The sequence below is a fragment of the Dasypus novemcinctus genome, chromosome 1 (assembly GCF_030445035.2).
Source record: "Dasypus novemcinctus isolate mDasNov1 chromosome 1, mDasNov1.1.hap2, whole genome shotgun sequence".
NCBI classification, from domain to species: domain Eukaryota; kingdom Metazoa; phylum Chordata; class Mammalia; order Cingulata; family Dasypodidae; genus Dasypus; species Dasypus novemcinctus.
This window is the reverse complement of record NC_080673.1, coordinates 130762019-130906197: the sequence shown is the minus strand read 5'-3', so window position 1 is coordinate 130906197 and position 144179 is coordinate 130762019. Positions and strand designations below refer to the sequence as shown.

Sequence of the window (144179 nt, the reverse complement as noted above, 5' to 3'; positions counted from 1 at the left end):
AGAGGCTGGTAAATTATAGTAAATACAAGTAAATTGCTCTGTCCCCATGGGTGTTACTAAAACCCACCCCCCACCCTCATGGCAGGCAGCTGTGATATCTAGCCTGTAGGGGAGCGTACTGGTACCAGAAAGGGCCATGAAAATCAACTTCCCAAAGAGCCAGGGTGGACACAGGCCAATTGCTGATCATGGCTTTTGATTAGCAACTTTGGATCACTGGGGTCCAGCTCTGAGAGCAGCCCTCATTCCAACCTACCCTGGAAAAAGGCAGTAGAGGAGACTTAAAGACATTAAGCTTCCTCAGAGCTGTGGAGGACAGCTGAATGGCTGCATTTGGGGGCAGGTCAAGAAAATGCAGCTTTGGGGAGCCATGGAAGAAATTCTTGGCCCTTCCCTCATCCACTGTCCAAGGCAGTTTGGAACTGGCAGCACTACCTTTGTAGGTCCCTGGCCTAGTTTCAACTGGAAAAGACTGACTTGGGAAACTCTTCTCCATCATGCCCCCCATCCCTGAATTTGTCCTCCAGGCAAAAACAGCTTTAGGCAACAAAATCAGTGTAAGAATAATTGAGGTGGGTGGCCTGGGGCAAAGGATTATCTCCTAAAGTCTGGCAGTGGAACACCTGGGAGAGGGAGAGAGTCTATCTCCTGGGAAGTAGAGGGAACTTCCAAACTCCTGTAAACAGGGAAACTCATAAGGTCACTAGTAAGCACAAGCCCAGGAGTAGAGACAGGCCCAGAAAAGAGAGGGAGACCCCTGCACTTTGCATTTGCCTTGAGCAGATGTTCCTGACAGGTGATTGACACTCAAGAAAATCTCTGTCATATTACCATCTGGCTACAAGTTCAAAAAACAGACATCTCAGGGAATAAATCCCAGAGATAACATTTTAAAATATTAAAACATACAGTGTGCAACTAAAGATTACAAGACATACCAAGTACGCCGAAGGAAGAGTACAAAAATCCAGAAAACACCAGTGAAGAAAACCAGATTATGGACCTATTGGACAAAGACTTTAAAAAAATGATCTTCAATATGTTCAAGGAGAGAAGGAAAGTACAGAGAAAGAACTAAAGGATATCAGGAAAACAATGACTACAAATATGAGGATCTCAATAAAGAGATATAAGTATTGAAAGTAACCAAACAGAACTACTGGAGTTGAAGACCACAATAACTGAGAGGAAAATTTCCCAGGAGAGTTTCAACCATAGATAGAGCTGGCAGAAGAAAGAATTAGCAAACTTGAAGACAAGATAATTAAATGAGTCAGGCTGAGGAGCAGAAAGAAAAAGAATTATAAAAGCGCAAAAATAGCCTAAGAGAACTCTGGGAAAACATAAAATACACCAATATAGGCATTAAGTGGGTCTCAGAGAAAAAAGAGAGAAAAGATCAGAAGGAATATTCAAAGAAAGAATGACAGGAAATATCCCAAACTTTGTATGAGACATGAATATGCACATTCAAGAAGCCCATAGATCACCAAGCAGGATAAACTTAAAGAAAAATACATCCCATCACATATTGGTCAAACTGTTGAATACAAAGAACAAGAAAAGTGTTCTAAAAGTGGCAAGAGTAAGGCAATGTGTTATGTACAAGGGAGCTCCAATTAGATGAAATGCTGATTTCTCACCCAAAATCATGGAGGCAAAAAGGCAATGGGTGCTAAAAGAAAATAATTATCAACAAAGAATTTTACATCTGACAAAACTTTCTTTTAAAAATTTGGGAAAGCTTAACACATTTCCAGATAAACAAAAGCTGGGGGACTTCATCACAGTGAGACCTGCCTACAAGCAATGCTAAAGGGGCTTTTCAGATTGAAAGGAAAGGATGCTGGACAGTGGTTCAAATAGAATAAAGAAATAAAGATCTCCAGTAAAGGAAACCATTTGGGTAGTTATAAATGCCAGCATTTTTGTATTGCATTTTTTGGTATGTAAATCCACTTTCCACTTCCTACAAATGCTAAAATGCAAATGTATAAAAATAATGATAAATCTATAGTTTTGGACATATAATGTATCAAGATATAATTTGTAACAAGTAGAGAAAAAGATGGAGTGCTGGATGGTTAGAGGAAAGTATATGTGTATGCTATTGAACTCAAGTTGATATCAAATCAAATATGCTTGTTATATATTTAGGATATTAAATTAACTCCATGGTAACCGAAGGAAAATATGTGAAAAATATATCTAGATAGACATGAGAACAGACTCAGTATGGTACAATATAAAAACTCAAGTAACCATGGAAGTAGGCATTGATAGAGAATTGTGGGACAACAAACGGTATAAGTCCTGCAAAGACTACATAGCAAAATAGCAGAAGAAAGCCCTGCATTGTCAATAGTGGCTTTAAATGTAAATGGATTAAACTTTCCAGTCAAAAGGCAGAGACTGGCAGAATGGATAAAAAAGCATGACCCAACTAGATTCTGGTTATAATAGACTCACCTTAAATTCAGACATAAGTAGGTTGAAGCATTAAAAAAATATACTATGCTTCAAATAAGTAATAACCAAAAGAGAGTTGCAGTAGCTATACTAATATCACATAAAATAGACTTCAAGTCAAAAACTGTTATGGAGGACAAAGGGGGTCACTGTATACTGATAAAGGGGAAAATTCAACAAGATGAAACAATTATAGATATATATGAGCCTAACAACAGAGCCCCAAAATGTATGAAGCAAATACTAACAGACTTAAAGAGAGAAATTGATATTTCTACATTAATAGTAGGAGATTTTAGTTCACAACTTTCAGTAATAAATAGAACATCTAGACAGATGATCAATAAGGAAATACAAGACTTGAACAATACTCTGAACCAACTAGACCTAACAGACATACATAATTTGTAAAACATTTCACCCAACAACCAAACACATAATCCCTTTGTGAGTGCACATGGATCATTCTGCAGGAGAAAACCATGTATTAAGTCATGAAACAAGTCTCAATCTATTAAAAAATATATATATTGAAATCATACAATGTATCTTCTCTGACCACAATGGAATGAAGCTAAAAAATCAATAACAGAGGGCAAAAAGGAACACTAACTAATATGTGGAAGTTAAACAATGTACTCTTAAACAACCAATGGGTTAAAGGGGAAGTTGCAGGAGAAGCAGCTGCAAAGCTGAGAAGAGGATACAGGAATCCTGAGTATGAGCATTTGTTTGTTGGGCACCATGACCGGGATCACTACCATCAGGGCAATAAAGCACAAGATCCAGGTTCTACAGCTGTGGGAAACAAAGGCATGCTGTTTCCATAGTAGCAAGTTACTTTCTGACCACTGGGTCATGCTGTCCCTAGAGATATACATGCAGGTGGCTAATCTCTCTGGGAAACATAACATTCCAGCAGAACCCAGACTTGATATCGCAAGTAACCTAGGCAACAAGATTATATCAATAATATAATAGAACATTATGAGATTTGGTAACTATCTTATCCACAGTGCACTGTGTTTTCAAGAATGAGGTAATAGGAATAGTTAGCTAGAATATTTGCTAGTTCTCATGACTGCTTGGGATATATAAAGAAGCCCCTTATATTAATAAACTTGTCTGATGAGCTTGAGGCTTCAATGCTCGCAGATCCCCTGATCCCAATCTCTCTTGGTCTTTCATTCCTGATACCCTTCGGGTCTGTGACTCCAACATCTGGCACCCAACATGGGGCCCGAAGTAGTGACTGCAGCAGAGATTCTTCCATGACAGTATCAGGAATGCGGAACTGAAAACCTTCCTGAAAGGTTGAGACATCCATCAAAGGGTGACTCAAGTCTGACCATACAGTGGTAAGAATTTTAATTAATCCTGTTTTCTGCTAGCATCAGGGTATGGGTAATCAACCAGGACAGCTGGAAGAATATTCACAGGTACTAAAACTCTCTTAAATACTGTCAAGAGTCTCAGTAAAAACTGCTGATTTACTCGAACTTTTTGCTATAGTACAAAAACACTGTTACTGGTTTCAGCCAGGAGGAAAGAATCTTTTAATTCTTAAACAGTGGGAACAAGTAATGAAGGCACCACTTAGAGCATACCAAAAAAGAAAAACTATACCACTGTCGGTGTGGGCTTTAGGACAACAAATTGCAGCAGCCTTAGAACCTTTATAGTCTAAAGAAGGAGAGAAAGATAAAACTACTATATTTTCTAAGCCCATAAGTAAATTTGAAATGAAAGAAAGTAAATTGGAACAAGGACAAGAGCTTGAGGCAAATGGGAAACCATCAGGTTTTTTTCCCTCATCCAGATATTAACCCTTTCATCAATAAAAGCTCAGTGAAGTATCCTAATGAAATATCTTCTGTGTATCCAGTACAAACCTCTGCACCTACTGAATTGCCTTCTGTTACTAAGCCTAAATTAGAAATATTTTCAGATGTTGCCAATGCTTTGCCTTATGTTAAACAATTATTATCTGCTTTCCCCGTAACATTTCATGTGATACCACCAGATACAAAGAATCTGCAAGGGGGTGTCGAGTTTCATCCTGAGCCAATACCTTTTAAACTATTAAAAGATTTAAAACAGGTAAAAATACTAAACAAAGTCCTTGTTAGTGAAATCAGGCTTGTAAGAAAACTCTCTGTTAAAGTGTTAATTAAGATAAAGAAACTGTTCTGGCAGCAACTCTGCAAACTCCCTGCTGTCTACATGACAATGTAGCTGTGGGCTAGTGGGGGTTAATAGAGTTAAGCCACTGAAAAAAGAGAAAAACATAGCAACATTGGTGTTCTGTTTTGTTTCCATGCTAATTCTAATTGGGCTTATTTAACCAAGATAATAAAATTAGTACAAAATTTTTATCAAGGTTTAAAAAGGAATTTTCAGTTTTAAATCAATAGTTTACTCCTGAACTTCAAGTCTCAGTATAAACTTACAGAATAATAATCCAAAAATGTGTGTTAACAGTCTGTCTAAACTGCTAAATTAGAGCTTAACTACATTTATGCTGCTCAAGTTATCTTAACTGATTGCTGATAATTAATAAAAATGTTTCCAAGTACAAGCTTGCATGTTACAGGCAACATGGATTCCAGAAAAAATCTTAAAAAGTAAACTCTAAAATGTGATATAACGGAGAACTTAAAAACAGCTATACCAAGAAAGTAAGAATTATGGGTTAACTGTAAACTGTATGTTTCTGTTAATGTATTGTAATTGTTCTGTGTCTGTCTGTTCCTTCAATGTCAGTGTATATTTTGATACCTCTGGATGGTAATATAAATTAATAAAAATTTTTAAAAAGAGCTCTACTCAAATGGTCAAAAATTAAATAAGCACTTATATTAATACTTGAGTTTAAATGTTAATAAGATCTCTACAATGATAAAAATTGTAAGTCTTGATTAACAAAATTACTGTAAGTCTTTTCATAAAAAGTTGTTCTTGCCTAGATTGAAATGAATACTTTATTTTTTTCACAAGATAAAATAAAGGATGTAAAATTTAAATGAATATTAAAGAAGGATAAAGTTTGTGGAAATGCTGACTGAAATTTAATAAGTTTTTCCTAAAAAGTGTGTTTTGTCCTAAAGTAGGATGGCTAATTTTCATAAACTCTTGGAACTTAAATGCATGTAGCAAGTTGCAGAAGGTATTGTGGTGACTTTAAGTAAGGAAATGTGTTCTGTGAAGGTAAAATTTGTCTTAAAATAATATAATTATAGTATATATGGTTATAAATAATTATAAGAAATTTAACAAAGCATTGTTTAAATTAAAGTGTTTAAGTGGCTAATTCCAAAAGGTCATTATTAAACAAACCTGAATTAATAATAATAATAATAATAAAAGGTAATTTTATAACAAGAAAATTTGTCAGCAGACAGCCTCCCCTGACAACTTGCTTCTAGGGGACTGTTTCTAATATTGCATGCTACTAAGTATTTAAAGTGAAGAAAAGTTTATTATTTTAACAAGCTTGTTTAGTGTTAATGGTATTATATGTTGTAAGAAGTTTGCCTGATAACTTCGTATGTGGGCTATATGGAATGTGTTTTTATTATTAAGGAAACAGGAGATGATTTTGTCCTAAGATAAAATGATTGATTATTGGGAAAAAGTAAAGTGTGGAACAAAATCTAGTTGAATATTGAAAGTGTAGAAAGTTCGTGGGAAATGAAATTCTTATGATTAAAATTAAGTAAGATTTGATGGGTCTGTCTATAAAATTTTAAAAGGTTTAGTATCAAGTAGTATACTAATGGAAAGTTAAAATTTTGTTCTTTCTCAAAGCCTCTCAAATCATTAATCTGTTTTGACAAAAGCTTTTATCCTGAATAATCAATATACAAAGAAAGTCTGTTTTATCAAAATAGCTTCTTGTGCTTTAACCTCATCATTTCCTCGGTGTTCCAAGGAGAAGTTTTATCTCTTTTAAAAGAACATAACGTTCAAACCTGCTTAAACCAAATCCTGAAAAGTAACCTTTTATTCCAAACTAATTATAAAAGATTTGTTCTTTTATCTTGAAAGAAAAATTAAAGTAATAGTTAAGTTCAATTAATATGTTATAAGTCAAATAAAAGGTGTTTAAAAGTGTTACAAAATCAACAAGTTTTTTTTTCTTTAACCCTCTGTTAATTAAAGTTGTATGAGTAAAAGTTTCCTATGAATACTTAAGAATGTATAAAGTTATCAATATTTCAACATAATATTAAAGAAAAATACAATGCAGTTAATTATGGTTTTAATTATTATAAAAGAGTATGTGTCACAGAAACAACCTCTTATCATAGATTAAAGTAACAACACTGTAGTATGCAGCTATCCCAAACACTGCTAGTTTGTTGCAAGAAGTTAATGTCCAGCTTTGTTGCTATCACTTTGTTTTAAATCTTGCTAAAACTTTCTTTAGTGTCTTCTTAAACAAGTCAAGCCAGCTGCATTCCTCTATCTGTAAAAAACCCAACAATGAACTTTTGCAGTGATTTTCAGGGCTATGTGCATAACCCAACCATCTTGTACAGTATTTACTAATGGTAGTAGTAATGGAAAAGCAGCACACGTTACTTCTCAAAAAGAACAGGTTTCGCAGACTCCTTATTCATCTGCTCAACGCACAGAACTTTCAGCCATCATTAAGGTTTTACAAATGTTTCAAGAGCCCTTGAATATAGTCTCTGACTCTGAATATGTTTGTTTAACTGTAAGCCATATTGAAACAGCTCATATTTTTATTACTGATGAATTGTCTCAACTTTTTGCTCACCTTCAAACCCTCATTAGACAAAGAAGTCAGCCCATATATATTACTCATATCTGGTTTCATTCTTCCCTTCCTAGTCCTCTAGCTACCCAAAATGCAAAAGCTGATTTATTAGTAGGGTTTGCAGGATGCCAATAAATATCATGCATTAACTCATATTAATACTAAGAGACTTAGATATAAATTTCCTCAATTAACAAAACATCAAGCTCAAGAAATTATTCGCACCTGTGCCACCTGTGGACCCTTAACTACAGTGCCTTTTCAGGCTAGGACTAATCCCAGAGGCCTGCCTTCTAATCAACTGTGGCAGATGGATGTTACTCACATACCATCATTTGGTCAATTACGATATGTCCATATCTGCATTGATACTTACTCTCATTTTTTGTAGGCTACTGCACAAAGTGGTGAATGTTTTTATCATGTTCATTCACATTTGTGGTCTGCTTTTGCTGTGATGGGATGCCCCTCAAAAATTAAAACTGACAATGGTCCTTCTTACACCAATAAGTCCTTTGTTGCATTTTGTGCTTCGTATGGTATTGAACATACAACGGGCATTCCTTACAATCCTACAGGTCAAGCCATAATTGAATGCTGCCATCATACCCTAAAAACTATATTTTTAAAACAAAAAGGGGGAGATGATGGTATTATAACACCAAAAGATCAATTGGCAAAAGCTTTATTTACTTTAAATTTTCTTAATGTTTATAATTCATTGACACCTGCGTAATGTCACTTTGGAAAATGTCAAACATCTACAGTGGACATTAGAAATAAAGACCAACCAATATTCTGGAAAGATATCTTAAGTAATGAATGGAAAAAAGGCAGGATAAAAGTATGGGGGCAAGTCTATGCTCTTGTCATTTCGGAAAATGGAGAACAAATTTGGTTACCTGCAAAGAAAATTAAACCTCAGAATGAAAAGATGGGGTCTCCTGCAACTTCTGATGATGGCGATCATAAGTAATGAGGAAGCTGCTGGTAATTACACTTATTGGGCCTATATACCTAACCCCCCATTACTTAGAGTGTTAACCTGGAAAAATCCATTCTTTCATATATATCTGAATAAGACCCATATATTCCCTGGACCAACTGATGATCAATTGCCAATTAAATCCTATGAGGAAGGACAAAAAATCTATAATCTCATACTACAATTTGATTATCGACCCTTATGCATTGGTAACCATCCTTCCTCTATGTATGTTAAAAATCGGGCCATAATTATCCTCAAAAATAATAATACTCAGTTTATTGTAACTAACTTTATTTCCCTCTTACAATTTTATCATGACCAAAAATCCTTCTTATGATTGTCTGCAAAAAGACAGTAGGGATAAAGAAGGATGGCAAGAGTGCCACATAGGAAGAGGATCTGTCATTTTTAATGATTCCTATGGAATAGTGTGGGAAAATGCCGCTATGGGGAGTCCCATTGAATATAATGACAGATTTATTTGGCATGGTCTAAATAGTAAAGGACAACAAAAAATAATTTTTACTAAAAATAATAGTGTTTGGAAACAGAAAGGAAAATGGATCCCTTCTCCATGGTGTAATATTACATCTATACACAAACAGAAGAATCTGTGGAAAGTTTTTCTAGGAATAGCTCCTACTATAGAATAGATTGGGAATAATAGTAAGAAGTGTCAATAACTGCATTTAAATCAAATTCATCATCTTCAGGTGTGTGTAAGAGATCCTTACGTGTTTGTGGTTGGAAATTAACTATAACCTAGAATACTCTATTTTATAAAAGTGGGACTTTGCATACCTGTTTGTCTGAGAACAATTTACAGAATGGAGATTTCATTACAATGGCTCGAAGGCAGCGGGGAGTGTGGATTCCAGTGTGACTGAAACAAATTTGGCAATCGTCACCTGAGAGTCAACTGCTGTTCCATATGGCTTGAGAAATCCTGAAGCACTCGAAGCGATTTGTGGGACTGCTAATAGCTGGCATATTAGGAGTGATTGGTGTCATTGCAGCTGCCACTACAGCTACTGTGGCCTTGCATGAGACGGTGCAGACTCAACAATACATGCATGAATGGCATAAGAATGCTAGTGACTTATGGCATAGTCAAGAACATATTGATGGAGAATTAAACAGTAGAGTTAATGATTTAGAATCAGCGGTTTTACATCTTGGAGATCAAGTATATAACTTAAACTTACTTAGGGGATTGAAATGTGATTGGAATGAAAGTAACTTTTGCATTACTCCACTTGCTTATAATAATTATATGTTTGATTGGGAAAAGATTAAAAATCATTTGATAGGTCATAAAAGTAATATGTCACTAGAAATAGAAGAATTACAGAAAAGATATTAAAAATGTCTCATAATCAGATTTATGTAGCTGAAGATAAAGATATCTTTAATGACTTAATTTCTCATTTTAATAAATTTAATCCAGTAGATTGGTAGAAGTCTCAACATTTTTTGTCAGCATTAGGAATAGGACTTTGTGTGTTAATCTTGTTGCTCATTGTTGTCGCTTGCCTGGGACAAGAAGTATGCCGAAGACTGCACCATGTTGATGTGATGGGACAAGCTAATAATTTTGTATTTGCTAAAACCCTGATATAGTTCCCCATAGTCAGAGTGCTTGGCTGGTAGTCAATGACAGGTAAGACTCTCAGAGGAGGGCAACCTAAGACAGGCACAGCCACCCTGACTAAAACGAAAAGGGGGAAATGTGGGAAACAAAGGTATGCTGTTTCCATAGTAGCAAGTTACTTTCTGATCACTGGGTCATGCTGTCCCTAGAGATATACATGCAGGTGGCTAATCTCTCTGGGAAACATAACATTCCAGGAGAACCCAGACTTGATATCTCAAGTACCTAGGCAACAAGATTAATGAGTATATTTGTTTCAATAATATAATAGAACATTATGAGATTTGGTAACTATCTTATCCACAGTGCACTGTGTTTTCAAGAATGAGGTAATGGGAATAGTTAGCTAGAATATTTGCTAGTTCTCACGACTGCTTGGGATATATAAAGAAGCCCCTTATATTAATAAACTTGTCTGATGAGCTTGAGGCTTCAATGCTTGCAGATCCCCTGATTCCAATCTTTCTTTGTCTTTCAATCCTGATACCCTTCAGGTCTAGGACTCCGACATACAGTAGCTTGCCAATGATGCCAAGGAAAGAGCCAAGAATCTCTAGTGGGAAGCAGAAGGAGAAAGGTGGGCCTGGGAACAGACTGTGGCCGAAGTGGACTCCTTGAGTCATTGAACCCAGGTGGTTGAAGAGAAGCTGAATCACATTCAGGAGCATCTAGCCATTGCCCTGCAAAATCTGGAGGAAACAGAGAAAGCTGTTGATGAAAGCAAAAGAGGTATGGAGGTTATTGAAAACTGAACTTTAAAAGATAATGAAAAACTTGAACTCCAGGAAATCCCACTCAAAGAAGCTAAGCACATTGCAGAAGAGGCAGATACAAAATATGAAGAGGTGGCTTGTAAGTTGGTGATTATTGAAGGGGACTTGGAATACACTGAGGAACAAGTTGAGCTGGCAGAATCCCATTGCTGAGAGATGGATAAGCAGATCAGACTGATGGACAAGATCTGAATTGTCTGAGTACTGTTGAAGGAAAGGATTCTCAAAAAGAAGACAAATATTAAGAAGAGATAAAGATTCTTACTGAGAAACTCAAGGAGGCAGAGACCCATGTTGAAGTTGCAGAGAGATCAGTAGCCAAGCTAGAAAAGAAAATTGATGATTTGGAAGATAAACCAAAATACACAAAAGAGGAGTACCTTTGTACCCAAAGAATGCTGAACTAGACTCTGCTTGACTTGAATGAGATGTAGTAGAGGACCCAGTCCTGCCCTGCTCCTGCTCCTCCCTTTGACCCCGACTCTGCCTAAGACCAGCCTGCCCAAAGCTGACCTTTACACTTAGGGCTGATCTTTAACTGGAAGGCTGCTTTCTCCTCTCACCTTTGAGAACATTATTTAAGGGAATGTGAGCACAAGACAGGTGTCTTTAAAAACATGTTACAATGTATACATTTTGTAATTATCCCCCTTTTTTGTTGTTGTAGCAACCATTTGTAAAACATTCCAAATAGTTTCACAGCTCTGAAGCAACCATCTAATTCCTTTCTCACTTTTGGAATGTAATTTTTCAACTTAATGCTTATTGCGCTCTCCAGAGAGGAGGGAAAGAGGGATGGGCCTCCCTCACTGAGAGCCAAACATAGCCCAGGGGAAAATTCATTGCTCTAAACAAAGCCCCAATCAAACCAGAAAAATGATTCCAGGAGAAACCTACCCTCAAAAAAAGTGCTATTCTGGTTTTCAGCTTTAAGGTATTTAGGGAAATTTTATTATATTTTATTTTTCTTGTAAGTGACCAAATTAATATGGTGAGACCCTGTCTGAGACCAAAACTTTGTCCTGTCCTTTTTTACCCCTTCCCAATGGCTCACAGAGTGGATGATGTGCCCCTTATGTTGGGGTGACCAACTGATTCACTCTTCTGCTTCATTTTAAAAAGGAAAAAAAGAAAATTATGTTTTTGCAATTGATTTAGCCATATAAAACATCTCATCACTCTTTTCTGGGTCTGAAGCTGCTGTCTCAAAAAGTGCCATCTCATGCTTTGGATTAGTCAGTGCTGAAGAAATCTTGAATAGCTTACAGATAAAACTTTTTTAAAATTTTATATTATTTTAAAACTTTGCTTCTTTGGGGTTGGGGAACATTAGCCATCCAATCTGGGTGGCAGTGTGCTGATATTTCACAACTCCTTTCCTCACCCAGTTCCCTTTGTTGGTGAGATTTCTGTGAAGTCTGCTAGGTATGCATCCTACAGTTTATTGGCTTAAAATGTACTCTCCTCTGGTGTAGTACCTTTGGGGGACCAATTGGGAGAAAGAGAAACCAATAATGCAACTGTTTTGATACTGAAAATTGGCTAAGTTTTTTTTTTAAATCCAGTTCCTCCCAAACCTAAAAAAAAAAAAGAGGAAATCACAAAGGAAATTAAGAAATATCTTGAGGTAAAAAATTGAAAATGCAACGTACCAAAACTTACAGGATGCAGCAAAGGTAGTGCTAAGAGAAAAATTTATAGCTCTTAAGGTTTACATTAAAAATGAAGAAACATGTCAAATCACAGACCTAATGTCTCTGAAACTGAACTAAAAACTGAAAGAACTAGAAAAAGTAGAGCAAATAAACCCAAAGAAAGCAGAAGGAAGAAAATAACAAAGGTTAGAATGCAGATAAATGAAATAGAGAACTTAAAAGAACAATTGAAAGAATCAACAAAACACAATAATTGATTCTTTATAAAGATCAATAAAATTGACAAACCTTTAGGTAAACTGATGAAGAAAAAATAGAAGATACAAATAAGTAAAATCAGAAATGAAAAGGACATTACTACCAACCCCACTGAAAGAAAAAGGATCTTAATAGGATACTATGAACAACTATACACCAACAAACTAGAAAATCTAGATAAAATGGACAAATTCCTAGAAACATACAAATTACTTACAGTGACTCAAGAAGAAATAGATGATCTCAGTCAACCAATAGCTACTAAAAGACATTGAATTAGTAATCAAAAACCAAGAAGAATTAATACCAACACTGCTCAAAACCTTCCAAAAAGTTGAAGAGGCTAGAATACTCCCTAATTCTATAAGACCAACATTACCCTAATACCAAAGTTAGATACAAAGATACAAGAAAAGCAAATTAGCCCAGTATCTCTTAAGGATATAGATGAAAAAAAAATCCTTAACAAAACACTAACAAAGAGCACACTAAAAGAATTATACACCATGATCAAATAGGATTATTTCAGGTATGCAAGGGTGGTTCAACATAAGAAAATCAATTAATATAAGACACAACATTAACAGAATGAAGGAAAAAATACATGGGCATTTGACAAAATTTGATTAAAAACACTTAGAAAAATAAGAATAGAAGGAAATTTCATCTGCATGATAAAGAGCATATATGAAAAATGTACAGCTAACATAATGCTTAATGATGAAAGACTGAAAGCTTTCCCTCTAATATCTGAAAGAAAACAAGGATGCCCACTGACACCATTGTTATACAACATTGTACTGGAAGTTCTAGCTAGAACAATGAGGCAGGAAAAAGAAATAAAGAACATCCATACTGGAAAGAAAGAAGTAAAAGTTTTACTATTTGTAGATGACATGATCCTATATACAGAAAGTACTGAAAAATCACAACAAATCTCCTAGAGCTAATAAGTGAATTTGGCAAAGTGGTGGGTTTCAAGACTGATACCCCCAAATCAGTAGTGTTTCTATACACTAGTAATAAACAATCAAAAGATTAAATCAAGGGAAAAAAAGGTTCCATTTACAACAACAACTAAAAGAATCAAGTATCTACGAATAAATCTAACCAAGGATGTAGGGGACTTGTACACAGAAAACTACAAAAGATTGCTAAGGGATTCATGGACTGGAAGTCTAAATATTGCTATGATGTTAACAGTACTTAAAGCAATTTACAGATTCAATGCAATCTCAATAAAAATTCCAATAACCTTCTTTACAGAAAAGGAAAACCTATCATCAAATTTATATGGAAGAGTAAGGGGCCTTGGATAGGCAAAGTCATCTTGAAAAAGAAGAACAAACTTGGAGGACTCACACTTCCTAATCTTAAAACTTAGTACAAAACACAGTAATCAAAACAGCATGGTACTGGCCCAAGGACAGACATATAGACCAAGGGAACTGAATTGACATCTCAGAAGTCAACTCTCACATTTAGTGCCAATTGATGTTTGAATTGGGAAAGAACGGTCTCTTCAAAAAATGGGGCTGATGGATCTCCATTTACAAAAGAATGAAGCTAGACTCCTACCTCATACCATATACAAAAATAAACTCAGAATGAATCAAAGATGTAAATATGAGAGCCAGAGCTTTAAAACTTCTAAAAGAAAACATAGGGAAGCATGTTTAAGACTTTCTGTTAGGCAAGGGTTTCTTAGACTTTATACTGAAAGCATAAGCAACAAAAGGAAAAATAGTAAATGGAAACTCATCAAATTAAAACACTTTTTCCTTAAATGACTTTATCATGAAAGTAAAATGATAACATACACAATGAGAGAAAATGTTTGGAAACCACATATCCAATAAGGGTTTGATATCCAGAATATCTAAAGAAATTCTTCAATGCAACCACATAGAGACAAACAACACAATTTACAAATGGGCAAAAGACTTGAATAGACATTTCTCCAATGAAGATATACAAATGGCCAGGAAGAACATGAAAAGATGCTCAACATCATTAACCATTAGGTAAATGCAAAATCAAAATCCCAGATTTTCCTCCATGGCTGCATAAGCATCACCAAGCATCATGAATAACACAGTAACTATCTAGACCAGAAAATTCTTGACTAACAAACTAGTTCAGTGAAAAAAAAATAGTTATTGATGTCCTTCATCCTGGACCAGAAGTTTGGGAAAAACTAGCCAAAATGTACAAGACCACACCAGATGTCATCTTTCTATCTAGATTTAAAATCATTCTGGTGGTGGCAAGACAAGTGGCTTTGGTGTGTGTAGCAGTTTGACACTGTTTATGAATTCCAAAAATAGTTTGGAAACTGGAAACTGGTCTGCTCCTCTGAGCATATTAGATTGGATTCAGAGGTTTCACTTTTAGTTGATTAAATAATGATTAAGGCTTTAATTGGGTCAGGTCACCAAGGGAGGGGACTCACAGAGAAAACCACATGGCAGAGAAGAGAGTTGAAATTTTGAGCTGGAGCCCTGCAAAGTAAACACACAGGAGAAAAACCCGGAGTAGAGACAGATCCATAGACATGGCAGAGGCCCCAGGGGAAGAGAGAGAGCCTGACAGTCTACAGATGACCTTGTAGAGAGACCAGAGCAGCTGAGCCCAGAGAGAAATGAGGCCCAGGAGAGAGATAAGACTTGTGCCAGCCTGCAGCTGAGATTGGAAGAAGCTAGGACCACAGAGCCTTGGGAGAAGGAGGAAGCCTGAACCCTCACGGACGTGACCCACCACCTTGTGCCAATATGTGGCAACAGACTTTGGTGAAGGAAGAAATTATACTTTATGGCCTTGTGACTGTAAGCTTCTACCCCAGATAAATACCCTTTATAAAAGCCAACAGATTTCTGGTATTTTGCATCAGCACCCCTTTGGCTGACTAATACAGTGTGTTTTATGATTCCTTGGATTATGTAAAGAAAAATGAACCCAAACACAGATTTGTAAGAAATGGCCTATATGAGAAGAAAAAGAGCTCAAGAAAGCAGCAAAGGGAACACAAGAACAGAATGAAGAAATTCAGGAGGACTGTGAAGACTAATTTCGGTACTGACAAAAAGAAGGAGTAGAGATTCTTCAATAACTTGATCAATGATTGTGCGGATTTTTCACCAAAGGTTAATAAAACTATAAAACCTTTTATATGTTTGTTTGTTTGAAATATATTTGAAACTGAATGGAAGTGTTATAAAATCAGTCTACTATTATGGCAATTTAGATTGATGCTCAGGGTTCACATGTTATCCCATAAAGCATTTAGTGAAAACTTAAAAAAAATCAAAATCACAATGAGATACCATTTCCACCCACTAGAATGGCTACTATTTGAAAAACAGAAAAGTACAAGTGTTGGAGAGGATGCATATAAATAGGAACATGTGTTCATTGTTGGTAGAAATGTAAAATGGTTCTACTGCTACGGCAAACAGTTTGGAGGTTCCTTAGAAAGTTAAGTTTAAAATTACCATATGACCCAGCAATACCACTTTTAGGTATATACCTAAAAGAATTGAAAGCAGGCACTTGAACAGATCTTTGCACAACAATGTTCAAGCAGCATCATTCACAATTTTCAAAAGACAGAAGCAACCCAAGTGTTCGTCAATAGATGAATGGATAAACAAAATGTGATATATATGCAGAATGGAATATTATTCATCATAAAAAGGAATGATGTTTTCATACATGCAACAACATAGATATATCCTGGAAACATTATGTTGAATGAAATAAGCCAGACAGAAAAAGGACAAATATTGTATGATCACACAGATATGAAATAATTAAAATAAGCAAACTCTAGTCTAGGTATGAAATGCCAATTGACAGAATGCTAGAGAATAATCTAGGAACTAAATAGCACAGTAAACCAAGAGGTGAATGAGAATTGTGTTTGATGGTACAGATGCAAGAGTGTCCTTTGTTAGCTAAAGCAGATGTACATCACTGCTGCAAGGTGGTGGGAATGTGGAGAAACATGGGAAAAATACAATTAGAGGGACCTTTGGACTGTGGTTAGCAGCAATAATATAATATTCTTGCATCTATGCCAAAGATGTACTGTGTTGATAATGGGGCAGTGTGGAGTATGTGTGCCAAATGTACACTATGGACATGGTAACAATCAGATGATATTCTTATCTGTAACAAATGTTCAGATAGTGGGGTGTAGTTTGGGAATTCTGCACATGTGGATGATTATAAGTTTACAACTTCTTCCATAAAAATATACTTTAAAAAGTAATAAGAGGGTGGATTGGGGGGGAAATGTACCAAATGTAAGATAAGGACTATAAGATTTTGATAATAATTTTTCATAATTGGTAACAAACGTCTCATGAAAATTCAAGGTGTTGATGGAGGGTTGATGTATGTGACCTCTGTATGATGTTATACGTTTGTTTTGTAAGCCCACAATTTTTACCATACTTATTGTTTATGTATGATCTTATATAAATGATATAAAGATAATAATAGGGTGGGTTGGGGGAAAATACTTTGGTTAGTTGTAATAGTTTGACAATGTTCTTTAATCATTAGTTAAAAATGTTTAAAAACATTTCAAGGTATTGGTGGTAGGATGAGGTATGAGAGTTCTGTGTGATGCTATATGTTTGTTTTTTAAACTCCCAACTATTATTATATACTTATTGTTTATGTATGCTTATGTATGAGAGATATACATCAATAAATTTTTTTAAAAGAAAAAAAAAAAAGAACTTCCAAAAAAAATAAAATAAAATAAAATAAGCAAACTCATAGAATAATAATCTAGAATAGAGATTACCAGGGGATGGGTGGGGGGTGAAGAATAAGGAGTTAAGGATTAAACTGCACGGAGTTTCTGTTTGGGACGATGGAAAAGTTTTGGTAATGGATGGTGGTAATTAGCACAACACTGTGATGATAATTAAGAGCACTTAATTATACATGTGAATGTGATTAAGAGGGGGAAATGTAAGGTTGCATATATGGAACTAGAATAGCATTTTTTTAAAAAAATCCATGGGATCCTTGAAGAAAAAAACAATGAACCCTAACTTAATTTATGGACTATAGTTAATGTCACAATTATAAAAATGTGCTTTCATCAATTGCAACAAATGTACCACACCAATGTAAGGTGATAGTATTAGGGTTGTATATGAGAATCCTGTATTTTAAGTATGATTGTTCTAGAAAACCAAAACTATTCTAAAAAAAAATTCTAGCTCTGTTAATCTTTCATTCAACAAACATTTGAATACCTACATGTGCATGGCTATGTGCTCTACTCCAAGAATACAAAAATAAAATAAAATAAAATAAAATCCTACCCTCAAGAAGGCTGTGGGGATTTGAGGGGGAGTTGTTGTTTGAGGAGTACAGAGTGTAAATTTTAGAAAAAGAAAAGATGTTTCCAGAACTAAGCTTCTGAATTTGTAGATTTAATAAATCAATTTTTTTAAAAAAAGGAATCTCAGGGGAAAAAAAGAAAACTATGGTCTAGAATTGTGCCATGAAATATAGTATCTACTTATCACATGTAGCTAGACAGCCTGAAATGTGGCTAGTACAACCAAGGAACTCAATTATTAGTTTGATTTAATTTTAATTCATTTAAATTTAAAAACTGATACTCAATTCAGTTATTGAGAAAATTTTAAGTATGTTTTGGACAACTTGGGTATATGACTCTACTTTTTCAACTATAAATTTTATGAATTCTAGCTGCAGGTCAAATATTTCCCAAGAAAATTTGTGACATGAATTGAGATGTGCTAAATGTAAAATATGCATTGAATTTCAAAGACTTAGCAGGAAAAATGAATGTAAAATATCTCATTAATAATTTTTATTTTGATTTACATGTTGAAATCATATTACTTTGGATATGTTGGATAGTGCTTCAGAGGCAATCACCAGACATTGTATATCCTCACAGGGCCCACTGGATGGAATGGGGAAGAGTATGGGCCATGATGTGGACCATTGACTATGAGGTGCAGAGGTGCCCAAAGATGTACTTACCAAATCCAATGGATGTGTCATGATGATGGGAGGGAGTGTTGCTGGGGGGGGGGGGGGGGGGAGAGGTGGGGTGGGGGGGTGGGGTTGAATGGGACCTCACATATATATTTTTAATGTAATATTATTACAAAGTCAATTTAAAAAATCATGAAAATAAAAAAAAAAGTTCTTTATAAATTTACTTATTTAATATGTCTTGTCCTATCCCTCCACTCATTTATTCCCATAAATCCACCCTTATATCATAAACAATAGAGGACCATGCCTATCTTTTACTTCTATATGCCTACAATAGTGCTTGGCACTTAATAGAAATGCAATAAATATTTGCTGAATGAATGAATGGATAGACTGATGAACGGATGATAGATATGGCAAGATTAAAGCAAAGGTTCACACAAGTATCCCGCTAAAGATACTATGTTAATCAGGGTAATACTAGCTTTGATTACAAACACATCTGAATATTAGTAGCTTAACAAATAGAAATTGATTGCTTGTTTAATAATAATTTAATGTAGATGGTTCCTAGGTGGGGAGAGTAGTTCACCATAGCATGTTGACTCAGAGTTCCCGCTCCTTCTCTCTAGGGGAGGAGGAAGGAGAAGTGGTAGGGAAGGCTCACCTGTGTTCCCTCCACCTTCAGCCTGGAAGAGACACAGATCACTTCTAGCCTCTCTCCATTCATGAGGACTAATGATTGCCAGGGAAGCACAGAGCAGGTGCTGAGAAATGGAGTCTCAGTCAGAAGCCTCTCCCAGTGACAATGCCACAGATGAAAAAGAAATTTTAGTGGACAGCTAATTTATAACTAGCCATAAGCACACAATGAGCCAATCCAGATAAGTCAAACAAATACAACCCTCCCCACCAAAATTATAGGAGCCAAAATTCTCTAGTCTGTACATTGCTAGTTAATTACACAACCTTCTACTTCATTTTGCCTGTGAAATCATGGCCTAATAAGGCTTTCCTCATAGTTACGTTTTGAATTAAAAATAAAGTCCACACAGATTTTTAACTTCCTTGAAGCTTTTGTAGCATTATTATGTTATTGTGATAGCTTTATTAAATAGTGTGGCAAAATTTTACAAAGAGCAAAATATGTTACCTTGCCTGATAATGTTTTTTTTTCTAAATAATTACCAAGCCAGTCCTAATTTAATTACCATTATTATAACCCAAGGTAGCATGACTGTATACCCAGAAATAGCTTTGATATAAAACTTTAAAAATATACATGATTTAAAATAGGAGGGTACTGGGCTTTAAACTATAGCTCAGTATTTTTATTATCATCGAGGCAAAGAAATAAAACAAGGATCTCTAATTGATTTTAGTGAACTCTTGCCATACCTAAAATAAGAATTAGTAGTTAATCTCATTGGATATTGTTTAAGCACAAAATATAAACTAAATAATAACAAATATATATCCAAAGGACAAACATAAAAAATAAACATATTTCATGTAATAGTCAAAACAAATTTATTAAAGATCATGGCCTCTACCAGGATGTACTATAGAGAAACAGATCCTTATTTTAATGCAAATGCCAGTAGAATCATATATTCCCAGGATAATAATCTGGTGAGGTCACATTGATTTAATAAGTTGCACATGCAGTGTTTATCATCAAAAAGAAGGTGATGCTGATTCTGTGACAATATTTACTATAATGACTATGTCTGTTCCTCTGAATAATCGATCTGCTCCCATCTAATAGCTGCTGATGCAGTGAAGAAGCAGTTCTTCATGTTACAACTGGTGACCTGTCACACCTCAACTGCCTCTGAGAGTGGATTTATTATGTTCTGCAGTCAAAGGCAGATAGGATGATCCAATAATTCATGCGTTCTTATTTTCTTCCCAGAGAAGTGACTTGTCACTAATTTAAGCATTAAGTGAGGTGGAAGTCAATTTCAGTAGAAAAGTAACACTGTTACCAGTTTGCTTTCTAGCATGGGCTCTGTTTAGGATGTTAATCAAAATTAGTTAAATATTGGGATTGGTTTTATGATACCGTGATGTTCCAGTGACTACACCCAAAGGCTATTTTCACTGGCTTGAAGGGAGCTAGCCTAACAACTTCCATCTCTGGAAGACTGTCGCATCCTTTCATTTGGCCTCCTTAGTTTCCCATTTTTCTAATAGTAGCATCTTTCCCTTTGAGGACCTCTCTGACCAACAAATGGAAGATGACACTAGTAAGGCCAATTAGACTCTTTCACTCAAGATTTTTAATCTTGTGTGACTAGTTGTAATGACTAAAAATGGACATAGATAACTCTTCTTGAAGATCCTGAAGGGGCTCACCTTTAATTCCTGCCATTCCATTCTCTGGAGTAGTACTGGTTCTTAAGGTCTGATGTTTCAACTTTTTTTTTCTTTCAGTTTTGACCTACCCATAACCGTCCTTTTTTTTCAGTTTCTATGGCTTTAGGGCATGGCTTTAGGGCTTAAGACCGAAGATGCTGACAATAGAAAGACAAAGGTTGCGATCAAATGATCACCAAAGCCACGAGACTTCCAGTATTCAGTTGATGTTGTTTTTACAGCTCTAAGAATTAAATGATTCTACCAAATAGAGGCATAAGAAAGTGGTGTTCAGTCAAGTTCAAACGATTTAAATCTAGGTTACGAGCCAAAGAAATGCCAAATTCAGTCAGCCTAGGTGGGAATGAAGACGTCCACGAAGAAAAAAGGGAAGTGGACTTCGTGGACTAGGAGACTAAGCCCTTTACAGTAAGAAGTCCTTCTAATAACTGCCCTTTCAGTGTTGCAGCCATCATCTCAGCTAAGATCTTTAGTCATTACATTTGTGATAAGGTATTCCCAAAATGTCTTAGGATTTCATAAATATTTCTGAAGTTGCTAAACATATTTTAAATCCAGGGAGATAGGGAAGTAAGTATAAAGATAGTTCAAAGATTTAAATCAATAATAATAATAACATTTTTGTGGTTTAGGAATTTCTATATATTTGACATTTTATGTACTTGTACTATTTCAGAAAATTTAGCAAATTAGCAAAATCACTAGTTTAAAATATATAAATATGTAATTTAGATAGGTGTTTTAAGTAGAAAATCTCATAGTTTACATAAGTGAGAATATTTATAAGAGCTTAGTCACTGTATTTGCAAATTTATTATTAGGTTTAAAAGAATTATTCAAGAATTCAGAGAGGGTTTGTTGGTTAAGACTGACAACAGAAAAACCTAAAAGGGAAATTAGTTAGTTTCTAGGGTTGCTATAAAAAACCCGGTGGCTTAAAGCAACAGAAGTTTATACTTTCACAGTTCTAGAGGCCAGAAGTCTGAAATTCAGATGTTGGCAGGGTTGGTTCCTCCTGGATGCTCTGAGGAAGAATCTATCCCCTGCTTCTCTCCTAGCTTCTAGTGCCTGCCAGCAATACTTGGCTTATGGCTGCCCTCCAATCTCTGCCTTCATTTTCACATGCCCTTTTCCTCTGTGCATCTGTGTCTTCTCCTTTTCCATCTCATATAAGGACACTCTCATTGGATTTAGGACCCACCCTAATCCAGAACAATCTCAAATCCATCCTTCCCTTGGTTACATCTGCAAAAACCCTATTTCCAAATAAAGTCGCATCCATAAGGAAATAAGGAAAATAGTCTCCTTCCTACATTAGAACCATAGCTCTAATCCTACATGGATTTATTCCATAGGCTAAGAATTTGTAGTTCTAGTAGACTTGAACTAACCCAGAATATCTAGCAGAATCAAATGCAAATCTGTAGAGCAGGGATTGGCAGAGATTGGCAGACCACAACCAGCAGACCAAATCTGTTTTCATATAGCCTGTCAGCTCAGAATAGTTGAGGGGGCAGCAAATCAAAAGAAGATATCATGACACATGAAAATGACATGAAATTCACATTTCATTGTCAATATTAAACTTTTATTGGAACATGGCCACATTCATTTGGGTGTGTATGTATTGTTTAAGGCTGCTTTCATACTAGATAGCAGTAGTAGCGATAAGTAACAGAGACTGTACATGGCCCTCTCATGGCTTCACATAGCTTTTTGGTGCACATCAAATCACTTTGATGCAGTTATAACTCAGCAGCATTTTAAAGTCATGTGGATCACCATGCCATCACATTTTATTTTATTTTTTAATATCCTTGCATATCCATAATGTCAAAACAAAACAAAAAAGAAGATGAAAAGTAGATTCAAATGTCACAATTTGAAGGAAGAATGGAATGTCGATCAACCTGTTACCTAAACTGCAAAGAATTAATGTGCTCTACTGTATTATGCTATAGCTGTGCTAAAATAAAGCACAAAATAAATGGGCTAATAGTACCAGACTAAACAACCATCATGATATTTACAATACACAATATCTCCAAGGAGAAAAATAGAAAATTTAAAACAAAATATCACATCAGAGAAGAATTTTTTCATGAAAATAAAAAATGAAAGTGAAACTATAACCAAAGTAAATTCTTCAGGGGCTCTTTTCTTGGCCAAGCAAGGAAAGTTGGTTATCAGTGGTGGGCCAATTATATTGTGTTTGATTACATCAGCTGAAAACATGTATCCAGGCAAAATAAACCTGTTTATACTATCAGTCTTTCCATGAAAACAATTGCTCAAAGCATTAAGGACATTGGAGGCAACATCAGTAATAAAATTAAAAAACAACACTATTTCTAATAGTTTTGCTTGGCTCTTGATAAGTCAGCAGATCTTATAAATATTGTTTGGTTCTTGTTGTTTATTTGAGGATTTAATTTGGAGTTTAAAGTGACTGAAAAATTAGCCTCTATGAATGGTGTCTGTGTGGAATTTCAATCAAGAATATTTTCAAAGAAGTTGAAAAAACATTGAACAGTAAAACCTGAAGTGTAATTACTAAGATGTGTGCAACTGATAATGAGGCAGGAAAAAAGGCTTAGTTGGACAAACTTACAAAGACTGAGAAAATGTAAGGTACTTAAGGCCTAAGATTATTTATTTCATTATCCATTAGGAGCTAATTGTGGAAATTATTTGAATTTATCTTGTGTTATTAAACCTGTATTATCAATGATGAACTTCATTCACTGATCTCATGACCTTATCCATTTTCCATTCTATGAAGTTTTTTTCATAAAGAAAAGTTGACTATGCTGACCTGCCTTACTACACATCAGTTTAATGATATAGCAGTGATATGGTTTGATTCTAATTTTTAAAGATCAAAGCCAAGAACAATTTTTTTTTGAGTGAGAACAATTGCCCTCAATCACTATTATTGAACACTGAATGATTGTGAAAACTAGCTTTAGCTGTCCTCTGCATTTGTCAATTTGTTTTGGTTACAAGTGACAGAAATCCAATTTGAGCTAACTTGACCAAAAGGAGAAATTTATCAGAAGGTTCACAGAGCTGCGGAAGGAGGACAAGGGTGTGGTTTGGACCTCAAAGACAAGTAGGAACAGGGACTAAAATGCCACAGGCTTTTCTCCTTCCATTTCTCCTTCTCTCTGAGAGTCAGTTTCTCTATCCCATTTTAAACTAGTTTATTCCACATGCTGGGATGGGCCCACCAGTGCCACAGCACCATACTCCATCCTCAGAGATTAACTATTGTGACATTCTCTGGTCTTAAGTTTAAAAATTCTGGGAAAGTGCACCAACTGGTACAGAGTTTGGTGTCCACCCTAAACCATTCACTGTGATGAAACAGGCAGTCTCCATAGAAAGATGGCAACCACCACTGGAACCACTTGATTAGAACAAGAAGGAGCATTTACCTGAACAAAGGGGGTGCCACTCTGGGCAGATAAAATAGTTGATGTCCTCAGCAATCTACTACAATGGTTCTCTAAACCAGTGGTTCTCCACGTGTGGTCTGTGGACCCCTGGTGGTCCCAAGATCCTTTCTGTTCTACAAATACAAAGACAAAACTATTTTCAAAATAATACCAAGATGTTATTTACTTTCTTCTGGTGTTTTGATTTTGGTATCGATGATGCGAAAGCAACTGTGGGTAAAACTTCTGGTTCCTTAGCACAAATGAAGGAAGTGGAACCAACTATATTCATAGTCACTACATTCTTTACCACCATGCATGTCTGGTTTAAAGGGGAAAAAAACAAGTTGCCATTAAGATGGTTCTCTATGAAGCAGTAAAAAGCTTTAATTTTATTTAATTTGGCCTTGAATACACATCTTTTTAATATACTATGTACAAAAATGAGATGTATACATAAAGCATGTTTGCTGCATACCAATGTAAGATAGTTGTCTCAAGGAAATGTTCTTAACTAGCCATTTTTTCATGGAAGACAATTTTTATTTGAAAGAACAACTGACAGAAAAACTATGGCTATTCAGACACAGGTATTTGTAAGACATTTTCTCCACAAATTTAGGCTGTCACTTCAAGGAAAACAATTGATGGTATTTGCTGCCAGTGATAAAATGCAAACTTTCAAGGAAAAATTAAAATTGTGGTAAACTTGTAACTTCCACTATTAACAGTTTGACTGTTAAACAGTTTGACTTTTGAAAGCTTCCCAATACTGGAAAACTTATCTGGTGATATAGACCAGGGGGTCTTAACAAGGGCTCCGTGAGCTTGAATTGAAATTTTTAAAAAAACATTATTCTTGTGGGGACCTGTTGGTGCAAGTGTGAGATATTTATTAAATAATACACAGTACAGTGTGGACTTAGTAAGGGGTCTGTGGAAAAAAAAGGTTAAGAACACCTGATATAGATGGAGATATTAACATATCTCCTATGATTTTTTGTTTCTGCATAATGAAATATATTAACATTTGGAAAAGCTACATAACTCAATGAACCAACATTTTCCATAGACCAATTCATGATTACAAAAAAGCATGCATGCATAAAAGACACATTAAAAGTGAAAGACTGACCAAGGCATTTTAACATGTAACAGAATATGAAAATTTTATTGAGATGCTTTCAGATTCCACATTGCTATTAACCTTTCAGAAACTACTGTTTGTTGAGTTTTGGTGCAGGACAAAACAAAAATAATCATAATTATATAAAAGGGCTCTTAAAATATTCTTTCCATATAATAAATGCTGTCTGAATTAATTTCAGAAGTGTGAAAATTTTGATCCTGAGACCAAAAAGTTAGAGGACTACTCCTCTAAACTATTTTTAGGCTTCTAGCGACAAAGGATATTATAAATGCCTTTGAATATTAAAGAATCTTATAATTCTATTATTACTGTGATGATTGGCAAGATTTTACTATTAATCATTTTTCACCATCATCATAATAATTTCTACTAAAAATAACATCAAACAGTTAATGAGACCTTGCTCTGTTCAGACTCTCTTAATTCTTATAACAACCCTTTGAAGTAAGATATTACTAGTAACATCTCCATTTCACAGATGGGAAAACTGAGGCTTAGAGAAGTTAAGTAACTTGCTCAAAGGCATGCAATCAACAATCTCAAGCTTCCAACCCTACTACTGTCAGTCAAGAAATCTCGCCAGTGCTGTTCCTTACTTTTAAAGAACATATCCAGGGGCAAGGCAAGAGACTGATCCAAAATGCTATGGACCTACTACCCATTATGAAAGCTATTAGCCAGATATGGCTATTGACCTCTTGAAATATAGCTAGTCTGAGTTGAGATGCCCTATACATGTAAAATATACACTGGATTTTTGAAGACTTAGTGCAACAACCAAAAAAGAATATAAAGAATCTCACTGATATTTTTTATATTCATTACATGTTAAAATGATAGTATTTTGGTTACGTGGGACTAATTAAAGTGTGCTATTAAAATTAATTTTGGGGGCTAATTAAAGTTTATTACTAAAATTAATTTCACCTGTTTCTTTTTCCTTTTTAAAAATGTGACTACTAGAAATTTTAAAATCATATATGTGGTTTGTATTTTATTTGGACAGCGCTGGTATCAACTTAATCAAGTTTTAGACTTGTTTAAATAAGAGGTTTAAATGGAGGTGATCCTTGTGTTCATCACCTCCAAGAAGCCAGTTTCTTTTTTCCTTAAACACTTTAAGGGGATATTTCCCCTTAATTAAAATAAAAATTATTGACATGTAGTTTAGTGTTCCCAAAGAGTTCATGCAGTTTCAAACAGCGTTATTTGAACCAGCAAAACAAGCATGTTTCATTGTGCCCTTTTAAAAATACCCTTGTTCAAGCAAATACTTTTTAACTAAGTTCCAGAATCACCCTTTTACATATATATACCTGCCTTTAATCTTTTTTGGCCATTAATATTTTTAAAAGAGGGAATTGGAGTTATGAAGAAAAAAGCAAAGAGATGGGGAAGACACCGCTGAAGCAAAGGAGATCTCTTTTCAAGGTAGCCAGGAGAGAGAAATGTAACCAAGGCAAAATACATAGGGTCTTGAGGCTGTTGCATTGTTGCCATTAGGGAGAAGAGGAAATGAGGAAAGGGTTGTCAGCCAGACCTTAGAGCTTTCAGCTGCAGCTCAGTTGGAGCAAGAGTGGAGTTACTAAGGGCAGGGCCAAACTCACATGTTCTATGTGTGAAGAAGAGCTGTGGCAGGAATTGTTTTCTCCTTGTGTTTTAGAGCCAAAAAATGTTGTAGCTGTTTTTTTTTTAATGTACTCCAAAGTTTTCCTCTAACAATAGCTAACATTTAGTAAGCTCTTAGAACATGCCAAGCCTTCCATATAGATAGTCCATTCAGTCGTCCCAGTAATGCCAAGAAGAAACTGAGGCATAGAGTTGCCAAGTAATTAGGGTCACACAGTTCCTAGATAACAGAGGGGGGATTAGAACCCAGCTCTCAGTGGCCAGAACCCACTGCACAGACTGCCTTACCCAGTTCTCTCAGCCAAGTTATTCTGACTCTCCCATGCCATGATGAAACCAAGAGACCATGGTTAACATTTCAGTTATCTATAAAGTATAACAAATTCAGGATGTTGAAAATGAAGTCAACTAAAAGCAATTTTTTTAAAAGATTCTGAAAGTCTACAACACTAGAATTCATTTTAACAATGATCAAAAAAGAGTGGACATCAGTAAAAGGCAGTTTTATCTAGATTTTTATCCCAGTAGAGTCTTACAACAGAGCCAAGAGAATTCTATGAAGAAACTGCTTTTTGTTACAAGGCATAAATAATGAATCTTGTGAAAATTCCTTCCCTCACCCTTCCAAGGAATGTAAGTCTCCCTGGTATAACATCTCATAGCATCCTTTAGTTTCCTTCATACTTAAACTCTCTGTCTCTGTCAATTTCTTTATTTGTAAAATTTGGATAATAAGAGTACCTACCTCATATAGTGTAAAGTTTAAACAGATTATTATGTATATATTGCTTGTAACAATTCCTAATACATAGCAGAAACTCAATAAATACTAGTAGGTTTTAATTATAGCACATAACATACCAAATGATTACAGATATTCTTGTTATCCTTCATTCAACATTTGATCCTCCTACTAAAATATAAGCTTCCTGATGACAGGGACAATGAACACCTGTGGCACACATCACATCTGTTCACTGTTATCCAGTTCTTTTCATCTGAGCACATGAGAAGAGTAAGCTTCTTGGCTCCTTTGAAGTTAGCCACGGCCATTGACTTACTTAGCTAATGAAGTGTGAGCGGAAGGGTCATTTTCAAGTGGAGGTCAGAATGCTGCATTTGACTCACTGTCTCTTTCTTCCCCTTTCTCAGGAGTGTGAATGTAGGTTTGATATGGAGGTATAACACTGAGTCATGATAGAGAGGACAGCTACTCTGGCTTATAACATGGATCCACAGCAGACTTGACCAAGAAATAAACCATTATTGCCTTAAGCAGCTGAGACTTTGGGATGGTTTATTACAGCAGCATAACCTAGCTTACCCTGACTACTATGACATTATAGTCCCACATCCTACCATAACAACTGCCACCTAGTAAGGACTCAAATATGCTTTAACTAAATTAATACATTGAAAGTGTTAGTCACCAGTTAAAATTAAAAATTTTAATAAAAGGAATTATTTTCAACTCCTTTCGGTATACAATGAAAATACTTGAAAATGTTTTACTGGTTAGTGTGTGGATCACCATCCTTGGAGAACCAAACCATCATCTTGGATATCAAAGTAAGATTCATACGTGCTTTGCAGAGGGACTCCATTAAAGTTTTGCTGAATTTCAATTCAATAAATTGTTCTGTGAAGTGGTTTTGAAAACCTTTATTTCCAACACAGAGTCAGCTACTTAACTGACCCTATTTAAAGGCACCAGTGGCTTATAGAAGACCCTGCAAAACTCCATCTGTGTGTGGCCCCTGCCATGACAACCACAACACAGACGTAGAAAATTCTTCGTCATCACATAGATTAGACCAGAAACCAGAAGGACCCCAAGGCAAAAGCATTCAGAGGACATGTCTAACAAATTGAATTTGCAGTTTCTCTTGCCAGGGAGGAGAGAGGGGGGATGGGCACTCAGTTGTAATATCTTTTCCATCCAACAAGAATCAATATATTTACCAATACAAAAGAAAACATACGGTAGTGAAAGAGTGAGCAAAATCTAAAAATGGTAATGGTGTGGTCAGGTAAAGGAATTGATTTTGCTAGGGATAAGGTGATAAGGCCCCAAAAATGAGAAAGAGCCCCCGTATATGAAAAAGAAGTTCTGCAGCGCCATTAATGGTCCCAAGTACATCAATTCTCTATAAAGGCTCATTAATTCCCGCAGCTCCCCAGCTCTGATGATGTGGGGACCACGAGGCTCATAATGACTTAGGTATTGGGGGACAATCTGGCATCTGCTTTAATGGAGGTGTGAGAAACAGGCAAGCTTAAGGTGAGAGGAATTAAGTGAAAAGTCAGCTTTGATGTGGATAAAAGCCAGAACTTTGGAGGGCTTCAAAGAGGAAGTAGAATACCATGGATGCACCCAGATGCCTCGGTAGGCATTTTGTCTTTACCATTAGCCAGTTGTGTGATCCTGAATAAGCACACAAACCTCTTTGTGAAAATGAGGATAAAAATAGTACCTGCCTCCTAAGATTGTTGGGAGGACTAAAAACTTGGCTAATAGCTGTATGACAAGTTGTTCAGTACCTGGCACACAGCCATCTCTCAGAAATGTCCATCACTGTTATTACTATGTGCCTGGTGCACAAACTTTTCAATTGTGGGGTCCAGCCCTTCTCAGCTATGCAACCTTGAGCACATTACTTCTCTCTGTGCCTTAGTTTTCTCTGCGATAAAATGAAATAATCATTCCTATCTCTTAGGGTTGTTAGAGGGAGTCAGAAACAACATCTAGCCCCAGCTTTGCTCATGGTTGTCTCACAGTCAATGTTAACTGACATTACTACAAAGTCTTCTAGTAAGAAGCTAAATAAGGCGGCAGATATCCTGACTCTAGAACCAGGAAGCGCAATGGGGTTGAATGTGTGGGAGGGTTTAGTGTTTAAGTAGGAACATTTGGAGAAATGAAGGAAATGTTCCCGCACTTGGAACTAGAAGTGTATACTCTCTTACCACGGTGGAGTCTGGTTCTCCGACTAAACTGGTATATGGTCACCTGTTTAAAGGCTGTAAAATCATGTTTTTAAAAAAATCTGAAATAGCTTCTTGAGGGCAGAAATCTGTTCATACCTCTTTGCAGTTCCTCAGCCAAGGACATTGTTAAGCGCTCCAAACGTTTGCCGAATCCAATCAAAACTCAGAACTCGCGTCCTGACTGTCCAGCAGAGGCCGCTCTGGGCCGAGGTTCCCAGGACCCGGGTGGCCCATTATCCGCCACGGGGCCTCAGTGGGAGGGGTTTGGCAGCGGCGGGTGCGCAGGCGGAGGCGGCGCTGGGTTCCGCTCCCGGGATGGAACAAGAGCGTGCCGGGCGCTGGAGTACTCGCGGCTGACCGAACGCGCCGCGCTCGCCTCGCCTCGCCTCGCCTCGCCGCGCCCCCCTCAGCCCGAGCCTCCCGGGTGGAACGCGCCTCCCGGCTCCCACCGCAGCCCGCCGGGCGGAGGAGGAGCCGTTTGCGCCAGTGCCGTCGGCCAGTCTACTCTCCCGCCGCCCGCGCCGGGAACGGCTCCAGGGTACCATGATCTGCAAGACTCTCTTCGCCTTTTGCATCTTCACGGCAGGTACTTCGGCGCGCGTCCTTCCGGCGGGGTCGGGCGCTGTGCGGCCGCCGAGGCCAGTGTTGGGGCCGGGGCTGTAGCGAGGAACTAGGGAAAGCGGGGAAGTAATTCCTCGCGCCTGGGTGGCTGGAGTAATACCTGAATTCGGGTTGGTGCGCAGGTGTGTGCGCGTACTTCGATTTGCAGTGATGAGCGCCTTAGGGGATCCTGGGCTACGCCAGAGGACGAGGTCCGTCATGACACAGTCCTTGCCCGCACAAACTCTGGCTTTGTGGAACAGGTGGCTGCGAGGCGCGTTTGAACCACGGGTGGGAGACCCTGACTGCGCCTTGAGACTTCTAGTTCCTGGCCTGGTTCTTCCGGCTCGCCTTGCAGTCTGCCAGAGACCGACCCGGACCAGGCTTCTTGCCGCGGCTCGCCCAGCAAGGGATGAAAAGCTGGGGAGGGAGGGGATCGTATCTAGGAAGGCTTCGTCAGTGGCAGCGCGGCGGGTGGGCTGGATTCTGTTCCCCGAGACTTCGTGTCTTTTTTCCAGCGTCCCCTTCTTATTCGTGGTTATGGGTGATGTGGCACTAACAGTCCCACCGGCAGCACCCCGGCCACGCTCAAGCTCGCAATCACCGCCAGCAGTTTTCAGGTCTTGCCTGTGGCCGGAGCCTCCCCCAAAGGCACCCGTGGGAGAAAACTAAAATCAGTTCACTTGACTAGAGCTAGCACCCCCCCCCCAACACACACACACACACACACACACGACACCGCTGGGAACCGCTTCCCCACCCTTGCCTTCTTGGTCCCAGGACCAGATCTGCTTCTGGAAAGAGGGGACACTGAATAGCCGCCTGGTGGGGGCCGGGGAGAGATGCAGAACGTTTTGAGTTTGGAATCGGAGGACCCATTGCTCCAGAAAATGCAGCCCCGACGAGGAACAATTGACCATGGATAAATCACCAGTGACAAAAGTTGCCTAAGTGCGTATCTAAACTGATATGTTTAGATAAGAATTATCGAAAGCCACATAGCACAAGGCGATTTGATTTATACTTTAGTCCATGTATTCACCCCTCCTCCCCCCGAGTTCTTGGGGATTTCTGTAATTATAGACATTGGTCGTTACGATCTTGAAAAGAAGCTGGGGGTTTCCCGGCAGTTCACAAAAGATAATGCAATTGTGAGTAAAAGTTTCTCAGTTCGAAACTACAGCGTGTTATTTTCGCTACTTGCTGAGGTGTTTGCACTGTTACGTGACGCGTCCGCAGACGGTTCCCTCGGCCAGCGGGGCGCTTTGGCCACGCAGCCTGGAGCTGGGCTCTGGGCACCTGGATCTCGGCAGGTGTAACAGCCGCTTCCCGGGCCCGGGATTGCCATGCGTAGTAATTTCGGTAGTCCTCCGAGCAAGAGATGTTTACGAAAGGACATGGAAAGTGCCGTTATTTTCTTTTAACTAAAAATCTGTTCATGAGGTTCAGAAAATTTTGAGTTAAGCTAGTAGAGCCACTGGGTAGGTTTGTTTCCTTTTATTTAATGGTTTTTCTTTCTGTAAATAGCTCTGGCGGTTGGCAAAACTAGAATTAACCTTACCAGGCGGTATTTTAGAGTGTTTTTTTTTGTTTTGGTTTGGTTTTTGGTTTTGTTTGTTTTTTTACCACAGGAGAATGTGTGTGTGTGTGTGTGTGTATCTCCAGATGTGAAGCCCTGTTGTTTTGAAGGCAGGGGTATCGCACTTGTCCACAGTCAGAGGGAGAAGGCTGGTGGATCGACTGTGAAGCCCCGGCCCCACCCTCACTCCCCACGGGATCCGGGCCAAGAGGGTCACTGTTTCCCAGTTCTGGGGCTTTCATGCCACCGGAAGACATAATGCCTCCTTCCCCTGCTAATGTTTCTATGTGCTTGTTAGATACAGAGGGTGAAGAAGCTAACGGAAGCTTAGTCCTTCCTTCTGGAGTTTGTGCCACTGAAGGTGACTTTAGGAATCAGCTGTTAGGCTACTTAAAATAAAATTGCAAAAAATAATATAAAAATTGGTACAAATACCTCATGAGATTCTTTGCAATTTCAAAGGTAGGGTGTTTTCAGAATCTAAAATAGCATTTTTCTAAAAAGAATAGCTGCACTGGTGAAGGAGAAAGGGTGAAAGTGGTGTGCATGTTTCAGCAACTCCTCTTGGAGTTAGTTTGAGCAGGCTATTCTTTCCTTCACTTTCTCCATTCCATCCTATAACCACCTCCCTTCCCCCACTAGCCAGGGGGGAAGGAAGAGGGTTGGGCAGGGAAGTGTTTTTAGCTTAACAAATCCTCTCAACATATACATAGTATTTCCTTTAGCCTATATAATGGATATTTGCAAATGTGTGTACATTGTCATCAACCTAAAAGGGGTAAATCTTTATACTTATCTTTATCCTTAGTACCTGTATTTAAAAAATGACAAAGAGAGATACTTTGAATTGTCCATAGTTCTCTCAAAGTTGATTATGGTGTAAGCCTGGCATGGCTGTTTTACAAACCATTCCCAAACAATCAGGCCAGGACTAGTATACAGGAGTTCTGCCTCTAAGTTGGCATACAAGTCTGAATCTCTAAGGTGTGCCACCAGAACCAGGAAGGAAAGGATGGCAGGCCACTGAATAGCTTCACTCTTTATCCCTCTTCCGCTCTCCTCTGGATTCTCTCCTTTTGTTGTCAACACTATCATTGCTGTCATCTGGGGGTCTATGGCTCAGTTTATTAAAAAAAAAAAAAAAATACTTCCTTTCCCTGAGATATCTGAGATATAGTGGAACTTTCAAAGAGCCTTTTCAAATAATCAAGGAGGACAAAGGGGACAAAAGTAGATGGCAGACTCACAACCCTCATGATCTTACTTCTGCCCAGGTTCTGGCTTGTCTGCCCTGGTATGCCCCAAGGCAGAGCACTAGATTCCATCCGATTATCCAGGCACTCCAGTGCAGACTTACTGGTCCCTTGTGATGCGGTCAGGAGGGCTATGTTTCCAGACTGACAGCCAGATGGGGATCCTCTTTTTGTTCTAGATCTGTTAGGTGCCCCTTTTCCAGGTGATTAACTTCTGGAATGTACTTATCGTTGATGAAAGATCACAACCTTCATATTTAAGGTTCTGTTCCTAGTACAGGACTTGATATTTATCAGTTCTGTCACCTTATCACAAACATATCAAACTAACCAAAAGTGCATGTACATTTGTAGGAACAGCGAGGTTATCTATGGTTTGATTGGGGTGGGGGTAAAGGGTTGCTAACATTCTTTTGGTCTAACTCCTGGAATCTATGATCACAAAGAAGTGACACCCTCCTTCACATGGGAGGTGTTCATTGTAGTATGATGCCTTTGCAGAGGCAGTGCTGCAAAGTGATAAGATGTAAACTCTGCAGTTAGATTTCCGAGGTACAAATCTAAGCATATCTACTATTGATTGTTTAATTAAGCATAATTAATTTAACCACTCTGAATTTTCTTGTCTGCCACATTAGAGGAGTAATACTTCATAAGGTTGTTGAAAGAGTTAAATGAGTGAATATACTTAAAGGGCTTGGAACGGTGCCTGTGGCATAAGAAGTGCTCAGTAAGTATTAGCTATGTTGTTGCTATTATCCTTATTAATTAAGTTTACTGTATTCTGCACTGATTAGGTCATCCTCTCCAAAATTAGAGTTTATATGTTTGCACTTGGACTATGTAAATCAAAGACCTCAGTACTCAAGCGCAGTGCCAGCTGTTTGGCAAGCTCCAATGTGCAAATTAAGAAAGCATTCAGCTGAGCCTACTAAATGCCTAATTTGAAAAGGTTAATCATGTGCCAGCTCAGATTTTGCACAGCAGTCCAAAAAATGCTCAGTAACAAAAAGTAGTCATACCAAGGACTATTTCTTCCACAGGGACTTTTGCAAACTGGTGTGTTTCAAAAGTCCCAACTCAGCTAAACCTTAAGGTCAGATCCTCAGAGCCACAAACTTTTGGATAATTCAGATCAAACAGTTTTGGAAAGGGCAGGTCATGGTTTCTGAATAATCTAGAATGACTCTCTCCAGAACCCAGAATAATTAATAATTGTCAGCTCTCTAATTTAACTTGAGCACTTGAACCCAGACTAATTGTGCTTGTGTTTCCAAGAGGAAATTATTGGCCAAGTATTTACAATCTGTTTAAGCTGACTTTCTTAAGTCAGGTACCCCATCCACTGGAAACAATGGAGAGTGACATTTTTAAAATGTTGTGAAAAGAGATCCATCTTAACACCCAAATGAAAAGGATCTTTCTGCCATAGTTATTACAAGTTTGCTTCCTTTTGGAAGTATCTGCCACTGAAATTGGACAGGTTAGCTCAGGAATCAAATATTTGCTTTGCTAATGTGACATCAAATGAAAGAATGCCTTGGAAAAATAAATGTTTCATTTAGAAGATAGCAGCAGTTCTAAAAGGAGGTTTGCAGGTAGTGAGTGTCTGCCTTGTCCAGTGATTGCTTTTTGCTTGGAAATGGAGGGCTATTAGATTATCATCCAGTAATACACAAGCATGATGCCTATAAAATAAGACTAATTTGTGTATGTAGTCCACAACATTACATTTTTTAGTCATACATTAAATTATTGTAATGATGAGGATTGATGTGATATCAGATTTTCTGATGTGTGGATCTTTAAATGTTCATCCTAAGCAGTGTACACTAGCATAGCCCATTTCTTTCATCTGTTTTAACAGCATTTATGAATCTTTGCCATTTTACAAGTAATAGAAATCATTAAAACAAAATAGATAATTATGGAATTATTTTCATCTGTGTTTTTCATTGGTGTAAGGTGGTATAACGTCATTTGGAAATGAGCTGTTTTAATTTTTCTTTGGCTAGGAGTGCCAGATTTAGCGAATAAAAATACAGGACACCCAGCCAAATTTGAATTTCAAATAAGCATCTTTTTTTAGTGTATGTATGTCCAGTGCAAATTTGGGAGATATTTAGATGAAAAAAATTCTTCATTGTTCATCTTAAATTCAAATTTAGGAATCCTTATTTTATTTGGCATTGTTTATCTTAAATTCAAATTTAGGAATCCTTAATTTGTTTGGCAAACCCATCTTTGGCCTTTCATCTACAGTTCATATATATAATGGATTAGATACAAGAATAGCATTATTTTGAACCCTGTTTCACTGGTCATTAGTTGCCCTGCACTATTCCATTTTTTTAAAAATCTGTTTGTGGGAAGAGAGAGATTAAAAGCAGCTCTCTCTTTGGTAGCAACTACGTGGATTAGGATTCAGATGCAGCTCTTAGTCCAATGAAATATTTTGAATCTCATTGCATATATATTAACTGTGTATTAGTGCATGTGTTTGAGCAATTGGTGGGATCACTGTAGCCGCCCGAGGCCATATTAACTAACCCCCTTTGACCTTTCCTTTCTAAAAAAAAAAAACCTGTGTTTTAAATGGCAGCAACATTCTTGCATAGGAGCTGGATCTAGAATTATTCTAGCATCTAGCTGGCAGCTGATTAAAAGAGAAAGTTATAGAAGAGCTTTGGATTTCAGTGCTCTCTTTTATGCCAGGATCTTAAAACATCTCACAAATATTAATTATCTAAGGTTACATAATTTCTGCAGGATTGGTTTATTGGTATCACTTGAAAGCTCTGACTGTATAGAGCCTGCAGCAACATAATAGAAGGCAGATGGAGAAAAAATCCTTTCAGTTATTTGTGCCTTTTACCTAAAGCAAAATCTGAATAGATAACTGTAATTAAGTGGGGAAAATTGTGTGTAATATTTAGAAAACATGTCTCTTCAATACAAAGTACTATGAGTGATGGAATACAATTTTAATGATAATATCTTCCATGTATATTCCAAATTTGTACACCTGAGTTTTCTTTTCCAAAAGGGAGGAAGTAAGGATATGGGCACTTTTGTGCAGATGTTGAACATCAGTGGAATTAGAGGAGAGAAGTTTATGTTTGTTTCTTAGTCATAATTACAAACTTAAGACTACCAATTAAACTTCTCATTGGCTATGACAAGTTATATTTCCTTATATGAGGTTATTAAAATGTTACCTTTTGAATTAAGATATTCTTGTGAGCTTGGTATACCCTAGACAAATAACCTCATATCTGACAATTTATTTGCACACCACTGTGGCCAACCCCTTATGAAACGTTTTCAGTTTCCTTTAGATAAAGATAGAGGGATACCACTATGACACTTGGAGCTTTTATTCTTTTATTAATGTTCCCTACATGGGACTCTTGCTTTGCACTGTAATTTAGATAATTTAGGAAAAACAATACAATTTTTGTAGTGATTTATTTCCTACGTGAAAGCTACAGTGCACTATCTATATGTGTTTAGGGAAACTATGCCACAGGATTTTACTACATGTCAGAATTACAAGATGAAGCATTTTTGTTGTCCCTTGTTCATCAGAGGGTTCCAAAGGTGTTATGAAGAAATCTGGTAGACTGTGCATGTCTTTCTCAGCCTAGGTAAAGAGGTAAGTTACTGGCAGATCACATATCCTGCCTGTCATAGAAACCTTAGTGTTGATGGAACCTGCTGTGTGAGAGGCCACGTTTAAGTGAATACTGCCATCACATCCCACCAACGGGGAGCCCTGCATCTTGTCCTAAAAATTACAATGATGATTGAGCTAGTATTCAAGAGAAAAGCGCTGGAATTCTTTCTGGAAAATGGGCCAGACGGGTCTGAACAAAAGAAAGGCTTTTTTAGGGTAATTTTTGAGGGCTAGTGATCATTCATCATTTACATTCCTTGAAATTTTGGTGGGGAAGGAAGTACAATGTTAAATTACACATAGAGTATGGATAAGAAATGGGCAGTAGGAAGGGACAGTGGCTATATCAGAGGCACAGTCTGTGACATGAGACTGAGAAAATATCAAATAGTAGAATGCAGTGGTGGGTTGGTAATAGAAATTATTCACCAGACTCTAAAGCTCAAGATATCCTTTGGAAAATTTGTTTAATTTTTAGGGAGGATAAGGGAATCCCCCTCAGACTTACCAAATATAAAACCTATTTTAGCATACCTTTTTCATTCTGTGAAAGGTTGTAAATTAAGTCTCTCAGATGTAAGAAGTGTGGTCGCCTTTATGGTTGGCAGTTTAGGTACTCTCATCATTGTGAGGGGAAGCAGAAGGAGAAAATGCCAGAAGATGTAAAGAATTTATCTGCATGGTTTAGATCAATTAAGCCAGGGTTCAGCAGCTTGGGTTGCTCACATGCAGGCAGCCTCCCTGTTAGCAGGGGTTCTTAACCAGGGGTCCATGGAAAGATTTCAGGGTGTCCCTGAGCTTGAATTGAAAAACATCAACTTATTATCTTTATTTTCTCTGACCTCTAACTGAAATCTAGCATTTCCTTCATTTATGAATGTATGCAACAAATTGCAGTAGTATTCATTTCATATCACATTACAGCTGTCGCATATCTCAAAAAATCGCTTTCACTTACCCATACTTCGAAATTACAGTAGTTGGTAGATCTGACCCTAGTTGAGTGTCATAAAACTACCTGCCAGTACATTCTGAGAAGGGGTCCGTGGTTTTCACCAGAATGGCAAAGGGGTCTCTGGAACAAAAAGGTTAGGAACCCCTGCTATACAAACATACTTCACTTGTTTGTTTGTTTTTTGTTTTTTTTTTGTCTTTATTTTTTTAATGTTACATTAAAAAAATATGAGGTCCCCACATATCCCCCCTCAACTCACTCCTCCCCCCGTAACAACAACCTCCTCCATCATCATGGGACATTTATTGCATTTGGTGAATACATCTCTGAGCATCACTGCACCTCATGGTCAGTGGTCCATATCATACCCCACACTCTCCCATATTTCACTTTATTGAATTTTTCAGATATTGTATTTTTTTAGTAAATTGAAGGTTTGTGGCAACCCTGCATTGAGCAAGTCTATGGGCACCATTTTTCCAACGTGCTCACTTTGTGTCTCTATGCCACATTTTGGTAATAATTGCAATATTTCAAAATTTTTCCTTATTATTATATGTGTTACAGTGATCTGTGATCAGTGATCTTTGATGTTACTATTGTAATTGTTTTGGGGCACCATGAATCACATCCATATAGGATGGCAAACTTAATAAATATTCTGTGTGTTCTTACTGCTCCACCGACCAGCCATTCCCCATCTTTTTCACTCTCCTTGGGGCCTCCCTGTTTCCTGAGACAGGACAGTCTTGAAATTAGGCAAATTAATACTCCAACAATGGCCTTTAAGTGTTCAAGTGAAAGGAAGCGTCTCACATCTTTTACTTTAAATCAAAAGCTAGAAATGATCAACCTCAATGAGGAAGGAATTTTGAAAGTCTAGATAGGAGGAAAGCTAGGCCTCTTGTACCAAACAGTCAAGTTGTGAATGCAAAGGAAAAGTTCTTGAAGGAAATTAAAAGTGCTACTCCAAGTCCCGAAAATGTCCCCACATCACATCTCTTCTTCCCTCTCCCTGCCCTCAGCAACTACCTTGGCCACTGTCTCCGCATCAAGGTGGGGTGTGGGGTATATGGGAACCTCTTATATTTTTATTGTAACAGTTTTTTTAATTATGTATCTTTTTTAAAAAAAGACAATTAAAAAATAAATAATAATTTTTAAAAAGTACTACTCCAGTGAACACATGAATGATGAGATAGCAAACAGCCTTATTGCTGATATGGAGAAAGTTTCAGTGATCTCAGTAGAAGATCAAACTGACCACAACATTCCTTTCAACCAAATCCTAATCCAGAGCAAGGTCCTAATTCTCTTCAATTCTCTGAAGTCTGAGAGAGTTGAGGAAGCTGGAGAAGAAACGTTTGAAGCTAACAGAGGTAGGTTCATGAGGGTTAAAGGAAAGAAGCTGCCTCTATAACATAAAAGTGCAAGGTGAAACAGCAAGTGCTAATGTCTAAACTGAAGCAACTTATCCAGAAGATCTTGCTAAGATCATTGATGAAGGTGGCTGCACTAAACAACAGATTTTCTATGTAGATGAAACAGCCTTCTATTATAAAAAGATGTCATCTAGAGAGAAGTCAACACCTCACTTCAAAGCTTCAAAGGACAAGCTGACTCTTGTTAAGGGCAAATGCAGCCTGTGACTGTAAGTTGAAGTCAATGCTCATTTACGATTCTGAAAGTCTTGGACCCTTAAGAATTATGCTAAATCTATTCTGCTCCATAAATGGGACAGCAATGCCTGGATAACAGCACATCTGTTTACAATATGGTTTACTGTTATTTGAAGCCCACTCTTGAGATCTGCTCAGAAAAAAAGATTCCTTTCAAAATATGACTGCTCATTGACTTTGTACCTAGTCACCCAAGAGCACTGATAGAGATGTAAAATGAGATTCATGTTGGTTTCATGCATGTTTACATAAAATCCATTCTTCAGCTCATGGAGCAAAGAAACATTTCGACTTTTTTTTTCTCTATTTTTTTTTAAATGTTACATTCAAAAAATATAAGATGTCCCTATATACCCCCCACCCCCCTCACCCTACTCCTCCCACATCAACAACCTCTTTCATCATCGTGGGACTTTCATTGCATTTGGTGAATACGTTTTGGAGCACTGCTGTACCACATGGACAATAGTTTACATTGTAGTGTACACTCTCCCCCAGTCCACCTAGTGGGCCATGGCAGGACATACAATGTCTAGTATCTGTCCCTGCAGTACGACCCAGGACCTGTCCTGACCCACGACCAAATCCTGAAAATGCCCCCACATCATATCTTTTCTTCCCTCTCCCTACCCTCAGCAGCTACTATGGCCACTTTCTCCACATCAATGCTACAATTTCTTCCATTACTAATCACATTAGTTCCTACAAAATATATTTTGCAAGGCTATAGGTTTCAAAGATAGTGATTCTTCTGATGAATCTGTGAAAAGGCAATTGAAAACCTTCTGGAAAGAATTCACCATTCTAGATGCCATTAAAAACATTCGTGATTCATGGGAGGAGTTTAAAATATCAAAGTTAAAAAGATTTTAGAAGAAGTTGATTCCAGCCCTCATGGATGATTTTTTTTGGCCTTTATTTATTTTTTTAATATTACATTCAAAAAATATTAGGTCCCAATATACCCCCCACCCCCCTCGCCCCATTCCTCCCCCCTTAACAACAATCTCCTCCAACATCATGAGACATTCATTGCATTTGGTGAATATATCTCAGAGCACCGCTGCACCTCATGGTCAGTGGTCCACATCATAGTCCACATTCTACCATGTTCCACCGAGTGGGCCATGGGAGGACATACAATGTCTGGTAACTGCCCCTACAGCATCACCCAGGACAACTCCAAGTCCCGAAAATGCCTCCACATCTCATCTCTTCCTCCTCATGGATGATTTTGAGGGCTTCAAGACTTTAGTGGAAGAAGCAATTGTAGAGGTGGTGGAAATTAAAAGTGAAGCCTAAAGACATGACTGAATTGTTGCAATGTCATGATAAAACTTGAACGGATGAGGAGTCACTTCTTATGGATGAGGAAAGAAAGTGGTTTCTTGAGTTGGAATCTATTCCTGAAGATGCTGTGAACATTGTTGAAATTATAACAAAGGATTTAGAATATTACATCAACTTAGTTGATAAAGCAGTGGCAAGGTTTGAGAGGATTGACTCCAATTTTGAAAGAAGCTCTCCTGTGGGTAAAATGCTATCAACAGCTATCATGCTACAGAGAAATCTTTCATGAAAGTCAATTGATGCAACAAACTTCACTGTTGTCTTATTTTTAAAAATTGCCACAGCCACCCCAGTCTGCCGCAGCCAGCACCCTGATCAGTCTGTAGCCATCAACTTCGTGGCAAGACCCTTCACCAGCAAAAAGAATACAACCCCCTGAAGCCTCAGGTGAAGGTTAGCATTTTTTAGCAATAAAGTATTTTTAATTAAGGTATCTACCTTTTTGAGATGTAATTCTCTTGAACACTTAATAAACTACAGCATAGTATAAATATAACTTTATGTACCAGGAAACAAAAAAATTCATGAGATTTGCTTTATTTCATTATTCGATTTATTTCAGAGGTCTGGAAATAAACCTGCAAGATCTCCCAGGTATGCCCATAAATGCGCTTTATTTGTAAGGTGAGGACAAGTTTTGTGTTGTTTTGTATGAGAAGCAACGAGATGTGGGACTTTGTAGTAGGAGAGGCTGGCGGTGGAATACCAGGTCCAAAGCTTGGAAGGGCTCGTCTGTCCTCTTGGGGGTCTCAGTTTCTTCCTTTGCAGGGATGTGATGATGATGTACAGCAAATGCCATGTGAGTAAATTATAGCAATTAATCATTCACTTGCCAAATGTTTATTAAGCAGCTACCCCAACAGACGAAAGATTTATTTTACTTCATTTGCTTGTCTTCCTCTTCCTACTAGATTGTCAGCTCTAAGATGAGCAGGAATTGAACTGTTTTGTCCACTGTTCTATCGCCAGCACCTAGAACAGAGTGAAACATGTTGGTGCTTAATATTTGATGAATTAATTTGCTAATTGAGGATCTATGTGGGCTAAAGACTGTCCAAGATTCTGGAGTTACAGTGAACAAAATAAATAAAACTCTGCCCTCAGGGAATTTACATTCTTTAAGGGTAATGATTTTGACCTGTTAAAAAGAAAACTAAAGTATTGGCTATCTCATAGCTATCTCTAACTCAGCAGGTCCACAACTAACTCCTGAACTTCCTTCCCCAAAGAGGACTTACCTGGAGCCTTTCCCATCTCGATTAAGGTCAACTCCAACTTTCTAGCTGCTTAGGCCAAAAACCTTGATTCATTCTTGAATCCTCTTTTTCTCTCAGCATCCTTCATTCAGTCCTTCGGGAATATCTGCTTGTCCTACCTTTAAAGTTTATGCAGAATTCAACCACTTTTTGCCACCTCTACTGCCCTCAGTCAGAGTCACCATCATCTTTCTCCTGGACTCCTTCAGTGAGTGACCTCCTCTCTAGTCTACCTGCTTTTACCCTTTCCCTTTTAAGTCTGCTCTCTACATAGCAAGAGTTGATCCCTTGAAAATGTGTAAGTTGTTGGCACTGCTCTGGTCAAAGCCCTGCAATGATTACCCATTGCACTCAGAGTGTAAGTCCAAGTCCCTAACAGTGACTGTCAAGACCTGCATGAGCTGGGGCCCATTCATTCTCAGACCTCGTCTTCTACCTCTCCTCTGCTCACTCTGCTCAACAGTGGCTGGTTTCTCTGTTCGAAATATACTTTCCCCAGAGAACCACATTGCTAATTCCCCCTCCTCCTTAAAAGCTTTGCTTAAATATCATCTTCTCAATGACAGTTACCCTGACCAACATTTTAAAAATCTAGTCTGTTCCACCTGCCACCACCATATCCCCAAGCCCCTCAGCTGGCTTTTAGCTCTACTTTTTCTTTGATGTCTATCTTCCTGTTCTCCCTTTTCTTCCCCTGCTAAAACATAGCTTCAAAGGGACCCGGATTTTATCTCTCTAGTGGTAGTATCCCCAGTGCTAGATAGTGTGTGGCACATAAAGGCGGTATGCAAAGTGTATCTGTTCAAATGAATGATTAAATACATTTTTGAGAGCTGGCAAGTAAAAAGCAATTCAAATTTTTATCACACAAAAATCAGACATTGGCAAACTTGCTCACTATCAGGTGCTTATGCCTAGGATTTCCAAATAGTTTTAAAAAGTAATTTTTTGAATCTTCATTGAGGATTTTCAAAGCTAAACTTTAAAATCAGCTATTTTTGAGCTATGCACAATATAAAACACTTTTTAAAAAATATATGCACTTTTTTTTGGCCATGGGTATTACTTAAAAATAGCTGAAACTTCTTAAACTCTCTGGCCAGTTAAGAAAATACCACCTTCATTTTTCAAGCTCAGCCAGAGAAGATAAAGATACCTCCACTTTTAAACATTTTTGAGGCTTTTCTGAACAACTAAAAATAGCTTAATGATGAAAAGGATTTGAGAGTCTAAGGGAAACTATATTGTCAATTACCCAGTAATGTTTGAGAAACTTAAGTAAATTCAGATGCTGAGGGTATAAGTCACTAATAAGCTCAAGAGCAGAATGCGAGTTTGCCTGGCTTTATGGGGCCTTCCTTGGTGATTCTGAAAGGTGAACTGTCTTATAGCCTAAGCAATAGATAGAAGTGTTAGTAAATCCTAATCCCCAAACTGTGCCTGTGATAGGAAACCTTTTTATCAGCACTGCAGGGCTGACCCTCTGACATGGTTTGTGTTGAAGTTATCTGTGTTGTCATGTCCCCCAGCTGCACCATCCAACAAATAAATACTCAGGGTACTTTCTGGCTTATTCTGAGTAGGAGTAGTTTAATTATTTACTAGTTGTCGGTAAGAATATGAGCTTAAAAATAACAGTGTACTCATGTTGAAGCCTTAGGGATAATGGTAAAATTTAAGATATTAACTTGAGGAATAAACAAACAAAAGAAGAGAGTTTATATGTACCTGGCTTATTCTGCAAGTCTACTTGCCCATGTTTGAGGTGGTCAGGCACTCAGCCACCTTCAAGTACAACAGGATTGACTGTAAACAGAGGTGTGGCAAAGGCAGTTGACCCTGACCTTGTGCTGGAACCAACAGGGAACTGTGTCTGATGGTGTGTGTATGATACTGGAGGACAGGTGACTATTCCTCCACCTTTCTCCCATGGGAGATACCATGTTCTTTGATGGTAAAATGAAGGCCAGGGTCTAATTTCTCCTTGGAAGGAACAGTAGCACACATCATCCAGAGAAGGCTTTGTAAAACCAAAAATGTCAAAGACAAGTGTGGCTGCTAAAGGAATGAAAATGACTATATTTCTGAGAATAGAAAGTTTCAATTTGGAGGTTTAACTGGAAAGGAGGAAGTGTGGTTTCTGAGATTCAAAAATTTACAGCCAATTTTCGGTAAAAATTTTCAAATGCCTCTAAGTAACAGTTGTTATTTGTTTTGTAACAGGTTTCAAGAGCTGCATTCAAGCACTGATTTTTTCTTTTAATCATTCTGGAAATTATAAAAATACACAAAAGTAGGGAAGAATTACCTATTACCACCCAAGACTCTTGACTATCCTTGTTTCATCTAAAACCTCATCTTCCTCCCACTCTACTCCCTACTGAGTCATTGTGAGGCAAATCCCAGACACCATACTAATTCATCTGTAGATTTCAATGTGTCTCTAAAAGTTAAAGGATTCTTCTTTATAATGATACCATCATCACTCAAAACATTAATTCCTTAAGATCCAGTTCAAAATTTCTCTAATGTTGTCATCAGTTTTTAAACAGTTGGTTCAAATAGGATCCAATCTCTCTCTCCTCTCCCCCTCCCTTCCTTTCTTTTTTGCCTTCCTTCCCTCCTTCCCTCCTTCCTTCTTCCTTCCTCTTCCTCCTCCTCCTCCTCCTCTTCTCCTCTCTCTCTCTGTAATGTTTTGTTATTGTTGTTTATGTTGCAATTAGATTATTTCCCTCTAGTTTCCTAAGGTCTGAATTTCGCTAGTTGAGCCCTGTTGTATTATTTAACATGTTCTTTGTCCCCTGTATTTCTCATAAAATGATATATCTAAATGCTTGATCTGATGCAGTCTTGTTGTTGTTGTTGTTGTTAAGGTCTGTTTTTAATAATAAATTGGAAAGAATATAATGTCTAGGCATAGAGTGTTGATCAGATAAACTAACATACATTCAAAATGGGCAACTGCTTAAAAGAATGAGGTGATTCATTATGGACTGCTTTGTAAAAATGATTTTAAAGTATTGATAATAAATGCCAATAAACTGCAGATAAAATGTACTTTGTGATGAAACATTGAACACATGTGAATATGCCTGTCCAGAAAAATGTTTGGAAGGATGCAGTAGCTACTTCTGGCAATTGAGCTTTGGCTCAATTTTACTTTTTACTCTCTGCTTTTGTATTGTCTGAAATTTTAAAATGACTTCTATTGCTTTTGCAATTAAAGAAGAAAAGATATTATAAGTGTATATTTTTAATCCCTCTTTATCAACGGTTACTGTAGCTGTAGTAACTGCTAGTTGCCCATTTTGATCCTCAAAATCTTGATGCAAAAATTGTTCCTATGGAGTCCACAAAAATAAGATGTTAGAGAAGCAAATAATCCTCAGAAAGGATGATAGGGCTTCACTGAACATAATGGGCATTGTAGGTTCTGGGAAGGAATTGATAAATTAATATTAGATTTTCTAAAACCAGAGTGCTATATAAATCATTGATCAGAATGACATCTTGGGTCATTTCAGTATTTAAGGTACTTTTTTCAGCTTGAAAAATCTCTCTTGTGTTTGTCACTTATAGGAGCTATTTCTTAGATATCAACTTAGATAGCAAAGATATCATCAAGTTAGATATCAAAATAGAAATATTCCCAGAAGACTATATGATTTGTTTTTCTTTTGGCTACATTACATTTATTATATTATCCTTTCAATAAAATAATAAAATGTGGTTTAGGCAAATGCCGGAGGATCTATTATTAACACTTTTGAGTTATCAGAGAACAATGCTGGTGTGACTAGGGAGAGGGCTGGAGAACATAGGACTGGAAGAGGCATTGGTGTGATCTAAGCCAACCCCTCACATTATAGACAAAACTAGACATGTTGGTGAGCTGGAAGGAAATTTATATTTTAAATTTTTATTCTTACTAGGTATCACATATACTACATTCATTTCATCTGTAACTTCATCTAATAATGCCATGAGATAGGCAGTATTTTTACCATTTTGCAGTTTAGGTCACCGAGGTTCCATTGTTAAGTAATGAGCTGAAGATCACGTAGTTCATAGGTGACAGAACTAGGCTTTGAAACCAGGTCTGTAATCTTTTACCTACTTCTGCCCCCACTGCCTTGGACTCCCAAATTGATTGCTAAATCCTTTTATGTAAATTTAGTCTCTCTAGAATTTCTCGTGACTTTGACCCTCTTCTCTGTCCCCACAGCTGCAGTCTTGGTTGAGAACCGTATCATCTCTTCCGAGACTATTGCCATAACTCCTAATGGTTATCCTGTCTCCTCCGAGAATCTCTATCCAATCTTTTGGGACCAATTTAGGCCAGGTCAATCTGCCTGGCTTCCCCTCCGAAGGAGGAGAAGCAGACCCAAAACGGCTTAAAAGTCTTCCAGGTGCTCAGATTGTGATTTCTACATTCAGTTTCCACTAGAGGAATGAAGACTCTTTGAACATGTGGCTAATTACAGGTCTGGGTTAGGAAGTGATCCTAAAATGCCTCTTTACACCTGTTAGCAAAGACACTGTAATGGACAACTAAGGCTATGTCAACAGGATTCAAAATAGCAACCCAAGTATCCACCAATAAATGAATGGGTAAATAAAATGTGGTAGAAACACACAGTGGAAAATTCTGGCCATTAGAAAGAACGACCTTATGAGACATGTTACAGCATGCATGAAATTTTAAAACATTATGCTCAGTGAAATCATCAAGGCTCATAATATTATATGATATCACTTATATGAGATAAATAGAAATAACACATTCACAAAGGTAGAGAGATGATTAGAGGTTTCCAGAAGATGGGGAGAGGGAGAAGTATATGTTTGGTTTAAAAAAATGAACTTTGAAACCCCTTAATGAGGCTCCCACTGCCCAACAATGGGACAAATTGAATATAAAGAAGCTTAATAATTCAGGTACATTGAAGCACAGTTAATATGTTTAAATCTATGAGTTCATAATTTCACTGATTTCCACTGAAGGGCGCTAATAAACACAAACATTATTTTGAAAAATGATTGTTAACTCAAAAGAATCAAGTGTTTATCCTGACTTTATTTTATGAAGTGTACCATTGGATAACCAAATATTAGATGAGAGGATGATTGACTATTTTTTGGCTATTATTTTCTTTTTCTTTCTTATTTTTTTATTATCTTTTTTAAAAGATACATGAATCACACAAAATGTTAAATTAAAAATGTAAGAGTTTCCCATATACACCATTCCCCTTAAACACACACTCCTTCCACATTGACAACTTCTTTCATTAGTGTGGTACATTCATTGCACTTGATGAGCACATTTTGGAGCATCGCCACACAGCAAGGATTATAGTTTATGCTGTAGTTTACACTCTCTCCCAGTCTATTCAGTGGGTTATGGCAGGATATATAATGTCCTGCATCTGTCCCTGCAATATCATTGAGGACAACTCCAATTCCTGAAAATGCTCCGATTTCACACCTTTTCTTCCCTCTCCCTGCGCTCAGCAACTCCCACAGCCACTGTCTCCACATCAATGACATAATTTCTGCCATTGCTAGAGCCACAATAATTCTATAATAGAATACCAGTAAGTCCACGCTAATCCATATTTTATTCCTCCATCTTGCGGACCCTGGGATAGCGATGTTCACTCCACCTCTAAATCAAGAGGGAGCATAGATCCCACATGGCTGTTGGATGGAATTCTCCTGCTTGCAGTCATAAACTCTCTTGGTTCCCTAGTGTGGTGGTTGACCATCCTTGACTTTTTAGAAGCTAATAAATGAAGAAGGCATAATAGAAATAGAATATCACCATTTTGCATCACCTAATGAATTAATGGATTTTGGAATTGATGGATTAATGGACCATCAGTGGTTGTCAACATCAAAATGTGTGAGACAACCAGATACTGTATCTCTGGTATCTGGTATCTCTGTATCTGGTATCTGGTATCTCTGTATCTATGAAACAGTCTTACCAAAATGAAAGGAACCTATATCTGAATAAATCCACATCAATGATCAGGTTACAGGAAATACAGAGGACTGAGGAAGATGTTAAATAACACCATAGGAATGAAATAAGCAAAATCCAGGCTATGGTTTATACTCTACAGGATAAACAACCCCATTTTCTCAATAAATTGCAAAGAAAAAAGAGATATGTTGAGAGAAAGACATAGGAGAAACTTATAGATGAAAAGAGAAACGAGTCATAGCAACCAATTTGTACCTTATTTGGATTCAGAATCAAACCAAAACTATAAAAATAAATTAACACATTTATGAAACAGTTGCAAATTTGAACATTGACTAGATATTTGAGGATATTAAGATTGTATCAGTATTTTAAGTGTGATCTTGATACAGCTTTTTTGTTTTCAAAAAAGCCTTTATCTTCTAGAGATACTTATTGATATATGATCTGCTATGATGTCTAGAATTTGCTCCAAAATGAAAAGGATGTGGGAAAGTAGGTGGGTAAGGGCACTAAAGAAAAAAAGTGATTGTGAGTTGATTGTTGAAACTGAATGATGGGAGTATGGGAGTTCATTATGCTCTTCTCTTCCTTTTTGTACATGATTAATTTTTTTCATTATAAAATTTTATTTAAAGGGTTGTGGTAGTTTGAGGCTTTTATGGACCCCAGAAAAGATCATGTCCTTAGAGCTAATCGGTTCCTGTGGGTGTGAATCTATTGGAAGTGAGGCCTTTTTACTAGGTTCCATTAAGGGTCATTTGATTTGATTACCTCAGTAAGACATAGCCCAGAGTGGAGCTTAATTCTCTTATTGGAGTCCTTTCATAAAAGGGATAAATATGGAGAGAGACACAGAGGGAAACTAGAAGCTAAGAGAGACAATCCAGTGAGCCAGAAGCTGAAATTAATGGAACCTAGGAGAGAGAAAGCCACAGGAGCAAAGAGAAAGCTGAAGGAAGCCAGAAGCTGAAAGCAACAAGACCAAGAGAAGGGAGAGACAGCAGATGCTGCCATTGTGTCCTGCCATGTGACAGGAGTTTAGGATCTCCAGCAGATGGTCTTCCGGAAGAAAAGTATCACCTGATGAAACCTTGATTTAACATTTTCGCAGCCTCAGAACTGTAAGCTTGTAGATTAATAAAGCCCCATTGTAAAAGCTAACCCATTTCTGGGATATTGCTTTTGGCAACTTCTAGCCAACTAAAACAATTTATCTTCCAGAACACTCTATTACTTGCAGAAACAAGTCCTTAGCAAATGGCCTAGGATCTGAGTCAGAGGCAGAACAAAAGAAAGGAAGTCACCATTGCGTGAGAAGTTCAAAAAGGAAGTGGGCCATTCTGGTTTTAAAAGTCTTCTTCCAAGAGAGGACGTTTATTTACCACATACCATTAGGCCTCTCTGCCAACCAAATCCTCTTTACGTTCAAGCTCAAATTTCCCCTTAAACTGTTTTCCTGTTTTAGCCCCACTAGACTTTCAGGCCTTAGAGAACAGGGATCATATTTTAGTTTCGTGTCCCTTCCTTCCATGTGTGAGTACATTGGGTGCTCCGTGCTTGTTGAGTTGAACTGAAGAAACAGAGGCTCAAAGATGGGGCCCAAGGTCTCACAGTTAGTTAGTGGCTGAACTTAGATTTAAACATTCATGTAAACTTAACCCCCCCCCCCCAACACACACACACACTTAGAGGACTCCAAAGCCCTTTCAACATTGTTCCCCAGGACCAAATAAGTTTTATGGTCTCTGAGAGAAGTGACACATTACCCGAGTAGCTGAAGGTTATTAATCTATTGCCTGGCATATAGAACAGCATAAGGCCTTGAGGGAGTGGCATAAGATGAATAAATTTGGAAAGAAACGTGGCCCGGAACCTGGGGTACGACCTGGATAAAGGTTGCACAGTGAGAAGCACCATGAATGCACTGGGCACCAGAAAGTCCCAGAGGAAGCCTGAAATGGAAGGCTGCTGGACACCCAGCTGACCTGCTTATGTGATGGCACATCAGCAAATGAAATTTGGAAAGGAATTATAACTGCTTTCCGGACAAGCTTGCTATCTTTGGGCAACCACCCTTTGGGCAACAGCCTCATGAAAGAAAATTTCACTCTAGATAAGTGAATCCAATAAGTATTGTTTTTTCAAGGTTCTGCACTTAGAGCTAGCAAGTGCTTAACTACAGGGAAAATTTCTGTAGGAAGGTGATAACCAGCATGTGCACTCTGAAAAATTCATGTTTATGTTTGGTTTTGAGATGAGTCAGAAAGGGCATGAGGTGTATTTCTAGGTAGGTAGGTTTTCTTACTTTAACATTGCAATTCACATTTTAACCTATGAAATGTGTTGTTAAAATAGAGCCTAGACTAAACCAATAAACCTGATTTCATGATGGCAAGCACGTCCTGTTAAAATGAAGAATGGTGTCAAATAGTTACTTCCCCGTGGCTGGCCCTCTTTCCTTGCTCTGCATAATCTGCTTCAGTGATAGAACAGGAGTGACAAAGAAGGGACTTTTGTTTTCCTCTGTTGATTTTTATTTCACCAAAAGACACTTTCTTCCTTTGAACCTAGTACTCTAGAAATCTATCCTGGTGTCATTAACCTAGACAGGAGTGATATGAAAGGGAGTATGCTCTCCTGAGTAGAAAGGGGAAACCTCCTATCTTCTCAGTTCCCCTGCCAGCAGAAGTTGCCAGTAATTGTCCTCACCTCCCATCAAGCTCTTGTGAACTGCTTGCTCCTGTGAACTGTGCCAGCCTGCCAAGCTTGGAAAAATATAAATTAACTGTATTATTTTCACAACTAAGCCATGTTCGTGAAAAACCCTTACCCAATGATAAAAGAAGTGGTTAATAGCTTAATTGATTATTAATCACTTTTATTCAAAATAGCTGTTGCTATCATAAGTATTTTTGTTTTTTTTTTAATTGTTTGTTAAAACAAAACTAAAATCAGGTTTCTTACCAAAGTTGTTGTAGGTAGAAATGTAGGGAGATATTTCTTCCACACATGAAGATAATATCCCTGGCCCCTGACTGTTACATACCAGCACACTGCAAGCATTATGCCAAACAAAAAAAGAGAGGGAAGAGAAAGAGGGAGGTAGGGAGAGAGGGCGGGAGGCAGTGAAGGAGATGCGGAGGAAGAGAATGCCTCCACACATTTCCAAACTTATCAGACGCATTGAAAACCATCAGTCTAAATTAATGAGGTTTTTAATGGCCCTCCTCAGCAGTCCCAAACACAATAGTTTATTCTAAGCAATAGCAGTCCTGCTTAGCCAACCTGCCACCTGTGAGATGCCTCTCCATGATTCTGGAACATTCTGCTTTGGACGTGTCTAGCACTGGGGAGGTATGTGGCAAATTTTTAGGGTACTCTGCTATATCTTTTGCAACATTGTGCCTGAAGTAGAGTCAGGAAGAGAATAGAAAGATTTTTTTTTAAGTGTGAGGTATTATAAAGGTAAAGTGGTCAAAACATCATGGTATTGGCCTGAAGATAGATTATTGACTAATGAAATTGAATTGAGAGTTCAGAAATAGTCCCTCATACCTGTAGCCAATTGTTTTTTGACAAGGCTTCCAAGTCCACTCAAATAAGACAGAATAGTCTCTTCAACAAATGGTTTTGGGAGAACTGGGTATTCATATCCCAATGAATGAAAGAGGACCCCTCCCTACCTAATACTTCATACAAAAATTAACTCAAAATGGATCAAAATTTACATTAATACAAGAGCCAGGACCATAAAACTCTCAGAAGAAAATGTAGGGAAACATCTTCAAAATCTTGTGGTAGGCAATCATTTTTTAGACTTTATACCCAAAGCACAAGCAACAAAAGAAAACATAAATAAATGGGACCTACTCAGCATTAAAAACTTTTGTGCTTCAAAGAACTATGTCATGGAATTGAAAAGGCAGCCTACACAATGGGAGAAAATATTTGGAAACCACATATCTAATAGAAGTGTAAAATCCAGAATATGTAAAGAAATCATACCATTCAACAATAATATGAAGCAACCCAATTAAAAAATGGGCAAAAGACTTTAAATAGACATTTTTCCAAGGAGGAAATACAAATAGCTAAAAAACACATAAAAAGATGTTCAACATCACTAGCTATTAGGGAAATGTAAATAAAAATCACATTGAAATAGTATTTCATACCTAATAGAATGGCTTCCATTTGGAAAACAAAAAACAAAAAGACAGAAAAGCACAAGTGTTGGAGAGAATGTGGAGAAAGGAACACTCATTGACTGCTGATGGGAATAATGGGAATGCAAAATGGTATAACCGCTGTGGAAGATAGTTTGGTGTTTCCTCAAGAAGGTAAATATAGAAATGTTATATGATTCGGCAGTCCTACCAATAAGTATCCCCAGATGGACTGAAAGCAGGGATATGAACGGACATTTGCATACCAGTGTTCATAGTAGTGTTATTCACAATTGCCAAAAGATGAAAGCAACCCAAGTGTCCATCAACCTATGAGTGGATAAACAAAATGTGCTGTATACAAATAATGGAATATTATGGAGCTGTAACAAGGAATGAAGTCCTGATGCGTACAACAACATGGGTGAAGCTTGATGACATTATGTTGAGTGAAATAAGCCAGACACAGACGGACAAATATTGTATGATCTCACTAATTGAACTAATTATAATAAGCAAACTCATAGAGTTGGAATCTAGAATATAGATTACCAGAAGATAGAATGGGAGCAGAGAATGGGGTGTTGATGCTTAATTTGTACAGAATTTCTAATTAGGTTGATTGTAAATGTTTGGAAATGGATAGAAGTGATGGCAGCACATTATTGTGAGTGTAACTGACAGTGCTAAATTATGCATGTGAATGTGATTGAAAGGGGAAGTTTTGGATTGTGTATGTTACTAGAAGGAAAGCTAGAGGATAAAACATGTAACTGTATAACACAGTGATCCCTGTTGTGGCTGATGACTGTGATTAATAGTACAAATATAAGAATGTTCTTTAATGAAATAAAACAAATGTAAATCACTATTACAAGATGTTAATAAAAGGGTGGTATGTGGGAAAAATATACCTCCTGCAAACTATGGACTGTAGTTTACAGTAATATTTTAATATTCTTTCATCAGTTGTAATAAAGGTACCATACCAAGTGTCAGCAATGGGGGCTGTATTGGAATGTTGTATTTTTTACATAACTTCTATGTGAACCTACCACTTTTCTAATTAAAAATAAAAAGTTTGAAGAGATGAAACTGGCCTCTGTTCTTTTTTTAGCATAGCTCATTGCAAGGTAGGGAGAATATGGTGTGTTCCCTTACAAATACATTTTTTCAGTTCTGTGGAATGGATTATTGGATATGGGGGCATAGGTGATCACAGGATTCTTTCATAGAAAAATACAGAAATTGTGACATTCCAGGATGGTGGATTTCTATTTGCTAATGTAAAAAGTATGTGTGTATGTGTATTTGTGAGTGGGATATGTTTTTCCCTCCTTCCTCACCTGCTTCCACCCCTACTTCCTTCATTTAAGTTAATAGGCAGAATTTTTAAGGGGGGAAAATGTCTTTTTCAAGGAAAATTAGTATTATTTATATTCATGGATTCATACGTTTTCTGGGAATGTCTGAAATCCAACTCCCCCATTAAAAAGTAGGATATCACATACATAATCTCATATATCTATGTCTTCTGTTTAGTTACTAAGATGTTTGTTAAGTAGAACATGAACACTCAGTTTATCTCTAGCTGCCTACTTGATGTTTGTTCACAATCTTGGTTTTCCTTATATACCAGAGGAAAACTTAACTTTTCAACTCTTCCCCTTGAAAAAAATAGAATTACACTTAAAAAGATTTAATTACTTCAATAGTTTTTGCTTACATGGGCAAATGAATATTTTAAGAAAAGTGAAAGATCTGTCTAAAGCCTTTAGGATTTGGGTTGTCCTTAAAGGAATAAAAAAATTTAAAGCTCTGATACTGTAAACAAAGCTCCTTGATGAAAACCGAGTCCATGCTGAGATAAAAAGTTACAAAGCAAGAGAACAGCTTCATTATATTTTTCAAATCCCAGAAAGAGCCACTGTTTTGACAAAGCAATGTGGTAGGACAGCCTGGGACCCAAAATCAATGCCCAGGAGAATAGGAGTAAAGAGCTTTAGAAGCTTTGATATTTTTTTTTCCTAAAACAATTAAGATTAAAGGAGTTAATCAGGAAATCTGAGGTTATATAAGGGGTAAGAAGGTCAACCAGCTCATGTATCTGTTTTGGGACACATGTTTGGGATGACCAAACTTTTCCATGAAAGATTGTATTTTATGGTAATTCTTCCAGACTGAAAGAAATGACGAGAAACATTGGAGTTTGAAAAGCAATCCCCACCGACATCTGAGAACATCCCCAGCCTCTCCAGGGACATCGAAGCAAGGAAAGCAGATGAGCCAACTGGGCTTTGAACCTGTGGCGCCCAAGAGGGAGAGGGCCACGTCTGGCGAAGCAGCTTGCTGTCCTTGGCAAGTCAAGCTACCTGATTTAGACGCTACCAACTCCACTGCGCCTGGCCTGGGCACTTCATAGACCCCCTCTCCAAAGGTGCCATGGGCTTCTGCTTATGATTTTACTTGGTTCTTGATGCAGAAACCTGTGATAGAGCTGGAAAATTTTGTCTGAAGCTCTCAGGCCCACTAGCTACAATAAGTTCCTCTAGAAATTAGCAGGAAGAGAACATTCACCATTCAAGCAAGAAATACTTGAGGCCCTCTTGAGATGGTGTGAGAACAGCTGGGCGTTCTAGAGAAAAGCCCAATCAGTTCTGGGTTTCTGAGAAGGCACAGAAAACTCAAACCAGAGAGACGAGTTTTATTAGCATATTCCAGTTAATACTCCATTGTCTTTGAGAGAAAAATTGGCATCATTTATCTTATTTCTTAGATTTCCATACACTAGCAGCTTGGATTTGAAACGGTGCCTGTGTTCTTTTGCTAAGTACTTATGGCAAAATTTGTAGCAACTCAAATTCGACCTAAGTTTGGCTCCTAATTTCTAAAAAAAAAGTTGCTTTTTTGAAATTACACATTGAGCAATGTGTAGTTGGGACCTTACTGTAAGTTCAACAGTTCTACTTGCTCATTTTCTTTTCACTTGTGATGCTGATTGTACATTCTAGTATCTTCTTTAAAGAGCACCAACCAGTCCCACACCTGCAGGAGAGCAATTTCCGCTGGTTGTAATGAGAGTGGGAAAATTACAGGCCCCAAATATCCATCTGCAATTGAAATGTTGGCCTTCATCACTCAGGCTCCAAAATGTGCAAATCATAATGTGTATGTGTTTTGTTGGTTTTATTTTTATAAAAATGCATCTTTCTTTGCATGAAACTTAAGCAACACTTGATTTTTTTCTTTTGGACAAGGAATTTGGTAGACCATAGGCAATTAGCTTATGATTAACAAAAACCTGATTAACAGATCAAAATTCATCTCAGAGTTTAGGCTTTAAGCCCTGGTAGATAAAGTTCCCTTGTAAAAGCATTAGGCAGTTTGGCTTTAAATGAGACATTGGGTCATTTTAATCCATGCTTCATTGCTATGCAACATTGTTTCAAGGTATAAATTCAATTTATATTATATGAAATGGATAGCATATGCATAAGCTTGTTTTGATTTAACAAGAATGATGAGTGAAATATTCTGGTAAATAAAGTATTTCAAATAGTTAAGCTTCCTCTATATAAATATATAAATTGCTGATTTTAAAAAGTGAAAAAAAATTGTACTTAAAACTATATTAGCAGATGTGGTAAAGTCTCAGATGTTCCTCATGTGTCCATTTCTCATCTGTTAAATAAGAGAATTAGATGAGATGATCTTTCGTATGTATTTTTTTAATAATCTAAAACAGATTTTTAACCTGAGGTCTACTCAACTTAAGATGATCCATAAATGAGCTTCAGGAAGTTCACAAAACACTCCAAATTTTACTGAAACATAATAGGTATGCACTTGCATGCATTTTTTCCCCCTGGGAGAGGATCCATAGATTCTATCCGATACCAAAACTCTTGCCCCAGTAAAGTTAAGAATGTCTTAATTCCGAAGGCGGTGGACTTGGCCCAGTGGTTAGGGCGTTCGTCTACCACATGGGAGGTCTGCCGTTCAAACCCCCGGCCTCCTTGACCCTTGTGGAGCTGGCCCATGCACAGTGCTGATGCGCGCAAGGAGTGCCCTGCCACACAGGGGTGTCCCCCGCGTAGGGGAGCCCCCCCCCGCGTAGGGGAACCCCCCACGTAGGGGAGTGGGCCCCGTAAGGAGAGCCGCCCAGCGCGAAACAAAGTGCAGCCTGCCCAGGAATGGTGCCGACCACACGGAGAGCTGACCCAAGATGACGCAACAAAAAGAAACACAGGTTCCCCTGCGGCTGACAATAACAGAAGCGGACAAAGAAGACCCAGCAAATGGACACAGAGAACAGACAACTGGGGTGGGGGTGGAATAAATAAATCTTAAAAAAAAAAAAGAATAATTCCTCCTGTGATTAATTTTACCTATTAAATGACTTAGTCTTTGAGAACTCATGGACTCCTCGGGATATTCCAAGGCTTGAGGGTGTCATTATGCTAACAGTAATACCAGGCCAAAGGTATTTGTGCCAAACCTTCCAGTGTAGAGATTACTCTTGCATGTATTTGTCTCACCCTCGCATAACCCTCAAAGGCCAAGATGATCAGACAGATAAGGAAATGAAGTGCAACCAGGCTGGGAGGTGTGGCCAGAGGCCCTTAGAGCTCTAGGAGTCAACCAGGTGTTTTGGCTTCCTGGTTTTCTTTCCACTGTAAGTTTGTTAGGTAGAATGCCATAAAAACTACATTATAATGCATACAGCTTAGTATTTTGCATGCTGCTTATATTGGCAAAACTCTACAAATTCTAAACCCAAAGAAAAACGATGCAGAAGAAATCAGACTCGTGGCAAGTATGAATTTTGATTTAAAAATAGAAAATACTGCCTTGAGCATACAGTTCTTCCAGCTCTTGCTCCTTAAATGCTAATAATGAGAACACTGATATAGCACCTTACCATTTCCACAGAGCTTTAAGGTGCAGAATGATCCTCAATCCTCACACGTACTTGGCAGTTCAGTGTAGTACCTCCATTATATGGATGAGAAAAATCAAGATTCAAAAGTGAGGTGACATGTCCAAAGTCACACAAGGGGCACAGCCAGAATTGACTGCAGATCTCATGATTCGAGTTGGCACTTGCTCATTGTACCATAGTTGTCTCTCTATGCTCTTAGGGCATTGGGGGTAAGGGCTGTGAAATATGTTGTTAAATTAGTCCATTTTCATAGACTCATGCATTTAGAGAGGGGGCTCTCTGCCAAAGGAATCCCATAGTAAGACAAATAATGTATTCCCTGGAGTCTAATTTGAAGAATTTTTCTAAAATTTCAGAATCTTTCTCCATACCAAGCAAAGGACAAATATGTCTATGATTGGTAAGAAAACAACTGTCTGAAATTCTCCCCCAGTTCTAAATGCAGCCTACTTTTTACCAAAAAAAAAAAAAAAAAAAGTTTTTTTTTTTGTCAGCTTGCACCTTTTTATTCTTTCCAGAAGAAAATATAGCCTGACTTAAAAGAGGGAAACTGCAAGAGAGATTTAAGACAGCAAACACTGTTGCTCCCCATATTATACTGGCTTTTTGCAAGTTCAGTAGGAATTGAAGCACAGTAATTATTCTAATATTTTTTTTTGCCAACGTTAAGCTTTTTCCTAAGTAGTTCTATGACATTAAGTGACTGGCAGAGATATTTTTATGATTAGGCTGTGCTGAAGGCACATTATAATGCACCAGAAGATGCATGATTTATATAATTTGATTTTGACTTCTCAAAGATTTACATCTGGGCTTAGATATATAAAATAATAGAGAGTGTTTTGCCAGTAAAAAGGAAAGAATCACTGAAGTTCAACCAGTTTAATTGTATTGCCAAAGTGGTGGAGGAGCAGCCCAGATCAGTTTTCGTTACAGCCCTGGAGAGAACTTGATTTTGGTGGTGTGACAGCTCTGCTTTTGAATTCCAACTCTGCCATGTAGCAGATGAGGGAGGGCTGGGGTAACTGGGGTATTAATAATACAACACAGCCTGGTGAGTTCCCTGTTTGAGATTGGAATGGAGAGTAGTAAAAGCCCAAAGTGGATAGGTAACTCTTTTGCCTGAAGAGGAGATAATATTTGAACTCATTTTTGAAGGATGAATAGGAATTTGTCTAGCAAAGAAAAGGAGGAGGGGGGAGGCAGGCTAGACAAAGAACTTGCAAAGCCCCAGGGTCCGCAAAGGGGGGATTGGTAGGAAACTGTGAGGCTTGTCCATAGGACTTTGAGCCTAGAGACCGCACTTGGGGCCAGGGTGAGGCACCTGGGGTTAGAACAGTGAGTGGGGCAAGTCCTGCTCTGAACATTACCATCTCAGTATCTTCAGGATTGGGGAATGAACTGTGAACTAAAGTACACTTAACTGGTGTTCTACTAGAGACTTATTGTGATTCTAACAATGGAAGAAATTATATCATTGATGTGGAGGCAGTGGACACTGGAGGTTCTGAAGGCAGGGAGAGGGAAAAACAGGAGTAATATGAGGGCATTTTTGGGACTTGGCAATTGTCTTGAATGACATTGCCATTATGTATCTTTCCATTATGTATCTTTCCATAACCTACAGAATTGGGTGGGAGAGAGTGTAAACTACAATGTAAACTTTAATCCAGCTTAGTGGCAATGCTCCAAAATGTGTTCATCAATTGTAATGAATGTACCTCATTAATGAAGGATGTTGTTAATATTGGAAAATGTGGGAGATGTGAGGAGCGGGGCATATGGGAATCCCCTATATTTTTATGTGACATTTGTGTAATTAAGTAGCTTTATAAAATAAATTAATTAATTTAAAAAAAAACAATGTTAAAGCACACACACAAAACAAACAAAAAGCAAAACAAAAAAATCCAAAATAGCTCTTAGCACAGTTCTAGCACTTTGTGTTGAATAGATGTCAATAGATGTCAACTCTTAGTAATGGTGGCAGTAATACTCAATTTTACAATAAAATCAATAACATTGTTTAAGGCATGAATCATGCTTGCACTAGACTTCTCAAGTGTCTTATTTTTTTAAAGAGAGCAGTCTAGAAGAGGGATGGTCAGTAGGACTTTCTATGATGATGGAAATGTTCTGTATCTGCATTGTCCAATTCAGTAGCTATTAGCCACATTGAAATGTGGCTAGGGCAACTAAGGAACTGGTTTTTTAATATTATTTAATTTTAATGAATTTAATCATATATGCCTAATGGCTACTGTATTGGACAATGCATGGAATTGTAAGACATTTTACCTATGAAAGATTTTAGATATTGATGTCAACCTCTCATCCCTACCCCTCCCCTGTCCCACCATTTAATAAATGTTGAAATGGAGTCATGGAATTGTAAGACATTTTACCTATGAAAGATTTTAGATATTGATGTCAACCTCTCATCCCTACCCCTCCCCTGTCCCACCATTTAATAAATGGTGAAATGGAGGCTCAGAGACAGAAATTGCCTTGCCCAGAGTCCTGCAATTAGTCAGCGACAGATTTGGTGTTAGAATCTAGCAGGTCTTCTGGCTCCTAAGGCAAGGTTCTTACTATCCTGAAGTCTAGCTGGATTATCTCTCCCACTTGAGGACATATCTGTTACCCAAGGACCGTGGGTTCTGATGTCCCTGCCTGCCTCCTCTTCTTCCCCTGCCATTTATGTTTCTGCTCTTTTGTTCCTAAGATAATATACATGCTGTACCCAGTGAATCCCGAGTAATCCATAACTCACTGACAGATATTTCAGATGCTGGTTTTGAAAAACACTAATGGGAACATTGTGTTATGAGCAGCAGCTCATTTAGCACAAAATACCGAGGACCATTGTTTTCATAACTAGTACCTTTTTGTTGTCAAACAATTATTTTTTTTATTATTATTTTTTATTACTTTCCCTGGGTATTAACACTGACCTTCTTATAGCATTTACCAAACGTGAGTCCAAATTCTTTATCATTTCAAAATGGAGGTGGTCAAACCTTTTAGCAGAGTCATTGATTTAGGAAGAACAATCAGGTGCAGGCACAGTTCTTTTCAGCAACCAGCAGTTAGTTATCTGTGAACTCAGAGGCAGATATGCTGGATGGGACTGTTGTGGTAGCCCATGTTCAAATGTAGGTCTTTCCTCCTTCTCCAGAGAGAAGTTTCAGCCTTAAGCTGTGACAGACCTGGTTAGGAAGTGGTTTCAGGGCAGTTTGAGTGGGCATGGTAGGTTTGCTGCCTCATTCTCCTTCTTGAGATGGTGTGAACGGAGCAGGAGTAAATGGCTAAGGGAGGTATGGACACAGCTCAGTTAGCATTTTATTCACAATTCAAACAGCACTCTTTTAAGAGGGTAGGATGGGGAGAAGGTAGTTAGCTCTTGCCCTCCTGAGCACCTCCCACTGAGTTTGCATGGAGAAAAGTACTCACAATCTTGAATGTGGTCTTCCCTGGCCCAGCATGACTGGTGACATCACAGAAGTCGCTATGCTCCAGATACACTGTCATCCGCAGTTCCTAGAGCATGCCAGCAGACCCTCCTTTCAACCTAGCCTGTGTTTTATCTCCTTTACAGCCTAGCTGACTCTTACTCATCCTTTGGGTCTCCCCTAGGAAGCATTCCCTGATTCCTATGCTTGAAAAGTTAATCAGCTCCTTCTCATACCTCACAACACATATACAGACACACCCAGAGACACACACTCACAGAGAATATATCTCATTGTAATCTTCCTTGATGTTTTCTTCATAATTCATATCATAGTTTGTAATGATATTTATTTTTTTAATAATTTGTTTAATATCCATTTTGTCCTTAGACTTCAGATTCTATGAGGGTAGAGATTGTGTCTGTTTTATTTACTACTATATCTCTAGGGTCAAGTCTAGTTTCAGGCACTTGGTATGGGGCTTGATGAATACTTGTTAAATGAAAACAAAGTAAAGAAAAACTATTAATGGGATGAGATTAGCTACTTTAGCATCTAAACAAGAAGACTAATTTTCGTTGCGTGAGTAAGTGAATGAATGAATGAATGACCTGTCCTAAGATCTCTGGGTTAGTTTCTACTTCTCTCCAAGGTTTAGGAGTAGTACTGCTTAAGGATTATTTAAGCCGTGAAGAAGGAGGAGTGAGTGGCAAACAAAACAGAGTAATAAGTCAAGTTGCAATTTCTTTGTCAATGAGACTTCTGATGAAAGTCAGTATGGAACATTTAGATAAAGCTTACTTACTCAGACCTGAAGTGCTGATGGTGCCAGGGGCTGACTGGGCAAGTAGAGGTATGTGGGCTGGCCTTCCTTTGTAAGGGGAAAAAAATTGTTATTAGTGGGATTTTCATTAATTTGTGCTCATTATATGCCTTGTGATTTTTCTTCTCCTACCCTACCCTCTTCTATCATGAAACCTTCAGTAGAGTTACTCAGTAATTCTTGGGTAGTGGGTCTCCTTTTGGATAGTGATGGTATGTGAAGGGCCCTGCTGTGAGATCAATGAGAAAAGCCTGCCACATCTGCAAAATTCAGAACAATCGAAAGTAAACACAGGGAAGTGGACTTGGCCCAGTGGTTAGGGCGTCCATCTACCACATGGAGGTCCGCGGTTCAAACCCCGGGCCTCTTTGACCTGTGTGGAGCTGTCCCATGCGCAATGCTGATGCGCTCAAGGAGTGCCGTGCCACGTAAGGGAGCCCCATGTGCAAGGAGTGTGCCCCGTAAGGAGAGCCGCCCAGCATGAAAGGAAGTTCAGCCTGTGCAGGAATGACGCCGCACACATGGAGAGCTAACACAACAAGATGACGCAACAAAAAGAAAACACAGATTCCCATGCCGCTGACAACAACAGAAGCAGACAAAGAACAAGCAGCAGATAGACAAAGAGAACAGACAACTGGGGTGGGGAGAAAGGGGAGAGAAATAAACAAAGTAAAAATTTAAAAAAAAAGTAAACACAAAAGCATTACCATGTAACAATAAGGGTACTTTGCTTTCATTATTCTTCCTCAAAACCCATAGCACCAGTCTGATGAGAAAAACATCAGACCAACCCAGATGGAGGGCATTGCAGAGAACAGCTGTCCAGAACACCTCAAAACTGCCAACGTGATAAAAAACAAGAACTAACAAACTGTCACAGACCAGAGGAGATTGGGGACACATGACAACTAAATGCACCATGGTACCGTGGATTGGATCCTGGGACAGAAATAAGACTTTAGTGGAAAAACTGGTGAAATCTAAACTAAGTCTGTAGTTGGTGAATAGTTATATGACAATGTCGGTTTCTTGTTTTTGACAAATATATGATATTAACAAAAGGGAAAACTGGGTAAGGGGTATATGGCAAGTCTTTACTCTCTCTGTGACTTTTCTGTATATCTAAAATTATTCTAAAATAAACTATTTAAAGGTCAAGACTCAAAACTAAAATAGTCAAATTTGGCTTCTTGTTAGACTGGAAGGGGAAGCAAACAAAACAGATGGCTAAAATTATATTTTAAAGTGTATTTAAACAAAGTCTCAAAAAAAAGAAAAACTGAAGCTTCCTGCCAACGAGCCAGGGGCATTTGTTGTCATCGAAGCGCCTTAGCTTTCTGCTTCTATTGCAGCACAGTCATCATCAGTCATGCTAATACTGAATGATTCCAATTTGAATAGCACCTATACTAGCATTAGCCTATAAACCATGTTTTGCAGCCTATACAGATGAATTTGTTGCATCCGGTAGTCTCCCTGTGATGGAGTCTGGGAGCGTATTCCATCTGTGATTTCACATCCAGCGTCTGGAACTCAGCCATTGGTTTTACCAGGTTGATGTTTAATGAGCTGATTTTCCCCCAAAATGATTTGCTGGTGGGCCTGAATACAGCAAGCTCTGGAGATCTGGCATGTAATTTTGCAGATGATTTGGCACCCTGAATCCACCAAGCAGTTCTTTCCCATTGCAAAAACCTTTGAAATATGTAGATCTTTTTCTAGTCCAACAACCCCCACTCAGAAAGAAGAACTTCCTCTATAACACAAACATGGATCCCATTAATCTGCCACTTTATATAAGGAAGGTAAACTACAGGAGGGTTTTATTTTTCTGTATCAGTCCAATACATTCATCCACATGAGCATGTCCAGGTGTGCAGGACTTTGCAAATTTGATAAGCTCGGTCTTCATTGTGCATTATTCTTGGTTTACCATGTCATGGTGTTTGTCATTTGGGGTAAGTCCAGCAGCATTGTCTCTCCGTGATGAAATGAGGGCAGCCTGGCAATTTCAAGCAGAGCCTGTTTTGGTTTTTGGCCTGCATTTTGATTTAAAATTATCAGCACAATGGCCCCATTTCTCCACCTAGCTTTGGCTGCAGAGATGCCCGAGTTCCATCTGTAGGGAGACAGATTGTGTCATGGAGAGCATGAAAAGGGAAGGCTTGTAGCGGGAGGACCGGTAGAGGTTGACATTGGCAACATGGGTGAGCTGGTGAAAACTCAAGTTCAAAGTTGTTCTGTTTGTTTTTTGGTACCAGTTCCAAAAGTAATTTCATAGGCTAACACATTCTGACTCTCCCGACTCTTTATATAAATTCTGAAAGGACATGAAAGAAGGCCATAAAATCCAACCAAATACATGCCTACCTGTAAGGCCCTCTTGTTCTGCTGTTATTTAAGTTGAGGTTTTTTTCTTGGGGATATTTTAATCTACGAAGAAGGTGAAACAGTGGCTAGAATACTGGGCAAATGTAAGCATGAATAACAAGTCACAGGACAGATTGTTAGCCTCTTCCCCCAAAACTTTGGCAGGTTACTTAAGAACCCCACCTGTACAGTGGATGAAGCAACAAACACAGGATCCTATTGTCTTGGAAGGACCGAAAAATTATTTTTGAAGTGTTCACAGGTTTTTGTTCCCTCCTTTCATTTTTCTTCTTACAAACCTCGCGAATTTTAATCCCATCTCTTAGTCAGCTTTCAAAATAAAATTAATATATGCCTATGACTTCATTTCTTTTACACAGTTTATGATATTTAAGGGCAAGCCAACCGTAATTTATTTATAGGACTTGATCCCATTTCTGTTTCTCTATTTTGTCTCCTAGAAAGCAGAGGAAAATAGCTCTAAATACATCAGGGAAATTGGACATAGAACTTTACTTTCCCCAGAATGTTACAAATAATTAGATACATTAGGCCATTTATCTCAAGAAAAATGAAGAAAAAGAGCATTGTATCATTTGAAAATCAGATTACTAAAACATCAGGTTTAGATAATCAAGTTTCTACAGGTCAAGAAGTAAGAAAGTTGATTTATTCTGGTTTTATGTGCTACCCTCTATGTGGGTCCTATGTTCTATAATAAGACTTTTACACTTCCTGATTCTATACCATCTCAACTTCAAATTAGATTTGACATTTTTACATGTCACATGGATTGTTTGTCAGTGTGCGTAGAAGAAAGAAGAAGAGGAAAATAATACTGGCACTTACATTAACTGAAACTGTTGTTAATCGTGAAACCAGCCTTCATCCCCCTGACATGGCCCTGCTGACTGAACAGACAGTTTGGGATCAGTTTTCTATTGTGTGCCTTTTAATGATAAGCAACTAATTTTTTTTTCCAGAACAAAAGAAGGAACATTTCTTTTTGGTTATTTTCTTCTATCTTCCTATTACTCAAATACATGGTGCAATTTCTTCAGCCAGAATTTAAACAAGCTTGCATTTGGAAAGGTGTCAAAATTGTATCCTAGGAATACCAACAAATCTGCAGGTTTTTTGGGTCCTAATCCTTATGAGAGTAGTGGTGCCTTCCATATTTAAGAAATGCTGTGAAAAACAGCACTAGGTTAGGTCTGGTTTATCAAAACTGCTCATATTCAAATATGGAAATAACCTTCCAGAAGGAGATCCAGTCTGACCTGGATATAGGCATACAGTAAACCATTTTGGCTGCCTGTCTTTCACTGTTGTTAGATTTGGTAAAGGTTCATCATGGTGTGTGTACATAGGGCCTCTCCTGATGATGAGGGAGAGGGTGGGGGCAAGCAGCTAATGTCACCCTGTTGTTCCCTCTTGCTTACAGAAGCACCCAGAGGGAGCCAAGCTCACAGGCCCCTTGCTTGTTGTGTTGGGGTCCAAGTCCCCTTACTGCCTTTTTTTTTGTAGTTTTAAAGGAGGCTCACACAAACTCCCATTTAACATCCAGGAAGGCATTGCATGCCAGGCAGTATGGTACAGCACCCAGAAAATTGCATTGTCCAAGGTGCAGACAGAGAAACACCAAATACGAAGGCAGCTGCCATCCCCAGTTTTCTCCAGTTCCAGCACACCTGCCTTGCCTTCCAGAATCACACAATTGTCCTCTAAAGCCCAAGGAAGAAGGCATGTGGCTTTACATTTTGTCACAAGAGCCCATATTCTTGTGAAAACAGTGTTTCAAGAGTAATGATGCGTTGTCTCAAGTAACTGATCTGACGCTACAACTCTGAGATTCCTTCCTTTCTTCATGAGACATAGAAGACAAAGAAAATAAAGGCAAAATGACAGGGTGGCGGTGTGATGGGAGGAATGGATGTGGCGGAAGCCTTTGTTCCTCTCCCAGTGCGGGCAGCTTGGCTGCTCATTCTCTTCTGGGAGCTCTTCAATGCCTTGCTTCCAGCCAGCAGGCAACAATAGCTTGGCCAGAGAGCAGCAGGGGCTTTGATTCCTGCTGTGTTTGAGATCACAGAAATTAATAGTTACTGCACTGCATTCTCATCTTGTGAAGATCTGGTGGCTGAGCTCCCAGGGGTTCTAACAGGAGCCAGGTGGATCTGGATGCAATATTTGTTTTGCACACCAGATACAACTTTTCTGGCACACTTGGGGAATCAAGGCAGCTCACCTGCCAGGTGACCAGCAGAGTGCTTGTGAGAATCCATCCCCACCCACCTGTAATCCAGGTGTGATGACTGGGTTGCAATGTCTTGAGATAAAGGAAACCTATTCACATGAGAAATTAGAGGTCATACCTGCCCAAGGTTAACTTAGAAGTGGCAGTGTGTGGGCAGGAGGTATACAGTAGCTGGGGTTGCCTGGGTACTGTCCTCTTGTATGGCCCTGTCTTCTCAAGTCTGAGTGGGTTCTGGACCCCTTGGGGCTGAAGATTGCACACTTCAGCCACTGGGCCATTATTTACAGGCATGGCAAGTTTGCCACCATTTATGCACAGGAACTGTAGAGGAATTTAGTACTCTAACTGTGTGGTGGAGTAGTACTGGGGCTGGGAATAAGTGAAAATCATTCTCACCCCTCTCCCACATCCCAGGAAATGTAGATCTAGTAAAACATCAGAACTAACTATGAATAAGTAGCTCCATTGCCTGGTATGTGGATTATCTACTTTATAGATTTTACTGAGCACAGTTTAAAGCCTGTCTTCCCCACTGGTAATCATCTACCCAGGCTTCTTCCAACCCACCTGCATATGTTCAGGGCAACAAGTTAAGTTTTATATTATTATAAATGAAACCTAGTTAGGAAGGAATCATTCTGCAGACTACTTTAGTTATATTTTCCAGAGCCAGAGAATAAATACCTTGGAGTGAGAGTCGGTATTGAGTCATGAGAGGCTCGCAGGAATCCAGGGTCTGAGTTCAGGAGCTGACTCTGCTCCTAATTGGCTAGGCAACTTTGAGTAAATCACCTAACCTCTGGATCTTAGGTTTCTCCTCTGTGAAATTAGGTAGCATCCTATAGTGGGAAACAAAAAGAGATTGAAGGACTGAGTATCGGGGCAGGGGAGTGGGCAAATCACTTACTGCCTCTCAGCAATTTAAGTCATTGCTTTGTTTTTGTTTTTTTTGATTTTTGATTTTTACATTTACCATCTCTGAAACTGGGCTACATCTTATAGTTCAGGACATATACCAGAAGCATTTTGTCTCCCTCTGAATGGCATATAAAATAATGGAGTATCTCATAACTGATGGCTTTTTAGATTTTAGGATCTACAGTATGGTCTCTGGGCTGAGGTTTGCTCCAACTGAAAATGAAGCTGATGGACTCGGTGAGCTCTTGGGTCCACTTGCTCTCTGGGGGTCTTGGTTCTGTTGTGCTGAATTGTCCAAATCATCACCTTCCTCCGCTGGTGGGAGTACTGAGGTGCAGACTTAATCTTTTTTTTTTTTAATTGTCTTTTAAAGATTCATCGATCATACAAAATGATACATTAAAAAATATAAGAGGTTCCCATATACCCACTCTCCGTACCCCCCACTCCTCCCACATCAATAACTTCTTTCATTATGACTTAATCTTTTAATGGCCTTACCTCTGATCCTAATCTTCTCCCAGCCTCCACTGAGATGCTGCCTTCCAGGAGAGAGTCTGTGGGGTTTCTGAGAAGTCCATGGAATCAGAACACTTCCTTCCTACAGCCTCTGATTTGATTGGCCGGGCCAGGGCACACCTTCTACAGCACAAGCATGATGATTTTAGGTCACAGGTGCTTCTTGAGTTCACAAATAACCCCGCACTGGTGGTAAGGATTTGGATGGGGTTGTGTGAGAAGCTGAAAGGATATTAGCACGCGTGCCCCTGCCTCTGAGCGGGACCGTGGGTGCAAACACTGAAATTCCTGCATCATGCCCAGTGGACTAGGACAGCCTGCAGGAGACAGAGGGTGGGGCTCAGCTGAGGGCAGTGGTATATGCTCTGGAATCTCCCCATTATCTGGAGCATCTCCATCTACAATTGAGTATCACCGCTTTCTGCCCTAAAGATTGGAATTTGGGCTTCTTTTCGTCATATATTTTTTTGACTGTGTATGGCAACACTTTCAACCAGGTTCTTCACTTGGTGTTGAAACCTCCCTGCGTCTTTCTCTCAGAATGCCTTCTTTACCACTGAGTTCTATGTTTAGTTTTTCATGATCATAAGAGAATTCAGAAAGCTGCACAAATCTGAGTTAAACCTTTGTGAAATCATTGTAATTTTACATGTCTGCAGCTGAATCTGAATGTCTCAAAACATTTTAGTGCAACTCTTCAGTAGCATTATGAGAGCCCTGACATTCTGCTTTAAATAGCTCCTTGGCATTCAAGTTATATTTGGGGTAGTTGTCTTTTACTTTTAACACTCATGTGGAAACTCTTCTGGGAAATACACAATGTAATGTTTCAACATTTCTTATTCTGATTAGCAGAGAAAGTAACATAGAATCGGTATAAATCTATTAACAGGTGACTACATTCTCTGGATCATTTTGTTTAAATATTAAGACTTTGATAATGTAATCTTGGTGAAGGGAATCTTGAGCATGAGGATATTTCCATGAAAACATGTGAAATGAAAATTTATAATTCTGTCATAGGAGGTATCTGAGTGTCCCACAACTGCTGTAGCAAAGTACCACAAACTGGGTGGTTTAAAACAGGATTTATTGTCTCACAGTTCTGGAGGTATAAGTCCTAAATTGGGGTATCAGTGGGGCCAAGCTCTGTCTGAATCCTATAGGGGAGAATCCTTCCTTGCTTCTTCCAGCTTCTGTGTTTGCCAGGATCCTTTGTGTTCCTTGGATTGTGAATGGATCAGTGCAGTCTCCACCTCCTCCTTCATCACATGACCTTCTACCTGGCGTCTGCCATCTTTCCTTCTTATAAGGACAAGGGTCAAATTATAAAGGCCAACCTATTCCAGTATGACCTCATATTAATTTAACTAATTCCATCTGCAATGACCTCATTTCCAAATAAAGTAGTGGGGATTAGGACCTTAACATATCATTTGGTGGGACACAATTCAGCCTAAAACAGGAGGGTTGAGAGACTTCTGGAAGCTGGTCCAGCATAGTGAAGAAAGCACGGACTTTGCTTTCAAGCCGATGACAGCTGAGATAATTGGCTCTGACCCCTATCTGCTATGTGATCTTTATTGCTTTGAGCCTCATTTTCCTTATTTATGAATAATGAGACAATAATATCTCACAGTGTTAGTCTACAAATTAAACAAAATAGCATAGGAATGTGCCTACTATAATCTCTGTCACATAGTAGGTTACCTAAGTGTCATCCCTCCATTTCCACACTACATTTAGAAGGCTTTTTTAATATTTTTAATGGTTTGCTTCTTGTTTTTGCTTTTCAGTCAGCACAGTGTAAAATCTAGACAGTATAAAGTTAAAATAGAAAAACTAGTAAAACTTGCTTTCTAGGCAAAGCTGGAGTATATATGTGTGGAAGAGAGTAACACTTTTTCTAACAAATAAGAGCAGACTTTCATAGTTTAAAAGAATAAATGGCCTGTCTATAAAAAAAACAAAAAAAAATACCAAAAAACCCTTTTATTTCCCAATAAAGGTTTCAGCATCCTGAAAACAGCCAAAGAATTCCCCCAATATTAAATTACAGCCCACCCAGGAGTTAGAGCTGGGGGTCATTCCCTCTTCTGGAGGCCGCTAGGGGGCCTGACCTCCTCATCTGAATCTGAGTTCTGGAAGGGAATGCTACAGCCTTGAGGGTCTGGCTGACCCCAGATCCTCCCCAGGACCCTCGTGCAGTAATGTAAACCTCAAGCCATTAATTTGAATATATATCTTCTAAGTATAGAAAACTATACTGCTCCCACCATGCAGATTCTGGCTATCTCCTTCTCCTGTCTCAGGATTCAGGTTACAGGACTCTGAGAAGCTCAGTTACTTACTGAGGTAGCAAAGGCGCACTGGGAGGATGGACTACTGCGAGTTACTGAATTGTGTCCAAGAGAGGAGCTGTTCAGTTTTTTAGACTTCCAGATTTATGCCAATATGATACTTCTCATTCAAGCTCAGGGTATTTCCCAATATTAATGTGTCCAAATTTTTGCCTTCATTATGATTTATTGACACAGAATGTGGAAGTGATTGTAATCATTGCAGAAAAAGGTAAATGTGGAGGCAAACATAGTGACCTCTCAAAATTTTAGCAACGTGGAGGGGATGACTTTCAGGTGCAGCATTGAAAAACTCAGCTGCCCTGCCTCATCACTCCATGGCATCAGGACAGCTCTGCCCAGCACTGCCCTACCCTGAAAGCATGTCCCTTACGAGAGAATTTGCATGTTTCCTCTTCTCCCTAACTTTGTGTTTCAGTGCAAGCTCTTATTAGCTAGAACAGGTAGACCATGGCATCCAGTTTTTGCAAGACTGTATCCCTCTATTAGATGCATTAACTTCTGATATGTCATTTTTAAAATGTCCACAAATAGTGCTGAGAAAACTGGATATCCACATACAAAAGATTGAAATTGGACCCCACCTCACACTATATAAAAAATTAACTCCAAATACATCAAGACCTAAACATAAGAGCTAAAATCATAAACTCCGTGAAGAAAACATAGGGATAAACTTTCATGACCTGGATGTTTATAGTGACACCAAAAGTGTAAACAAGCAAACCAAAAGATAGATAAAACAGACTTCATCAAAGTTTAAAAGACTGTCAAAGGACATTATCAAGAAAATGAAAATGACAGCCCACAGAATGGGAAACATAATTGCTAACCATATATCTGATATGGGCTTAATATATAAAATATATAAAGAACTGCTATAGCTTAACAGCAAAAAGACAAATAACCCAATTAAAAAATTGGCAAAGGATTGAATAGACATTTCTTCAAAGAATATATACAACAAGCATGTGAAAAGATGCTCAACATCATTGGTAATCATAGAAATGCAGTAAAAATCACAATGAAATACAAATTCACACCCAGTAGGATGGCTATTATTTAAAAAAAAACAAACAGAACATCAAAAGTGTTGGCAAGGATGCAGAGAAATTGGAACCTTTGTACATTGTTGGTGGGAAAGTAAAAACACTCACAGTGGAAATAAGTTTGGTGGTTCCTTATAAATTTGAACAGAGAATTACCACATCACAAATCCCACTTCTTGGTATGTGCCCACAAGAACTGAAAACAGGGACTCAAACAGATAGCTGTACGCCAATGCTCATAGCAGTATTGTTCGCAATAGCCAAAAATGGAAGTAGCTGAAGTGGTTATCAAGAGATGAATAGATAAACAAAGTATAGTATATCCATGAAACAGAATATAACTTAGCTCTAAAAAAGGAATGAGGTTCTAATACATGCTACATCATGGATGAACCTTGAAGACATCATGTTAAAGAAGAGAGAGACAAAAGCTAAAAAATTGTATGATCTCATTTATATGAAATACCTAGAAAAAGTAAACTCACAGAGGTAGATTACAAGTTATCAGAGACTAGGGTTGAGGGGAATGAAGAGTTATTGCTTAATAGGTATAGAGTTTCTGTTCGAGATGGTTAAAAGTTTGGGTAATGGATGCTGGTGATGGTAGCATAATATTATGAATGTAATTAATACCACTAAACTGTATGCTTGAAAGTGATTAAAAAGGGAAATTTTGAGTTATACATGTTACTACGTAAAAAGGTTTTCGTTTTGTTTTTTAAAAAAAAGGTATCATTGGTGTGTGAGTCTCTAAGGAAACAGAATGGACAGGACATAAGTGGTTGGTTTCTACTGAGGCCCAGTAGCAGGCCAAAAACTGTTTCTCAAAAGGAGAATACTTACCTACAGAGGATGGCAGGGCTTGTCTCCAAAATCCTAAGGGTCTGCATTGTATTCTCCTATATGGACCTGCCTGCCAGAGGCTCTAGATAGCATCTCTATTTGCCACTGGCACTTCCAGCACCACTGGATCTCCTGGATCTTATGGCCCAAGTGGAAGGGAAGCTTGCATAGCAGCCTGGACCTGTTACAGAGCCTCCTCTTGTTCTGATCCCCACTCAAACCTAGCAGCTTTTCTGGTCAATCAGTAAATGGGCCAGAGTAGCACACTAAATAAGCAATATGTTCTCTCTAAAATCTGAAGTGGACAGCTGAGCATTGTACCTCTTTTTTGGTCATAGGAGGGGCCAGATGCAACAGTAAGCTCACTTTAAAAGGGATATAGACATTTCCCACAGGACTGGACACCTAGAAATTTCATTCAAGGTATAGAAGGCCTCTGTATTTTTGTTGGTCTTATCTCCCATCTCCTCTCATGCAAATGCCTTATCAGCAAGTCTAGAGTCATTGCTACTTATTGTTCACTAAGCTCTATCAACCTGATGTCATCAATATAATGGACCAGTGTCAAGTCTTGTGGGAGGGAAAGATAATCGAGATCCCTGAAGACAATATTATGACATAGGACTGTTGAGGTGACATATCCCTGAGGCAAGACAGTGAAAGTATATTGCTGACCTTGCCAGCTGAAAGCAAACTGTTTCTGATAGTCCTTACTAACAGCAGTTGACAAAAGAACATTTGCCAGATCAATAGCTGCATACCAGGTACCAGGGGATGTGTTTATTTTGGGGTTTTTTTTTGTTGTTGTTTTTTAAAGGTCTCTGTTTATTTTATTTTTTAAATTTCTTTCCCCTCCCCACCCCACCCCCACCCCCACCCCCCGTTATCTGCTCTCTGTGTCCATTCACTGTGTATTCTTCTGTGTCCACTTGCATTCTTGTCAGAAGCACCAGAAATCTGTGTCTCTTTGCTGCATCAGCTCTCCGTGTGTGTGGGGCCACTCCTGCAGGCTGCACTTTTTTTGCATGGGGCAGTTCTCCTTGCGGGGTGCACTCCTTGCACTTGGTGCTCCCCTATGCAGGGAACACCCCGCATGGTACGGCACTCCTTATGTGCGTCAGCACTGCACATGGGCGAGCTCACCACATGGGTCAGGGGGCCCTGGGTTTGAACCCTGGACCTCCTATATGGTAGGCAGACGCTCTATCAGTTTAGCCAAATCCACTTCCCAGATATGTTGTTTTGATCAAGCAATGATACCACATCAAGAACAGCAGCTGTTGTTGGAGTCACCACCTGGTTAAGTTTATGATAATCTGCTGTCATCCTCCAAGATCCATCTGTTTTCTGCACAGGCCAAATAGGAGAGATGAATGAGGATGAGGTGGGAGGTGGGAATCACCACCCCTGCATCCTTCAAATCCTTTATAATGGCACTGATCTCTGCAGTCCCTCCAGAAACCCACTATTGCTTTTGATTTACTATTTTCCTAGGTAAGAGCAGTTCTAGTGGCTTCAGCTTGGTCTTTCCTACCATAATAGTCCTCACTCCACAAGTCAGGAATCCAATGTGAGGATTCTGCCAGTTGCTGAGTATGTCTTTTCCAATTATGCATTCTGGAACTGGAGAAATAACAAGAGAATGGGTCCAGGGACCCACTGGACCCACCATGAGATAGACCTGAGCTAAAACTCCATCCATCACCTGACCTCCATAAGCCCTTAGTCTGACTGGTGGACCACAGTGACATTTTGGGTCTCCTGGAATTAATGCTTCACTTCTGAGCCAGTGTCTAATAATCCCTGAATTGTGTGATCATTTCCTTTTCCCTAATGCACAGTTACCCTGGTGAAAGGCCATAGTAGGTCTCTTTGGGGAAAGCTGGGAGGAAGGTTAACAATATAAATTTTTGGCAGTGTAACAGGATCTTTCCCCAATGGGACCTGCCTTCCCCTCATTCAAGGGACTCTTGGTCTGTAAACTGTTTTATGTCTGGGAATTGATTAAGGGGCAGTGACTCTCCATTTCTGTAATTCAAGTTAGGGTTTTGCTCACTTGACCTAGAACTCCTCTGCTTGTACAGATCAAGTAGGAATTTAGTAGACTGCTCATCTATTTTACTTCGAGGCACTCCATGATCTATTAACCAACATCATAGGTCTATGGGACTCATACTCTTTGATTGCTGCTTTGAGTCTGCCTTGCATTGCACACCTACCTTGTCTTTGGCGATTTAGTGCTGCTACTTCACTTCTGCCAGCCTGGGATCCCATTATCCCCATAGCTCTAGTCTCATGACCACTGTTCCCACAGTAATATCTGGCCTGTAGAGAAGACCAAGAGCTCTTCAGGGAAGATGGAGTTAGACTCAGAAATTTATTCCTCACAGTTCTGGTGAAATGTGTGTCCTCAGGACATACCTGAGGTAGGTAGGCAGGTCTTAAAATGATGAATCCATTCTAGCATTCCAATCTCTCTAAACCTTTGAATTCCCTCTTCTGCTATATACCAGGGTAAATTAGACATCTTGACTTCAGACATTTTAGGCCATCTTTTGGTCCATGTTTCAGCCAGACATCCAAACAAACTGTCAGAGCCCTTTCTAACCCCTCAAGCTACAACATTGAATTTAGATTCTCTGCTTAGTGGGCCTATATCAATACATTCAGCCTGATCCAAATTTATATTTCTTCACCATTATCCCATGCCCTTAATATCTATTCCCAAACATATTCCCCCGATTTCTGTCTATATAAATTGGAAAACGCATGCAGTTCTTTTAGAATATAGCTTACTTCCTCATGGGTCACACTTTTTACTTCATCTTTGTGCACTTATTGTGACTTTAGTTAAAGGTCTGGTAGAGAAAAGGAGTGGTAGGGAGGGTAAAGAGAAGCATTAGAAGTGTCTTGCAAGCTAGTGACCTCAAGGTATTCCCTTGCAATTTCATCTGGTGAGACAAGATTAATCTCTTCACCTGAAGGCTGAAGGGCAAACACCTCTGGGCAGGATGGAGGTTGGATGATGGTTTTCCTCAGGGCTCAGAGGAGGTCAAGATTCCTTGAGGCAGGCTTGGGACTGGGTAATGTAAGCCCCTGCATAGTTGAGATTTTTGTTTCTGTTGTAACTCTGCTAATCTTACAATGATACTCTGAGTCTGGTTTTCAGAGATCTCAAGTATGCTGCTGCACCGAACAAGATTTTATTTCAGAACATACATGGAAACTTTGACATCATTCATGCGGAGCTTAAGTTGCAAATTTGAAGCCTTCAGCTCAACCCTTTCTTTTGTAACAGTACCCAGCATATTTAGGAACAGCCAGCCAATATCATTGTACCTTTTAACTCCACAAAATTCTGGTAAAGTGTTAAAAACACTCTCAACCAGATCCTGGCCTCTTGTAAGCATGGAAGTAGTTGGATCCAGTGGTGATATTTTGCATATCTCTATTGCCAGCTCAAGCCATGGACTATCAGTGGCCTCTTGATTATTAGAAAAGAGTCATTAATGCTCTTGAATCTAACCAGACTAGGGTTTCAATTGCAAAAATACCAGAACCAATTCAGAGATCCCATTTTTAAGGTTTTTTTTTCCCAAGAACCACTCCTAGTACCAAGCTGTATTAGTCAGGATGCTCTAGGGAAACAGAACCGACAGGAGATATCTATAAATAGTGTGAGATTTTATATAATTTTCTCATGCAACCCTGGGGATGCAGAAGTCCTAATTTGTATGGCAGGTTGCAACCCAGGGACTCAGATTAAGGTCCCCCTTGAGTTTCCCAGGAGAGGCTGGTTATCTGACCTGGAGATGGGGATTCTCTCTGTGAATGCTGAAATCACTTCTTTTAAGGCCTTCAAATGATTGGATGATTTGTCACTCATTGTCAATGGCAATCTCCTCATTGATTACAGATATAATCAGCCATTATGCAATCAACTCACTGATGATTAAAGTCCATGAAGTGCCCTTGTATTACAATTAGCCCAGTGCTTCCTTAACCAAACAACTGGGTACCATTACTTGGCTAACTTGACACATTAACCTAACCATCACAATTAGTCTAGCTTTAAATGAAATGAGCTGCACTTAGATATAAGCAGTAGATAATGAGAGTTTTCCATTTCCAAGTTATGCTGGATCATGCTTTTGTTGCTTCTGAAAAACAAAGCAAAACAAAAACCTAGGGCTTAAGACTTCAACAAGCAATAATTCAGTGATCTCAATTTCTGCAGTCCATTGTGTGAGTTTTGGGGTAATTGAAGGATATTGGAATTAAGGAAAGTGTGTGAGTATATAGGAAACTCTTATTAGAAGTCAACATTTCCCAGAAATTTTACAGGCATCTATATGCCAGAGAAGTTTGTAAAACATTCAAATTGAGTCATGTTTTTACTTTATTTTTTAATTAATTAGATTAAAATGGTTAGGAGAGACAAGTAAATTGGTAGTTCACTAACCTCTGCATTAATTGACTTTTCCATAATGGCTTGAGTATAGATTTTTTAATGACTCTTGCATTATTACAGTTACAATATATATATGTATTGTAGAAAATTAGAAAATTCAGACAAGCAAACATTTAAAAAAACAACTTCCTCTTCCTACCATTCAAAGATCACCACGTTCGTTCAAGACTCTATTTTTCAAATAAAATTGCTGATGCCTGGAATTAAAGTTTGAAGCCCTGCCAGCATTAGTGAATGTGAACTTACTCTAGAAGCAGAGACCCTTCATTTCCAGGATTTTCAGAAGCATCTCCCTTCAGGAACATTTTCTGAGAAGTGCATTCAAGCTTTAGAAGAAAAAATTCTAAAGCAATTTCCCCAATGATATGTCTGAATGAACTTGCCATTATTATTAGACACATACAGTTTAATTCTAATTCTTTTTATGCAGAAAATCATTATCACCTCTTGAGTCAATCAGCTCACCGTTCAGAGGATACTGTTCTCTGACCCCATAAAGTACACTTTGTTAATCTAGTGACGTCTCATGCCTCTTGCCCTGCTTTTCCATTAGCACAATAAAAGGAAAAAGGTCAGATTCCCGCTTCCTGGGACCAGTCTCTGTCATGTATATGCAATGATAACCCAGAATCGTCTACTAAGTTAAAGGGAAAAATTCAGAAATTGATTACAGTCCAGGGCCAGGACAGATTTAACAGGTTAATCTAGACTGTTGATCTGTACCTCCACTCACATTCTATGAGATTCATAGCAGAATGTAGTTTTGGCCACTGAATATGGTCCAGGGATGAGGTTTTTCAGAAAACTAAACTCTCTACCCTTTAATGAAGGGTATTTTTGAAATCTTAACTCCTAAGTATTTTTGAAGGAATTTTTTTTAACGTATGTTTTCCTGACTCAGGAAACAAAAGAGATTGTACATCATTTTCCCAACTCCAGGTCACTGTTAGAGAACCCCAGGGATGTAGCCATCCTGTGACAGGCTGTTAGGGTGGAGAGTGCACCCAGCTGCTGGACTCCAGTAGAAGTTTCTTCTCTATCTGCAGGTCACCAGGACAGGAACTGAGTGGATTACCCTGGCCAATGTTTTCTACTCTCCTCTGCAGTTTCTGTAGCTCTCTTCCTTCAGCTTTTTTTTTTTTCTTATTCACTTCTTTCTTCACTCCTTCTCTTCTCTTCTTTCCCCAGGCTTGACTAAAACTAGTACCTGGAATTTGTGGACACTCAATTATTAGTTCCCTTTTGCTTCTCTTTCCCCCTTATCCCTTCACTTTCCAGATAATCTTCCAAGTCCTATCTTGTCCTTATTCTTTATGCCATCTATGTCTTTTTGTTCCTCTTTCTCCCCAGAGGCTATCTGGATAATTCAGAGTTAGCGAGTTAGCGTGACATCACTATTTTTGTCCCTGTGTGGAGAAACCAAAGTAACTGCTTAACTTATGTGTGGAATTAGTAAAGGAACCACATAGCCCTCTGAATTCCACATCTCCTATACTCTCACAGAAATAGTGAAATTTTTCTGAAAATTTTAAACCTCTGTGTTATACACCAAAGCTGTAATGAACTAAACAATAATATAATGACCTGACGGAGGAGTTAACAACCTGTTTCATGAATTCGTACACATAAATTATGATAATATTTGCAAAGCACTCTGGGGAAAATAGATGAGGGTGCCTAGGGCCAGTTGCCCAGCTGCCTGGAAGGCTGAGGGGTTCCATGTCTGCACACACACCTGCCTGTATTCTGTTCTTGGCACTATGTTGAGAAGTCTGGCATAAAGAATTGACCATCCCAAAGAAGCAGTACTCATTGCTAGGAGTGGAAAGAACTATTCACTGTATATTATATATATTCCAGAAAGCTTTCCATTATTTGGAGCACGGAAAGGGTTTGCTTAGGTTTTGAGATTACCAAAACCAAGAGCATTAAATATAAGAATAGCTAGTGTTATTTGAATTTTCACTAAGTGCTTTGTATGGATGTCAGGGAAGAACCCCAACCTCATACAAGTGGTGTTGGCAAACTATGGTCATGGGTCAAATCTAGCCAAACAGGAAAAGAATATGCAATAGAGGCCATACGTAGCCCACAAAAGCTAAAACATTACCTATCTGGCCCTTCACAAAAAAAGTTTGTCAACCTCTGTCATAGAGGATGATAATAACAAGACTCTAAAGGAGATGACTAAGAAGGCAGGTAGGTTGGTTTGCCACAACTACATAGATGCCAAAAGTAGATGAGACTCAATGGATCAGATCAAAACACTTTTTCATTTACACAGCAAACAACAGGAGCATCACATAGTAGTGCCAATTCCTCTGCCACCCCAAATCGCATGTGACATAGAGGGCCCAGATGGCAGCTATGCATGTGACTGTGCTGCAGCTGAGGAATCCAGGAGCCAGGGCTGGGCACCTTTTATAGCAAGTAGTGAACAAGCCACCCCTGCCTTGGCTAACTACAGAAATGGCACAGCATCAGAGGACAGCTAGGCCTTGTACTTTGGCACATTAAGCAAGAAGGTATACAGATGCTTAGACTCATGGCAGACCACCTCTCCTGCAAATGTATTATACATTTCTGCCTCAATCCTGTGAAGTAGATACTAACATCCCATTTTACAGATGAAGAAACTGAGGCTCAGGGAAAGGAACTTATCTTGTCCAAGTTCAAAAGTAACTTGCCCCAGGTTGCCTTGCCAGAAGGTGATTACTGGTGGTTTAATATCTCAGATCTGTCTGAAAGCAGAGTGCAAACAACATGTAATTGCCTTATTTCATTCAGCAGGAAGCCACACACCCCAAGAACATGACTTAAATTAGGTACCTGATAAAATAATTCATTGCTTTGCCTTCTTCCTTTAATAACAATCATACCGAGAGAGAGCATTTTTACGGTGCGTAGGACTTGGAATGCATAACCCATTTTAAGATTTATATATATTTAGATGCCAATAAAAGTTTGCCAGGAACCTTTCTGTTAAAAAATGAATTTAGATAGGTTTTATCTTTCCCACTTGTTTTGCAAGATTAGGTTTGCTGTGTGAAAGGCAAAACAAGGATTTAATTATCCTTCTCTAGCAAATGTTCAAACTGTCTAATTACACTAAAAGCATTAATTGCAGCTCACAAAATATTTCCTGATAATTTAACCAGGCCCATCAATTAAACTAAGCCCCAGACATCTTCCTCCAAACTCTTGCCTCATCCCCTCTCATTTCCACAAACAAGAAACTGATTTGTATATATGGCATGGAAGCAGGTGCAAAGACATGCTGTGCCTATGTACCTATGTGAGGAAATCTAACACTAACAGCAGAGAAGATTGCTGGAAATGGGATTGTGAGCATACACATATGAAATTCAATGGGAACAGTTAGGTCTGACACAAAGTAAGTGTAAATGAAACTGGTAGAACTGTTGTCAATGACTTTTTGGTAGCAAGTAACTGAAACCTCTTAAATTGTTTAAGTAAAGATGGGAGAGTTTAATGAAACCGGTCTTCCTTATAATATCCAAAAGCATCAAGTTCAGCAAGTCTCAGGCAAGACCCAGCAAGTCTTTCGTGAAGGAAGCTGCATCTGTGTAGACTATGCTCTCTAGAGTCACATGGTCCTTCACCCCTGCTCTGCTTCTCCAGGGCAGTATAAAATCTTGGCTACTCATCTGGGCTCTGGAGTCAGATTGCTGGATTCACATCCCTACTCTGTTACTTGCATCACCTCTTTGTACCTCACTTTCCTTGACAACAGACACTGAGTTGAGTTCTTTTAGTACCTAACACATTAAATGCTCAGTAAATATTATTTGTGACTCCCTTTCATGTTTATTTCATTCTTTCCCATCTGAAAAATGACTTCCCCTGTTTCTTTTTGCACATGGGAAAATGTCCTCCCAATATAAACATTAATGATGCCAGATACTACACATGGTCTCATTCCCAAATCCATTTTCCTGGAGGAAAAATCTGATTGGTCCAGCTTGAGTCAGGTGTCTACTCCTGGTCCGATCAGCTGTGACTGGAGGACAGGATCACACTTTCAGGTATGACATCCTTTTGTTAGTTGAGGGCATTAGTTTAGAAACTAAACTATTAGCATTTTTGCATTTCTTATATCACTTTTGCATTTTTTTCTAATACTGATAGTTATAAATGAAAGACATTGAATGTTCTGGTAAGCCAATCTTTAAACAATAATTATATTAATGAAAGATGTGTATAAAATCAAACTCTGTTTTAAAAGATATATAAAGAGATCTTTAAAGACTCCTTTTAAAATTAAGATACTAGGTACAGTGAATATTCATTTTATGTATTGAAAATTAAAATCTCTGAGGTATTATTTAAGCCAGGTTATGTCAGGTCAGGAAATGAAATTGTGATGCTTTGAAATTATCCACTCACTTACCTTGATTACCTTTTTAAAAATCTAACTTGACAGCTGTCATATTGTTTGTGATATTCTCCTATGGTTGATCAATAAAAACAGAATTCCATTCTGTTTTTTTGAAAGGGATTAAAGTTAAATACAAAGAAGTAAATCAGGACCTACTTCTTCCAGGGGTATTAAATGATCTTCTTAATTACTTGAGACATAACCAGACCATGAGTATCTTCCTGACTATTATCTGAGCTTCATTAATTCTAGAAAAGACTGCATTTCTGTTCAATTCAGCATTGACTGTGCAATGTGAGGCCCTGTGCTAAGCTCCATGAATGAAAAAACAAAAGAGTGAGATTGGGGACCTCACTACGAGACACTGCCAGGGATGCAGTGTACACATTTACACGACCATGGGAGAGATGACCATTTGTACAGTTAACTTTGCAGCACTGAGTCTTGCATACCATTGTGCTCAGGCGGTTTTTGGTGTATGAATGAACTAATTGATAGTCAAGGCAGGATGATCAAAGTGCTATGTGAGAAGTACAAAATGTTATGAAAGTATGAAAGAGAAAGAGACATTCATTCATTAAATCAGTAATTATTATATGCCTCATACTTTCCAGGCACTGTTTGAGGCATAAGCACATGGTTATTACTTCTGGTTAGACACTCTGCAAAGATTACATGAAGGAGTTGGTACTTGTGCTGGACCTTAAAATTCAGATAGCTAGGTTTAAAGAGGAGTAAATGGTGTGAGAGATCTCCAAGAAGATAGAAGTTCATTTTGGCTGGAGATGGCAGGTATGGCGGTTAGACACAATGTTAAGATTACAAAGTGGTATAAGCCACATCACTGCAGAAAGGGCCTTCAGTGCCAGACATTAGTTTGGACTTAGTTTTATTAACAGTGGCGAGCTGTTTTAATTTTTGAACAGGAAAATCACAAAAGTAGATGGTCCTTGAGAGGGTTACCTAGCGGGTTAACTAGGCTTTCCTAGCAATGCTGTAAAGGATGGATTAGTGACATTAGAGGCAGGGGAATCAGCAATGAGGCCTTGCAGCAAAGGAATGACAATGGGAATGTAGAGAAAAAGATGGATAAGTAAAACAGTGAGGGCTAGAATCCATAACATATTGGAGACATCATGTATATAGAACTGTTAAAATTAGAAAACAGATTGGGTGAAGATACTAAGAGACCAAGATGTCAAAGATGATTTCTGAGTTTCAAGCTTACCTGATTAGGGAACTGGAGGCACTAGTGATGAATTTAGGGACCATTGGATAAGGATCACATAGGCAGAGAAGATGAGATGTTGAATTCTGGATGTAACAGATTTGAAGTGAGAGCAAGTTATCCACATGGAAATGTACAGCAAGCAACAAAAATTGAGAGATTTGGGTCTAAGCTAGAGAGCTGGGAGTCATTCTCATAGGAGTTGTTCTATAAACGTGGAAGAAAATATGACACAGGGACCAGGGGCCAAGGGCAGCAGAGTTTTGTGAAATAACAACACTGGAACATGGCCACAAATTTAAGTCTATTAGATAAGGTCCCAAGTCCTATTTTCTTGTTTATATCCCTCCATCTGGTATCAAGTTTGCCTTAGCCCTCCTCTGCCATAGCCTGGATGACCAATTTAAATTTTCTGGCTAGGGTAAGACATTTGAGATTGGACTTTGCAGCTGTTAATCTAGTTCATCACAGACGATGATAGTAAGTGCTTCCTGGAATTGGTAACATGGAGCTATTTCTTGATAGCCTAGGTTATGAGTAAGTGATTGGCAGTGTCCACTTTTCAAAAAACTAGCCAAAGACCTGCTGATGCATGTGCAGGATATCCTCATGATGTTCCACCAGAACTTTTGGGTCATAAACACATAGGGAGATCCATTTTTCCACCTGCCTTAATTGGAAGTTAACCAATTCCTATGAAACAGGAACCTCTTAGATTTCACAGAGGTTTGTGTAATTCGAAGCTTAAAACAAACAAACACATAAAAATTAGGTTTTACAGGATTTCTATCTTTTACAGGGTTTTAATTTCAAGCATGCACACCTGGGAGCCAGTGTAATAGGTCCTTAGAGGAGTGCTTTTCACTGATAAGATAGTAATTGCATTGTTTTCATCATCTACAAGAACAGTTTTTCCAGCTGGAAGGAGGAGGAATTTTGCACCTGCAGTATAAACAGGGAGTAAGTGAGCGCCTACAGAATGCTACTGAACCCAGTGCAGCACAGATCTAGTCAGAGATGAAACTTAAATATGCACGAACAGTAACAAAAACAGCAAACAGACCTCATGCTCTGTCTGTGATCCAAAACACAGGGACTTACAACCATCCAGGGAAAGTCTTGGAAAGTCACAAGTTGCTATAAGCTGAATTGGAAAGACACTGAAAATCCTAGCAAAAAATGAGAGTTTAGGATCAGAAGCTGGAGAGTTAGTCAAAATAATGGGTTTCAACCAAGCAGAGTAATTAGAATAATCACACTAATTTTGCCAAACGGCAACTTTGTCACCTGGGTTCAACTTTAAACTATTTGGCACGAAAGTATCAGTTTGAGGCCCTCTGGTGTTGTAAAGTTGCCCTCAGTATTTGACAAAGATGATAGCTGAGCCATCAGATTGAGTGAGGGAACTCCTTTTTTTATGAGGTGGGAAGAAGAAGTAGATATGAAGAAGAGTTCCAGGAATTAGCTTTTTGAAACAAAAATAATAACAATGTGTTTGAGCTTTATAACATTTGTAGACATAAAACATAGTAGTAGCTAGCAAAAAAAATTAACAGTGTATTGTGATTTTATGACAAATGAAGATGTAAAATGGCTTTTTTTTTTTTTTCTGTGAAGAAACAAATAGAAGGCTGCCTAGGGAAGGGCTGCCTGTGAAGGAGGATGGGATTATAAAGGGCAGGAGGAAACTTTTGGAAGTGATGATATGCTCCTTACCTTGACCATGGTGATGGCTTCATGGAGTATACATGTAACAATTTGAAGTTCTTTTATGAATCTCAAAAAGAAAAAGATGGTGTTCTTGAACTAATCCATTCCTGTGAGTACAGGGCCCTTTTGATGGGACTGTGTCAGGAAGGCATGACTCAGGTTGGGTCTCCATTCTCTTACTGGAGCTTTATATAAATGGAGGCACAGAGAGGAACACACAGGGGGGAAAAAGCTGCCATTTTGATTCTGCCATGTGAGAGAAAGGAGAAAGTAGAGAGAGAAGGGACTCCGGGTTTGCCTACAACTGAGCTCAAGGAGAGAACCCCCCGAGAGGTCCTGAAGTCTGGAATGAGCAGAGCACAGAGGTACAGAAAGAGGGCCACAAGGGGCTAGGCCTATGGAGAAGCACAAGCCTAAGGAAACAAGCCCTGTCGTATGCCTGTTTGCCACATGACAGGACACCAGTTTCACCAATAGCTGATTTTGTTGAGAAAGCATCTCTGCTGATGCCTTGATTTGAACAGTTCATGGCCTTGGAACTATAACCTTGTTCCCTAAATAAAATTCCCATTATAAAAGCCCACCCATTTCTGGTACTTTGTATCAGCAGCCCTTTGGCAAACTAAGACATTACACATATCAAATGTCACCAGTTTTGTAGACTGTACATGTGTTCTGTTTATTGTAAGTCAAATATATCTCAGTAAAGATGTAAATAAAAGTATATGGAGGAGCTTTGCGGGCTGGAGGGGGCTAGGGTTGGGCGGATGGGTCAGATGGCCCAAGAAATTGGGGGTAGGGCTGGGGGGAACAGTTGAATATGGAAGACCATCAGGTATATGCTTGAAACTATAAAGTTGAGAAAACTCTTTAGAAAATATAATAAGGAAGGATTACATGTTTAAGGTGCGTAAGGAGGGCATCTGGCACAGGGGCAGGCTACTAGGGAGTGTGTGAGTACTCATTTTGTCATAGTATGTTAAATCGTTGGGTGAAGACCATACAGTGAGTGTGAAGGTGTACTCACATCCTGGGGAGATCTGATGTTCTCAAACAGAGAGAACTGTATCCCTCGAGAGAATTGGTGGCTCCCAGTTGGGTTAGGGCAGTCTAGTATGTCAAGCCCTCAGCATTGTTGCAAGTATCTGTAAATCTGGTCCCTCAGATAGTAAAGATTGATTGTCACTGTGGGTCCTGAGGGAAGGGGGAGAGAGGTATAGAAAAGATGGAAGCAGGGTAACTAGGGGGCAATGGAAGTGCTCCACAAAATCATGTAACAATGGATATAGGACATGTTAATGTACAGCAGAAATATATACAAGTCTATAAGCTAAAATGTAAACCATAATGTAAAACATAAGGTGACTAAAAATTTAGAAGTTTGTACAGTCTAAAATATAAACCATCATATAAACTAAAATGGAACCATGTTTGAAAGCTATGTTTCAAAATCTATACATCAGCTGCAGCAAATGTAACATGAACATGTAAAAAGATCATTGCTAGAGAATGGGGAAAGGGCTGATATTGGGTATATGGGAGTCCCCTATATTGTATATGTGAATTACTGTGATCTAAAACTTTTTTGAAGACAAAATTAAAAATTAGAAAAAAACATTTTAAAAAAAAGAATGGATGTAGACACTGAGGAAGAAATGAAAGAAAGTGCCTTGCCACTGTACATACAGGGCAACACCTATTACAGTGATGAAAATCAAAATGTTAAAAACAAAGCTTTATAATATTTTTCATTTTCATTAATACACTGATTTATTTTTACTTTATCTTAGTATTTCTAAATTAGTATGTATGTTTCTAATCTTTAAACCCATCACTGTATTTCATTTTCCTATTGAATTTGGCCATATATTTGGCTTCATTGTTGAAGAAGTTTTGGACCACAGAAAGGTTCAACTATGGCAGGGGAGGAACACTGGTGTGGGATGTTATTGATGGGGGCCACATGGTTAGGAGGGAGTTCTCCAGGGCATGTATATAGGGAACATAACAAAGTTCTAATATATGTTGGGTATTTTTATAGTAGTTACAGCTACAAACAACCGAAGGAGTGCTGGGTTTCTACTCAGGGGAGCTCTGTCACATTCCCCAATGGAACAGCAATAATCCCCCAAGTGCAGTGGCAAAGATCAAAAAGGAAGGATGGTCCAACAATGAGCCCTTGATACTGATGACCATGCTTATGAGGCTGTGTGCCTGAAACATGAACTAGGCCTAGAACTGCAGGATGCCTAAGAGTTACCTCCTGAGAGCCTCCATATTGCTCAAATGTGGCCACTCTCTAAGCCAAACTCAGCATGTAAATGCAATACCTTCCCACTAGCATGGGACATAACTCCCCGGGATGAGCCTCCCTGGTGCCAAGGGATTACTACCAATCACTAACTGGTAATGCAGCTAGAAAAAGACCCTGAATAAAAGGGTCAACTCAGACCAGCAGAATATCTCAGCCTACATGTATGATCATGTGTTAAAAACGGCTTTTTGACCTTGAATAAAAGGGGGAAAATGGCAAAGAGAAATGAGTTTATATGGCTAAGAGTCTTTAAAAAAAATTTGGGAGGTCATCAGAGGGGTCACGCTTACACACACCTCAGCAGGACCCCAGAAACAGCTTAAGTAGATAAAATCCTATGTACTGGTTCTCCTGAAGGCTTCAGAGACCCACAGGGTATGTGGTTGTGGCAGATGAATTTTGAGGTCTGTGCCACGTCAATGGGCCCTACATTGGAATTTGTGCCTCTGATAGTGATGGAGCTGGACTCAGATGTGACCTTTCTACATGTTCCTCTTCTGTCACTTTTACTGAACCTGTGGTTGGTGCCAGGAATGGTATATACTCAGGGGACGTGAATCTCTGGACTGCCCATGTGCCAGCTGGGCCCTGAGCCTCAGCAGTGTTGCAACCCCTAGTCTCTGGTTCATTGGACTTACCCAGGTTAGCTAACAGGGAGGCAAAGATGGTCAACCACCACACCAGGGGACCAAGAGTGCCTACAACTGCAAGGAGGAGAATCCCATCCATCATCCATGTGGGATCTAAGCCCCCTCTCAATATAGAGGTGGAGTGGACATCACCATCCCAGCATCCACAGAATGGAGGAATAAAATATGGATTAGAATGGACTTCCTGATATTCTACTATAAAACTATTGTGACTAGAAATAGAAGAAATTGTATCTTTGACATGGAGAAAGTGCTCACTGCTGAGGGCAGGGAGAGGGAAGAAGAGATGTGATAAGGGGGCATTTTTGGGACTTGGAGTTGTCCTAAATGATATTGCAGGGTCAGATGCAGGACATTATATATCCCGCCATAACCCACTGAATGTACTGGGGGAGAGTGTGAACTACAGGGTAAGCTATTATCCATGTGGTGCAGCAATGCTCCAAAATGTATTCACCAAGTATGATAATGATGGGAGAGGTTGTTGGTGTGGGAGGAGTGGGGTGGGGGGATGGGGGGTATATAGGAACCTTTTATGTTTTTAATAATGTAACCTTTTCTGTGAAGCATGTATCTTCAAAAAAATACAGTTTACAAAAATTATGGGGGTGGGGGAGTGGGGAGGGGGTTATATGGGAACCTCTTACATTTTTTTTAATGTAACATTCTATGTGATCTATTAACTTTAATTTTTTAAAATGTGTTAATAAGATAAAGATAAAAGTATATGGAACAGACAGTAAAATTCAGGAGGGGAAAGCTATAGTTATAGCTACTAAGAAGACTTCACAGAAGACAGAGGACCTAGCAATAGAGTCAGACTTTGATAAAATGGTAGGACAGAAGTGGGGAAGGAATTAAGATAGAGAGCAGATGATCAGCAATGCCAGGAAGCAGGAATTGATGTGATGTGTGGAAGGGAAGAGTACGTCAATGCCCAGCACTGAGCAGAGTATTTTTTTTTTAAGAAACTACCCTCCCTCTACCTTCGATGGTTAATTCCTTCTTGAAAACCATTAGACAAATTCCCATAAGTTTAAAACATAATTCTATTAATTATAAGCAATATTGATATATCCAGAGCCCCAAATTAAGCCATTTATACTAAAACACCATCAAATCCCCTTAAAATGGACACTGTTAATTCAATAGAGGATATTCATTGTCATAACATGGCTTTCCAAGGCAATTTCCCTCCATTAATTACTCGTTAAGCTAAACGCCTGCACTATTCAGCTTGTTTATGCTGTCACATACCATACACTTAAGATGAGCTCACAAACAAACCATATTCATGTCTTTAAATTTTTACTGTCCTTTCTCCCCCACAAAAGACAATAAATCAATAAAAGCAGTGCAAATGATACATAAGCTTATCACTACTGTAAACTTGCAAACCAAAAATACTCTGGGAATCTTCACAACTCGGAAGATGATTTCATAGGGGCTCATTTCCTGGCACTCAGCTACCTGGGAGGGACATGTCATGCAAATCACTTCTCATAAATGTGAATAAATGCATCCAAAGTCAACGCAAAGATATTATATAAAACTCCTTCCAAATTTAAATTTTTGTCAACCAAGAGAGCATACCCTTGCATAGGACTACAATAGGAAATAAGTGTATAAAAGGAAATAAGTCCAAAAAATGGGAGGATTCTGAATGTTAAATTAAGGCTCTTGGATTTGGGAGGCTTATAAAGTCTGGAAAAGGGTAGGGGCATGATATAAGCTGCCTTGAAGATTAATCTAGGGGGCACATGCTGAGTAGGTGAAGTCAAGAGAAGAATAAGGGAGCAGGCTATAAGATGCCATCGTGCAGTAGACTAGGCAAGGCATGATGAGGTTGTAAATAAGCAAATGCAATTCAGTCCCACATGCATTTTATATTAGTAAATATTTATTTAGTGATTATGATGTGTGTGGCATTGTTTTAAGTTCTGAACATGCATTAACTACACATTCACCATGTAGTTAACATAGAATGTGGACTACTGTTAGCCCTATTTTACATTTGAGAAAACGGAGGCATCAAGAGATTAAATAGCTTGTTCAGGGTCACAGAGCTCATGAGCAGAGTCAGGGTTTGATAAGAACAGGGTGTCTCCAGGAATCTGTGTGTGCTATGTAGCCCCTCAAACCTTCACTTTGAACTGGGCCTTATGGTAGGGACGGGGAGTGCCCATACAGGAATTTCGAAGTCTGTGAGAGATCCTGAGTGCACTTCTCTCCATCTCCATCACCATGACCTTAGTCCAGGGAAGTATCACCTCTTCTCTGCCACAGCCTCTAGCTGCTTCCCCTCTCTCCAGACTTGCCATCCTCCAAGCAGTGTACACTCTCTCCAGAATGTTCTTCCAAAAGCATAAAGCTGATCACATCACCACTCTGCTCAGAAATCACTGTGATAAAGTCCAAAGCTCATACATGTCTTAGTAGGTTCTATAAGATCTAGGCATGATGATATCTTTACCCTTTTTTCTCTCCCTTACCCCATTTTGCATTCTAGGTTCCAAAAATAGGGCTCTTTCATTTCTGGAATTTTGTACATGATATGCACCTTCAGTTAGAAATTCTGCCCACTTCCTTTATGCCCTCCTGTGCTTCACAACCTAACTTCTACACCTCCCTCACATCCATTCTTAGAGGTCACTGCCTTCAGAATATATACTCTGACACTGATTCTCATCTGCCTTATGCTCCCTGCCAATGTGCTTGGACAGTCAGTACCATGTACCATCACTAATTATAATGCATTCTAATCTCCTGTTTAATAATTGTCTAACTCCATTGAATATTAAGCTCTGTAAGGACAGTGACCTTGTTCATTATTTTATTCCCAGCACATAGCATGGTACCCACTAAGCACTAAACACTTATTTTTAATTGAAAAATGGGTGTGAGTTTGACAGAATATAGAAAACAAAAGAGAGAAAGAAATCAAACATTCTTCGAATACATTAAGCCTGACTGGGATCATTTAGGAGAATTGTTTTGCAGGGAGAGGAACTTGCTCAGTTTAGATTCTTGTGACCTGTTGAATGTGGTGACAGAATGTCATCCAAGAAGAAATGCTCTGTGTGCAGCTGGAATGATGAAATTGGAGCTGATTTGAGATTGAGGGTGAAGATTCAGGCTTGTTAATGCCTGAAGATTTTGCCACTTTTCTCCTAGGGAATTTTGCTTTCCTCCCTCTTCCCAGTAGCATTTACCTAGACTGATCTGATTGTTGCTTTATTTCAGTGCAACAGAAATCAAAACTATTACCAGATATACTCTGCTCTGGGTTGTGTACACCTTCGTACATAGGAAGGACTACTTTGTATCTTTTTAGTGTGCTGTCACTTACTTAAGGAGTAAACGAACGGGTGAATTCAGAGTCAGGAGCCAAAGCCCAGATGCTCCTGATTCAATTACACAGCAAATAGAAATGCTATTTCTGATCTTGCAAAGAATAATTTTGGCTTTTCTATGTATCATTATTTGATAAGGACTTAGTAAAAGGTAGTTTTTCTGTAAAAGGTAGATTTTCTAGCTGAAGATTTATGAATGCAATTACAGCCCCAAGGCCTTACCCAGCAGGAGTGCTTGTGATTTAGCCTACAGAGACCTAACGGTTGATAAGTGATTTTAGGATGAGATGTGAATCTGTCATGCTAAAAGCAACCTCTGAATTAGAGCCAATGTGTCCAGTAGTCTGAGTGGCCCTTAGTCATTGCCCCAAAGTACATGTGGGCATCTGCCCTATGGCCTCAAGAATGTTCCACCAGAATTTCCTTCTATATGAGGAAACTTAATGTAAGGAAATAGTCTATCTCAGGAATTTATAAGTCCAGCTTACAGAACGTTTTCTGCCCTTCAGATGCATAACTTAGAAAGGTGTGTGTGTTTGTGTGTGTTCATGTGCGGGTTAATATTTCACCACAGTACAAAGTACTTCCCTTAGTATCCTCTGTGTATATAGGAATGAGACTCTCCTTACAAAAAGATCTGAAGGGTTACTGGAAGAGTCAGACATATCTGGGTCCAAACCCCAATTTTGCCTCTTTCAAGTGGATTAACTTCGGATTAGAACTTGAATACAAGGTAGGGTGATGACAGAAATAAGGGAAGCCCAGAGGAGTTGGTTGGATGAGAAAAGATGACTCTGAGTACAAAGCCCAAAAGGCATTTGGAAATTGTATTAGTCATGGTTCTTTAGGGAAACAGCACCGACAGGAGATATATATATAATGTAAATATTATGAGATTTTTATAGGAATTATCTCATGTAAGTGTGGGGATGGGCAAGTCCAAATTCCACTGGGCAGGCTGCAAGCTGGGAACTCAGATGAAGGTTTTCAGTGAATTCCCCAGAAGAAGCTGGCTGGCTGAAGTAGAGATGGAAATTTTCTCTTTTGGCCTTCAACTCACTGGATGAGACATCACTCGTTGTTGGAAAGCAATTTTCTCAGTTGATTGTAGATATAGTCAGTCATAGATGCAATCAGCGTACTGGTGATTTAAATCCACAGAATATCCTTCACAGTAACAATCAGGCCCATGCTTGCTTGACCAGAAAACTGGACACCATAACCTAACCAAGTTGACACATGAACTTAGTAGAAATAGAGGACTGGGATGCATAAGAGACTGCAAGGCTGCCTATAGAGATCTGGGAATCATCTTTAAAGTAAAAGCATGAGATAGAGTTACTTCTGCCTTAACTTAAGCATGTGAATTTGGGGTGTCAAGGTATAATGCCAGCATTGCCAGAGAGAACATAGAAATATATTGAAGAATTGTTTCATAAGCTTTAGTATAGGCCCTTATTTTTTTGAATAATGTTTTTCTTTGCAACAACATTTATAAATTCATTCTAAATAAGTCCACCCAAAGCGAAATTATTCTTTCAACTGAGCTATCCACAGAGCCAATTTTTGTACAGCTAGTACAATTTACCCAAGTGAGCTCATGTTGCCAGATTCCTTCCTTTCAGATTGATGTGTTTAATAGCATCTATCAGCAGTGACTGAGGAGTAGCATTTTAATGGGTCCCAAAGATTTTCATCAGAATATTCTGTACTCCAATAACAGTGCCAGGGAAGCCTCCCCAGTTGGTACTGCTGACAATTTCTTTAACAGGGGTGGCCATGCTGCAGGCATTTGAGAATTACCAAGGATAGCAGCAGCTGGAGGTTGGTTAACAAATGAAACCCTGAAGATGATATTTCATGTGACTATGTACTGACTAGTGACTTTCTTTGTTTTAAGAAGAGATGCAATCTCCATGAGTAAGGAGAGCATGCTGCTTCTTTAGGGAATAGTGAATGTGTTAGGTAACAAGAGCATAAGAGAGTCCTGATTTTTGGCAAATTAAAAATCTGAAAACTTCTTAATACAAGCAACAATTGAAGTGGCAGTTAATCACATTAAATGAGGCTTCACCATAAAATTTCCTCAAATACTCACTTCCCCTTGTCATTTAATGTATTTCATTAAAATGTATTACCTACAACATCATTTACATGAAGCATGGTTCTCCACCCATATTGATTTCAGCTGATTTAGTTCCTTATGAGGAACATTTTGACCAAGGGGATACACTCCTGCAAAATTAAGAGATTACCCAACACCTGAACTGGAAATAAGATTTGTCTTATTCCTGACTTTGGGTAAGCAACAAGCATACACATATAACCGTAACCTAATAATGATTGAATTTCCATCCCCCTACCCCATTTTCCTTATTCAGGGAAAGCACATGTACATGGTTTGCTACTCCCCTAAGATGGTCTGTCTGTCTTTGATAATATATCAGGATTTGGAAATCATTCCACAAGACAGTAAAAAGCTCTCTCCTGGAGTCTCTGGTCACAAGTTTGGTGTCTCTCTGTAAGGTGGTTCCATCTAGTCTCCATCCTCCAACCTAAAACCTAGTCATGAGAATGGCCCTCTCAGTAGAGAAGCTGAGTGTATCACTGAGGCCCCTATGGGAAACCTTAATAATCAGGGAAGCTAGATCTCAAAGAGGAGAAGTGGCTCGTCCAAGGAACTGTGGCCTTGTTGTCCTCAAGGGCAGGTGGAGAATGCAGAGCTCCACATCCTGCCTCAGCACTTCAGCCTAGACTCCTCCATCTTCCCTGTATCTCAAGTCAGTAGTCAACCTCACTTTTATTTAGATTTCTATAGCAGACAGGTATCTTCAGGTTTCAGGAACTATATCCTGACACTTTAAGTTATAAAACCTGCAATTTAGAAGACATTTTAAGAGGCAGAAAGGAGCTGAAGGGCAGGGATTATCATTAATTAATACCTTCCATTAGTGTATTCCAAGCTACTTCATAGCTTGCTGGGCGCCCTTCACCTACTTGTTTATCCTCCCCCTTTCAAAGTACTTGACATATAATAGACAATCTATGGGGAGAACAGGAGGTAGAGGAGGAAACATGACTATACCAACCTAGAGGTTGTTATTCAGAATGCACTGATGAAGACCGACATTAAACATCAATATACTTGAGGGGAAAATAGAGCTGAATTGTAGTGGTCAGTGAAAAGGCTGCATGAAATTTAAAAGAACGTAATCTCTTTTCCCACATGCCTTCCTCCATATGATTTATGCACCTGGGTGCCCTACTCATAGCAGGCACTCAATACACATTTCTCGACTTGGACCTAAACAAACAAAAGTCTAATCAAATTTTAAAAGAATAAACTGCTAAGTGATGCTTAGTTTTAAATATAAGGGCAGAATGTCCATTCTAGTAAGTATCTTCTTGCTTAAACCTCGTAGCACTGATAATGAGGTACAGATCCCCCCTGATTGTTGTCCAGTGGTAAATCCTATGCTTCCACAGCCTTTTGAGGCCACTCAGCTCATTTCATGTCACATTAAGACTCATTTGAAATTCCCCCTGAAATTTTTGAACTTTTTTTTAATAAGGTGGAAAAATGCAAATCACATTTAGCTGGCAGGTTTTTGTTTTCTTTTGTTTTGTTTCTGATAGGTTCTGTGAGCATAGTAGGCTGCTCAGCTTTCATAGAAATCAACCAGAGAGTACCACCAGGTATGCTGACAGGTCCAGCTGCATCACTCCCTCTAAGGGTGCCTGAAAATGACTTTTAAAAAATTAACAGTGCGGCCACTGTGGGGGACTGTTGGGCAGTTCCTGGAGAGGTTGAATGTGGACTTGCCCCATGACCCAGCAATACCATTGCTGGATGTATGCCCAGAGGAGCTGGGAGCAGGGACACAGGCAGACAGCTGCACACCACTGTTCATAGCAGCATTATTCACTATTGCCAGGGGTTGGGGGCACCCTGAGTATCCATCGTCTGATGAACGGATGAAAGATTGTGGTATGTACACGTGATGAAATTTTGTGCAGCAGTGGGAAGGGGCATGTGACAGCATGGATGAACCTGGAGGGCATTATATTGAGTGAGGCAGGCCAGACACAAAAGGACAAATACTGTATGATTGTGCTATTTTGAACTAAATATACAGTGTAAACTCATGGAGTTAATAATTAGAATAAGGTCACCAGAAAATGGAAGGAGGGTAGAGAATGGAAAGCTGAAAGCTAATCTGTGCAGAATTGTTAAAAAAGGTTGTTTGCAAATCTTTGGAAATGAATAGAACTGGTGAAAGCATGTCATGGTGTTTGTAATTAGCAGTGCTATTGTATGGGTATGACAGTGGTTGAAAGGAAAGTCTAAAGTCATGTATATTACTAGAAGGAACGCTAAAAACTGTAATATGGGACTGTATAAGATAGTAAAACCTCATGTAAAACATGAAAAAACAAACAAAAATTAACAGATTAAAGGAGATGAAGGCATTTGGGCCCAAGTTCCAATTAGAGGTCAACGTAATAGCCTCATTTTTACTGAAATCTTACTTTGTGCCGTCCATTGTGGTGGCTGTCTTCATAGTGTGAAATTCATATTCTAAGTTATAGAAAAATTAACCGATAATGGCTTAAATCCCAAAGACAATATTGTTTATTTAACAGCAAATCTGAAGATAGGCATCCCAGACCTGGCTTGGCAGAGCAACAGTATCTTCAAATAGAAAGACTCTTTATTCTCTTTCAAGTTCGTCATCCTCAGTGGGTTAATGTTCATCCTTGGCTTCACGAGAAGGCTGCCATGGTGCTTGGGGAAGAGAATTCCAGAGAACCCAATATTGTCTTGCAGAAAATCCCCTACTAACTGAGTGAAACATTAGGTGCTCTTTTCCTTCCATCCCATTACCCACTGGACACATCTACCTCCACCTGCTACCACAAAGAGGCCTGAGAGGAATCCTTTGCCTTCTCTGTATTTTCTCCCTTCGTCTCCACAGCCCCAACCTGAGAAACCCCAATATGCTGCCTTCAGAATGTCCGCAGGCATCTGTTGTATCTTTACTCAGCATAGCCTCCTCCCTGGGTCCACCACCCTGGGTAGACAACATCCCCAGATGCTACTTCTGGGGAAAAGAAAGGAAATGGTATTTTTTTTTTCCTCAGGAAGTACAATATTCTTCACAGAATGTTATCCTTTCATTATCATTCATAGCACCTGCAGGCAACCTGGTGATATCATTAGTCCTAATTTATGGATGGAGAAATTGAGTCATACAACAGGTCGACAGAGGCTCTTTTCCTTTTTTCTGACTAGAATTGTTTCTTATTTTCATAAACAAAATACTCTGAAGAATATGACTTTTCTACTTCAAATAATTGTCTTCTTAAGCAGTTTGATGGCTGTGGGGCATACACATTCTGTCTAGACATATGATAGCTCTCAAATATCATATGGCTGGGCTAGATTATGTAATGGTTTTATAGATGTTAGATGAACCTTCTGGAGCATTTGGTGCCCTTAGTAGCTCCCACCAAAGATAACATGGGGACTTTTGTAAGTTGTCAGGGTCCAAAACAGTGCTTTCACTCAACCTAAATAACTCCCAAATTTTTAGTTTTGATGTGATTAAAAAAAGACCACATCATTTTAAGGTTATTTTTTTTTACTCTCTCTCTAAATGACTGCTGAAATGCAGTCCTCTTGCAATGAGGGGATAGGAGGGCTGGCTTGTGTTTGGTCTGTGAATTGATGGTTGGCACTTGAAGAGCTGGATGACTATATCACCCATTGAGAAAGGAAATCCCTGCAGTTTGTAAAATAAAGCAGAGAAAAATAACAAAAGACTGTTTAGAGGCATATCTTGAAAATAATAAAGGACCATTTGGAGGCCCATCCAAAATTTCCTATTAGCTGGTCATTTTCATGGAACTTATAGAAAATCAAAGCAGGGATGCATGTCTGCTATCATGTCCCAGCATAGAAGCCGAAATATTACTGCTTCTCAAAGGCAGCAAATCCACATTTTTACTCAGTGAATATTTGTTGAGTACTTTCTATGCCCAGGCACTAAGACAAAGAAAAAGCCACAGTCCTTCTTAGGTCTTGTTCATGGTGGGAGACAAGTCTGGAGAGAAATTAGCACTGTAATTGTCTGCCACAATTACAGTCTGTATGAAGTACTGTGGGCTCAGAGAGGAGAATGGCTCTCTCGAGTTAGAGAATACTGCAGAGAAGACATAAGGCTCTAGACTGCTCAGAACTGGGGTAGGCAGAGGGAGTAAGGCAGAAGAGAGTCAGGTTAGGAAGCAGGTATGCAGGCAGGGAGGCAGACGGTCATGGACTATTCCAGGAATTTCCAATGATGCAGGTCGCTAAGACTGCAGGTGTCATGAGGGGTGGAATGATTGAAAATCATAGAAGATGTCATGAACTGCCCTGCCATGGAGTTCAAGATTTTCCTGAGGATATTAGGGAGCATGTGGCAGGACTGAAGGGAAGGGGTAGGGGTTCATATGGACATAATTTTGAAAAGACCACTCTAGTGGCCCACACTGGAGAATTTATTAGAGAAGATAGAGGAAAACTGATGATTGGCTGCCGTACAAACATGGGTCCAGACTTCAAACACACTTATGGATTTCCCAGTTCAATGTGGCAGTAGTTAGACCTGGAGCCAGTTTTGGGTTCAAGCTTCAGGTGTGCCCTTAGAGAATTTACGTAACTTTTCTGAGCCTCTGTTTCATCATCTGTGAAACTAAGATGACAATGATGTTTACTTCATAGAAGTTATATTATGATTAAATGAGATGATGTATGTTAAGTGCTTAGCCCAGCAGAGGGTACTCAGTTTGTTCACTCATTCAAAATAAATTTTTGAATGCCCCATCCCAGGCAACAAGGACACAGTAGTGAGCAAGTCCACTTCAATGCCCAATCCAGGTGAATCGTGGAATCTAACGGGGGAATGTATATTAAACAAAGCTTCTCATAACACAGTACATAGTTGTATGCTGGATTCAGTGCTATGAAAGTCAGACACATGGTGCCCTGGGAATACATAGGGGTGTTTGGGGGGAAGATACCTGGAGAGTTAGAGAAGTCCTCTTTGAAAAGTTTCTTAAGCTGAGACCAGAAGGATGACTCAAAGTGACAGTCAAAAGGACAGAGGGAAGAGCTGTCAGAGCAAATGTGAAGGCCCTGAGGCTGGAACAAGTCTGTTTGAGGAGCAGGTGGGGACCTAGACTGGAGAGGCAGATGGGCTGGATCACAGAGAGCACTCTAGGTGGTGGTGAGAAGGCTAACTTTCACCCGCAGCATGGTGGGAAACCAGTGCTGGCTGTCTTAACCTCTCCCTGCCTTTTGAAGGGGAGTGATATGGCCCAGTTTGTCTTTCCAGAAGCTCACTGGGGAGGCTGTGTGGAGATAATGCTGGCAGCTGTGTAGCTTGCAGACTGGCTACAGCTGGGGCGCCTCTACCAGACAGACTGGACGTGATCCAGCGGCCACAGGCAGCACGCTGGGCTGACGTGACAGCAACAGGACAGGGCTTGCCTGCGTTTTGATCAAGTTTCACCAAAGTTGCCAAAGTGTTGTCACATGTTTTCTCAGGTACTTGACTAGCTGAGGGCAGGGAAGGACATAGCCAGGGGAATAAAAAAAGAAATAGCTGTGCAACACAGGTAATCAAGCTGCCTGGAACTCTGGCACTGGTGAAAGTTGCTGCTAATGAAATCCAGGATAGGGTGACAGAGTTCAGGACAATATAATAGCAATTAATAATTTTCTATCCAACGAAAGGTCCACTTTTCTTCTGATGGAGAGTCTGTCAGCTCTTCTTGCATCAAAAAAAAAAAAGCGCTAACCTGACCAAAACTTCAGGGAAATGAATTTCTAGGCATTAAAGGAAGAATTTCAGATTTTGGTGGCAACTGTGCCCCTAGATGTCTCATTTTGGTTAAGGCTAAGAATCCTTGAGTCACTCCATTTCACGCCTGTAGGCCTGTCACTACCCTGGCAGTGAGCAGCTCTTCTGGCAATGTCACTCTATTTTGGAACAATTCTCATTTTTCTCTAATTTAGAGATTAGTGGTTTCACTGAATTCTATTTTTTCTGCCATTCTCTCAAAGAAATATTAGGTGTAATTCCTTGAAAATTGCTCTGCATTGATTGGGGAGGTACTTGGAGGCACTAAATTATTTTAACTTCTGTGCATGGACTCCCCCTTGCTTCCTCTCTGATGGGGTTACTAAAGCTTTACTAGCCTTTTGAAGCTGAGGCACAGTGGGGGTGAGCGGGGGTTATCACAACTCGACATGATTCTTTCCAGGCTGACCCTGCCCCACTCTTCCTCCTTTATGTATAAGTTCAGTTATATCCCTTCCCTTCTCTGTATCTGTCCCCTCATTTATCAACTGAGGATTGTCCTTGCTCATCACTTAGCCCTCTCTGGCTCTTTTTTTTTTTTAATCCTGAAAAAATCTATAGACTTACCTGTTTGAATTGCTAAGATTGATATTCCTGTGGAAATACAAGTCCTACATATGGAAAAGCAGAAATGATATTTTCTCACTCTGTCTCAATGATTCTGTCTTGATACTAGGGTAAAAGCTTCAAAGGTGGGATTTCCTGTGAGCATTCTCTGGAATACTCATGGAGCTTTAGCTTTAGCAATTTTCCTGCTTAAAGAAGACCCACCCTCATGTAGTCAGAGCAATATGGAATTGCAGAGGCTTTCAATGCTTTGTTTGAGGGAGGATAACCAACATTGTCATACAATTTTGTGCATTGTTGGTTTGTTAGGTATAGAAATTTGCCAAATTAGATGATGAAGAACTTTAAATAAGTATGCAGTAGGTAGCATGGGAAATGAATGACCACTTCCAGTCCTTTTTGGATGTGGGCAGGGTAGGAACTATAAAAATATATTAATAAGACTTAAACAAAAAAATGGATGTATCCAGCAACAAAACCAATTCCTAAAGCATGTTATTTTCAGTATTGTAATGGAGTTCTCTGGTACAGCTTTTAGGTCCATTGTCACTGGAAATGACAATACAGGTACCACCCTGAACATTATATACCTTAAGTGGCACCTGATGTGTTTTCATCTTTTAAGATCCAAGTCAAATGTCATCTCTTCTGTGACTTTTCTAAATGTCATTTGAAATAATTGGCATTTATATATTTTTACATTCCATAGTCCCCATGCAAAATTTATTCATATTTCCTTAGGGCTCCCATTCAACTTGCTTTGACTTCCATAACACACTTATCACATCAGATTCCAGGAAGCTGAGTGTCCTTTCTGTCCTGCTAGAAAGTGAACTCTCTGAGGGCAAGTCCGTGGACATAAAGGCTACTCAATAAATGCTTGAATGAATGAACAAATTGGTCTTTCTTTGTATATGACTCATTATTCACTTATCTCAGGCCTCCAAAGACTCTTGGATTTAGCAAACTTTTAAACTGAGGCTGTCTTGGCTTCATTCTGCCCGTGTATTCTGTGATGCCATGGATAGCAGTTAAACACTATCATCTTTTCTGCCTTCAGAATCTTTAATCAGTCATAAGAACTGCCAGGATGCAGACCCATGAAGCTCCAAAGGCCGCATAAAGTGTCAGTGTTCTAGTAAAGAAATTCAACAGTATGAAATATTTGCCCCAACTGTTGTTTTGTCAGAATAACAAAGATTTCTTGATCTGTATTCTTCCTGAAATTGTTGACCACATAAAGACCACCTAGCGACATGGGAAATTATGTGGACTAAATTGGGAGGTCTGTCCTCCTGTTTTCTAGAAGAGTAATTCTCCTGTAGTTTATGGTCTTGAACAACTCCTTTTAAATAAAATAAATCCACTTTTTTTCCAATTATTTTAATCACCATCCAAATGTTAAATGCCGTAATATAGTGAGGAACTGTTTTCAAGTTAGATTCTGTAGCACAACTTTCTTTCAGCTACTGAATCTGTTGTGCTGCCAAATGATAAAGTAAGCAGATTTTATCCTAAGTGCCTTAAATGCCTCCCCATCTGTCTTTACTCCCTTCTTCTGTGCTGCAGTCTACCCTATTTTTCATTCCTTCTGAACCTTGATCATGGTTGCCTATTACCTATATGTCATCCCCAAGGAAATCTCCTCAGGATATGCAGGATTGAATTGTTGAAGACCTAATAAGACATCAGACACAGGCATATATCATGGTAGAATGACAAAGAGTTAGGCTGCCCTTTAAACAAGTAATACCAAATAGGTATGACAGATGTGGCCATACCTAAATGATATGAAGAAGGGTTTGGAGAGATGTTGGAATATCCCTGAATAAAATTTCTGGATTTATTCTTTTTTTTCTTCCTTCCCTCTTTCCTTTCCCTTCTACCCTCCCTCCCTCCCTTCATCCGCAAATACTTATTGATCACTTATTATGAGTTAGGCATTGTCTTAGGCTCTGGGAAAAGAACAATGAATAAGACCAGATCCCTGCATCTTCCTGGAGCTTACATTCTGGTAGAAGAGAGTTAATAAATAAGTAAACAAATAAATATGTAATTTCAGTAATAGATTTGTATTAAATTGAAGAAAATTAAAAATGGGCAAGGGACTTGAGTGGGAATGATTTTAGTTAGGTATGTCTGGGAAGGCTCCTCTAAGGAGGAGGTGACATTTTTTAAGAGACTTACAAGAATGATAAGAATATGGATGACATAGGTTTTAAGTACAACCTGACTCTTTTGGGAAGGTTTATCAGTTAAGTAACATGGTCAGATTTACCATTTTCAAGACCATATTGGCTGGTATGTGAAAATTAGACTGAACGGGAGGAAACTGAAAGCTGGAGAATCAACTATGAAGTTCTCATAGTCCTCTAGGCAAGTGACTGTGGTAGCTCAGCAGGATTCACTGGTGGCTCTGATGTGGAGTGTAAGGGGAAAAGATACATCAGTAATGATGCCTAGGTTTTTAACTAAGCAACTGAGTGAATATGGGTACCATCTACTAGATGGAAATGACTAGGGGAAAAGCTACCTGGGGAATGTCTTAAGGAGGGTGGGGAGGCCATCAAAGAGATATGTTGTGCATAGAAAGTGAAATCATAAGCCTGTATCTAGCACAGTGCTAGCGTATAGAAGTTATACATTAAGTACTTGTTGAATAAGTGAAACTAAACAAGTAAATGAAGTGGGGTGGGAGGAAGGGATGTAGGAAGGAAACTAACTCAAAATATGAAGGAGAATTACTGGCAAAGTGAAACAATAGTAAAGGCCCAGGTTAGACTCTGAGAGAATGGCATTCCAGGTCCGGAAAAACATTTCCAAATCTCAGATTCCTTATCTGGAAAATAAGGGGATTGGACCAGATCCTCAGAGACGCCTTTCAGCTTTAATTCTGGGACCCTCCCTTCTTGAATCCTCCATGGAGAATGTGCTCCTACACTTATTCATCCCATCCCTATGCATAAGTGCAGAACTTGCATCCCTATGCATAAATGCAGAACTGACAGCCTTCATTGGCAACAGCCAATGCATGAGCCTCTCTGGCTTTGCTGTGGGGTGAGGCAGGCCTGAGTGCTCTCCATGGAAGCCACCTCCCTTCTGGCCAGTCAGCAGGCCCACCCACCAACCACACTTTCCCCACCTTCAATATGCTCAAGCTCAGCACCCCAGCAGGCACTGGAGAGCAGGCTCCTCGGCAATGCAGACAAACTCCCAACAAGTCAGTTCCACAAAGAATCTCATTTTTTAAGGACACAGTTTCAAGCAAGCATAGAACAAGTCTAGTTCACTCCATGTACTGGTTGAACATGTGTTGACTGACCCACTAACTGTTCTTGCAGAGCCTAAGGGCTGATTCCTACTAATAGTCACAAAGGGAGGGGAGAACAATTCGTGTGAAGAAAAAAAATTTAATGTCACCTTCAGAATTGGGGCAGGCATAATGCAAAATAAGATACCTGTGAAAATACTATAAAACAGCCTCAGCGTAATAACTTTACCTCTCGAGTTTCCACATGTTAACCACTTTTGTACTGGTTCTTCCACAGGAGTAAGAGTACAGAGTGTGCCTACGTCAACCTCCTTGCCTGTTTCTCTTCCGGCAAAAATTACTCTGCCGACAGCCATCTGGACTAGCTCTCCACACAACTCTCCTGCAGCCACTGCCTCCCCTACCAGTGGCACACAGGGCAACTCATTACTACCGGTTACACCATCAGCCCAAACAGCTCTACCTCCCAAAAACATTACCATATTGCCCAAAGAAGAAGAGGAGATCACTAGTCCATCTTCGAATTGGGGAGGAACAAATACAGACCCTTCACCTCCTGGGTTCTCGACAACAAGCAGCAGCGTCCATTCTCCACCCACGCCTGCTGAGCCCAGGTTGGGCACTCCTGAAGCAAATGTGTCAGCTACAGGGTCACTGTCACCTGCTGAGTCTCCCACACTCACATCCCCTCAGGCTCCAGCCTCATCGCCCACAATCCCATCCACCTTACCACCTGAGGTTTCCTCTGTACATGACACCACTGAGCACAGCTCAGCTGTGACCAGCACCCAGCCCACAGAAGCCTCAACTCCACCAGAGTCCCTAACAGAGGAGCACAGTCCTGACGGCACACCCACTCCACTTACCACAGCCAAACCAGTGGTCCAGGAGAGAACACCCCACACAACTGGGCCAACCTTATTGACCTGTGAGCTGATAGACATCGAAACCACCACCGCCTCCCCAGGGGTGATCATGGAGGAAGTGGCGCATGCATTAAGTTCAGGTGAGTCTAGATTTAGAATAGTAGTGCTGTTAACAGCACTGAGAAGTTAAGAATGCAATTTGGTTAACCATACACAATCCATTAAGTTGAATTTTGGAGTATAACACCTGTGCTGAATTACAATATTATAAAAGAGCAAACTTTATTTTTAGTCATTTAATAATTTCCACATGATGACTCAATGGGCAGTTGATTGCTACTTTATGGTTTGCCTTGACATAATATCACAGGTAACGTAAAAGAATGAGACTGTAGGGCTATACAGAGTTTAACCACATGATGTCTGGCAAGCTTCCTAGGTTTAAACTCTGGCTCCTGGCCTTGGACAAATTACTTAATCTTCTGTGTCCTTATTTTCCCTCATCTATAAAATGGGAATAAAATAGGTTCTACCACACACATTTCCTGTTAAGGTTAAAAGGCTTCAAACAGTATCTGGCAAGAAGTAAATGCTCAGGAAATGGTTTTATTTTGCTATGTATACCAAGGCAGTGTTTGCCGCATGGAAACAAGTCAAAGAATCTAGGGTGGTGGTGGAGGGAACTTGCTTATTCTCTATAGTCACTGATGTATTTCATGGGAAAGAAAGTAAATTGTTGTCACTTTTTTTTTATTCTCCCAGTAACCCTGTGAAGTTAGTTTTACTTTTATCTTCATTTTGCAATTTTGGAAATTATGGTAGAGAGAGATTTAGGGTCTTTCTGAGGCCACATGCTTCCGAAATTGTTGTAAGGACTACAGACTTTAGGGCATTGGGCAGGAAAAGGCTTTAATGGGAGCATTTTGCCTCTCAGTGAAGTGAGAAGAGTCCAAAGGTGAATGGGGAAATTAAGCCACAGCCCCTTCCTTGGGAATTCCTGCCAGGGACGTAGACTGAGAGTAGAACATTCAAGAGAGAACACACATGACCATACCTGGCTGGTGTCAAAGGAATGGCATTCCCTGAGGTAAAATTGACATCTTTAAATAAAAAACTATTAAACAACTGCTATGAAACAAAACGGTGTGAACAGGTAGTGGAAGGAGGGAGAGATAAAGCCATGATTAACAAGACATGATTCATGCCATGGAAAAGCTTGCAGCAGCAGTGAACGTTCCAAAGAATTGCAAATTTTTATTTTTGAAAGCCCAGTATATCAGTAAGGATCCCAAGAGGAAAGAGAAAGACACTCAAACTGGGATAATGGGAACTAATTACAGAGGTGAGGCTGGGTACAGAGAACCATAAAGGTTAGGAGGAGCAGGGCTACCCTCAGCCATCCTGGACTGGATTTGTGAAAGGAAGGAGCAGTAACCAGAACCCAGAAGGAGACGGTCCTGTAGAACAGACCACATGGAGAGGGGCAGTAACCTTTGACTGAGGGACCACCACTAACCCAAAGTTAACCTCCTCAGGGAATGAATGGAGGAAATATCCTTCCTTTACTCTCCCCCTTGCCACTCATCTGCTGCCAAATTCCCCTTTGGCCAATCCAACCAGAAACCAAGGACAAGGGAACTCATTGATATAGCCCATACAGGCCTGTCTCTTGACGGCTCATCAAAGAGCAAAGTAGAGAAGGTAGGAGAGTGGATCTGAAGGGGCAAAAGGAAGAAATCTGGCAAACCCAATTCAAGTCTCAGTTCCTCAGTGCAGCCTTCATGGAATTCTTTGGTAGAAGGTGGGTCCATCTCCCCATTAATGCTCTATTTATACCCCAGGCCAAGACTTAACAACTTCATACAGATGAGTAGCATCTGTCTCTATCTCCATCATACTCCCAGTTTCCAGCTCCTTGATGCTTTCCCTGCTCCCAGTGTGCAAGTAACATCTCTAGCATAGAGTGGGTACCTGGAGCAGAGTGGATGTTGACTTTGACTCAGTATCTAAAGGACTGTCACAAAGTACAGACTTGCACTGCTCCCTGCCCCCTCCCCCCATCTCTACTCTCTTTCCCCTTTGAGGTCTTCACCACCATCTGTTTATACTAATTTTCAGCTTTCTAACCTTCTGCCTCCTCCAAGATACTCTAGACATGGTAGATTAATATTCCCAAGCACAAATTCTGAGCTTGGCATGCAAGAATCTCCATCATTTGACACAGCCTCCTGCCTTCCACACATACCTTGGTTCCATGGGCTAGATTATTGATTTTATTCCTGTTCCAACAGCCTGGCTTATTTTTAGATGATATGTCTTGATTTCATCAATTCTAAACCGACAAGGTCAAGAGGCAGACCTGGTTCATAAATCTTTATAGCTCTATGGAATATTACACACAGTAGGAGCTCCAGAGTAAAGGACTGAAGGAATGACTGAATGATTGTAGAAAAGAAATATGGCAAGTTAGAAGGAGAGCACTGAGCACGGGTGAGTGTTTTAGTTCCCTGCACAGCTCGAGTAAATTCCATAAAATATGTCAACTTAAAACAGTGGGAATCTATTAGCTCATGGTTTTGAGGCTAAAAGAAAGTCCAAATCATGGCATCATCAAGGCAATGCTTTCTCCCTGAAGACTGTAGCATTCTAGGGGTTGACTGCCAGTGATCCTTTATTGCTCTGTCACATAGTAAGGCAAATAGCTAAGTCTCCTGGTCTCCTCTTTTTCTTCCAGTTTCCATTTCAGCTTCTTGTTTCCTGTGGCTTTCTCTCTCTCATGTCTGAATTCATTCCATATATAATAGATTCCAGTCAAGGATTAATACCCATCCTATTTGGGCTGGGCCACACATGCCCTAACTGAAGTAACCTCATCATAAAGTCCCACTTACAGTGGGTTCACACCCTAGTCTACTTGACAGGGTTATGGTACCAGCTGTTTGGTCAAGCAAACTTTGGACTTACTGTTATTCTGAGGATAGTTCATGGATTTAAATCATTAATTGGATGATTGCATCTATGACTGATTACATCTACAATCAACAAAGGAGATTGCCTTCAGCAATGAGAGAAGTGTCATTTAATCAGTTGGAGGCCTTAAAGGAAGAACTGATGATTTCAGCAGCCAGAAAGAAGAATTTCTATCTCTATTTCAGCTAGCCACCTTCTCCTGCGTAATTAATTAAAACCTTCACTGGTGTTCCCAACTTGCCACTTGCCCTAAGAAATAGGGATTTGCCAATCCCCATGGTCATGTGAGCTAATTACTGTAATAAATCTCATAATATATATCCTGTAGATTCTGTTTCCCTAGAATACCCTGACTAATAATGCAAGTGTACATTTCATAAACCAAAGAGGACTTTTCCCTTAGGATCTCTAGTGGTTTGACTCTATGCACTCCATAAAAACATGTTCTAAAACTTAATCCATTCCTATGGGTGTGGATCCATTATAAATACAATCTCTTCAAGAGGTTACCTCAATTAAGGTATGGACCAAAGGAATCAGGTTGGACTTTAATCCAGATTACTGGTATCCTTTATGAGCAGAGTGAAAGTCAGCAGAGAAAAAGCCAGAGGTAGCAACCTGAAGCTGAAAGTCAGTGGAACTCAGAAGAAAAGGGAGAAGCCAGGAAAGGCTTTTATGGGCATTGTCAAGTGACAGAAAAGCCAAGGACCAAGGATTGCCAGCAGCCAGCCTCAGAATGACAAAGTCTTCTGGGAGAAAGCATCATCTTGATGACACCTTGATTTTGGACTTCTCCTAGCTTCAGAACCATGTACCAGTAAATTCCCATTGTTTAAATCAGCCCATTGCATGATATTTGCTTTGGCAGCCAGGAAACTAAAAGAGGTTCTACTAAATCAAAAATTTATATTGTGCATCTACCAAGATTTTATGTTTGACGCAAAGAAACATAAGATCTGTCCGCTGTGATTTTTGTAATTTAATTGAAGAGAAAAGGCACAAACATTAAGTAACTCTTAAAACCACTCAGTTACCAATATGAGAATGAACCAAGATAAATGGGTGGCTCCCAAAGACAATGTGATAACAATATGCTCTTTTCAAAGGTGAAGAAACTATGTCCCAGAGTTTGAAATACCTTGCCCAAGGTCACACCACTCAGTGGCAGAGCTCGACCCAGAGCCCAGACCCCTAAACTACAATCAAATTCTCTTTTCATTATGTAGCACTGCTACACTGCTCCTTTATTAGCCCAGCAGACCAACCAATACCCTGTGAAAATGAGCTCGCTGATCACTATTTTGGGATGTTTTTGTTTAGAGATTCTTGTCTTGCCTTTAGCAGTGGCAGTAATACCTCACTTTTATATAGCAGTTTGTTATCATTTCTGTGGGTTCACAGAGCATCTTTCTATTATCCATATAAGGACTCAACAAATATTTTGGCATAGTCACCAATGAATAATTCTGTAAGAAGTTAAATTCTATGAGAGTTAAATTTGACTAGAGGGATGAAGAAAAGTTCCATGTCAGAGGGAGCATGTGACCTGAATTGTGAGAGATGAAGGGAATATGGGCATGAGGAAGAGAGGGTAAGAGAGATGTAGCAGAGGAGTGCTGTGTGCAAAGGTAGGGAACCAGTAGACGGTGGTTATTCTGCAGCCTTTGGTGTGGGACCCACATGGTTGGGAACCCAGCCCTCCCACTTATAGGTTATAAGTACTGAACATGCTTCTGTTGAGGAATCTAATGCCCTCTACATTGCCATGTAGTTTACATCCCCAGCCCTTAGAACAGAGCCTGGCATATGGTACACCCTCAATAATATTTGTTGAATAAATGAAGGAAAGAGTTGATCAACACCAGACAAGTTATTTAATCTCTCTGAGCATTGATCTTCTCATAAGTAAAATGGGGTACAGATAGTACTTACAGGATTGTTGTAAGGTTTAGTTGAAAAAATGAATTTACAGCATAATGGCTGTTGAGCAATGACTCAGTCGATGTCTGAAGTGGTTGTTATTTTACTATTACTTACTGTTATTTTTATTTTTACTGTTATTTTTGCTGGGTTTATTATTGTTATTATATTTATCACAATGAACATTGCCCACCATCTTCAACAACATTTATTGAGCTTCTATTATGAGCCAAGCATCTGGCTAGGAACTGGGGAGAAAGCATAAATAAGATAGTCACTGTGCTTATGGAGTTTACAATATAGCATGTACACAGCAAAACAAGGCTATGTGAAGAAAGACACTTGCATATGAAGACACTGAAGATGAAGAAGGAAAGATAATTTCAGAAGTCCTATGTAGCAGGAAGAGATGATTAGCTTTACTTGCCAGGCCATTAATAGTCACCAAAGGTTTTTTGATCAGGAGGACAACATGCCCAGAATTATCTTTAAAGAGTGTTCAACTGGTAGGAATATGCATGGTATGTTGGAGGGCATTCAGGACTGGAAACATGTAGACCAGTTAAGAGACCTGATTTCTGGTTTGTCAGTGTCACTGATAGGCCATGTCACTTAACTCCTCTGACTTTAAGTGCTCTTAGCTGTGAACTGAATTCAAGAGACATAATCTTTCAGGTCCTTTAGGCTTATCATACTGTGATAATTGTTTATTAAATTTATCCTGTGCAGAAGAAATGATATTTGTAGAATATGATGCTTACTGAGAATATGCATGTTCCAAAAATTAGGCTTATAATGTTCCTTATAAGCCTTATAATGTTCCAGTAAGGTGAGCAATGCAGTGCCTGTTCTACTGGTAATGAAACAGGCCCAGAAAGATTAAGCAACTTACTCAAGTTTTCACTTGAGAGATCAGGCCAGGATTCAAATTCAGTTCTTCTGACCTTAAGGTAACTGTTCCTTCCAGTATGCCTTCTGTACCTGAATTAGAAGAAGTTAGAAGTGGGTGGATGGGGATGACCTTTAGAACTGCTGTGGAAATAAACTACATGGGATGTTGTCAAATCCTGCATGTTGTTAGAGATGGTTATAAGACATGGAGCTGCTTATGGGAGGAGGAGGTGGTGGTAGTAGCCATTTGTATTAGTCAGCCAAAGGGGTGCTGAGGCAAAATACCAGAAATGGGTTGGTTTTTATAAAGGGTATTTATTTGGGGTAGGAGCTTACAGATACCAGGCCATAAAGCATAAGTTACTTCCCTCACCAAAGTCTATTTGGAACAAGATGGCTGCTGACATCTGTGAGGGCTCAGGCTTCCTGGTTTCCTACGTTCCTGGAGCTTGCTTTACTCTGGCTTCAAGGTTCCTTCCTTCCTGGGGATGGCTTCTCTTTCCTCTGTGTGCTGAACTCCCAGGGCTCCAATTTTAAGTCTTCGGCATCAAACTCCAACATGAAAAGCCCTCAACTCTGTTCTTCGCCATGCCTTTTATCTGTGAGTCCCCAAAAGGGGTGGGGATTCAACGCCCTAATCATAACCCAATCTTGTCCAGGTACATATCAGATTACAAGTATAATCCAATATTTTTTTGGAATTCATCAGTTATATCAAACTACTACACTCCAACCTCTGAATTCCAAAAAGTCATTACAATATTCAAAAAAGCCTTAAATCAGTTACAATGCAAGTACTAAATCATATCATAATCAATTTAAAGAAATACAGTTTGTCTTGGGGCAAAGTCCTGTATAGACCTCTGAAACTTACAAAAAATTTATCTGTTTCCAGTACACAAATCAACAGACATACGATAAACATTTTCATTACAATAAGGAGAAACTGGGAGGGAAACATGAGTCACGGGTCCTCTACAGTTCAGTAAATCTGCAGAGCATCCTCCATTCAATTTCAAAGTCTGAGAGTCATTCTTAAGAAGATGGTTTCTTCTCGTGGTTCCATATGGGGACCCACCCTTACCATGGTCTTACCCAATGGCCATTTTCTTGGTTCCACCCTCATCAAGCATTTGGGCATCAACCAAGCTTGAGACCTCTCCCTCCAAGATTGTTTGGGTGACTGCCACACCTTACCCAATCTTTGGGTTAGAGTCTTAGCCCCCCTGGCACAGTGATGTGAAGACAACATTCCCCCTAACCTTTGGCATACAGGTTCAACCCTCTTGAGCAACGAGTTGACAACCTGACCTTCCCTAACCTTTGGGGGACAAGCCCGCCCCTCTCAGAACTATAGGGTGCTGACCTTAACTGCCCTAATCCTGGGGAATGTGCTCCACTCTCGCCCTTCAACATCCACCCCCTTCAACTGCTGGGGCAAACTCACCCTCTCTGTACATATGGGTGGGGTTCCTCACATATTTTCATTTTCTCCATATCACCTTTCATTATGTTTGGAGAGTTTCTGTCTCCATGGAATGATCTCTTTTCAAATAATTTCACCAAATGCTTCCCTGAGGCAGTGGGATGTGGCTTGATAGCATTGATGTGTCTATGGCTCATTGGGAAAATTGATTGGAATATATGCTTGATTCCATATCCCTTACCCTAATCTTCTAACTCTAAAAAGCATGTCTTCTTGGTTACAAAATAACTGATCAGGGAGTGAGAATGGATTGGTACCAACCCATCATCTTTATTGGAAAAGGGTCTCTAAATCCATCCCTGAGATGTTAGACTGGGAATAATGTATTAGGAGATACTAAATTGATATGGTCCTTACCACATCTTGTTTCTTAGGTATTAGAAAAGAAAAATATTGATAAAAAAGAGAAACCTTTTTATTTAACACTCTTTCGCTTTCATGGTCAGACTCATGGCCTTCAGGCTCCTAGGCCCAAATAGGAAGGTGAACTTAGATAAAATCATAAAATCTCAGTCCATAGAAGTAGCCTTCAAACACAATTTGTCGTATTTTCATTTGGAGAAATTATGAGGTCATTTTAAAAGCAGGCTGTAGGAAACCAAGAATGTTACTAACAGTACAACCTTTAGCATCATTGCCCAGTTCAAATCTCACCAGTGCTATTTGCTTGGTGAGAAACTTGGGTGAGTTTATTCATAATGGGGCATCCCATTTTCCTCATATATAAAATGAGGATAAGAATAATATTGTATTGCCTTATAGGATTCTCATTAGGATTAACCCAGTCAAGTATGCAAAGTGCCCCTTACCTAGTAAGCACTAAATAATGTTAGCTATTATTATTATTATGGTTGAGTCTCTAATTCTCAGAGTGGCTATCAACAAGAGTGTTGATTCTTCCTGTCTTTGGCTTATAATGCTTAACTTGAGAAAACAGAATGCTCATAAAACACTGTAAGACTTCCAAAGGAATTATCATTATTAGGCAGTAAAGATCCAATTAAGCACACACCTGTGTACAGCACAGTACAGAAAAGAAAAATCCAAAAAGTGTGAAGGCGAAAAATAACTACATTCACATTTGAAATAGTAATACTTGCATAAAATTGGAAAATGCAAAGGAAAGGGTTAAAGTGTTCAAACAACTAGAGATTTCTAGACTTAGAGAAAAGAAATATTGGGAGGCGGGATGTTAAAAAAGCTGAGCTGTAGGATTTAGCCCAGACCCTACTTGCCCATAAGGGTAGAGAATTAAGAGCTAGAAGTTGCTCTCTTCCCTTAACTTGCATGGAAGTCTGGAAACCGTTTTTCTTTTCAACAGTTTTAACTCTAAAACCTTGGAGGACTGAGTCTAAGAGAAATGAATACTTGGTAAATGCAGTATCTAAAAACGGGTCCTACCTGACCTTGGTGATTAATTACACAGAGGCAAGGCTAAATTTACCTAATGGTTCCTTGTAGATCCCTAAGTCCTTGAGGCTGCAGTAATTATACTGATGTCACTGTCCTTGACCAAGGTGTTGGGACAGGGGACCTGACACTCAGACACTCTGCTCCCCATCTGTGTTCCATGATAAAAATGACAAATTTGCACACAGCTTGGCAAACAGGGTTAAGACTCTGCCTGAGGCTCTCAGTAGTTCTCCCCTTCCTTCTTGCTTATTTCCTCTGAACCAAAAAAATACAAGTGTGGGAAGTCTTACTTTCTAAGGCTGGTGGGCCCTGAAGGATTCTGAGGCTTCACCTGGCAGTCTAGATGACTATAAAAAGGGTATATGCTAACATTTCCTGTTTATCCCCCTTCCCCCAACATTGTTTCATCCATGATCATGCCTCATTTTCATCGGTAAATAAAGGGATTGAGGAAAAGGTAGAAAAAAAACAAAAAAAAAAAACCTTTTCATTCTCTGTTTGAGGAGATAAAAGACAGCTCATGAGCAAGACAGCGGCATGCTTCTACAATACGTCATTGACCCACTCTAGATGGAATTCACAAAGAGAACACCTAGGAGTTGACATTCCTCATCTGTCCTTTAATGTTAAAAGTCAGCGTCTGTGAAGGACTGACTTCTCAGCCTATGTATACCTTCTTCCTGCCCAGTGCCATGTAGCTAGTTGTCCCAAACTGGAAAATCCCTGCTGAATTCTTGTTGATGTTTCATTGTTAATTGCATTACGGATACTTGAATAGAAGGGCATTTGGGGATTTTTTCTCTTCATCTGACTTGACACCTGCTATCTATGCTCTTAAGTCAAAGAATCAGGTGACCTGACTTGATAGAGTTGACCCACTCACATTTACAGATCAGAATTTTCAAGAGTTCTCTTTATCTAGGGCCAGTAATAAATGTGATTCTTCCTTTTCTTCAGTTACTCTTCAGAAATCTTTCCAACCCTGCCCCCATAGGGGTCAGGGAAAAGGAATGGCTGATTCAGATCTGAGATTCCACTCTTGTGCCACATTTTCTCCACGTTGGCCTTCACCCAGAGGCAGTATTCATGGTGCCTTCCTAGTCTATGGAGCAGCACTGGGTGTTGTTGATACTGAAATGGTCAGCCCTGACTCTCTGCCCTCTGTGACTCTGAGGGCTCTTCCAGTGGCTTTGAGGGCAGCCAACTGATCTTCAGCCAAGCCTCTCATCTGCCAACCCCAGCTGTGAATTTGCTTTCCTGGGAGCACTTTCCTAAAAAGTATAGTTTACGTATATACACAGGCAAGATGATGAACCTTTTCCATTCTTATAGTTGTGCTTTTGTTTAATGTGGATTTGAAAAAAAAAATTAAATAGCAGCTCAAATTTGTGATCCCATAGCTATTATTGCTTAGGATGAGGCTATCAGATATATTAAAGAAAAATGATTTGATATGAAGACAAATATTAAGAAAATAATAGTGTAGGGGATATACTAACATAGCAAAAAAGACATGACAGTAGAATGGAGATGTCTGAATTTTGGAAATATTGCCCTGAAGTAGAGACTGAGATATTGTCCTGTTCATTATCTCAGCCACTGCACTTAAAGGGTTTTCATTTGTTGTGAGACAAAGGAAGAGAGAATTTAGAAGAATCCAAACCAGAATTCAAGAGTTCTGAATTCTAGTCCCAGCTCTGCGGCTGAGGGACTCTGAGTTCAACTAAACCTCTAAACTTCTGTAACCTTCCATTTTATCATATGTAACATGCAGGGGTTAGACTGGATGAGCCTTCCTAGAAGGTGCTTTCAACAATGAAATTACATTATCCCATTGGTCATGACCTGTCTGAAAAGAGAAAAAAGCAATGAGATCTGCACTGTTACTAACACCTAGGTTGGCTCAAATTCTCTGTTGGGTTCAAGGTTCCCTTCTGGCTTCTGTGTTATGGGTGAGAGTCACTGGGAGTTGGAGACCTTTGCATTACAGTTCCTACTGGACAAAGCATTTTGAATGCATTGTTTATTTTGTAAAAGCAAGCTGGGAGGTAGCAAGTATTTCATCAGAGTTTGGCCCATAATAAACAGTAAACATCAGCTGTGTGAATGAATGGACTGCCATGTTATAGGTGGAGCTGTGAGTCCAGATAAGGCCGCAGAGGCAGGGAGGGGTGAAGTGACTTGCCCAAGACTGTTCAACTAATGCATATCTAAAGCCTGTCCGCATACTTGGGTCTTCTGATCATATGAAGTGGAAAAACATAGGTTTTGAGTATCCAGTCCCAACGTTTGAATACCATTCTGCCAACTAATCACTTGAGTAGGATTTTATTTGGTTTGGTTTTCTTTAGAATTTTAAGTGTGTTTTTGTTTGTTTTTATATTAGAGAAGTTGTACATTTACAGAAAAAATCATGCATAAAATACAGAGTTCCCTTATACCCCCTCCCATTATTAATACCTTGCATTAGTGTGGTTTATTTGTTACAACTGATGAAAAAATATTATTATAATTGTACTATTGATTGTAGTCCATGGTTTACATTAGGGTTCCCTTTTTGTGTTGTACAGTCCTATGTTTTATTTTGTTTTCAAATGTTATTCTAGTAACATATATACAACCTAAAATTTCCTCTTTTACCCACATTCAAATATATAATTCACTGCTGTTAATTACATTCACAATGTTGTGCTACCATCACCACAATCCATTGCTAAAACGTTTCCATCACTCCAAAGAGAAACTCTATACAATTTAAGCATTAACTCTCCATTACCTATACCCAGCCCCTGGTAACCTAGCTTCTGATTTCTGACTCTATAAATTTATTTATTCTAATTGTTGTGCCTACATTTGCTAAACTTCAAAATAGAGATACCTACCCAGCTCTGCCTAGCTCAGTGCTGGGCACAGTGTAGCTGAAGTAAATGGTGACTGCTAAGATTTTAATTGTCAGGATTGTTTTCTCCTACTGTTTTTACTACTGCTCTGTGCACAATACTATAGATGCCCCCTTGAGAACTGTTGTTAAGCCAAGAGTGAATTCAGAACTGTCTGTAAGGAGAACATTCAACTGTGGGGATTACAAATTCACCTGGAGGAATTCTCATTCTCTATAGATTTCCTTTGGCCTGAGGAGCACCCTGAGGCCAACTGAATGGGAGGAATGTTTCCAGAGATTGGCCTTGGGCTGCTGGGTGGTAATTGGCTTGTTTTAATGTGGAAGCTTATGTACACACAGACTGCTCTGTACTATGGGAAAGGGGGATGAGGAACATGTTTGCTATTCTTAGAGACCCAGGTGTCAAGGGAGAGCTTATTTCTGGTGACTTAAACAAATATTTAAAATAAACTCCACATGGAAAAGAATCCTCAATTGTGTTGGAAAAGATTGTAATTGTAAGTGAAGTGAAAAAACTTTAAAACCATGGTAACCAGGAACCTTCCAGACTTGTATGCCCTGGTCTGCATTAATCGAAAGCCTGTGCTCCGTGCTTCCCTCAAGCATAGCTGATGCATGAGACAGAGAAACAAAGGAAGAGAAAAGGAGCACTTGGCTTGGACAAGTGAAAATCCTTTATTAGCGCAACAGAGATTCATGTTTGTGTTAATATCCACATATTGATATCTATATCATATCTACACTTTAACCTATATATTTTAGATAGAAAAATGCTTTTAGATGAATGTAATATGAGCCTCCAAATCAGGTCTTCTGATCACGTGATGTAGAAAAGCACAGGTTTAAGAGATCCCATCCCAAAGTTGGAATCCCAATTCTTCCCACTAACCAACTCTGCCCACCAACTAGCTTTTAGATAAGAGTATAGAGCAAGAGATAAGAGATCTGATTGTGATAATATTTGGCTAATTTTGAATAAGTTTACCTCTGCTGCTCTGTGTGAAGAAATGACTAGGCAGTGATTTAATGATTTGAAGAGTTGGGGGACAGTGGGGAAGACTAACTTACAGATATAAGCTTAGGTTAAGTGTTAATTTAAACTCTTCTGTATCATATATATTGCATGTAAGCTGTATGCCTTATAAAGGAATCTTATTTCTGTATCATTACTGTTTATAAAGTTGAGTTTGAGAAGAAATTAAAGATATTTTATGAATTACTTATTTCTTATAAATAATGAAGTATAATTCTTATAAATAATGAAGTATAATTCTTACAAATAATGAAGTATAAGCCATGCCTGGCTTTAAGGGGACTCGCAGTCTAGTAAGCAGGCTGCACTTGCTCATGTGGAAACCATTAGTATAACAGTGTATTTCATACATTTATCTTGCATGTATAGGCAAAAATAGCCACAGTTACCTATGGCAGTATTAGTTCTGTATTAGAATAAATTTCGTAATGGTACTAAAGAAAGTAAAAGAGCAGCATCTAGAAAAAGAGTGTTCAAGATGGTGTGTGTCATCAGGGAAGATTTGAAAGGATTCGGACTTGAGAACGTTCTTGTACATCACGGCGCCTAATCAAAACACCTCATTGGTCCCAGTTCCCCACACTGCCAAGCTCAAAATGTCATATCTGGCTTTCAGAGTTCTCCATGATTTGGCCCTGAGTACCCAACCATTTTCCTGGTCCTTATTAATTTCCATTATACCCTATACCTTATATACAAAATCTGTATATAGACTTTGGTCTTAGTTTTATCACTTCTGTAAATTGTGTGACATTGGCTAAGTCATTCAGTCAATCACTCAGTATTGTAGTCTCCTAATCTATCAAGTGAAGGGACTGGGCTAATTGAAGATCCCAGTAATTCCCCTCTTTTGTGCTGGTTTACAGAGCACTTCATCTCATTTGATCCCCCAAACAGCTGTATGAGATAGAGAGGACAAGGATTATCCCTCCCATTTTTCAGATAAGGAGATCAGTAGAGGTGCTTCTTTCTCCATGCCCACTGCTAACCCTTCAAGCCTGGGAATGTTCAGTGTCTCTTCCCTTCCTGCTGCTTCATGTGCTGGGCCTTTACTGCTCTCTGTCCAAGCCCTGCCCATCCATCCTCCAAGGAACAGCATCATCATTCCCATCTCTTCCAGGACTGTTCCAGCAGTTGTCTGAAATACAGTGTTTAGTGCCACCCACCTGCCTACTTACCTGCCTGCCTCTTTGTCAAACCCTGCAGAATTGGTTGTGGTTTCTGGGGCCTGACACTTGTCCCTGGAGCTGGGTGGTAAAACTTCAGAGCCGATGTTTTTACTCAGCATCCCACAAGGTAGCCTAATTCAGGGAGAGCCCATGGTGCTCATTCAGAAAAGGCTTTTGGGGTTGATTTGGGGGAAGAGGGAGGAGACAGGCTTACCTTGGATAGGGCAAGAAGAACAGGAGTGAAATCCAAACAGCATCCAGGGCTAGAGGGCAAAGGGACTTTCAGTAATGGTAAAATTAGGATCTGCCTAGGTGGGGTAGTATCTAGGAACTGAAGTTTTCTTTTTCACTTTTTTCTCCCCATCTCACAACCCCCTACCTCCACAAAGCAAACTGCAGTTGCCATTTACCCTTAGTCATTTAATACCTTGTAGTACAGTATTTGACAGCATCATCAGCAGTTATTTTGGACCACACCAGCTAGAAACCAATTACATGAAACTTCTTAGATTGTTGTTCTGTAACTGTCATTTGCTTCTAACAAACCATCCTCCCAATTAATATGAATTATTGAATGTTGAACTCACAAGAGGACCCAAACCATACAGCCCTAAGTTAGGCTCTGATTCCTGGGCAGACATCAGGAAGCAGACAGAGGGTATGGTAGGGGAGCAGTTTTTCTCTAAAAGTGGGCTCAGATCTAATACATAAAGCCTTGAGCAATAGGAGAAATTCGTGAGTAGAGCAGGGACTCTGGAATCTGCTTTTGAATCACACAGTTCTGCTAATTACCAGGCATGTGACTTTGGGCCCTTAACTTTGTGTGCCTCAGTTTCCTCATCTGCAAAATGGCCATAACAAGAATACTCTCCTTTTGGAGTTCTCATGAGGATAAAATGAATTGAAATAGGTAAAGCTCTTAGAATAGCCCCTGGCACCACAGTAACAGGCAAGTATTAGATACTGTTAATTTTATTGTTGTTTGTTTATATTATTATCATTGTTATTTAGAGGAAGGAGATGTGATCTGAAAGTATTCCTACAGAGATGGAGGAGTCTTTTCCTAAGGTAATAAATAGAGATTCAGGTATACACACAGAGTTCTGTCAAGCCCTTACCCCACCAGTCACCCACCTCCTTCCTCAGACACATACATAAGCACATACTTTTAAAGAGAAAGAATTTATTGAGACAGAATATTCCTTTCCTCTTCATAACCTTAACTGAAGGAGCCTCTGCTGGCTCTGAAGTAGCCACCTGCTCTTCTTCCCCATTTCTTATCTAATCTCTGGACCAGGAAGAAGAAAGAAGAGATCAAGAACATTGAAAAACACTCAAGATGTTTTTTAAAGACGCTCCTCAAAAGAGATCGGATGTGCACACACAGGAGCAGGAACTTGGTCTTATGTACTTATGCATATTCTAAACAAGTTGACTTTTCAGTTTTCAGGGAGAATGTAGGATCATACATGGATGGGGAAAGACACAATTTTTATTCACCCCTGGAAATGTTCCACCATCACCTTTTCCACCCCCCAGCTCTCTCAAAGCAGTAATAATTTTGAAAGAGTCTAGTGAAGTTCTTTCTTTCAGAGGTTGTTCAGGTTCACCTTATCACGTAATAATATTTTTATTTTGGATACAATCACAAATATTTCTGCCAAAGGGATGAAATGAAATGATTCTTTCATGTATAAAGGGAAGAAAAAAGAAAATCCCTCAATGAGAAAACGCTCCAGAAAATATGAAATTTGGGAATGTTGCTAAGCCCAGGAAGACAGGAGGGCAGGTATAGGTGAGGAGAACGCAGCTCTGAGACAAGCAGAATCCCTCCTGAGCTTGAAAAGACCTCCTTTGTTCCTGAAGGACCTGTAGATGTATGATTAAAGAGGAGACCGGAAAGAGGAGAATGTGTCTGTGGCATGAGAGGCAGGCTGTAGAAAGAGAGAGACACCCGTTAAAATGTTGCTACAGTTCATTCCAGGACAACCACCAGGTGCAGAACAGTCTCAAAGCAGAGGAACTGATGACCTCTAGGGAAACCTCCTTCCTGGAGCAGGGAAGGGAAGGTTGGAGTTGTGGCTAACTGGGTCTGTACCAGCATGGTCTCCTGGGAGTTTGCTCTGGCTGTATTCTCAGACAGTTTGCTATTCCTGAAATAGCTTTCCTCCAGCTAAGCAACTTGGTCATCCATGGGGACTGGCAAGCATCATGTGGAGGGCAAGGGGCTGAGGTGGTAGGACCATAGAGGGAGAGACGTAGGAGTAGGAACTCAGGTAAGACATGCAGCCAGAGATTCAAAGATGAATAGGAGAGCTTGCTGCTCAGGAACTTTCTCAGCACGGTGATTGGCACATGCAAGTGTCAGAAAATGACAGGTATTTTTATTCAGCAATGTTGCCTTTATTCATTCAGCATTAAATAAATGAGATCCCTACCCACTATATACTAGAGACTGCCTGGTGCTAAGAGTGTGGGAAGAAGGGGTAGGAGATGCGCATTACCGTGGCTACAGTCTGCCTACAGAAACTCAGTCACAGCACAGAACCTCTGAAAGTAGTTATGAAGAGCTGGGAACACATAGCAACACTGTAATTTGATTGGGGGAAGTCAAGAAAAGTTTCTCAGAGGGGTTGTTGTTTCAGTTAGGTCATGAAGGATGAGTAGGTGTTGGCCACGTAAGAAAAGTGCCAGGGAAATAACCAAGATTTTAATGGCTGAAAATCCAAAACCTTTCAAACACTTGTTCAATCACTTACTAGATGTTAAACCGTAACTTCTTAAACTCACTGAGCCTTATTTTCCATGTCTATAAAATGGGAATAATTCTACTCATCTCATAAAGAGAATAAGATGAGATGATAACTGTAAATCTCTTGGCAGAGTGCTAGGCCAATGTAATCCCCTGCAAAGGTAGCTGTTGTTACTCTTTAGCCCCTTTTCCTGTGTTGTTATTAAAGTGGCAATATGGCACCCTGAGAAATCCCAGCCTTCCGTGAGGCCCAAACTTTAAGAAGGCTTTAGCTCCTGGAACTTCAGCAGTCCTCTGCTTGGGAAGAAAGTGCTGGCACAGTGGAATGTGTGAGCACAGTGGGATATTCTTGCATCTTGGTTTATAAAATATACAGATAAGTTTCTTCCAATTCTCTCAATTTCTGCTGGCTCCAGAACATTAGAGAATATGTCACACCCAGTCTGTAACTCAAGAATCCCAACAAGGAAGAACGAAGTGCCAGCCACCCTTCCCATCCCCCCACGTCCAAGACAGCCTCCCAGGCCGCCCTGTACCTTCCACATAGGGCAAAACCACTTCTGCCCCAGCCGCACCTTCCTCATTTCCCTCTCCCTGCCCTGGGTTAATATAAGAAAGAGTGGGAGGACAGGGGAATTCCACTTTATTTTAAACAGCGCTCAAGGGGAAATGGCATTTGTTTTCACAAGGAGGAAATGAAGTCTTTGCAGGTTCTGCCTAAAGTTGTGCTAATGTTGGCTCAGCAGCCCTGTCAGATGCTCAAACCTTGATGCTCTCAGGTGTGGAACTTCCCAAGGCTAAAGTCACAGACTGCTTTTAACAGCAGCTGCTGCTGTGGAAGCTGTAGTAAGCTCGGGACATCAAATCCCCTAGGCCCAGGGCCCAGGCAACGGCTTCTAGTCCCCCAAAACCCTGTTGCCATGGCTAGCAGCTTCTGAGAAGAGTCAGGAGTAAAGAATGGCTAGTAAGGTGGTCCAAATATTGGAGTAAAATCAATTTTACCTCACATCTTTTAGTCAACACCAACACCCAGAAAGGTCCCTTTGCTCAGCTCAGGGAACTTCATTATGGAAAATCGCCTGCCAATTCCAGCTCTGGTCACATGGGCTGCCTTCTGTGGACAAGAAAGCATGTCCTTGAAGAGTGCACTTGAAGATTGGGGTTGCACCAAGCACTAGACAGCCACCAGTCACTGGGAGGGGAAGCAGACTACTAGATTACTTGATGTCCCAAAAAAAAAAAGAACAGTACTTGAGTTGGGGGAACTGCCAGAATTCATCTTTAGAAAGAGGTGGTATATAAATAAATTCAGTAAATGGTAGAGTTGGAGGAGATCCAACTGCATAGAGTCAGGGAGAAACTTTGAAAAAGGTCAAACCTAAGATATCCTATATTAAACCATCCTGGAGCAAAAAGGAAGTGTCTTATAGAGAAATCAGTTACATTCCTTCTCTTCCTCCACTTTTTAAAAAGAGGGAAATTAAATTAAAAGGTCAATTTTTAAAAGTGCTCCTAAATTGCCATGACTGTATCTTTTGAATCATAAATAACCCCATTCCCTTACCTTGGGGTTATAATCTCCTTTCCTCTGCTCTTAAAAGAGTTAAGAGGCTTCATTGAACTTTGAACTGTTTTAATTCCAGCAGAGTTTGGAGGCAGAGAAGCAAAGAACAGCCTTTCAAAGGAGGACTGGAGGTTTCCGTATGGACACCTGACCCCAAGCTTTCTCTACTTGGTTCCCTCTACACGTTTGAACATTCACTACCATAAGTTCTATTTTTACAATAATAAAAGGGGGAAGAAAAGTATACAGGTGATTATACTAACCTGTTTCAAAAGGGTTCCAGGGTCAAGGAGATGGGGGTGAGTGTCCAGAAAGGTGGAGGCTCTGAAGTCTGTGCAGGTGTGCCAAGTTCTGGTCTTAGTCTGGATGTTAACAATGATCCTTCTCGGCTCTCTCTTAGAAATTATAACCTGTGGGAGCATGAGTATCCGAGGTTGTCTTCTTTTATCCAGAACTTTTGGGAGTTACTAAAGAGTTAATAAGTAGAATGATTTGCTTTTTTAGCTCTGCTTTAATTCCTTTTGTGGAAGAGCCAATGAGAAGAACAATAAACAAAAGCCATTCATTCATGAGGTAAAAAAATTTTAAAAAGACATGGCAGAATCAGTGATAAATCTCCAGAAATATGGGGAAGATCCATTCCCTTTGAGACCTACTATGCAAGAGATAGACACTGGTCCAGGATTGGCCCAGGATTATACATTTGGATAGCATTTTCACTTGGTAAACATGGAATCTCATTTAGTCCTTAAAATCATGTGAGATAGGTAGTGCAGCTCTTATTGCTCTGTATTTGCAGGTGAGTCAGTGGAAATTAATAAATAGCCCATGGGCACAGAGGTACTTGGGTGGAACCATGTCTTGGAATCCACTTTTTTATTTTATTGTATTGTATTGTATTATTATATATATATTTTAAGATACATGGATCACACAAAATGTTATATTAAAGAATTTGAGGTTCCCATATACCCCACTCCCCACACCCTCCACTCCTCCCACATCAACAACTTTTTTCATTTCATGTGGTACGTTCATTGCATTTGATGAGTACATTTTGGAGCACTGCTACACAGCATGGAGTCCACATTTTTGAACTCCAGATCTCTTATGCCCTTTCCAATGGGTTTAAGAAGAGTTCCATTCATTTGTTAAATTAGTAAATAATTTCCCAGTGGCCTGGAAGGGTAAATGAGGTCCCTAATACATATCAATTTAGTGTCAAAAGTCACTTTAAGTATTAGGGACCAAGAGTTCAGTTGAATCTTGACTTTCAAAGGGGAAATAAAACAGCAGTAGATGGATTAATAATGCAAATGTTTTAAATATGGTTATTCTTACAGGGCTACATGCTCACAAGGGTCTTTTTCATTGCCTTTTAATATTTGTCTTTAAAACCAGTTTCAAACCAGCCAATACGACATTCATGTTACTTTATTATGGTATCTGGTTATTTCTACAAACAAAAAATAGTGTTGCCTACCAGACCAGACCTTTTTTTACAAATTAAGACGACTTTATTTTCCACAAAATCAAATTCACCTTTCAAGGATGAAAGCTGGACACATTTCCCAAAGAGGAGTTTTAAAAATATTTTGATTTGATGCCATCATCATTAAAATTAGTGCATCTCCTACCAAGGTGACTCTTTTGAAGTAGATGCTACTGATATAGCTGTGTAGCTCTGGGTTTTTGATAACCAACCACATTGCTTTGTAGTGACCCTTAAGTAAAACATCTTAAGGCAGCCAATATATCATAAGTGGTAAAAATATGAGCCAGAGCCTATAGAAAAAGAAAATAGGACATCATGGAATTTTAAATGCCCACTCCTGAAAACAAAACAAAACAAAAACAGCAGCCACAAGAACAGATTGGTGTCATTCTTAAAAAGATAATCAAATATTACTGTGTACTGTTCTCTGAACTCTAGGCCAGCCAAAAAGTCTTAATGAATATTGGCCATTTATCAAACCCAGCTGGCACAAGAAGTGTTTTGTTAATCGAATTAAGATCTTGGGTGTTGTTCTAGCTCTGGTTTCTATGCAGAATGATCTGAAAAAAAAATAACTTTTTCCTCTTTCCGAGAAGAGATGGGGTCAGGCAGAGGGAAGATATTATGTGCCACAAAGGCATGAAAACTCTTTTCTTTTCCATGCCTTTTCTTCTTCGCAGGCAGCATTGCCGCCATTACGGTGACAGTCATCGCTGTAGTGTTACTGGTGTTTGGAGTTGCAGCGTATCTGAAGATCAGGTAAGATGTACCTTATTCTTGTCAATGAAGAAAAGGATTCCATTTTGTTGGGTTCCAGGCTGAGAGCTGTTTTGCTGTGTGCTTGGGTTTTTTTTAAGGTTTATTTTTATTTATTTCTCACCTGCTCTATGTCCATTCACTGTATGTGCTTTGTCTGCTTGCATTCTCAGTGGCACTGGGAATCTGTGTCTCTTTGTTGCATCATCTTGCTGTGTCAGCTCTCAGTGTATGCGGTGCCACTCCTGGGCAGGCTGCACTTTTTTCGAGCAGGGCAGCTCTCCTTGGGAGCACACCCCTTGTGGGTGGGGCTCCCCTACACCGGGTTCACCCATGCGTGGAATGGCACTCCTTCTGTGCAGCAGCACTGCAAGTGGGCCAGTTCACACCACATGGGCCAGGAGGCCCTGGGGTTTGAACCCTGGACCTCCGAGGAGGTAGGCAGACACTCTATCAGTTGAGCCACATCCACTACCCTGTGCTTGGTTTTAATAGGTGTCCTATCTCCAGGCATATTGGCAGGGAATTGAAAATGGCCAGAGTCCTCTACAACAGACAGGAGTAGATGGTACAGTAGCTGAACCCTGGCAGAGTAAAAGTAAGCCTGTCTATGCAATGGAAAGAGAATTATTAACCTGGAGTCCTGAGACCTAGACTCTGCCCTTAACTCACCTCATCACTCCAAAGAAGCCACTCACCTCCTGGAGCTCTAGTTTTCTCATCTGTGACATGGGGTTGAGGGGTGGGATCAATGGTTTATGAATAACTGATGATCTGAGTACTTATCTGTGGATTTGTACCCAATCTGTAATTTTGTAAGATTTTCACTGGTTTTAAAGCAAAATGTGGAAAATAGAAGAAAAATAAAGTGTTTCCTATAAAACTGTTCTTTTTTTTACCCCTGAGATTATCCTTTTATATTTTGGTTTTAAAATATCTTTTCTTTTATGAAATGAAAGTGATTGTAGATGGTAGCTGGGTTTTTATTTTCCTGAGCAAAATAGAAAGCTTTAATGCTCTGCGAATTCCCCATTTTTGTTTTCTATTGCTCTGTGAAGTCCAAAAGTTCAAAAACACGACTAACAACCTCTGAGTTTGCTTCAAGCTCTAAAATACCAAATGAAGAGTACCAGTCTCCTTGCCAGTCTATGTGGTGCCCACCACAAGGGGCAGAGGAACCATGTGCCACCATCAACACAGCTGCTTCTCCACCTCCTACACATTCCCCCAGCAGTCAGAGCCACCTTTGTGAGAGCCATCATGTCTCTGACATGTCACACCCTCCCTTAAAAGCCCCCAGAGACTTAAATTCTAACTCCTCTGCTTGGCCCCCAAGGTCAGTCATGGACTCACCCCTGCCTACTTCTTCCCACTCCTCACAGATCTCTCTCCTTTTTAGTCATGAGCTTTCATCACACTGACCTTCTGTCTAATTCGTAGAACACACCAGGTTCTTCCCTCTTTGGCCCTTGGCTCTTGCTGGTCCCCCTACCTGCAAGCTTTTCATCTAGCACATCTTCATCCTGTATATGTTGGCTTAAATATTATATCCTTCAGGATGCATCCCTTCCAGTTTGACGTCCATGTTATTTCATCTCTTTATGCCTTAATTATTCTATCCTGGCTGTTATCACAGTCCGCTATTTTATTTGTTCATATGTTTGTCTACTTGTGAGTTTTTTGTCTGTTTTCCCCACTAAAATGTTAGTTCCATGAGGCCCCAGACTTTGTAAGTCTATGTTTATTTTCAGCACCTAGCACAGTGCTGGACACAAAGAAGATGCTTGGTAAAATGAATGCATGAACACCTCAATGTAAGAATAAATAATCACAATCACGTAGGCACTGACAGGCACACACAAGTATACTCCTGTCTTCCCCACAGCTGCATTTTTTCCCCAAGAAGTGTGTGCTCCCTTCTGTCTCATTGCCCTTGCAGAGCTTCTGTATATAATTTCTCATCTTATGCACACATCCACTTGGCTGCCCTTTCCCATCTCTAGTCACCTCAGCCCAGCTCTGCACCACCAGAGAATTCTTTCCTCCTTCCCCTTTACCTCCCACCATCTTTGTTCTAAATGTGCACCAAAACCAGTCTAAAGATGGTGTCAAGTATGAGGGTGCCTCACAGTACCACCTGTACATAAGGTACAAAGAAGAGGACTCTTCCAGGTTTTGAGGAGAAATTAGAAATAAAGAGCCAGTTATGCTTTTGCCTTTATAAAAATTGAAGTCTTCTTCAGATTTTACAAACAATTTTTCCTTCATTGGATTCTGTAATTCCTTGAGCACAGAACTTAATTTTATCAATTATGTCTTCTGAGTGGTCTTCTTTTCCACCTGATTTACTTATTAGTTTGTCATTACAGATATACAGCATTTTAATTATGAGTTAAATGGGTTTTCATGAACTAGTCTGGGAACGCCATTCCAACTTTATAACCAAGTTTCTATTGAAAAAAAAAATGTGTTCTTGGGACCCACCAAAAAACTTACAGGTAAACTTTAGAGTCATTCTGGAATCACCAATAGTGAGTTTCTGAAGGGCCATGTCACCAAAAATAAGACTTCCACTAGAGCATGGAGCTAAATAGAAACAATTCCCTCTTGCCACATGTTTATCAAAAATGGGTGTTGAAATAACCAAAAGGACTCTTGTCTTCAGCCAAGAATTCATGTTTACCATCTCAAACCAACCATTGACTATAAGCAGGCAGCTTAGAACAGTGACTAAGAATTCCGACTGGAAGCAGGGAGATCTCAGGAGATCTCAGTTCAACTCTCAGCTCTCCTCTTTCTAACCATGATACTTGGGCTTGTCACTCAGCTTCACTAACCCTCCTTTTCTTCACGTCATTTTTTAACTACTTAATAGCATTGTTGGGAGGATTAATGGATACTTTACCCCAGGAACATGGCCCTGTGACAAGACAACATCGTCATCATCATCAAAGTGATAAATTATAAGGCAGTTCTACGTAAATACTTATTGGGCATTAGCCATGTGGCAGGCACTCTTCTAAGTACTGAAGCTACATCAGTAATGCGACGCAGTTCTGCCATCACAGGACTTACTGTGTTTGGAAACTTTTATTAGAAGACCGGTAGGATTTGTTCCAATGTATGCTGATCAAATTGCATACAATTTTATTTTTAAGATTTGTTTTAAAGTATATATTTCCCAGGCCTTCTCAACACCAGTTAAATTCAGTGAATTATTAAATTAAATTAATTATTACTTCTTTTCCCGTATACATCTTCCCTCCTAGGTGTAGAAAGGTCCACGGTGCTATAAATAAAAAGTTGCTATTGATGTTTGGCACTACAAATTTCAGGATGGATAAAGTGATCAAACCCCCTAAGGAAAATCCCTTTATGCTTCTCTGTTCATTATTTTGGCAAAGTGTTAGTATAAGGAGGTTAATAACGCTCACAAAGTGTAAGACTGTGCTAAAACCCCTTCAAGTGTAATTTTGCCAAGTTCTTGGAAAACCCCACTCACCATTAATCAAAAATACATTTGGTTCACGTTACGTGTGTGCGCGCACGCGCCTAAGGTTAGGGTTGGCCTGGAATGGAAATTTATTCTGCTTCTATCATCCCAGATTTCAGAGCACAATTAACATGACGAGGTCTATTCTCTGATCTTTGTGGTCTTTTAGCTCACTTGGCCGCAGCAGCAAATGACTGACAGCACAGCCCAGGAGGGAACCATTAGCTTCTGGCCTGCAACCCCCAGCTATACCTATAGCCCAGCCAGTGTCCTTGCGAATACATGATGAGAGTCTTTAAATGGTAGCCTTACAAACGGTAAAATAGTGCACCTTGCAAGCTCTGCTGGTCAGTAGTTTCACCTTTCCTCCAAAATCCTAATTTCCTCTGCAGTCACTGATAAACTCACTAGCCATCTGTTTTTCACACTCCTATTCTCCAGGGACCTGTGAGTTTTGTCACACAGTGTCACCTGCCCAGAGAACCACATTTTTCTGTAACCTGAACCACTTTTGGATGCAGCACAGATAAATGAACTGTCCTGAATGTACCAGAGCCCTTCTCTGTTATCAACCCCGTCACTTCCCCTTTTAGGCACAGCAGTATGATGTAGAGGAAGGAATATTGGCTTCATAGCCACGTTCGATCCTGACAGTTCTTCTTACCAATTAGGTGCTTCAGCAATTTATAATCTCCCCGATCCTCAATTTCTTTGTCACTAAAATAGAGCAAATCATACCCGTCTTTCAAAGTTGTTTAGAAGATGAATTAAGTAATGAATGTGGAATACCTGGAGAGACAATATAGCATGGCAATTAAGGACATGCACTCTGGGGCAACTTTCTTAATTACCCTGTGCTCTGTTTCTGCATTTATAAAATGAGGATAATAAAAATAATACCAACTCACAGGATTGTTATGAGAATTAAATTACATGCTACATATAAACATTCAGTGCCTGGCATGAGGATTATGGCAGGGCTAACTACAATTATTATCTTATAGTTGGTGTTGGCAGAACAGTGCTTAGCACCGAAGTGCCAGGTAAAACGGTAGCTGCCAACCGTAAGTGTAAAGGTTGGAAGATCGGCCTCTGTCCTTGCTGCTCCAGCGCAGCAGGCCTCAGGGGATCAAAGGAGAGGCTTGAGGAGAAAGAGAAAGGAAGATAGCACAGCAGCTCAGCTCCCAGGTGCGTATGACATGCGGACTGTCACATTTCATTCTGGCTGTTTCGATGGTGCTGTTCTAGATGTCGGTGATGGAGCATCCATGTTTTCTGTTCATAAATAGAAACTGTCTCTAGCCAGGGTTTCTTTGCAACTTTGAAAGAAGGCAAAGGCTCTGTCTGCTCTTGCAGGGTGTCTTAAATTAGTGATGATTGAAGAATGAGACAAGTCAGTTTTGTTTTGTTTAACTTGGCTCAAAACTGTTTGGCCTCGAGGTAATACCCTGCCGTGGAGACTGTTTCTGCTACAGCCAGAGGTGTGGATGCTGCTATAAGTAGGTGTGTAGGTCACCCAGGCAGACAACACAGCTGTTCCCTTCACAAAAATAAATGTGATTTTGATTTGTAGATACAACAAGGCCTGGCTCTTAAGGTATCTTGTTAGAAGTCACCTGTTTTGCTTTATGTCGTCGAGTGATTATGTTTTGTACAACTGGATTCCTTCTGATTGCTCTTAGACTTCAAGAGCAGGCCTAGTCAGCCGTAAAGGTTATTTTCCAGAATTTGATGCCCAGCGGCTGAGTTTTTCAGATCAGTTTTTGGAGTTCTGGACGTCTTGTTGACTTGATTCTCAACCCCCAGTGCTTCTCAAACATTAGTGTGCCTAAGGATCAACAGGAGAGCTCATTAAAACACAGTTTTCTGTGCTCTCCCAGAGATTCTGATTGCATAGGTCAGAGGAGGGCCCATGCATTGGGAATTCTAACCAGCTCACAGGTAATGCCAGAGGACCAGACTTCGAGTACCACTGTTCTACCCTCTTCTCCTAACACTCCAAACACAAACTCTGCTCTGCAGTTTCCCTGCTGTTTTCCTGCCGCTGTGACTTTGAGCATGCTGATCCCTCTGCCGGTAGTGTTTTGTTCACCCCCTTTTTAGCTGGTTAATTCTAAGTTGTCCAGCTCAAAAGACACGTCCTCTGGGAAGCCTCCTCCCCACACTCTCACGGTGAGTTCCTTACTGCATGTATTTCCTTTGTACCACTTATTTCCCTGGATAGGAATCATTGTTCTCTTTCCACCTCCTCCACTAGATGGATATGAAGCCCCTGGCAGAGCCTGACATACACTAGTTGCTTTATAAGCATTTGTTGGAATGATTCTGGTAAAAAACATTTGAGTACAGCATCAATACTTATTTATTTCAAGTCAGGAGGAACTAGATTTGTGAGAATCTGGTAAACCACGCAGACTTTTGCCAGTTACCTATTGATACTGAACTTGTTTAGAAGAAGACAAATGTTCCAATGTGCAGAGACCTTTTCTGTGATGACAGTCAGTAATATGATAGCTGACAGATAATTTAAAAAATAATAAACATATTTTGCCCCTTCAAAGTGAAAGTTTAAAGTTAATTTCAAAAAATAAATGCTTTTAACAGAAACCCATACTATGGACTATAGAAAGAGAATTTTGAAAATGAATATTGGGAAATGCTTCCAACATTGATATTTTGGAAGAAAGACTGAACTGATAGGAATCCTGAATCATGATTCTCACTCTGCCACTAACATATCATAACTATGAGCAAATACGCACCTAATCATCACAGTTTGCTTCCTTCAAAATTGTGATCCATAATGTTAATTTCAAAGTTTTAATAAATGTACCATAGTTGTGTAAGACATTAACATTAGAGGAAGATAGATGGAGGGAATATGGGAATTCTTGTGCTACCTTTAAGCTTTTCCATAAACCTAAAATCATTCCAATGTAAGTTTATTTTTTAAAATCATTTAGTAGCTACCATACAAATTTGTTGTTTGATCCTGCCTCAGGGTCCTTCCTTACTCTTGCTGCCCTCTTGGTCTGTAGGATATATCACGAGCATCGACATAGCTCAGCCTTCATCTCTTTTACATGTCTGCTCAAATATCATCTTAGTGAGACCTTCCTTAATTACCATATTTAAAATTAGAATCCCCACCTCCCATTTAGAACTCCTCACTCCCCCTTCCTTGCTTTATTTTCCTTCATAGTACTTATTACCATCTGTCATATTATTATTCATATCTTATTTACTTTGTCTGCCCTCCACTGAAATATAAGTTCCCTACAGACTGGGAGTTTTGTCTGTTTACTTCACCTAGGTATCTGCCAGCCCCCAGAACAGTACCTGAGAGATGATAAGTTCACAATAAATAGTTAAATGAAAGGAGCCAGGCAAGAAAATGACGATCAGAAAAAGAGAGCCACCAGTGGAAACAAAAAAGGAGACAGTGACACCAAACTTGCTTTGTTAATGCATGAGAAGAGGCTAAGGTTTAACTGTTAATGACTAATGAGCTACTAGTTCAGCTGTGTTTTCCCAGCATTAAGCCCTATCTTTTTCATCTTTATATCCCTGCTTCTTAGTACATGGTAAACACTAGTGATTGAATGGAAAGACCAGCTAAAGAGGAGAGGGAGTTGCAGTAAACAAAGGGGGAGCCTTGATGGACAGCCGAGGCTGAACCTTGAGAAGGATAAATTGTTTTCTAGATATGTTTTGATTTGGCACAAGTAAAGTGAAACACCTCACTCGTTCCAAACACAATTGAGTTCCATTAAGTATCAGTGCTACAGCTATCTTAAAATAGGTACTATTTTTCAGTAGTGGAGACAGCCTCAAACCACAAATGTCACCACCACCTTTGCCAGTTATCACCAAAATGGCATCACCAATGGGGATGGGGAATAGGGAGTGTTGTTTTCTATAACAGCAAATATGCTAGAGAAGAAGAGCCATGAGGCACAGACTTCAAATAAACCTTTCCTTATTTTGCCCCCTCAGGTTCCACTTCTATCTAACTATACTGAACAATACAGTATATGAACATTTATAATAAGTGCAGTGCCGTTGATTGATAACAGACTATGAGCACTGTGCTAAGTGCTTTAAAACCACATCAATGCGTGGGAGAAATTTTAGCCATAATTCTCTTTCCTCTTCCTGTCTTTAAAGTCAAATGGTGGCTTTGATGCTGTACATTCTTTAATAAGATTTTTTTCATGTTGACACACTTATATTGCATAGGCCTTAATAATCCCTGCTGCTACTGACCAAGCACACCCCACATATACTTATTTACATATATTTATATGCTACTGGATATAAGCAGTTATCATCAAATATTTATAAAATAACATTTGCATCAAGAGCAACATATTAGGTGTTTGGAATGTTAGAAGAAAAGAATAGTCAGTCCCCAGGAGGTTTACCATCTAAGGGAAGCCGAAGCACCACAAATAGAAAACATGACTATGTTGAATGGGTGTCACTTGTTATTAAGAAACTGAGTAAACAGAATTGCTTCGACCTGACAATGTCGTCATTAGTACAAATTGCTATTCAGATTGAATTATAGGTGAAATAGCATTGCATTATAGAAGAAGATCTGTGACTTAAAAGCCAGGAGACCCTAATTTTATTATCATTAAATAACATGACCAAGTCACCAAAAGTTTTTGAGCCTCTCTTTTCTAATCTTGTGAGTGAAGAGATTGAATAGACCCTCCCAAAGGCCTACCAGCACTAATGTTTCACTAAAAACTCATGGAAGGAAGCAGACTTGGCCCAATGGATAGGGCGTCCACCTACAACATGGGAGGTCTGCGGTTCAAACCCTAGGCCTCCTTGACCCGTGTGGAACTGGCCCATGTGCAGTGCTGATGCGCGCAAGGAGTGCTGTGCCACGCAGGGATGCCCCTGCATAGGGGAGACCCACGCACAAGAAGTGCGCCCCACAAGGAGAGCCGCCCAGCGTGAAAGGAAGTGCAGCCTGTCCAAGAATGGTGCCGCACACACAGAAAGGTGACGCAGCAAGATGATGCAACAAAAAGAAACACAGATTCCCAGTGCTGCTGATAAGGATAGAAGCAGTCACAGAAGAACACACAGCGAATGGACACAGAGAGCAGACAACTGGGGGGGGGGGGGCGAGAAGGGGAGAGAAATTAATAAATAATAAATAATAAATAAATCTTTTTAAAAAAAACTCATGGAAGCAAACTTTGAGGAAGTTTTTTTCAACTATTAGACTATGCAAATGCCAGTCTGAAAGCCTTCCCATTTCCATCCAAAATGTGCCATGATTTAAGAAGTTCTGACCAAGAGAGAGTGTGTAAAAAGAAATTATTTTTCTCTCTTCACACACAATGAAATGTGTAGTCTTACTCCTGTCAGGATTTATCCAAAACTGACTTGAATCCCAACACACCCAGTTCATCTTGCTGAGGCTCATTAGTGTATTAAACAAGCCCTACAGGTTCAATACATTCCCAATTTTAGTTTATCCATAGCTCTTGCTTCCTCATTCCAGCATTTTGTTCAACTCACTGTTCATTCAGATGGGAAGGCAAAGTAAAAATCAAACCAGAGAGCAGTCTATATTTTACTAGTGTTTGTTAATGGATTATTATGGCCTATGCAATATAAGTGTGTCAACAAGAAAAATCTAATAGTGCAGATTCAAGTACAGCACTGATGAAATAGTCTTGCCTAAAATAAACATGGGCAGTGAAATCCTGACTACCAGAAGATTATTAACCCTCTGACTTCACCCAGTATAATAATATTTTTTAAAAATTGAAGTAACAAAGAGGTTCTCATTATGCCTGAAGCATAATTTCAGGAATTCGTGGTGGGAGGGAGGCTCACTTCTCATTCAATCCCTTTTTTATTGTTGGCAGATTTACCGTGTGCTTGTGTTAAGTTTCGTTATAATAAAAATTATAAAGCAATATTGGCCAACATTTATTGCACATTTACTATGTACCGGGCATTTTATATGCATTACTTCATTTAATCCTCCCAACAACCCCAACACAATTTTTTTTAAAGGTTTTTCCATTTTATAAGGAGAGAAAAGGTGGTTAAAAGCATATTCAAGGGCTTATGTCCATTGATCAAACTGACATTTTATAGGAGCAAAATTATATGATAGATATAAAAATGCTGTGAGAAGTTAAAATTACCGCACAAAGGTGAATCATGAAGGCCTTACCCATAAAAGAGCAAGTTTATTCGGGAGACCGTTGCCAGGCTTGCAACAGTAAGGGCTGCTGAAACTTAGGCTGGGGCTCATCTTGAAACACCTATGGTTTTACTTTTTCATTCTATACCTTCAGTTTCTCAACCATCCTGATATAACATTTGATTGGAATTGGAGATTTTAAGTTTGGGGGAGGGGTGGTGATGGACAGCTCATCATGACCTTCATTTACCAAACTAGCCTTTCCCCTATTCCTGTAGATCAAAAGATTAACAGTGTGCCTGGGTTGCTTTTTATGGTCTCTTTCCTTCCCACACCCTCAGGAATCAGTATGGGCCTTAGGGAAAACTTACAGTATATTGCAAAGCATCATCAAGTTTCCAGGTATATAAATTTGGGTCAGCTGGGTCAGTCTTCAGGCCCTATCTCAGAATTTTGAAAGCTAAGAGTTTGAAACAAGCACAGTAAGGGCCTAGTTCTTTGCAACAAACTGTCTTTGTTCACATTCCTGGCAGCAATTATTTTAGAAAGAGACTTAAGTATAGCAAATACTTTTTGTGCCTCTCCAATTGTATTCTTATTAGGGGGAAGAAAATGTTTTCCTGTACTATATATGGCATGTGTGATTTACAGTGACAAGGTATAATAATTCACATGCTAGCATAAACCTCAGAGGCACAACATGCTTGTTTTCGGATCTTCTCCCAATCCTGTCATAAGTTTTAAGTCTCAAAATCTCTCTCTCCAGAAAACCCCCATCTTGTGAACAGATTGGATTTGGGGGAATTCGGAATGTATTTTTCCAATCACTATTTCATTCACAAACATTTATTGAGTATTTATTATGTGCCAGACACTCTTCTAGGTACTGGAGAAAAAGCCAAAAACAATGCAGAACAGGCAAATTTCCTGTACCCTCATGGAGCTTATGGTCTAGTTAGAGGAGAGGGGCACTAACAAAATAAACAAAATAAGTAAATTTTACAATATGTTAGAAGGTAATGAGTATTATGAGGAAAATTAAGGATGTGTCAGGGGCTGGGGTTGCAAATTTAAATAGAGTTAAGAAAGCCCTTGTTTATGTGTGATGAATCTGGACTCAGATGGGATCTCTCTTCATAAGACTTTCATGCTAATGTGCTGGAGGTGCAGTTAGTGTTGGGGTTTAAGATATATTTAGGGGATTTGAATCTCTGGACTGACAATGTGATAGCCAGGTCCTGAGCCTCAACAGACTCCAGCACCTACAATCTGATCTATTGGACTTACCACACTCAGCTAAGATGGAGTTGAAGAAGGACAACCACCACACCATGGAGCTTAGAGTGATTACAACTGAAAGTGGGAGGATTGCATCCAGCATCCATATGGAATCTGAGCCTCCTCTTGACATAGAGGTGCAATGGACACAACCAATCCAATATCCACAAAGAAGAGGTGGCATTGGATTGGGAAAAGTGGACATGGTGGCTGATGGGTATGGGGAAGGGCAGGAAGAGATGAGAGGTGGAGGCGTCTTTGGGACATGGAGCTGCCCTGGATGGTGCTTCAGGGACAATCACCGGACATTGTAGATCCTCACAGGGCCCACTGGATGGAATGGGGGAGAGTGTGGGCCATGATGTGGACCGTTGACCATGAGGTGCAGAGGTGCCCAAAGATGTGCTTACCAAATGCAGTGGATGTGTCATGATGATGGGAACGAGTGTTGCTGGGGCGGGGAGAGGTGGGGTGGGGGGGTGGGGTTGAATGGGACCTCATATATATATTTTTAATGTAATATTATTACAAAGTCAATAAAATAAAAAATAAAAAAAATAATAAAAAAAAAAAAAGAAAGCCCTTACTGATGAGGTGACATTTGAGCAAAGACTTGAAGGAGATGAGGGAATAAGCTACATGGATATCTCAGGGATGGTTGTTCCCACAGAGGGAGCAGTAAGTGCAAAGGCCCTGAGGCAGGACTGTGCCAGGTATGAGCAAGAAGAGTAAGGAGGCCCTGGGTAGTTGCAAGAGAGGGGGCAAAGGGGGCCAATGACAGTAGCTGATAAACTCAGATAAGTAACAGAGGCCAAATCCTATAGGGCTGTGCAGACATTGTAAGGCTGGCCTTTAGTCTGACATGAGGAACCTTTCAAAGGTTTTGAACAGAGGAATGATGATGATCTGACTTTAATTTCTGATAGAAATAATATTAATTTTAGGGCAGGTTCTCAGAGTGACTCACCAAAGCCTGTTTAACCCATATTGCCCTTGAACTAAGGTGCTAATCAGTCTCTTAAAACCTGAACTCAAGGGACTGGATTTAGATCCAAGAGGCGTGTATTTGAGTTACAGTTCAGCTGGATGACTTTGGCAAATTTTGAAGTCAATTAACACATATCTGAGCCCCATTTTCCTCATCTGAGAGATAAGGATAAAAAATACCTGCCTTATGGCTTCATTTAGAGGATCAAGAGAAAAGCACTTTGCAAATTGGAAAATGCTGTACAAATGTCAGGAAAGGTGGTGACAGTAAAGTGGTTGTATCATTATTATTTCAGGGAAAATTAGGTCCAAGTCCTAAGTCGGAATTCCAGGAATGGAGCCTTCCTTTTCCCATCCATGGTTATTAAATAGCCATGGAAATAGGACCTCCTCCTCCTTCTCTAACACTGGGGATGGAGAAGAGAGACGAGAGCCCAGCAAGGCCCCTGACAAGGTACAAGATGTCCACAGAAGGTGCCCTCCAGGCTCCCAGCTGGCCCAGTCATAGCCACATAGCTAAGGGCCCCAACTCACAGTGACAGGCTATTTGCAGACTGGAGCATCATGCTTGCTCGATCTCCTCTTTTACCGAGGTATAGTTTTAGTGGAGGCATCAGGTCTCTGCATCTCACAGGCCTGGTAAGCCTCCACAGTCCAGGCTGTAGCACTGGGCTATCCTGGGATTGGCAACATCTCCATGTAACCAAGCCCTCTTCTACTTCCCCACCAGGCATTCCTCCTATGGAAGGCTCCTGGATGATCATGACTACGGATCCTGGGGAAACTACAACAACCCTCTCTACGACGACTCCTAACAAAGGAATGTGGACTGGGATAAGGAATAACTGTTCTTTATTTATAAGTGCTTACCCAATAGAAATTACAATACCTGATGCGCATTGAACGACAATCTTAAGCCGTTTTCTTGGTGGTTGTTTTTGTTTTCCTCCCTTTCCTCTGCCACAACTTCCCCTTTCTGATACAAAAAGAACCATTATTTAAAGATGAATCAAGGCTGACTTGCAGCTGAAATGGGCCTGAATGGAGCCAGTCAGTTTCCCCCATGGTAGAGGCTTCTGTTCCCACTACAGGACCCACTTGGAGAGGGACTGAGGAAGGGGGATTGAGTTAATATTTTGGGGGTACTTTTAAGGAAGTATTTTTTGATTTGTGCTATTAAACTTTTGCCTAAGAAGGAGTGAGTACTAGGAGGAACTCATTCTGCATGTGAGGAAGTAGGGGTTTCTCAGATTCCAATTTCAGCTCTGTTTATCTGGTTGTGTCTGCTCAGGACACCTGCTCTGCTTTCCAAGCTCTGGAGCTTCGTAGCTGCTTCATTACTGAAAGATGAAAACAGAACGTGCCCTGGAGGAGGCCAGGAGGCCGAGAGGTGGAGGAGCAGGTTGCTGGCAGATCTCAGCATGTCCTCTTCCTGTTCTCCCCTGCAGGCCTCCCGCCCCGCCCAGGATGCCAGGTCTGCTCAGCTTCAGCGGGGCGTTTTCAGGGGAGTTGTGGCTCCAAAGGATAGGAGCTTAGTTGTACAAGAGAAAGGGAGAGGCGTGTGGAGTGAACATACCCTGCGGGATGGGGGGTGCGCAAGGGACTGAGGCATGCTGGAAGGGGGGCGAAGTGGGAAGAAGCCGGAAAGGGGGCAAAGTGGGAAGAAGCTCCCCATAGCTGTCAGGCACCTACTCCTTGAAGGGGCCCATAGAATCCTCACTCTCTACCCTTAAAACAACTGATTCACTGCCCTGTGTCTGCTGAAGAATGGTTGTAAACTCTTAAAAAAGAAGAAAGCAAGAGGCACTAGAGTATCAGCAATTGCTCAGTGAGGCATTTCCACAGAAAACCCACACTACAGTTAATCCTTTATTTTTCTCATATTCTTTTCTTACTAATTCTTCCCTTCGATAGCTGAACATTTCTGGGTATATAGTCTTAAAATCCTGCATAACCAATTTAGACAAAGAAGTGATAATCTTTGTAGGCACCCCTCATTGCAGTACTTCTCAACCAAGTGGCAATTTTACACTCCCCTCCCAACCCCCCGGGACATTTTTTCTATTGTCATGACTTGGGGGGTGCTACTAATGAGTAGAGGCCAGGGGTGCTACTAAGTATCTTACAATGCCCAGAACTACCCCCACAACAAAGAAATACCAGCCCAAAATGTCAGCAGTGCTGAGGTCGAGAAACCCTGTTTTATTGTGATGCCCACTGTGAACACAACAAGACACACACTCGTAGATCAGTAATACTTTTTTGAAAATGAAATGATTTGTTAAGTTTTTATCTTGAAAGTGTTTTGTTGGTTGGTTGGTAGGTTGTTCTGGCATGCCTGGTTGCCTTTCTTTTGACTATGTATTTTCTAGAGAGCTTTATTTTATGACTGTGACACTGTCCTCTTGTAACACCTGCTGTTAGCAACCAACAGTTTATGTCCTGATTTCATGTAGTGGAAAACATACTTTAGGTTCTTTTTCAAAACCATGCTGTATTGTCCCACAGCGTCATAAAGAACTTGAAAGTGGATCAGTTTTTGTTTCTAAGCTTGGGCCTGGCTGCCATGACTCTTGTTTAGTTTATAGAAACTTGACCCTCAGCTCATCCTGTCGTTTGCTGTGATCCAGCAAAATTTTGATATGAAAACCACCAGTACAGTAATTTTCTAAACACCTCTGGTGTCAGAGACTCTGGGAACAGTGCCCCTGTCCATAGCCTGCCCTCCTGCACTCCAAATGAGGAATTATTCCTAAAGACCTTAGCAAGGTGCCAAAGGAGAAATACCAGAGGTATTTTATAATAGGAGGGATCATGAAGAGTGTGCTTCCAGGAATTAGGATATCTCTGGGATATTTTTAAAAAAAAGGTGGGGGGGGGGAACCTTCACAGAAAGAAATGATGAGGAATGTCCAAGGGTCTGCTCTGCTCTGGCATCTTTGGTCTGGGTCATCTTGTACTTGGTCCCTCCTTCCTACCCCCACTCCTTTCACAGGGTTTTCCATTTGGCAAAGGACAAGTTGGAAATAACAAGACATTCCATATTTTTTCCCCCTTTGGCAAAAACATTTTGACAAAATGTCTGTGAAACACCTTTGAAGAGGTCTACTGCTGGAGGTTGCTTCAGACAGAAATACGGGGTCAGAGAGCACGGCCTCTTGCCAGGGAACCCTGGCCAGTTAAAAACCACAAACTGTAGAAGCACCTGAATGGTTTATTGCTCTTAACAACCTCAAAATCCTTATGGTAAAGGGAGGGAGCTGTCCCTAAAACATAGTATTCAGCTAGTTTTGTTAGAATGAAATACCTCTAAGTTGAGCCCTATTTTGCCAAATATATTTTCTGCTTTTGAATTGGCCAAAGGATTTTAGCAATTGTATTCTACAGATATTACTTATACACACACACTCACATCTGAAATATATGCCCATAATAGACAGCATTTACCTCAGGGAGAGGGTCTGTTCAGGTCTACCCAGGAGAAATGGCTCCAGTGGGTCCCTATATGAACCACACCCCATCTAAATCTTAAAGATTTAGAGAGTATGTCAGAGCAGTAAGGAGGCAAGTGGCCTCTTCTTGTCAATAGCTTGCAATCATTTAAGAATGTGTGATTCAACTTTCTTTTCCCATGGCCCTGATGAAGGCTCCTGCCCTCTCTACATTTGAGTTTCTTCATGTCTAAAATAGGGCGATGCTTTCACATTGCCCTCATCCCATACTACCTCACAGATGTGTTGTGAGGATTAATGAAATCATGTCTACAGTGTTGCCAGTTTTTGGAGAAAATATAGGCATTTTAAGTATTACATAGATATGTAAGTGATCTCGGTTTTTTGTTTGCTGTTATACTGGTGTGTTGTTTCTACTTAAAGCTATAGAACCACAGTCGCATATCAGGCAGCTGTTCCAGGGCGGGACTACCCCCAGTGCAGCTCTCTGGCTGCAGGTTAACTAGCTTAGGACCTTGCATGATGGTTTCCATCTCCAAAAGTAAGGATGGTCCAAGGCATGGGTTTCACAAACTCTTAAATCAGGATCTGGGAAGCTACGGTAACACAGTATGAATATATAAACACCGAAGACACTAGACTTCCAGCCTTTACCATCCTGAGACTCCTGGGTCCTTTGGCAGAATTGATTTGGGTTTGATATCATCTGTTTGCCCTTTATCTTGCTTGCAAGGAGACATGATTCAGTCCCTGGCATCTGGGAAATGAATTTTGCAGCTGGGCCAGATGCTAATCTGCACGTTGATTCACCTTCTTTGCCTTTAACTCTTTTTTTGGCAAGTGAATGTATCACATCAACTTTGATTTTAAAAGCAGTGGTTGATATTGGTAACATTGTTACCCAAGAGACCGACACCAGATGGTTTTCTTGGTGTGTTAGCCAGCGTCATTAAAAGATGGGAAGATGTGCAACTTCTTTGATATTCAGTGTCACTGTATCCACATCTGTTGTAAGACATATTGCATACCAATTGTAATTATATTAAAATTGTTTAAAGCTTGCATCTGATTGTGGTGTTCACATTTTGATATGTTTTCTTATTTAAGCCATTCAGTTGATATATTCAATACAGCTCATATTAAGTAGCCCTGGCTTGTTCTTAAAGAAAATTTATCACACATCAATAAATAATGTTTTCTGTAAAGCAGGATGGTCCTCTCTGGTCTTGAAACAGAGTTGGGGAATGTCACAATTGAAGAAACTTTCCAAGCAGTGATTTTACTCATATGTATACTCTGTGCCTTATAAAATGGAAGTTAAAAAACACTTTGATTCAATGAGTAGATGATAGTACATAATCAAGTCATACCAAGGCATATTGGTATTAGTGGTATATTTAATACTTGCTTCCCTTTAAAAATTTGAATTTGTTATATCCATCCTTCTGTGACAGTCAATTTTCAGGTAATTTCAGCCATCCAGAATATAATGTCAACCTGAGAAACTAACCAAAGATTATTCTGATACTTGAAGAGAACAGCAACAACAAAATCCATGCATTTTGCTCTGTGGGAGAATTGAACCACCAGCACGCTAGAACTCATTGATTAGATGAAGGAAGTTAAATTAAGGTCAGCTTTAATAAATTAACTTACTTGGTTTTCAGTGGGTTGGAATGAAAAATCAACTGGAAACGGGATGAAGATTGAACATGAAAGATGCCCTTTCCCATCAATTAGTTGGTCATTTCTTGAGAACCTGCCATAGGCACAAAAGCAACTAACCACCCCACCTTCAAAGCCAGCCTGAATGGGTTTGGTGAAAAAGCACTTTAAATGTGTGTAGAAAGAAAAGGCTAAACAATAATGGGTAGTATTTACATATTATGAATCCTTGGGTCCAAATTAATTTCTTTCTTGTATTATCGCTTTTCCAACTTGGATCATAATCTGTTTAGATCATTTAGTAACCTATATGCACTCTTTTATGCTCCTAAAATCCAATAGTACTTATCAATAACTAGCTGTATTTTGACTTCTGTCAGAAAACATTGAGTCATATGTAACACATTAAAAGCACTGTTTGAATTGGAAAAATCATAAGAGGTACGATCTCTTCCCATAAAGAATCTTGGCTTTGGCAAATGTAGAACAGATTACATTTACTGCACTGGAGCCAATTAAGTTTGAGTCAACAAATGTATTGGATTTCTGACCAAGCAATACATAGCATATTTACTATAAAAAAGGCCCAGCATATTTACTATAAAAAAGAAGAAAGGAATCTAATATTCATTAGGGAACTTAGGTGCATATGAGGCAGTGTCTAAAACTTTCAAGATCATTACATTATCTTCATCTTACAGATGGGGAAACTGAGGTTCTGCAGTATTAAATTCATTTATTCATTTATACATTTACTGAATCTTTCTACATACTCCAAAATTAATAAAATGGTCCCTACTCTCCAGTTATTTACAGTTTAGCCGAGCTGGGATTCAAACCACGTATGTCTGTCACAAGAGCCCTTGGTCTTTCCCCACCGGAGGCCATGGTATCTAGGTAAGTATAACCTGGGTCTCAAGACTCTCACATCTCCTGCTAATATGGGACAAATTCCCCTCAGCGGTGCAGCCCTGCTGGTGTCTGGCATAGAATCCAAACCAAGCCCCGCAGCCATAAAGCACTTGTGCCTGCCAGGCACTGTCACCTTTCTGCTAACTCCCGCTGCCCTGCCAGGCTGAATTCTCCACCAGTGGGGAGAAGCCTGCTTCCCTGTTTGGTTGGGACACCCATGCAGGGCTTCATGCAGTTTTAGTGAAAACTTCACTCCTACTTTCCACGTGCAGCTTCCCTCACAGGAGCCAGGTATGAATCCACAGCAGCCTGGACTAGAAATGTTTAGACAGACAGCTAACAGCAGGCTCTCAGAATCACTTCTCCCTCTTACCCTGAGACTCCATCCCTGGGCCAACTCATTTTTCCTTGGTGCAATAATAATAATGACAGCTAAGAATTACATAGCACTTACCATGTGCCAAATGCTTTTCTAAGCACTTCACATGTATTACCATCCCTATGAGATATTATTAATATCCCCATTGCACAGATAAGGGAGCTAAGGGCCAAAGAGGTTTAAGAAAGTTTCCCAAGGCCACAAAGCTAGTAAATAGTGGGGCAGGGGTTGAATCCAGACAGGCTGCCTGCAGAATCCAAGCTCTTGACTGCTTCCAAGCAAGAGGCTTCACTCCATGTCAGTGGTTCCCAGCAGATACACTCTGCCAGCCACAAGACAGGCCCATCTGTGAAAAACCCAGTGGAGGACAGACTTATGTCAAAGCTAGGCGCCCACCACAGAAGCAAGATCCCTCCCTGGAGGAAGGTTTCTGAAGTAGCTAAAAGGACCCACTATAAAGGCAGCCATACCCAGGCAGTTCTGTGGCCAAGCACCTACATCTTCATGGGTGCCATTGCCATAGCTTAGGATCTTTTAAAAACAGCTGGGCCCCCAACACTGACAACCTGACAGACCGAGCTGCCTCGATCTAGATTCAGGTGCTTCCAGTCAAGGTCACCCCCAGGATAACCAGCAACTGAATCGCAGGGCCAACTCAACAGCAGGGGACTCCAGGCTGACCCTTTCCTTATCACCACACCCATGCAGCAGCTGTGCAGAGAAAGTCCAGACCACTGTCTTGTTTTCCCACTAAGCATTTCCCTCTTTGCATTTGGACAAAATTGTGACAAACACTGTTGAGCAGAGTGTTGAAAAGCTCAAGTGTGTCACAGGCCCAGCCTTGTCAGGGGGTGTGAGAACAAATTCCTGGCCCCTGTTCCGACTTGGGCCAGGACAACAAGCCCTGCATCAGGGTCCCAGCAGGGGAGAAAAAGCAACTCCATGTATTCCCAGAATACATGTCAAATTTTTAATACAAAGTTAAGGATTCCATATAGAAACTAAAGTCATATATACTTTGAAATTCTGGAGAAGAGAAGGTTACAGAAGCCACAAGTGGATAATTGCTAAAATTCTAGGGTATCTGGGAAACTCCCACCAGCTCTCTCAGTCTGCAATAGTGAAACAGATCATTCTTAAGGGAAGACATGGCTGTCTAGGTACCTGATAGCAAAGGCTTCTGGAGAAGAATAGCTTTGCCTTCCTTCCATCTTCCATGTTTTGCCTGAGAACCTCTTGTAGACCAACTTCAGCTGAAACCATATAAGAGACAGTGTTCTAAGAAATGTAATTCCTGACTCCTCTGCATTGCAAAGGAGACATTAGAAAAGGGTGGTAATGATGCTGAGCTGAAAATAAACAAATGAGCACACTTCGCTCTTCTTACCCCACTTCCTAAAATGATAACTACATCATGTTCTCCTTACCATGACGCAACTGTCTCTTACACAACCAAGGATGCACCCACCTTCTCCCTAAAAGGAAGGGCACAATGTGCCATATTTCACTTTATTTGTCCCTGGGGAATATTCGTTGCTTTCCTAGTTCAATGCAATCTTCCTTTGATATCCTATGACTTAAGACCCAAATTAAAAGGTTAACCACTTTAACTCACTTTATATTGGGTGGAGTGGAATTAGAAGAGAAAAAGAACTTAATATATATACATATAAACATATCAAAGCAAGAAAGAGAATATGTGTGGTTGTAAAAGGCCTCCTTTCTGCAACTAGTCACATGATCAAGGTTGGTAGTTGAATTCCATCTTCCACTAGCAGTTCCATATTCGCTTAGTTCCCAGCCAATATCTCAGCTGCTTATGGTTCTTTAGATGGCAGGGTGACTCATACCTTCAATCAAAATATGAGTAAAACCTGGGACTAGAAAAGGAAAAGGAGCTACTGAACTGGATGATGAGTCTACCTTTTTTTTTTTTTAATTTAAAAGAAGGAAGAAGAGAAGAAGGGGAGGAAAGAAGAAGGAAGGGAAGAAGGGGGAAAGAAGGGAGGGATGAAGGAAGGGTGAGCAAGCTCACATTGTATCAATATAAAACACCCCCCCTTTCATTGCTCTTTCTTTCCTCCTCCCCATCCCTCCAGCCCAACTCTCCCAACCCCACGAAAAATGTGGGGGGTGGGGGTGGGAAAATAGAGATCCAAACCCATTCTTCGCACTTAGTGTGCTGTTTGCAGAGGCATGGGCATTCTGTACTTTCATTTACCTACCACCTCCACATCTCCATCCTCCATTCTAACCTCCTGCCCTCCATCCCACCCCCATCTCTGTCTTCTGAGGAGACCTATACCTTCTTCAGAAAGCTGAGACCTAAAAAAAAGACCTCTGAGGGAGTGTGGGGGAGAATAAAGAGCAGTATTTCCCTTAATTTATTCACTTCAATCTAGAAGTGCCAAGGGCCATTCTACCTCCCACCTCCCCATCAATCTCTCCATCCCTCCTCTCCCATAAGTAAATTCCATGCTGCAGATGGTTTTGCTGAGTAGCTGATAACAAGCTCTGGAGCTAATCTACAATGAAATGAAATGTATTTAACTTTTGTA

The 144179-nt window shown here is 39.6% G+C and overlaps 1 protein-coding gene and 1 pseudogene across 3 annotated transcripts; both read left to right on the top strand.

Moving 5' to 3' along the window:
* Positions 1-3213: 3213 nt before the first annotated feature.
* Positions 3214-11098, top strand: LOC101419233 (tropomyosin alpha-3 chain-like; annotated as a pseudogene).
* A 19239-nt stretch (positions 11099-30337) lies between these two features.
* On the top strand, positions 30338-139729 carry PARM1 (prostate androgen-regulated mucin-like protein 1). Of its 3 annotated transcripts, XM_004480012.5 has the most exons (4): positions 30338-30740; positions 102338-103066; positions 123202-123280; positions 135944-139729. In XM_004480012.5, the coding sequence occupies exons 1-4, from the start codon at positions 30698-30700 to the stop codon at positions 136026-136028; spliced, it is 936 nt and encodes a 311-aa protein (XP_004480069.1). In that variant the 5' UTR covers positions 30338-30697; the 3' UTR covers positions 136029-139729. The 3 variants fall into 3 exon arrangements, with proteins under 3 accessions (XP_004480069.1, XP_058152925.1, XP_058152941.1); XM_058296942.1 differs by lacking the exon at positions 123202-123280 and having other exon boundaries at positions 30371-30740; XM_058296958.2 differs by lacking the exons at positions 30338-30740; positions 123202-123280 and adding an exon at positions 94224-94306.
* Positions 139730-144179: the final 4450 nt, after the last annotated feature.

Bases quoted from the DNA above. Each gene is read 5' to 3' on its own strand.
- PARM1 (XM_058296942.1), top strand. From the start codon at position 30,698: ATGATCTGCAAGACTCTCTTCGCCTTTTGCATCTTCACGGCAG. The intron at 30,741-102,337 runs GTACTTCGGCGC...GTTCTTCCACAG, and splicing joins CTTTTGCATCTTCACGGCAG to GAGTAAGAGTACAGAGTGTG. The intron at 103,067-135,943 runs GTGAGTCTAGAT...CTTCCCCACCAG, and splicing joins GGCGCATGCATTAAGTTCAG to GCATTCCTCCTATGGAAGGC.